This window comes from Eptesicus fuscus, chromosome 13 (genome assembly GCF_027574615.1).
Source record: "Eptesicus fuscus isolate TK198812 chromosome 13, DD_ASM_mEF_20220401, whole genome shotgun sequence".
In the NCBI taxonomy this organism is placed as follows: domain Eukaryota; kingdom Metazoa; phylum Chordata; class Mammalia; order Chiroptera; family Vespertilionidae; genus Eptesicus; species Eptesicus fuscus.
The window spans coordinates 80,053,902-80,171,317 of NC_072485.1; the positions used below are offsets into that span (position 1 = coordinate 80,053,902).

Consider the following 117,416-nt stretch of genomic DNA (forward strand, 5'->3'; position numbering starts at 1 on the left):
GACCTCTGGTAGGTGGGTGTCCTCACTCATCTACGCAATAATTGACCGCTCTGCCGAGTACCTCAGGGGGAGGGTGACCCACGGCAGGCCCTCTGTGTGCACCTGTTCCCCTGAGTGTGCAGGGACCTGTGCGCACAAGTTTGTGCGTGTTCTTCAGCAAGCACGTGCCTCCTGTGGGTGTCTTACCCTGTGGGGCATTTCTGCAGCTGTCCCTTGTGCTGCTTTGGGAGTGGCTGTGTGCACATGGGTAGGTGTGCATGGCTGTGAGTGTGCGCTGCAGGCTCATGCATGCATTAGTGGTTGAATGTGAGTGTGTTTTGCATGTTCCTCTGGCTAAGGAAGCACCAATTACCACTGGCTGTGCAGATCACAGACCCTGCAACAGAAATCAGGATCCTGGAGTGAGCTGGCAGGATGGTCTGGTACGCGCGCGCGCACACACTGCTTCATTCAAAAACCCACTGTCCAACTTTGTGGTACACTAAAGGTGCTAGGTCCCCCTTTTATTGGCTGAGTGAGTGAAGGGGTGTCCCATTCCTCCCATGCTAATACACACATGCTAGTACACACATGCTAGTACACACGTGCTGGTACACACGTGCTGGTACACACGTGCATAGTGATGCGATGCCCTTACCGGAAGAGCTTCACCCCAGCACCACACTCACTCTGAGACTCATGGTTGGGAGAACAGAAAAGGGGGCGCCTGTCGTTTCCCTTCAGGGTGATGTGCAGTCGCGTCCCTGCCCTTAAACCCACTCTTGCCCCAGTCCAGCGTTGCAGGCAGGACTGGGAATCAGGCTTCACACTCTGGGATTCCCATGAGGCAGGGCTGGGAAACCCCAAGCCCCTAGGTCCACCCCGCCCCCTCTCGGCCTTTCCCACTCTCACCGCCTGTCCTTCTCCCAGCAAAGACACTGCCTCCTCAGTGCCAGGGCAGCCTGGGGGCCCTGGGCGGTGGGAGGTGGAGGCCCGGCAAGAGGCTGGAAAAAGCCCCCATCAGCCGCAGGCAGGGTCCCCCTTCCCTAGGCTCCTCGTTAGTACGGGCCCGGCTCTGGGCAAAGCCAGCAGAGGGCGCCGCGGCCCGGGCCCCACACCGGTTCGGCTCGCTTGGTGCCCCAAGTGGGAGCCCACAGACTCCTCTTCGGCTCGTCCCGCCTCTGGGCGCTGCCCCTGGGGCCCGCCGGCCGGGAATGCGGGACCCGAGGACCCAACCCAAAGGGCGAGAGGGTAGGGCACTTGGGTTTCCAGAGAAGGCATTGGGGCTGGGCTGAGCGTCTGCCAGCGTGGGGGCCCGGGCTCCAGGGGTAAAGACCGCCCGCGAGCGGCAGGTAAGAGCTCGGATGCCCTGGGGCCGGGATGCCTGGGTCCTCCGCGCGGGAGGGGAGTGGGCCTGTGGAGCCGCCGGACTGGCGGCTTCTGCGCCTTTGCATTGGCTGCGCCGCTCGTCCATTAGCGCAGCCTGGTCCAATGCGCGCGCCTGGGGGGCGGGCCCTGGTGCTGATGCTGCCGTCAGTCGGTGTTGCAGGGATGCGGCGGCGGGAGCAGCCGCCCTGACTCGCGGAGCATCCTCCTCCGAGCGGCACCGCGGCGGGGCGGGCGGGGACGCGGCGGGGAGCGAGAGGCTCGAGGCAGCCGACGCCGCTGGCCCCGGTTGTGTCACCCGCCAGAGACGGGGCGGCTCCGGGGTTCTGGTCCCCACCCTTCAGCTCCTGGAGCCCCCAGACCAGGTACGGGGGGCGAAGGGGGGGGGGCGTGCTGCGGCGGAGATGGGCGAGGGGCGGGAGCCGATCCGCGGAGGGAAGCGATCGGAGGGGCGGGGGAGGCTGGCAGGATAGATTGGGGGGCGGGGGCGCTGCCGCTGGGAGGCTGGCTGGGTGACAGAGGAGGCTGGGCGGCTGGGGGCTGGGGGTCGGAGCCTCCCTGTGGAAGGGGCACTGGCCCTGAGCTAGGGTGAATGGGGCGAGGAGGCAGGGCAGTGAGGGAGGCTCTGAAGAGGGGGGTCCCCAGTCTGTGTCAGCCCCAAGGTCTGGAAGCAGTGCTCGGCCAGAGGGGCTGGGAAGCTGTTGTGCTCCAAGGGTCTGCAGGGGAGAAACCAGCCAGGAGCTGGGCTTCGTGGGAGGAGGTGAGGGGGCTGGTGAGGGGAAAGAGGGTGGTGGAGAGGCAAGGAACTGGGGCCAGGCCAAGGGCTTCCTACTGGGGGGCACCCCTGAGGACCAGGCTTTCCTGGGGGATGGGAGCCCAGGAGAGGTTACTGGGAGGGAGCAGAGGGGAAGGTGCCAAGGTGTTGAGGCAGAGATGGGTCTGTGCTGGTGGAGAGCGGGGAGACATGGGGGCCTGAGGAAGAGGAGGGGAAGCTTGTGGGGGGGATGGGGTGATGAGAGGAGACTGGGAAATCCGTAGGAGGGGGCTGCGCTGGGGTGGGAATGCTCGGCGGTGACAGGGTTATGGTCAGAGTGCTGCAGGGAGAGGAAGCTGCGGGGCCTGGGCTCACCCCCACCCCCAGAGAGGAGGGGACCTTTTCTCAAGTCCCAGCCTCCTCCCCTCCCTGATGTAGACATCTGCCTGGTTCTCTGGCCTGGAGTATGAGCCCTTACACCCTTGAGGGGCCCCAGAAGGCAACATTGGCTTTGGGGGGGCTGCTGTCTCCTGTACTCTCAATCCCCACCTGAGTCCTGGCTGAGGGCATTTGGGGGTTCGCTGAACCAGCAAGGGCCGGGAGGGGCTGCTCCTTGGCGCCTGGAGGTGGATGGGGAAGGGGAAGCTGTCCAGACCCGGAGTGAGGAAGCCAACCCTAGGGGCTGGGTCTTGGCTCTCAGTCCCCTTGACGGCCGAGGGGGCTCCTGTACACCTTGGCTTTGTGTGTTGGGGGTGGGGTGGGTGGGCGAGGACCTCCCATTCATTCCTGCCCCTCCCTCTTGTCCACCTTCCAGCGTCTGAGCACCCCTTTTGGGGGAGGGTGGGCTGGAGGGGTTTGCGTTCTCTGTCTGCTGCCAGGGGAGGAGAGAGGGAGAAGGGAGGTCTGCTGGCCTGCTAACCAGGATGCCTCCTGCCTCCAGGCGTGCCGGTGTCTGAGGCTGTGCTGGCTCTTCCGGGGGGCAGGGGAGAAGGGCCATTCGCGCCAGAGGGGGTGTTCTCAGACCCCCTCTGTCCTCAGATCCGCAGGGGTGGGTGGGATGTCAGCGGGTGGCCCTCCAGGAGCCCAGGCCTGCGCTGGCTTCTTGGCCTGGGCTGAACCCACACTGTGGCCCCCTGAGGAGGGGCTGGCTCCGGAGGGGCTGCTGGAGACCTGTTTCCTCCAGACTCTGTGTCTGCCCAGGCCCAGCCGCTCCCTCCCGCCCGTCTCTGCCGGTGACACAGACAACCTGACACGGATCCATATGTTCTGTGGTCCGCACCCAGACCCACACCTACACGGGCACACGCACCTGCGTACACAATACACCTCCTGGCAGCGTGCCGCCCACTCTCCCGCCCAGAGAGACTGCCACCTCACAGCCTCAAAGACCTCCCCAGGCGCCTGCTGCCGTGTACATGCTACACGCATGGCCCCTACACACTCCCAGAGCCCCAACCCCACACTGCCGGCCTCACTGTTCCCATCCCTCCACCCCCCTCCCCAGGTTCCCGGTCACCTCAAGCACACTTCGACTCTTCCATACACGCCTTCACTCCCTGGACACACCCTCCCACATACATCCCTCCCTCCCACGCCCTCACAGGCCATCGTTAAGTAACGCGTGCCCTCCGGGTCCTAAGCACTTTACCCCAGGCCTCTGTGCACGCGCGTGTGTGCGCACACCGGCACACACTCATGCATGCTAGCAGCCCCGTTAAACCTTGGCTCACCCCTAAGCTTCTCTCTCACTTTCATTCTCTCTCCCTCACTTGCTCTCATATCTTTGTACCCCTGGAAAGCCCCCCAAACCCCAGGCCCTCCTACCCCTCCTGACCACAACCACAATCCCTCCTGGTCCAGTCTGCCGCCCAGCCACACCTGGCCTTCCTCAGACCTTCCCATTTCTAGGCGCCCCCACCTCAGCACTCACCCTCACCCTCCGGGCCTTACCCCTGCCTCGTGCTGACCATGCTGTCCGTTCATTCCCAGCTCCGAGCCCAGCCCCCACGGGGACACCCTGACCGTGTCTCACAGGCAGCCAACCCTGCTGCTCCATCTGCTGGGGCGCTCCCTGCCTGGCCTTGTCCACACCGGCGGGCCTGTGAGCTCTCGAAGACTCATTCAGCAAATAATCCTGCGTGGGCTAGGCACCTCGTCATTTACAAAGCCACCACACTTTACCACCGCGGGGTGGGTGAGAGTGACGCTACCCGGGCTCAGCGCTGGCCCCTCAGCAGCCTCAGTGTCCTCATCTGTAAAATGGGGGTCCTCCTATCTACCTCATGGGTGTTTTTTTCAAGGGCTAGAGGAGATGATTAGGACAATCATCACAGTAACAAGTGTATCGGTTGTAGACCTGCGGTGAGCCGGGCGCTGTGCTCAGTGCTCAGCGAACTGTACTTGGTCTCACGCATTTGTCAGGCACACGTGAAGCCTGCAGTGAGGAGCCGCTCGTGGCATCATTGTCATACCGTCCACACACGTACCTGCATGGATACCACATTGCCAGGCGCCTCATACTCACTCACAGGCTGCCCTGAAATCCATGTCTCCTCTGCATGGCTGGGCGTCCGGATCCCCTGGCTGTGCCCAGCACAGGGGTGGGCACAGGGGTGAGCTCACCCTTCCCACTGCCTACCCCTCTGCCCCCAGGCAACTGTGTCTCACCGCCCCCCCCCCCCATGCCGCCAAGTCATTCAATCACACCTCGGTCCTCAGCCCACCCATCTCCCCAGCCCACCCATCTCCCCAGCCCACCCATCTCCCCAGCCCACCCATCTCCCCAGCCCACCCATCTCCCCAGCCCACCCATCTGGCAGCAGCTCCTCACGCGCACCTCACGCTGCCACCTCTTGTGCCCAGTCCCCTTCTCGCTTCTCTTCTTGGACAGAGACCCGCTCAGGGGGACCTGTGCGCCCCGCTGTGCTGCTGGGGCACTCCCGCCAGTCTTCAGACCCCTCCCTCCATTCTCCCACCTTCCTGGGCAGGAGGAGGTGCCAGCAAATGGGAGAGGCCCGGGGGCGGGGGGGCGCAGAGAAATCTGAGTCCCACTCTGCCACTTACAAGCTGTATGACCTTGGGGGGTCCTCCGTGAGTGTCAGTTTCACCGTCTGTAGAAGGGGGCAGTGCTAAGACCTGCCTTGCTTACTTCCCTCGCTGGGTTCTGGTGAGAATCAAAGGAAACACGAGACACACGGAGTTCTGCAAACTGTAAAATGCTGAGATGAGGAGTTTTAAAAGTACTCATTAATATAACACATACTTTTCACTTCAGTCTATGCTAGGCACTGTATTAAATGCTTTGCATATATTCTTAATTTTGACAACACCACTATTTCCTCTATTTTACACATAAGAAAACCGAGGCCCGCAGAAGCTAAGGAACTGGCCCAAGGTCACACAGCTAGACAGACGGAGAACTGCCATTTGAACCCAGCTCCGGGCTCAGCGCCTCTAACCACTGCACTACCTGTGGACACGCACGAGGGCTCTGCCTCTTCTAGGTCATCAGGGCTGGAAGGAGGGAGCAGGGAGGGGAGGTGGGGACTGTTTGCAGCCCGCCAACCCTGTCGAAGGTTTTAGGGAGGCGCGGGGACCCTCCAAAACACTGTGTGTGACTGGAAGGGACCTCAGGGCTCCGCTAGTTGGCTGTCCCCCTTCCGCGTGATTCACGAGCCCCGTCCTGAGCGCCTCTGAGCCGTAGTCATCCTGCCCCGGCTCACACACCTCCGCAGACGGGGACGCGCCATCCCCCGGAGGCTGCCTACTCTACTGTTGGCTGCTCTGGATTGCCAGCAAGTTTCTCTTTATCTCGAGCCAAAAACTCCCTCCTCATAACAGCGCTGCTCCCACCTGTCCGCGCTGCCTTCTGGGGCCCCAGAATGTGTGTAAACCCAGCTCTTCCTCCTGCGCCCGGGGGAGGCCCCTGCTGTCACACTCCCAGCTGGCATGAGAGGGAGCTGGCACAGGAGAGGACAGCCAGAGGGAGGCGGGCATTCCCAGGGCTGGAGGTGTGTGAGTGTGTGTGAGTGAGTGTGGTGTGGATGTGACCGGAGAAGGGGCGGAGTGGGTGCTGGGAGAAGGCCCCTGGCCAGGGCAAGGTGGACTGTCTCACCCTGAAAACGGCACCCGTGCGCTCAGTTTGCGCTGGTGGGTCCGGGCCTACGGCCTTTGGTCAGACGGGAAGCAGGTGTGGGAGAGCAGGCACCGTGGGAAGCATCTGGAATGGAAGGCCAGCGGCCTTGGTTTTAGTTTTGCTCCGCTGCGTGACCCTGGGCAGTCACTGCCCCTCTCTGGGGCTCCATTTCCACCTCAAAAAAAGAGAGGGATGCACTCCATGAGCTTAGAGGTCTGTGTCCTTCAGGCCTAGGGGCAAACTCAGAGTCTGGCTCATCTGCAGAGGGCAGTGGCCCCTGTGAAGGCCCGGTCAGAGAGGGTGGGCTCCGAGCCGTCACTGCCTTGTGGCCTGTGGCCTGTGCTGGGCAGGAGTAAGGCCACTGCTTACTTGCACTCGAACTTGGGCAAATGAATTCATCATTCTAAGTGCAGGCTCCTTGTCTGTATGCCTGCGGTGACACACCCACCTCCTGGAACTAGAGGGTTAAATGCGCCTCCTGGTCCAGCCTGCACCTGGCCTACAGCGCGGAGCCCAAAAGTTGTAGCCCGGATGCGACAGGGGCACTGGCCTGGCCGTGCAGGGTGAGCAGGTTGTCAGCCGAGGAGGAGCCAGAAATAATCTAGGAGAGGATTCAGTGGGGAAGAGTAGGACGAGGTCTTGAGAGCAGCCGACTCACCTCAACCCCACCCGCTCCAGCTCCCATCACTCCTGGCTCGAGGCTGCTGGGTCCATGTGTGGCAGGGGCGCTGGGAGCTGACCGAGGGCAGAATCCCGGATGACACTGGAGAGGTCAGTTCCCCAGGGGGGCGGCAGCCCCGGCCACGAGTGTGCACGGCAGTGACGTCAGTCAGCAGGCAGGATATCCCAAGGCTGCTCCGGCCGGTCGGTGTTGTGCACTGGCAGTGGGCACTGGAGAAGAAGTGGGGGTCTTGGGGAGCAGTGCTTGGACTCTGTGGGTGCAGGGGGCTTCCACTGCATTGCATGAGCCTGGGCGAGGGGCCCTGCACAACTCCAGGAGACCTGATACAGCTGTGCAAGGCCATGGCCCTGGCCACTAAGCTCTGAGGCCAGGCGCTGTGGATGTAGCAGGAGCTGAAGGAGGAGGGGGCATCAGAGATTAGCAGGAGCCCCCTGCGTCCTGGGAGGAAGGGTGGCTGTAGGCTGGGTCAGCAGAAACTGGGGCCTGGGGCGTGGGGGTGGAGGGCGGGGAAGGACGGTGAAGAGCAGCAGGTTCCTGGGCGCTGTAGGTGGGTGAGGTGGAAAGGACCCAGGTGTCCGCTCAGCTCACATTCCTCTTTGGACAGTGTCTGCCTGGCAAGCCTGAAGCTGCCCCATGGTCCCTGGAGAGAGGACCCAAGGAGGGCCTGGCCTCCTCCTGGCCAGCCCTGCAGCCCCTCTGCCCCTGGCGCTGAGCCAGGCTGGCCGGTGCTGCAGAGCTGCGGGCTGTGGGGAGAATGAGTAATGAGCCTTGAGGGGCTGCAGGCCCAGACCCTGGCCTCCCTCCCAGGAGGCACCCATAAGTTCTGCCTCTGTCCCCACAGCTGGCTCACAGCCACACGCCTGTGCATAGCACCCCCTTCCTTCCCACACTGTCCCTCCATCTCTTGGCGCACACACACCAGTGGAGTCACCCCCTCCTAGACTCACTCGTTTGCTGCCAACCTCTCTCCCCCAATCAGGTGACATTCTTTCTGGCTCTCAGGACCCAGGCCTCCACCTCCCAGCCTCTGGAGGCCTCTCCACCATCCTTCACTCCGTCTGTCCCCTGCCAACTTCCTGGACAAGGGAGACCCTGCCCCCAGGCTTCCAGCAAGCACCCCTCTGCCATCTCCCCAGAAGGTGGGGTTCTATAGCAGAGGGACTGGGCTGGGAGCAGGGCAGGGTAACTAAAATCCCCTCCCTCTCCTGAGCTGAGGGGCGAGTGGACAGCAGCACGGAATCCTATTCCCTCTGCTAGCGGAAATCGATAGCTAATTAATTCCCTCCCCAAAATAGTGTCCGGAGGTGGGAGCCGGCGGGGGCTGAGAGAGGCTGGGCCAGACTGAGACCAAGACCCCAGCAGGGGAGGGAGGGAGCGTGTCACTCAGGGGCTGTGCATCTGGGGTCACTGGAGAAGGGGGGTTTGGCCTTTCCCTCCCCCAGGCCTGAGGGTCCCCCTCCCCTGCCCTGAACTGGAGTGGGGGTACATGTGTGTGGGGGTAAAGGCGTCAATCAGACTGGGAGCAGGTGCTGCATTTAATTTGATTGGCTAATTAGCCCGCGCATGTTAATTATCGCCATTACCCAATGAGCAGAGGCAGTGGCAAAGCTATATATAACCAGACAGTGTTGAGAGGGAGAGGGGCTGCTTCCTTCCGGGACTGCCCCTGCCTGGGGAGAGCCAGCCCCTGGAGGGGCACTGAGTCCCTGTTGGAGTTTGTAGGGTTGGGGGTGGGGCAGCGTCAGAAGGAGCCCGATGAAAGGACCTGAGCGCTGGGCTTCGGGGGTCTATTGGGGATGGACACTCCCTAAACACTACCACCTGCTCCGAAGACTCCCAGGCCTTCTTCCTTCTGTACACACGTCACTTCAACCACCCTGCCCCCCCTCGCTAGGTTATTAGGGAGACCCTAGCTCTCTCTCTTCCTTCATACACCCCAGCTTCCTCCCACATAGCTCTGTGACTCCTCACCACACCCTTCCACCTCCTCCCTCTCCAAGTCACCCAACTCCTCTTCTTTGGGCTCCCACCTCTCTGAGCTGCACCCGTGGTTGCCCTGCCGTTTGGTCTCCTTCATGGGGACGGACAGATGTGGATCTAAGTCCCAGTTCCCTGCTGACCGGCTGTGTGACCTTGGGTAAGTCCCTAGACTTCTCTGTGTGGGCTTCCCCAGTGGTTAATGGGGATAATGGGACTTCTCAGAGTGACGAAGTAAAATGACATTTGTAAAAATGCCCAGCACCCAGGGCCTTGACAAATGCTGTTTGAATTTGGAATTTAATTTTATCTGTCTCCTCATTCCTTTCTCCTCCATTGCTCTTCTGTCTCCGTCACTTTTCATGCAGTTCCTCTCCTTCCACTTCCCCCTTCTTCCATCTTTCCCTGTCTGCTTCCCAAACTCTGGCCCCTCCCTGCTTCTCTCTCAGACTTCTCCCCACCTCCTTCCCTGCCTCCCTCCCCCAAATAAAATCAATGCAATATTCAGGAGGGTTGTTGGATATAAATAATTACGACTTGGAGTTTAACGAGATGCAAATTCCCCTCCCCTGCGTGGGGTATAAATTGCTCTCTGACAGCCCGTTACAAGGGTAATCATTTCAGAAAGGCAATTTTATGCAAATGAGCCTGCCTGCCTCCTGGTGGCTCCCCCAGCCCTGAATGGGGAGGAGGGGGTGAAACTGAGAGGGGAAGAGGACCCAGGGATTGGGCCAGGTCTGAGGCTCAGGACTGGGAGATGGAGGTTGAGGGTGACACATTGAGGTTCATGAAGGATCTGGACTGGTGAGCAGTGGGGTTGGGGCCCAGGAAAGGGTGAGTGTGGTTGGGGGGTGGGGGAGTTGGAGAAAAGGAAGCAGAAGCCTGTGTCCTTGCCTGGATAGAGGGCTTGGGGCCTGGATGCCTGCGTCCTGGCTGGCTCCTGTCTCTTACCCCTTCCCAGCCATTGATACCATTGACGAATTGACATTTAATTAATCCCAATGAATTATTTAGCCACTTCATTATCCAGCATCAGGAGCTGATGAGAGGGAGCTGTGGCTGTGGGGAGCCATGCTCAGGGCTGGGTCGCCGGCAGACAGGAGGCGCGCGGGGGTGAGGGCTTCTGAGCTGGGCTCCCACTGGACTCGAAGGTGCTTCCTGTCCACATCTCAAGCCAATAGAGCTCTTGCTCTCCAGGTCAGCGCGTACCCTCAGTCCTAAAGGGAAACAATTGTGCGCTTGCTGGTGTGAGGGGGGAGCTGGGCACCCACCGCCTCCCCTCCCCCGAGCCCCGCATTAACCTTTTCCTCTCTCTCTTCCCGCAGGCATCCCTCCCGCATCTTCCGTCGGAGCCCGCAGCGGGGGAGGGGCGCCTCCGCCGCGGCTCGGGGAAGCCGGCACCTGGGCCTCTGCGTGTGTCGCCTCAGGGCCAGGCCCATGGCACCGTGAAGCGGCCAGGGAGCCCCGCTCGGTGCGGGGGACGCCCGGCCCCCTCCCCGCCCCATGCGCCCGCGGCTCTGAAGCCTGAGCGGGGCCGGGGGCCGGGCGGGGCCGGGGCCGCCGGAGGCATGGCGCCCGGGAGCCCGTGGCCGCTGCTGCTGGTGCTGCTGACGCTGGCGGCGGGCGCGGGCGGCCTGGAGTTCGGCGGCGGCCCCGGGCAGTGGGCTCGCTACGCGCGCTGGGCCGGCGCGGCGAGCAGCGGGGAGCTGAGCTTCAGCCTGCGCACCAACGCCACGCGCGCGCTGCTGCTCTACCTGGACGACGGCGGCGACTGCGACTTCCTGGAGCTGCTGGTGGCGGACGGGCGCCTGCGGCTGCGCTTCACGCTTTCGTGCGCCGAGCCGGCCACGCTGCAGCTGGACACGCCGGTGGCCGACGACCGCTGGCACATGGTGCTGCTCACCCGCGACGCGCGCCGCACGGCGCTGGCGGTGGACGGCGAGGCCCGAGCCGCCGAGGTGCGCTCGAAGCGGCGCGAGATGCAGGTGGCCAGCGACCTGTTCGTGGGCGGCATCCCGCCGGACGTGCGCCTCTCGGCGCTCACGCTCAGCACGGTCAAGTACGAGCCGCCGTTCCGCGGCCTCCTGGCGAACCTGAAGCTGGGCGAGCGGCCCCCCGCGCTGCTGGGCAGCCAGGGCCTGCGCGGCGCCGCCGCCGACCCTCTGTGCGCGCCCGCGCGCAACCCCTGCGCCAACGGCGGCCTCTGCACGGTGCTGGCCCCCGGCGAGGTGGGCTGCGACTGCAGCCACACGGGCTTCGGTGGCAAGTTCTGCAGCGAAGGTGAGCCGGGGAGCCGCCGCGGGGCGCCTGGGTGCGGGAGGGAGGGGCTGGAGGTGCCCGGGGTCGGGCCTGTGAGTGCACCACCACGCGGGGGTTGTGAGGCAGAGCCCGTGTGAGGACGCCTGTCCCGGGAGACCGCGTGTGGATAGCTCGGAGCCGCCGGGTGAGGCGGGTTAGATGAGCGCGGACAGCGTGGGCGTGGCCTCTGAGGGCCAACACCCCCCACTCAGGGGGGCCCTGTGGCTAATTGTGGGTGGGCATGTGTGGTCAGGCCCTGGCGAGAGGGTGAAGGGCTAGCGCCTGAGGGCGTGCGGGTCGGGCCGGTGAGGGGGCGAAAGGCGCCTCTGAGGGCAGTGGGAGTGTGTGGGCGGGGCCTCTGAGGGCAGTGGGTGGGGCCACTGTGGGCGGGGCCTCTGAGGGCAGCGGGTGGGGCCAGTGTGGGCGGGCCTCTGCGGCGTGTGGGCGGGGCCTCTGCGGCGTGTGGGCGGGGCCTCTGCGGCGTGTGGGCGGGGGCCTGCGAGGGAGTCCTGAGACCGTGGTGGGGGCTGTATGGCCAGGCCCCCGCGGGTGGGATGGGGGGCTGCAGGCCTGTGAGGGTCGGCGAAGGACTGGGGGTGGGGCCTGTGTTGGGGGGCGGTGCTGCGGGCGGCCGTCCGTGCCGCCCCGGGAGAAGGGCGGGAAGCGTGGTCTGCGAGGCCGGGCGGCGGCCGGTGGCTAAGCCTGGGCGTGAGGGCGGCGGGCGGCGGGCGGCGGGCGACGGGGGCTGGCGCGGCTGTGACGCGAGCTCCAGGACGGTGGGAACCGAGGGTTTCTTCTCCACAGAGTTGGCAGAGCCCCTTCGAAAGCGAAGGAAAAATGCGGGAAAGGGTGGCTGAGGCTTCTCCTGCTCTGGGCTAGGACAGGACGGCATTGCCGAGGGGCAAGAACATGGCTGGTCGTTTCTCCCGGGCGAGAGACAGCGAGTGGGAGCTTCTGGTTTTCACATGCAGGCCTCCCCAGCCCGGGCTGTGGAAGGGAGGCTGGTGTCTGGAGGAGGTGGAGTATGGACTCGAGTATGGAATCGGATGTGGAATGGGGGCTTGAAAGGGAGGTTTAAGGGAGGGGCAGCTTCCGCCAGCCCCCCAGCTGCAAGGGGCAGAGAGGGGCGAAGTGAGGGGACTGGGTGGCAGGGTTGCACCAGGCCCGGGTGGGCCTTGGTTTTGGTGGGGGTGGGGAAGGAGGGACTTTAAGGCGCTTGTACCTTGGTCTGGCTGGGGTGTGGGGAGAGCGTCCCCATCTCCTTCATCCCTGCTCAGTGGCGGCTGTTTCTGCAGATACGCGTGGACAGGCATGCTTTCCTCTCCCTCAGCACCCCTCGAAGCTGTGGCCTCGTAGCCGTTGTGTGTGTCTGCCCCGAGAGGTGTCTTTGGGGAGTGTGTGCACCGGCACGTGTGTGGCCCTGGCACTGCTTTGGGGATGGGAGCCAAACACAGTGCGGGCCTCGGAATGAAGGTTGTCCGCGTGGACAGCCACGGAGGGGCCGAGTCTGCAGGGGTAGCCCTGAATTTGGGAAATCTGGACTCTGCCCAGGGTTGTGATTGTGTATCCATAGCTGTGGTAGAGGCAGACATAAGGAAGGGTTGTGGATGGCTTGTGGGGTTATGTGTACAAGGTTGTGGGGTCTGTCTCCAGGAACCGTGTTTAGGAAGTGAATCTGACACCTTCTCGCCTTTCCCCCAAGGAGCTCAGGTGCTCCCAAAGCTGTGACATGGTGCATCTGTGTGTGGCTGCCTGCGCGCACAGGCCCGTGGGTCTGGCCGTGAGGAGGTGTGTGAATGGGACTGTTTGCATAGTCATGTTTACGGACTGAAGTCCGGTGCCCAGGAGAGTGAGGACTACTCACGTGTGAGGGCATGTGCTCGTGTGCAGGTGCCCGTGTGCATGTGTTTTAATGTGAGGCCTCAGTAAGACACCTGGACTCGGTGAGGAATCCTTCTTTCTATGACCTTTGCGTGGTTCTGTGGGCCCTATGACGCCTCCCCTTAAAGCCTTCTTAAGAAAATAGGACGAACCGCCCTCCCAACTTGATGGGAGGGACATCTGAGCCGCGGAGGCGCAGGTTATGGTGACTGGGCCGCAGTCTCACTGTGCAGAACTGGGCCAGCGGCACCCTGGTCCAACAGGGGCCTGGGGTTACTCGTTCTCTGAAAGGATTCATCGGCCAGCGGCGTCCAGTGAGCGAGACAAAGTGTGTGCGTCCCAACGAGGGCGGTGTGCTTGTGTGTGTGAGATGCGTCAGAGTACCCGTGCTGAGAGGGGCCGTTTTGTGTGTCCTATGTATATGTGCTGGGTATGGATCAGGGGAATGCTTGTGTCCGCGGTGTTGGCGCTGCGAGAGGCGGCTCCGCATCTGAGCCATTGTGTGCATGTGTGCGTGCTTCGTGAAGAAAAAGGGGAGGGAGATATTACTAGGTGGGAGTCAGACAGCTGGTAGGGGCAGGGTGCGTCGGTGTGTGTAGTATCTGTTGAGCGAGTGGTGCTTTGTCTGTGATAAGAAGGCAGGGAGATTCATCCCTGTACTCCCTGTACCTAATATAGCACCAGACACTTAGTGGGTGTTTGATAAAGATTTGTGCAGTGAGTGAAGAGATATTAATACGTATTTGAGAGAATAAAAGCTGGAGGTGAGGTTGTATATGCACGTGCATATTTTCAGATGTAAGTGTGCGTGGGCGTGGAGAGGCCAGGCACAGGGCCAGCTCCTCCCCACTCCCCACCCCATCACCCCGTTCCCTCTCCTTACATTTTTGTCCCTTATTTTCTGGGCAGCTTTTGTAACCTACTGTGCTCATTACACTTCTAGTACATTTTCACCTAGCCAAGGAAGAATGTAATACCGCCCCCCCCCCCCACCGCCCCCCACCGCCCAGGTATCCGGGTTAAGGAGGGAAGTCTTTAAGGGAAGCAGGCCTGGCTCGTGATCTCAGACAGAACTCAGGGCTTCCTTGCAAGTTAGAGTTACTTCATTATTATCTGCTTTGAGTGGTTCTCAACTTTTTCCGAGATTAAGGACATTTTTAAAGTCAGTAATTCACAGTCCCCTTTCCACATAGTAGTTATTTTTATGTCTGCTTGTTGTGAAAATAGATGACACAAAGCTGCCATGCATTCAGGAGAGCTTCTGGATGTCTTTGATGTTGCATTTGCCCTGTGGTCCATCAAACACACCTTAGAAAAAAATAGTTTTAGCTTTGTATGCAAGACAAGCCGATCTGCTTCAGGTATTTGGCGTGCATATGGATTTGTGGATCCTTTGGGCTCATCCTGCCTTCCCAGGTCTGGGCCTACCCATTGGGTGAGTCTCCATCTAGGAAATTTTTTTTTTTTTTTCTCCTCTGGGGTGTCTGGCCATAGGTAATGGAAGACAGAGCTGAGTATGAGCAGCTGAGTGTGTGTTGCTGCTGATGACCCGCCAAAGCTGGGAGAGACGGGAATTTCATAGAGGTTTGCATGTGAACTCATGCCACTCGTGTGTAGAGAAAGAGCCGGAAAATGGCCAAGGAAGAAGGGTGTGCAGGTGTGTGGGAGACTCCCGAGGAGCGGGGGGCAGAGGTATAGGACGGTGTCAGGCGTGTACCTTGCTTGGGAGAGAAATAGGTAAAGTGTGTGTCGCACGTGTGTGTTTTGTGAGATCGTCGGGGATTTCATTCAACAGGCAGTTTTCAAGGCCTCCTCTGTGACAGGCCCGGAGCTGGGGCCCGAAGGGGAATCAGAGATGCTGAGACGCAGCTCCAGGAGCGGTTTAATTGGGGGAGGCAGATAAAAACGACCAAAACAGTCCAGTGTGTGGTTATAAGAGCAGATTCTGCAGCCGGACTGCCTGGGCCATGACCTTGGACTTCAACTCTCTCTGCCCTTATCTGTAAAATGGGGACAATAATAGTGCCTCTATTATAGATTTGTGGTGAGAATTAAATTAGCTACATCTTGTGAAATGCTTGGAATAGTGCCCAGCTTACGGAAAATGCTGGTAAACAACAGCAAAAGGGCAACACCAAAGAGGGTACTGATACCCCGAGAGAGGCAGCGAGGCAGCGTGGCTTCGTGATTAGACCACAGACTCTGAGGCTCAGACCTGGGGTTGGATCTGACTTCTCTACTCACCACGAAGCCCGTGACAGCAGATGAGTAGCTGACCTTCGCACTAATTTTTTCCTAAGTGGGCATACCCTTGCTTACCTCACAGGTGTGTTGTGGGAATTAAGTGAGGTCTGACACACACTAAGTGGTGAGTAAGTGGTAGTTACTATGAGAGGCGGAGTGCTGTTGGGGTTTTGAAGAACGGGAGAGTTTACAAGTTGGGAGGGTCGGTAATAAAGGGCATGCTATTTAAGATTGGCCTTGAGAGCCGATTATATGATTTGGGGGAGGCCACTCCAAGCAAAGGAACCAGTGAGGACACAGGCATGGGAGGCGGGAAGGGTAGTCCTGTCCGCAGAGGGGCACACGGGGTGCAGGGAAAATGGTGGCCTCTGAAGCAGGAGAAGCAGGTTGAGACCAGGTCTTGGAGTTTTGACTTAGGTCCTTCAACCAGCCTTTATTGGATGCCGACTGTCTACAGCGTATGGGCAGATAGAACCGGAAAAGAACCCTGAGCAGGTGGATGAACAGTAAGAGCAGTTTCGGAAGCTGGGAGTGCGGTGTAGAACGAAGTAGAGGGGGCAGAGTTATGTGGTAGAGAAGTCAGTTGGGAGACAGTTCAGGAGAGAGCTATTGAGGCCCTGCGCCTTAGTTGCCTGGGGGAGTGGCCGGGGAGATGGTGGCAGCCGTGTTGGCAGCAGTGGTAGTAGTGGCTGAGGGCCATCTCTGAGGCTGGACCTGGGGGTCTCAGTCTCTTGTATGTGGAGGAGGTGGGAGGGGCCCGAGAGTGTGCATGGTCGGAAGACGGTGGATGGGTGGGTGAAAGGAAAGGGGGAAGTCAGCAAGGGAGCAGGTTTGGCTGCAGATCATGCATGTGCTGAGTTGGGGTGCCCCTGGGTATTCCTAGACAGAGGTGTCCGGACTGCAACGAGACCAGAGCTTTGAATGAAAGGCGGGGCTGCAGATGGAGACCTGGGAGTCACATGCGTGGAGCGATACTTTGAAGCTCTGGAGTCGGATGAGGTGCCCAAGGAGAAGGCGAAAGACTTCAGAGGAGCATCCGGTTGGGAGGAGGAGGGAGAGGAGCAGCCGCAGACAGCGAAGGAGCAGTTGGAACAAAAAGAGAGTCAGATCACACAGTCGAGGATGAGAGCGTGGGGCCTGGCAGCCAGTGCGCATCGCTGGGTGCCGGAACGTTTTATCTCGTTTCATCCTCGTGACCACCCCTGAGATGTGAGCGCTGGCCTCTGCACCGCGCCGACGCCGGGACCTGCTGCCCCACCTTTGTCTGTGCTGCCTCCAACACAGAGCCATGGCCGGTCAGCTGTGCCCATGGTGACTGCATTTGGCTTATTGGGGTGCTTGGGGATGGCATTTGATCAGATACCAGTAACTGCCCCAGATTTCTCGGGCCACAGCTTCCCCCTTAAGTCGGGCTGTGATGAGGGTGCTCCTGTATTTGTGGGCCAGCGGTCCCCGCACTGAGAGAGGGCTCCCCGCACTGAGAGAGGGCTCCCCGCACTGAGAGAGGGCTCCCCGCACTGAGAGAGGGCTCCCCACACTGAGAGAGGGCGGTGCAAACCCACCCGGAGAAGCTCAGCCTTCGGAGCCCTCGAGGAAGAACTCACTCGCCGTGAAGACACACAGCTCACTACCATCCAGCTCATTCCCGTGGAAATCTCCCTGCAGGCTGCCCGCTCCCTGCCTCCACAGCGGAGTGTTTGGAGTGTGATTTAACCTCAGCGATGACTCAGGATGTCGTGACTCCCCGCAGGTGCTACACTGGGTTGTCCCTTCTTTGAGGTTTGAAACGATGCTTGGCTGCTGGAATAGTGACTTCTTTATTATTAATATTATTGTTTAAATTGAAAAAACATTCTAAATTGATTTTTATTTATTATTCTTTTTTAAGATATATTTTATTGATTTTTTTTTTTTTACAGAGAGGAAGGGAGAGGGATAGAGAGTTAGAAACATTGATGAGAGAGAAACATCGATCAGCTGCCTCTTGCACACCCCCTACTGGGGATGTGCCCGCAACCAAGGTACATGCCCTTGACCGGAATCGAACCTGGGACCCTTGAGTCCGCAGGCCTACGCTCTATCCACTGAGCCAAACCGGTTAGGGCTTTAAATTGATTTTTAGAGAGAGAAGAAGGTGGGGGGGGGAGAGAGAGAGAGAGAGAGGCATCGATTGGCTGCCTCCTGTACATCCCCTACTGGGGATCGAGCCCACAACCCAGTCATGTGCCCCGACCGGGAATTGAACCCGAACCCTTTTGGTGCACTGGACAACGCCCAATCAACTGAGCCACACCGGCCAGGGCGACTTTTGAATTCTTACCTTAGCCTTTTCTAGTTTTCCCATCTCTGTCCTTAGGAGGAGTTGTCAGATAGAAAGTCATCTCCATCGCTCTCTCTGTTTGCGAATTTGGAACTCAGCAGCCCCAGCATGGTAGGATGCGTGTCCCGAACAGTGGAGTCCGGTAGCCTCTGAGGTTCTCCCATGAGAAAATGGCAGTTTTCATGCATGACTATTACGTGTCAGCTTTGACAGCTCAGAACCGTTTCTTCTCTCTTGTTCTGGTCTTCATCGCTGTCCTCAACAGCGAATCTGCCGGAATCACACGTTTGTGTTGGGCAAGACAATACCATCTATGCCCTCTGGTGGGGCAGCACAACCTGCGTGTGTGAAACTGAGTAAAATGAGGTCACGCGTGTGGACCCACTGTCAGCTCGAACATCCGGTACCTGTGCTCCTGACAGTTTCTGTGGTTGGAAGTAGCTCGGGGCAGAACGGGACCAACTGCTCAAGAGCGCGGTGCAGGGCGTGACTGCTGTAAGACCCGCGAGGAGGGAGATGTTCTCACGGACAGCTCATGTGGCAGAATGGCTCAGAGCATGGGCTGCCGGGGTTCGAATCCCAGCTTTGCTACTTGCTAACTGTGTGAACTTGGGCACTTTACTTAATCACAGGGTTCTTCAATGTTCTGCTCTGTAAAATGGAAGTTATAATGTTGTTTAAGGACTAAATGAGTTAACGTACGGGAATCCTTTACAATGTGCCAGGCACTGTTCTTGCTCCCGTGATTGTTAATCCTAGTGGTCAGGGAAGGCTTCAAGGAGGAGGTGGGACTTGGCCAGGTCTTGCAGGATGACTGAGTGAGGTTTGTGGGGCTGGAAAGGAAAGGACAGGGCTTTCCCATCAGGGAAACAGCCTACCTGAGGAGTCTCGTGGACCAGGCAGAGGCTGTGAGTCAGGGCCCTCGGGGGGAGAGGGAGGAGACCGAGACCTTGGTGCTTTGTGGGAGATGAAATCAGACTGTACATTAAAGGCAGCTTCTAGGAGTCTTGACTTCCAGGCCAAGCATGCAGTTTCACTGGAAGTTTTTGTTGTTGTTTTGTTTTGTTAATCCTCACACGAGGATGTTTTTCCATTGATTTTTAGGGAGAGTGGAAGAGAGAGGGAAAGACAGAGAAATGTTGATGTGAGAGAAACACATTGATTGGTTGCCTCCCGCACACACCCTGATCCAGGTTGGGGAGGAGCCTGCAACCCAGGCATGTGCCCTTGACCAGAATCGAACCCGGGACCCTTCAGTCCACAAGCCGATGCTCTATCCACTGAGCCAAACCTGCTAGGGCTCATTGCAAGTTTTAAAGCCAAACAGATTTGGGCTCGGATTTTGACTCTGCCCCTCATGATCAGTATGATCTTGGAAAAGTTTCTTCCGCTTTCTGAGCCTTGGTTTTCCCATCTCTACAAGGGAGTCGTAGCAGTACCCACGCCCAGGGGATGGTGGTAAGGAAATGATACAGTACATGGAAACAGCCAGGCATTACGTGAGAATTGCTTTCTATTATTCATTCAACAAACACAGCCATGTGTTTTCCTGAGCCAGGAACTGTGCAAGCAGCTAGATATCGAGACATGAATGAGACATTGTCCTCGCTCTCGGATATCTCACAGTCCAGTCAGGAAGCAGAGATGGAAACACAAGACAGACCCGGTAACGGGAATAAGGACACAATGTGCATATGGAGAGCTGGCTTGCTCTGCCCGGGAGGGAGGTCACTTCAGAACACAGACGGAGCTGTATTGACCGGGTCTTATAAGGAGCAAGAGGCGACTTGTTTAGGCTGCTGAGGACCGGAAGAGTGAGGATGGGGAAGGGCGTTTCAAGCTGAGGGAATCGTCTGTGCAGAAACGTGGCCGGTAGGGAAATGGGAAGAAATTGGGTGTGGCTGGAGCCTGGATTGTTGCAGGAAAGGCGGTTGCAAAGAAGTGTGGTCAAACTGTGAATGGACTTGCCTGAGGCCCTGGGAAGTCCTGAAGAATTTTTAAAAAATAATATTTTTATTGATTTCAGAGAGGAAGGAAGAGGGAGAGAGAGATAGAAACATCAACGATGAGAGGGAATCATTGATTGGCTGCCTCCTGCACGCCCCCCACTGGGGGTGGAGCCCACAACCCAGGCATGTGCCCTTGACCGGAATCGAACCTGGGACCCCTCAGTCTGCAGGCTGATGATGCTCTATCCACTGAGCCAAGCCGGCGAGGGCGCCCTGAAGAGTTTTACGCAGGGGCGTGACTTGGTTGGTCCACTTTGGGCCGTGTTGCAGGGTGAAAAGACCGGCTGTAGGGGGAGATTGCTAAGAGGCTTAGGAATGTTCTGAGGAGAGGATCTGAGGAGGGCCTGGCCTTGGGGCTGTGCTGATGGTGATGGAGGGATGAAAAGGAACTTAGTTTAGTTTTTAGGTTTTAGAAGGTGGCATGGATGGGCATGGGGGTTGGTATGAAGACAGAGCAGGGCCGATTGCTGGGTGCCTAACCTGACCAGGGAATGTAGGGGGGGGGGCTGTGGGGGAGGGTATTGAGGTCCACCTGGGACATGTGGAGTGTGAAAAGCCCACGAGTGGGAGCCTTTCCGAAGGCAGGCGGATACCAGGTCAAGAGGACAGAAGAGTCACTGGAAAGTTCTGAGAGTGTGTGCATGTGTGTGTTGTGTGCACGCTGATCACAGCCGTATTTGGCCAGGTGTATCTGGTACCGGTGCCAAGGGAGCCAGGCTGGGGATGGGCAGGGAGACCAACCAGCAGGATTCCAACGCAGGAAACCAGGCGAGGGGGAGGGCCCTGGTGACTGGACAAAGGCCAAGGGGGCTTGGTGCTCAGGGGGTTTTCTGTCGGAAGGAGGTAGGTGATACGGCTGAGCTCACGCAGGCGCACTGAGGCGGAGGCGCACCGGCACATGCTGGGGGCTGCGTGACGCACTAGTGGGATCCCTGGAGCCTGGCAGGGTGTGGGTCGCCTCGTGGGTGCTCAGGAAGTGTTGGCTGAAAGCAGTGCCTTTGCCAGACGCAGGTCAGGGGGGTGGAGATGTGGAGCGTGGTGTTAGTGGTGGAGTTGGGTGGCAGACACGTGACTGCTGAGCGGACAGCTGAGGGTGCAGGACTGGCACCCAGAGAAGAGGTGGGGCTGCAGGCACCGTTTCGGGGGGTCCCTAAGCCACAGCAGTGACCTATCACGGAGGAGAAGGGAGAAGAGTGTGGAGGGTGTGGGGCTGAGCCTGGAGGGGCCTGGGATGGCAGGAGGGGCACAGGTGAACCAGCAGGAAGCAAAGGGCAGCAAGGAAAGCGAGGTCAGTGAGTCCCCAGGTGCCACCTCTCAGAGGCAGGAGCGGGAGGGCCGTACAGGCAGCAAACCAGACTTGATTGTTTCGCTTTCCTGAGCACAGCACGACCCCGGCCCCGGCCCCGGCCCCGACCCCGCCCCGGCCCCGGCCCCGGCCCCGATGGGTGGCAGGGGACAGTGCCTTGGGACAGTGCTGCCGTGTTGGGTTACCTGGAGGCCCTCGTGCCTCCTAGTTTGTGCAGGTGCCGGGGAGATGACTGAGCAGGGCCTTCGCACCCGGGGCCAGAGCGCTCTGACACGGGCTGTGCGGGAGAGCCAGGGCTTCCCCGAGGGCCTCCTCAGCTCGCCAGGCCCCCAGATGCAACGGATTCCGTCTGTTTGAGGAGGCAGCGCAGACACAGCTTTCGGGGAGGCAGCTGTCAGGAGAGAGAAGCTCTGTGTGGCACCGAAGCATGGCTCACACGTGTAGATATGTGGGGGCGCGTGGGGGCAGGTTTGGAAGACGGGAGATAGGTAGGTAGGTGGATGGGTAGGTGGATGGACCGAGAAACAGGGAGCTGTGTTCACTGCAGGGCGTGTCTTTGTCCCCGGAGAGCGTGTGAAGTGGTGGTATGCATGCATCTAATATTGTGTATGAGATCACTGTGGGGTATCGATTCTGCATTCAGCCGGTGTTGGATTGTGGGGGTGGCATACGCTATGATAAATGACAGTATGTGTTTCTGGAGTATAGCTAAACTCCGAAGAGCGGATGAGCAAATAACACAAAATGAGGTTGGAGGTAGGAGGAGATGGTGTGTGCTCGCAGGTCTAAATATGGACTGAACAGCTTTTGGCGTGTATGCGCGCATATCCTGGGGCCCACATGCGTGTGCGTGTGCGTGTGTGTGTGTTTTCCCACTGGGTCTGTGTGTTTGTAGGCTGTGCTATTTCTGTTCCCGCCTGTTGCTTCTCTAAAGGCCAGAGCCCAGCCTGCTCCGGGAGGGGTAGCTCAGTGGGAGGAGCTGCCCTCCTCTCTTCCTTCTGGCTTCTCTCCGGACTCACTTGGCAAGCCCTGGCCCGGCCCAGGAAGGCCCAGTGGGTGCGGGCTGGCCGCCCGAAGGCTGTGCCATGCCCTAGGATGGGCCCAGTGGGCCCACTGCCTTTGCACCCCTCCCACCACCGAAGTGGCCCATCCAGCCGGGGGCCCCTTGCCTCACTCAGATGATAAGAAGGCATGTATCATAGAACCCCCAAACCAGAGCTGGAAGGGGTTTCAGAAATGCTCTAATTCACCCCTCTCCCATTTGCAGAAGAGGGACCGGGGCTCAGAGAGGTTAAGTGACTGGGGTGGGAGCCACACAGCACTTTGAGGCAGGACTGTGTTTTCTGATTTGCATACCCATGACTCTTCTGCCCTGGGTGGGTGGTGGAGGGGGGCGTTGGGTCCTGGGCAAAGGCTTTGGGTGTGAGCTGTGTGAGAGATTATGTGTGTCTCTGGATCCATAAGGGCCTATGTGTGTCAGTGTGTCACGGAGCATGAGCGTGTCCCCATCTGTCTCAGAGACGCGCTGGAATGCAGGGAGGAGCGTGCCTGGGAGGCGGGACGCCTGCCTGCCTGCCGCTCCTGGCTCTGCTGCCCATTCTCCATGTGACCTTGAGTGGTCACTGCCCTGCCCTGGGCCTCAGTTTCCTGAAATGTAACATGAGGCTTGGGTCCTCGCGGCCCGTGTGCCCCTGTGTGTGAGGCACTGACTCAAGAAACACCTCGGTCTCTGTCTCATCCCCCGCAGAGCCTTCCGGGTCGGGTGGCTTGTGTCAGGGCCTGGGTGGGCGTGGGGACCTTGACCCCATCAGTCTCCTTGGAGCCCTGTCCTTGGTACCCTTGCTAACAGCCCTCCTTTCTCTCTCTCCCTGCCGCACCCCTTCCTGCACCTGCTGGCCTGCAGAGGAGCACCCCATGGAAGGTGAGTGGGGCCTTTGGCTCACTGAGTGGCGGATCAGTTGTGTGGGGTCCTGTGTGAGGGGGTATCGTTGGCCACCCAAGGGCTCCCTCCCCTGCCCCTGCCCCTGCCCCGGGAAGGATGTCTGGGCACCCTCTTGGCGGCCTCGGCCCGACCTCTGGCCCAGTCCCTCCTTATTGGGTTGCCAGGCAGAGGGCAGGCCCTGCACTGCCCGTCTCCAGCGCCAGTCTGCCCACTGGCCTTGCTTCTTCCTTAGGGGGGAGACGGGTTGTGAGCGGAGGGATGGGGCTGGAGGATTCTAAAGCGCCCAGAGCGTGTGCGGAGACACTGCTTTGCCCAGCCGAGGAGGAGGCTCAGGAAAGCCCTGCAGACGGGGCGGGTGGGGCTGGGAGCGCCTGGATACCATCCGATCCCGGGTCTGGAGAGTCCGGCAGAGGGTGGGTGGGGGCTGTCCCCGGGGCAGGGAGTAGGTAGGGGGCAGCTTCTCTGGTCTGACTGACACTGCAGCAGGCCCCTGCCCCGGCCCCTGCCCTGCCCCGTGGGCGGGTAGGTGGGGGTGGCCTGCTTCTTCCTTCAGCCCAGGCCACGGCTCTCTTTGGGGTCTCTCTCCATCCTTCCCTGACTCCTCTTCCTGCCGCCCTTTCTCTCTGGGTTTTCCCCCAGGGCTCTGTCCCAGGCTCTTTCTCCGTCTCTTGTTCCGGTCCCAGCTCTCTTTGGGCTCCCGTCGTTCTCTGAACCTTACCTCTCGGATTGGTCTTCCCTGTTTCTTTCCTCCTCGGGGTGGACCGGGTCGGGGAGAGGGGAGCCTGGGTTGGATGCCCAGACTGGGAGGCTGGGCTGCTGGGAGCTGCCGTGGTCACCGCGGAGAGGCAGGCAGCAAGGAGCGGGGGTGGCATCCCAGCCACCACACCTGCCGTGTTCTCTCTCTTCCTGGAGAAGCAGCGGGAGTGGGAGGGACACAGCCGGCCCTGCCCTGGGAGGCGCAGGGGACCAGCAGTCCTGGGAAGGGAAGAAGGCGGGGCTCTGGGCCTGAGTGTGGGCTGCACGGTGGTGCCCACAGTTTGGCTGGTCTCTCTGGGTGAGGTCTCTTCTCTGTGGATGCCCTCACGTCCCCGGTCCTGGCCTGCAGGCGCCCGTGTGTGTGTGTGTGTGTGTGTGTGTGTGTGTGTGTGTAGCTCTTTGTGCACGTCTGCACATACATGCTGTGTATATGCGTCGGCGTGTGGCGGTATGGCCTCCATCGCCGTGTCTTCGTGGCGTGGCCCACATCTCTGTGCCCCGAGGCGTGTCTGCATCTGTGTCTGCATCTGTCCTCTCTGTGTCTGCGTCTCCGTGGCAGTGTTTACCTCTGTGCGTGAGAGCCTGCGTGGCTGGTGGCCGCAGCCTTCTGAGGGCTGGAGATAAGATTTAGTGCTGAAGTGACTTTTACTTGCTCTTGATGTCATGTCTCCTCCGGAACAAAGGGAGAGATGAAGGGAGGAAGGGAGCGAGAAAAAGGGTGGAGGAGAGAGGCTTGGGGGAGGGGGAGGGCTGGTCCCGGAGAAGGAGCGGAGGGGTAAGTAGAGGTGGGAGAGGAAGGACACTCATGGAGGGAGGGGCAGAGAGGCTTGAAATGGGGCGGGAAGGGGCCAGGCCAGAGAAGCAGGCAGGGGCCGCTCGGGTTGGATGGGAGAGGGAGAAGGGAGCAACTTTCCCAGCAGGTGGGACCGGCCGGCAGGGCGAGACCCGTGACGCCACCTGGCCATTTCTTGGGGGCGGCAGGGGAGTCTGCGGGATTGGATGTGACGCTGCGTGTGCCCGTATGTCGGGCGTGTGCCTGTGTGTGTACATACCCAGTGTGTGAGGCTTCTGTGTGTGTGTCTGTGACATGTCTGCTTGTGTGTCTCTCCAAGCTTGTCCCCTGTAACCAGCTCCCTCCTTCCCACGCTGGCCCTCTGGGGATGTTGGTGGGAGAGGAGGCGGTGGGACAGAGTGGGAGGTGGGTTTGCAGGGGGTGGCTTCCGGGGGTGGCTGGGCCTCCTTTGTGAGGTTCCCCCTTCAGGTCTGAGTCCTCTGTGCCTTCCCCCTCTTTTCTCGCCCCTGGATGCTGTGTCTCAGGCCCAGCTTTCTCCCGGGAACCCAGACCTCCTGCTCCCAGCCTCCTGCTGAGCATCTCCTTTTGGGGGATCCCGACTTCCCCTCCTCCCCCCACCCCCCAGCCTCTTGTAGCAGAGAGAAGACACAGAAGCAGCCAGATAAAGTGCCCTAGGAAGGACCCTTGCTAATGCATCCGTCACAGCCAGCCTCCTCCAGTGGTGGGAGGGTGATGCCACAGGTGGACCTGGGGGGCGGGGGAGCTGGGCATGAGGAGGAGCAGAGATTTCAGGGTGGTGGGAGGCAGGCTTTAGGGAGAGCACCCTTGGGCCCGGCTGGGCTGAGCCGTGGGAGAAGGGGCAGGGGACTGGCCTCCCCTCACCAAGATGGCTGGTGCTGTCACGCCTGAGGGAGCCGAGCAGCTGGTTGCCGTGGCGACAGAGGAGAGTGCCGCATGCTAATGAGGCCGCTGGAGCTGGGCAGTGGAAGGGTCTGCAAGGGGAGAGATGCCCCCCCCCCCCCCCCCGCCCGCAGGAGGACAGGCCTGTGGGGGACAGAGGGCAGGCGCACAGCCACGGCTTCCAGGCCTGGGTTCCCAGCAGCCTGCGAGCAGGTCTGTTTCTGCCAGGGAGAGGTAGATGAGGGGTTCGGGCTCTGGGTCTGGGTCCTGGATTTAGGGGTTTGGAAGAAGATGCTGGTGGTTCTTGGGGGAAGGAGTGGGTGGGGCATTCCAGTAAGATGGTCCCCCGTGTTTTGTGAGTAAAACCTGTGTCTTTCCAAGAGCTCTTCTGCCCTGAGGCAGCCCTTAGCTGTGGTCCCCTGCCCCATCCGGCCTCAGACCCAGAGGTGGGGTGAGACCGGCGCTGCCGAGGAAGCGGGTGCCACGAAGCACGTCTCCCCCAGGAGCCGGGCCTTGGCCCCTGGCCACGCCTTCCTGGCTCCCTCGTGCCTTCCTCCCGAACCCAGGCTCACCAGCCTCCGCTTCATCTCCGAGTCCCCCGGAGCGCCGGGCCCTGGATGATCCTGCCCCGGCCCGCTCTCTGCCCGGGGCCGCATCCCATCCCATGGCGCAGCAGCGGGGATGGTTTCAAGGCGCCGTTCTTACTGCAGGGCTGTTCCTTCCCACCCTCTTGGCCAGACGCCCGGCTGCAGGGTGGGGGTGTGGGAGGGCTGAGGTTTGGTGGGGCTGGCTGGTCGGCTCAGGTCCTGGGGCCTCAGCCCAGCTGTGGGGCTGGTGTGGCCAGCCTCTCTGGGGAGAGCTGTCCTTGACTCGTGGCTTCTGGGGCCTGGGGCCCTGGTCCCGTGGGCCAGAGTCCTCCCCTAAGGCTGAGGGTGCCCTGGGTCGGGGCTGACCAGGCTCTCTCACGGGGCCGAGGTAACCCTGAAAAACCCCCGCTGCTCTTGCTCACAGCGTTGGAAATAGGGCTTCCGTTTTCCATGTTCAAAATTCAGCGTTGGGTCATCTCAGAGCGGGCCCGGCGGGGACAGGGGGCTACGGGACAACTTAGGAGCGAGGTTTGACCTCTCAGACCCGGGCCTTCTGCCCAAGGTCTTGGCTGTCCCCTTTGCCCTGGCTGTCCGAGGGCTTTGGCCCAGCCCTTAGTCCTCCCTGTGGAAGAATCCCTGCCCCGGCCTTGCTCCAGGGTCTCCCTAGACCCTGCTTCCTCCCACCTGCTTCTACACTCACTCTGCCCCCCACACCCCGGTTCCTTACAGAAGCCAGGTGTGTGGGTGCCGCTGCCCATAGAGGGTGTGGGAGGAGCAGCTGACGGGACTGGAACGGGGCAGATGCCTTCCCAGAGCTCACTTCTGTGGGGCTCCCTCTTCCCCTCCTCTGCCAGGATCGCAGGGGTGACAGGGATGGGGCGTGGGGGGGAGGGGGGAGGTCCCCCTTGCCCACTCAGTCCCACGCTAACAGGACACTCTCTCTCTCTCCAGGTGGCTTTGATTTTTGTGTCGTGTTTTATTTTCTCCTCCATCCGAATCGTTTTTTCTCGTTGACCGTTTTTTTTTCTCTCCGTCTCCCGGAAGAAAAAAAAAAAAGAAAAAAAGAAAAAGGAAAAAGCATCCCTCCCAGCCTCTTGCTTCTCCTCCTTTTCCTTTTTTTTTTCCGGCAAGAATGAAAAAAAGAAACCAAAATCTCCTCTCCCCCTGCAGCGACCCCCTGCCCCACCCCCCTCCGGTTCCGCCTGCACCCTCACCCCCTCTCTCTGCCCCTCTCATGCCCTCCACCCTCTGTTTCGGCATCGGGCCCCTCTCCTCAGCTCCTGGGCTGGGGGCTCTCCCCCCGATGTCTGTCACAAGTTAAAAGGGTTTTTAAATTGTGGCAGCAAAAGCTTTTCTCCCCTCTCTCTGGCTGATTTTGATGACTCGTGTTTTCTTTGTTTCTTTCCCCTTTCCTTTCTTCTTCTTCTTTCTGTTTTGTTTTGTTTTTCCTTCCTTTCTTTCTCTCCTTCCTCTCTCCAAGGTCCGGCTCACCTGACGTTAAACAGCGAAGGTATGGTTTGAAGTTCTGGTTTGCTTTGGATTGGACTGGATTGCCCCCACCTGCGCCTGGATCTCCTGCCCCCCCTTGTGCTCCTATCCCCTCCTCCATCTGCCCCCCCCCTTCCTTGCTTTCCCATCCCCTTCCTCTGCCATGTCTTTATTTTTTGGGGGGTGCTGGGTGGGGGTGGGGGTTTGTCCGTGTCTGTGCTCCCCCCTCCCCCCGCCGCCCCCCCACGCTCCATCCGCCCACATCTCACCTTGGTTTCTGACATCAAGAGATGTTTGAACTCCTGCCGTGTCTCCAGTCACCTTTTTGCGTTCTCCTGGTGGTGTGTCTTGCGTTCTCTCTCTCTCATGGTGATGTTTTGTTTCCTTCCACTCATTCTGGTCATTCTTTCTTCTCTGTCAATCCAAGTATAAAGAGAAAAGCAGGGGCTGGAGAAATAGGATTTTAGGCACCTGGTCCCCGCCCCCTGCTGCTGTGGGATGCCCCCTGTGCCCACGATGGAGTGAGTGGGGAAGTAGGGGAGCCCGGGCGTGGGGTCCCCCTTTCCACAGCTGTCCCACTGCAGGCCTTCACCCTGTGTCTTTTGAACGGCTCTGACTCTGTTGAACAGAGGAGGACATGGAGGCCCGGAGCGATGAAGTGGCTCGCTAGTGATCACGCCGACTGATTGGTGCTACTGTTGGGGCTGCGCATCTATTTTTAGCCTTGACCGAGTCCCCGCCATTTCAGCCAGCCCTGGCGGTTAGCACCGGGCAGAGCCCAGGAGTCCCGACTGTGGCCCTGCCAGCCAGGACCTCCCAGGCCTCCCTTTGAGCTCGTGGCCTTCTCGGCACTGCTCCCTGCCCAGGGCAGCCCTCTGCTGGGCTCATCTCCCTCCGGGCGGAGGCAGGAGAGGCCTACAGGACGAAGACAGACTCAGATCTGGAGTTCGGGGTGGATTTAGGTCTGGGAGGTAGGGGCCTGTGGCTCTGGTAGGGATGCCACATTATGGCAAGAAATGTCAGGAAAGAGGAGGTCCCAGGTGGGGAGTCAGGACCTGGTTGGCTCACTTACGTCCTTCTTGCCTGTCAGTGCCTGGTTCTGGGGGTGCTGGCTGTGGCCCACCTTTGTCGTAGACGAAGGCCAAAAGGGTCGCCCCTCCCCGGGAAGGTGCACAGTTCAGGTGTTATTCTAGCTTCAGCTCTGGGGCTTTGGGATTGGGGTGGGAGTAAGGGGCTTTTAAACTCCATTCTTGAGTTCCCCTCATCCCATGGGGTCTGGCAAGGTGTGGGTGCCTGGGAGCCGGGCACTAAGCACACATGTCGCCGGCAGGGGTGGGTGGAGAGCTTGAGCTGACCCGGCACCCAGGCATAGCGACACGTGCCGGTGGGGCCCTGGGAGAGGAGGCCTGGGGCTCACAAGCCGGGTGGTCCAGAGCAAGGAGGCACCCCTGGGAAAGGGCTCCCCACTAAACAGGAGCCCCGGCTAGTCAGGACCGCCCTTGGTGTGCACAGCCCTCTGGAGACACAGCGAAGGGACAGCGTGTGAACAGAAACCATGGCCCTGCCCCTGTGACGCCCACAGGCTAACTGGCAAAGCCGTGGACAGAGGGGACATTAAGAGCATTCTCTCAGCGCACCAGGTGTAGTCAGAGAGCCAGGGTTGTCAGAGGAGAGGTGTGGCTTGGGGAGTTTTGGAGGAAGGGTGCGTTGAGGAGTGTGAACTCTGACCCGGCAGAGAGGGTGAGAGCAAAGATACGGAGCGGGGAGGAGAGGGAGCCAGGAGCTGGCGGCGGAGCTCAGGCCTCCAGGTGCTGAGGGCCGGCAGGTGCGCATGGTGTTGGCCACAGGCCCCTGAACCAGCCCGAGGCCTCTGCGTCTCCGCCGCCTCCTCACTCCTGGGAACAGGGCAGGATCTGGTGGTCATGAGTCTGCTGGGGTTTCTGGGGTCTTGGTTTGTCAGCAGGCTCTTTCCCTAGAGTCCCCAGAGCAAGTGGATCCCCAGCGCAGCTCCCCTTGCCCCGAACTTGCACCTCCAAGCGAGAGGACCTCTGCCCTGGAGCGGGCCCTTCATCACCCAAGGCTGGGGTGGGATGGCTGGGTAGCCCCCTGTGCCTGACTCCCCAATTCTGCTTCTCCAGTAGGGTCCTTACTGTTCTCCGAGGGGGGGGCCGGGAGAGGAGGAGCCGGTGATGTGCACCAGCCGACGAAAGGTCAGTGACCCCACGGTCCCCAGAGAGCCCAGCCCTTGCCCCCTGCAGGCAAACTGCACTTCCCGTGGGGGAGGTTACTGGGCAGAGGTGTGCCCGCTCTGCGGCCTATGGCACGCCTGGGCCCGCGACCCCGGGACCTGCCCTGGTGTGAAAAGACCTGCGTTCCTTCCCCAAAGCTCAGCTGTCCCGGTGACCTCTGTCTAGGACCCGGATGTCTTTCTGTGGCAGTTGTTCAGACTCATTGCTAGAGTATGTTTCTCTGGTGGACCAGGCAGCGGGGTAACACCCCCCTCCCCCCCACTTAATCATCTAAGTGTGGTTTGCAGGTGTGGTGTTTATAATACGCCTGTACCCCATGCGTCACCTAAATGATTCTCCACGACCCTTTGTGGAAGGAAGGGCTTGCTGCCTGGGGTTTACAGAGGAGGAACCTGTCACTTGCCAAAGTGGCGCCCCCCCCCCCCCCCCCCCCCCCCGCCGTCCCTCCTTCCCCAGCCCCAGACGCCCCTTGAGCCTGTCTCCGGCTGCAGGTGTTAAGCACCGAGGCTGCCTCTCTTCAGAGATTCTCCTTCCTAAGTTTGCAGGGCACTTTCACAGCCCCTCCAGGAACGCCAGTGGGTGCAGGGACCGGGCTGCGGGCCCTGTCTGTGCTCTTCGGTGCGCGCTGTTCTGTGGGCCTGGACGGCCGCCATCCCTGCCCTCTTCCCCAGCGCGTCGGGATCCCTTTCAGCTGACTCTGGGAAAAGCGGCCAGGCCGTCCAGCCGGGACGTCGCCCCGAACTGCCCCGCTTGGGCCCCCAGACACTCTGGTGTTCCCCTGGCCGACACGTCCGTCATATCGCTCGTCTCACTGTGTCGTAACTGTCACTCGACCTGTTTGCCTCCCGAGGACACCGCCTGGGGTGTTCATTTGTGTGCCCCAGCCGTGCCCCAGCCTTCCCCCGCGCCCGCTCAGGAGCAGGCGTGTGCTCGGCACCTGGATTCTAAGTGGGAGGATGGTCTCTGTCCTCAGGGGCTCATTGACATCCTAACAAATAAGCATAATAAAGCGTGGGACATGCAAAGTGCAGACTTTGTCCAGAGGAATTAATTATTCATTGGTCTAGAGAGAGAGGGAGGGCGCGCACACTGCCACGCACATGCCAGCACAAGAGGCGTTTATTTGTGGCGCGGCTCACAGTTGAGGAAGTCGCGCCCATCTGTTCTCCTCCGAATGCCCACGGCAACCCGCGAGGTAGGCCGTGATTAGCTCCTTTGTCCAGAGGAGGAAGCGGGGGCTCCGAGATGCTGCCTCCTGGCCAAGGTCACCGCGCTGGTGGACGAGCCAGCATTCGTGCCCAGGTCTTTCTCACCTCGCACTTCCTCTCAGGGGAGCAGTACAAGATGTTACCAGGCAGCAAGTGCCAAGTGAGCAGAGCAGACAGCTGTAGTGCTGGCCAGCGGGAGGGGCCAGGGGGCCGGGGACCTCCTCGCAGGAGGGCTCTGGGTTGGGCTGGAAAGGAGGCAGCTGCTCTGTCCCTCTTTCGCTCAGAAATCCAGGACCACAGCTGGTCTCTAGGCACATTCCGCTTGACCTGGGACACCCGTGGGCTCCACACGCCCTGGCCTGGGAGATACACACGCATCAGCCACTGCCCTTTCCTGTGCCAGGGGCCACTGCCCCTTCCTGTGCCAGGGGTGACTGCCCCGTTCCTGTGCCAGGGGCTCAGCTTGCTGTTCGGATGCTGCTGGGAGTTGTAGTTTAGGGGTGGTCTGAGCTATGAGATGGGGGCGAGCGCCCCCTGGTGCTTCAGGTCTTGCTCCTCCCAGACCTGGCAGCCTCCGCATCCTTACCCTGAGAGTCCCCCACAAAACCCGTTGAGGTCCTGCTGCCTCCTCCCCACTCAGGGTCTCTCTCTGTCCTTCCCACCGTCCTGGGGTTTCCTGTTCACACCTGCACGTCTGTCTTTTCTGTCCCTCTCCTCACACCCTTCCGGGCGCCCTCGGCTGCCCAGGCCTCTCGTCGGGGGCCTTCGGGGTCGGGGCTGCACCGGGAATGCAGGTCCTGCAGACTCTGCGGAGGGAGCGCTGGCTTTGCCTCCTCTCCTAGGAGCCCCGAGGAGAGGGGAGGCAGCGAGGCTGGCCTGTTTCTCCGCTGCGCCCTGGCCGCGCGGTCCCGCCCCTCTCCTTGTCCCTGGCCTCTTTTGTTCTGTCCAATCACTTTTGCATGTGGTTGCCTTATTCTTTTCTTTTTTCTGCCTGACACTCCCTTTATGGATATTCTCTTTGACTGCAGTGAAGGTGAGGGAGTGGGAGGGAAGGCCTGGCTCCTGGGAGGGACGAGTATGTGTGGCAAACCCAAGGTCAAACACATCCCTTTTCTGGTCCTTGAGCCCCCCGGCCCACCCTGCCGGTGCCCAGGCAGCGGGCCTGGTTGCCATGGAAGCAGTCAAGTCCAGAGAAAGCCTGGCTTCCGTTCCCTAGAGGTCGCTGTCCCCCTTTCCTGGCTGGCCCTCTTCCCACCCCCGTCCTGTCCCCTCCCAGTGCGCTCCTGTCTTCATTCAGACGTTCATCGCTCACCTCAGCTGTGCTGCCACCATTTCCTTTCTGTCCCGATGGCCCATCTTTCTCCCCCTCCCTGGCCCCCCTCCGCACCTTCCCCTCTTGTCCCTGTGTGACTCCTCCCCTTTATTCTCGCTGAGCCTCCCCACTGGAGCCCCCAGGTAGGCAGAGCAGGTTTCCACCGTCCCCATGTTGCCCGTGTCCTCACCAGCCTCGCTGCCCTGTGGCCTCAGGAAACTGGGCCCCGCCAGCTGCAGTAGGTGTGGTGCCAGGCGCTGGGGCGGCAGCTGGTGCTTTGGCATCCGGAGGCAGTGAGGACAGAGTGCGGGCAGCCTGCCCGGTGGAGAGAAGCGGGGCTGTTGTGTGCAGGGGAGGGGCGTCCGCAGAACGTGTACCCAGAGAGCCCTGACTTGCACGTGGCGCCTGCTGCTGTGGCCCGGCCCAGCAGGTGCCTCACGGGGGCCTGGTGCCCCCCAGCCCCGGGCCTCGCTCCTCCAGCCCCGGGGGCCTGTGCTGAGGACCCCCCGCACTCCGTAAAGGCCTTTTGCCGGCATTCTTGTTCCTGTGCGGTGGCGGGGCCCGCTGTTCGCTGGGAGGGGAAGCGAATCGCTGTCAGGGCCCAGGTTCTCTGCCCTCCCTGCCTCCATGCCCCCTTCTCTGCCCTCCGCGTGGGCTCTGGCGTGGACCCCAACTCCCCTCCACCGAGCTGTTGACCTTAGAGAATGCTGAACATCCCTAAGCCTCTCCAGTCATTTTTGCTTCTGCTTAAAAAGTGCTGTGGAAAGAGACCTGTGTGCGCGCGCTCACACACACGCACACGCACACGCACACGCACACCCATGAGAGCCAGGCCTGCCCTTGCACTTTCACCCCTAGCCACCTGCCTGGTCTGTGGGGTCTCACACCCGTCCTCTGGGGCCCCAGAGGCTGTCGCCTAAGGGCCCCTCTGTGCTGCCCTCTGCGTAGGAAGCTGGGTGGGGTGAGAGCTGTCAGGATAGCCACCGGGTCAGCCCTGCCCATGGCCTGCTGCTGCGTGGTGCACATCCTTGTCACCGGCATCGCCTTCCCGTGTGTCCCCCCTGCGCCCCCACCACACCGCTTCCCCATTCTTCTCATCTGCTCGCTGCACAGCAGGGCTCCCAGCTCCTCCCTAATGGTGAGGCCTGAAACGCCCCTGGGCTGAGAATGGTCACCTTCAGCAGGAGAGGCAGGAGTGGGAGGGGGCTGCTCACAGGAGACGGGCTCCCAGCATAGGGCAGGCACTCTGGGGGGGAGGGGAGAGGTCAGGTGCAGCCTCCTGTGTCTCCACATCCCTCCGCGAGGGGGAGGGGCTGATGGAAGGCTGGGGGAGGAGACAGTGAGGAGTCTGCTTTGCCTGGTCCTGTGGCAGCTTAATTGTCAGCTGTCAGTGTGAGAACCACTTAGCAGCCTCCTGCCGAGGAAAGGGGCACGGGGAGCTGACTGACAGCAGAGGTGCAGGGCGGGAGAGGAGGGTGGCCAGGCCCGGAGGGGAGAGGGCCGAGAGCTGGCAGTCAGGCCAGGGGGCCCGGGCTGCTGGAGGTTAGCAGGGCGGCCTGGCACACCCTGTCCCACTCAGCCTCTCCCCTCTCCCCACGCCGGCGTCCAGGCAAGGAGGAGTTTGTGGCGACCTTCAAAGGCAACGAGTTCTTCTGCTACGACCTGTCCCACAACCCGATCCAGAGCAGCACGGACGAGATCACGCTGGCCTTCCGCACCCTGCAGCGCAACGGGCTGATGCTGCACACGGGCAAGTCGGCCGACTACGTCAACCTGTCCCTCAAGTCCGGGGCCGTCTGGCTGGTCATCAACCTGGGCTCGGGCGCCTTCGAGGCCCTCGTGGAACCCGTCAACGGCAAGTTCAACGACAACGCCTGGCACGACGTCCGGGTCACCCGAAACCTGCGCCAGGTAGGGGGAGCAGGAGGAAGGCCAGGGCCCGCTGTGTGGGGGCAGCACGGGAGTGTGGGTGCCAGGCATCAGGGCAGGGCGTCGAGGCGTGGGGCTGAAGGGCAAGGCTCGGCGCTGGGAGTGCCGGGGGGTGGCAGTAGCGGGCAGTAGCTTCCAGGATCGGGGCGTGGGGCTAGGGAGGTGCTGAAGAGATGCCGGGGCAGGAGTCTGAGGGACAGGAAGGGCTGGGGCTAGGAATCGGGACCTGGCAGAAAGGCGATGCGGGGGCTGGGAGGAGTGAGATAGAGCCTGGGTGGTGGGCCCTGGGGTGCCACGAGGTGGGGAGCCCCTGGCCTGGTGGAGCAGCGCGGTGTCCCGGCAACTGGGCAGAAGCAGAGGTGTGTGTGGGCCGCCTGCTCCCGGGGGGCGGGCACTCTAGGGAGACGGAGGAGCACGGCGGGGGGTGCAGCAGGTGCGTGAGGGAGCAGGGCAGGGGCTTGGTCCCGCCTCTCCTCCGGGCAGCGAGCTCCCTTCTCTTTCCCCTTCCAGTCCCCCCAAAGGAGCCCAGCTCTCCCACGGCCATGGCCATGCCGTCTCCTAGGCCATCTCCTATGGCGCAGTCCATGGCTGCCTCCGGCGCTCACAGCCACCGGGCAGGGCTCAGAGGAGACTCTCGGGTCGCCCCCTGCAGGCAGGACAGGCTCTTCTCCGCCTGTCCGCTCAGCTCCGGCTCCCAGGCTCTCCCTGGAGAGGCTCCGACCTTCCACCTTCGTGGGCATCAGCTTCGTCCTCTTAGCGGCGGCAGCTTTGCCTCTCGCGGGGCGCAGGGTGGGCCCTCTCTGGTCAGGCTTCTGCTCGACAGCAGCCCCCGCGGCTTGTTTCCAGCCCTAGACGTTCCCGCCTCATCCGGGGTCCACGCCACACCCTGTGCCAGCAGGAGAGGCCGCTGTGCACCTGCCTCCGCCTCCTGTCTCCTTTCCCCGCTCGCTCGGAGGCCAGGCCTCTCTGGGGTCCCCGCTTTCTCTTGTAGCTGATGGTGGTGGAGGTGTCCAGCCCCACCCCCAGCACCTCTCCCTGCGCGGCGCTCTCTGCTGGGTTAGTCCTGCTCTTACTCGTTGGCGCCTCCGGACTTCCTGGCTCTGGCCGTGTGGCCAGCCTTCGTGGTTTCTCCTCTTCAGCATCGTCCTCCCCTCCTCCTCCTCCCCTTCCTCCCTCGAAAGGCTCGTCCATGGGGTCGGCTTCCGGCTGACCTCTCACTCTTCTTACCTGGCCCTCTTCAGCGGAGTGATGCCCTCACAGCGTCCGCCCGGGGTCCTCCTGCTGTTCCTTCCCAGCCTCCGCTGCCTCTTGCAGTCGGGCCCCTATTCTTGTGCCCTGTGCTCTGTGGACTGGCCTGCCAGGCGGGCACTCCTCGGTGCAGTGCCCCTCTTCATGCCACATCAGTCCCTGACCGGGGCAGAGGCGTGTCCTGTGTGCCACCACTGTCTGCGCAAACCTGAGTGAGTCAGGAACACTTGTCATGCTTTTACGTGCCACGCACACTTACTGCGCACGCGTGTGAGGGGAGCTGCCTTAGGTGCTTTCGCTCGCCCTTTCCCCAGGACCATGCTGTCCCTGGGACGGTCTCTGGCAGGAAGACCCTGCGAGCTCAGAGGCCCTCTGCGCATCGTTTGGCCCAAACCAATGTCGTGTGCGTCCGTACTGGGTGCGGAGGGAAAAGGCATGGCCCCTGCCTCCCAGCCCTGCAGCTCTAGAGGAGATGGGGGGGGGGCGGGGAGTCCGCTGAAAGTGAACCGGCAAGACCCTGCACGTACCCGCTGCGTGGCAGAAACGTCACACGTTCTCGGAACTAGAGATTCGGAGAGGAGGGAGAGCCGTGGCCGAGGGAGGGAGGGCACGGAGGGGCTGAGCCTGGGCTCAGAGTCGTGGGTCCAAGCTGGTAGCTGGTGGGAACGCCTCCCCGGCCTGTTCGACCAGACGGGGCAGGGCGGAGGCTGGCCACGCTGCCCGGAACATGGGCCTCCCGGCCACGGGTCTCTGCTTAAAGACCGGGACCCAGAGCCCTTTTTACAAAGGGCTTCTGGGGGTCCATAAAGGGAGGTACACCCCTTTTTTGGTGGCCATCGGGGAGGGTCAGCCTCAGGGCTGTGCTCTCCATTCACTCCCTTCAGCAAAGGCCCCGCCTGAGGTGAGTCATCCTCACCAGGCCCTTCGGATGCGAATCGCGGGGCTTCTGAGAAGTTACTGGGTCCCCTTGTCCCTAGAGTAGTGGCTCTGGTGGAGGGTGGTGTGCCCCTGCGCCCCGGGAGACACGTGGCAATGTCTGAGACATTGGGGTTGTCACAGCTCAGAGAGGGTGCTATGGCCTCGAGGGGGCCGAGGCCGGTGCTGCCGGTCCCCCAGTGCCCAGGGCAGCCACAGCAGGAAGGATGGGGCCCAGGTCAGCAGGGCCCGGGGGGAGAAACGCGCCCCAAAGGGTTACGCAGTGTCCAGGCCGTGTCCTCGGATTGGAAATCCTTTAGGGTCTGAGGGGTGATGTAGGGTTGGGGGCGGGTGGTGGTAAACCAGTGTCCCGTCTCCCAGGTTTTGTGGGCAGGAGGTGACCTCTGCCTCCCGTCCAGGGTCCATGGCAGGGCCTGGGAGCATCGGCTTCCCCGAGTGGTTAGAAGGCCAGCGTGGGGAGGGCCGGCCCCAGAACGAACACCGAGAGGCCGGCTCCCAAGACGGGAAGGAGGCAGACCTTCCCCCTTCCCCCTCAAACTGGATAACCCTCCCTGAGACCATCAGGAGGCCCCTAGGACCGGCGCCAGGATGGGGGAGGCCTGGCTGAGACTGCGCCTGCTCTTGCCTTCCTCTCCCTCCGAACCCCGCCTGAGGCCACTGTGACCGGAGGTGTCTCCTGGGATCTCTGCGGGAATGATTACCTTTGAGAAGTCCCCAAGGTCTAGTTTAATCCTGCTTCCACTCTCCTCCTGCACCCGTATCCTCCCCCACCACGCCCACCGGTGCAAACCCACCTCCTCATTAGCCAGCACCAAATTTGGATGACAAGCTGGCTCCCAACCATCACGTGGTGCCTCCCTGCCCAGCTCCCACAGGCTGCTTCTCAGTGCAGAGACTTCCAGGAGCTTCCCGGCCCCAAGGAGGCAGTCCCCCCAAAACAGGGTCCTCCAGGCATTTGGGGCTCCCTCCCCACCTTCCGGCCCCGGGCCATCTTCTTCTCTGGCAGCTCACACGCTGTCATAGGATCTAACGGTGCCGCTCGGGGCACTCCGTCTGCGAGGCTCCCCAGCTCCCCCTGTGTTCCCGCAGTGCTCCCACTGACAGCCCCCTTCACCCCTCTTTCTGCCCAGTGAAAGGGCGGGGCTTGAGCCAGGCAGCCTGGGTTCCAACCTCAGCTCCGCCACTGGTTCCAGACCCTGGAGGCAAGTTTACCTCTGTGTGCAGCTCCGCATCGGCAAAGTGAGCCTCTGCTGCCCGAGGTGACGCCCAGAGCACAGGCCTGGCCCTCGGGCACTGACCACTGACGGCTCTCTGCCACCATTGTAGCTGTGGGGCCTTCACCCCTTCGGGCCTGGCTGCGTGCCACGTCCTTGGTCCCCCCACCCCACCAGTCTTTGTTCTTTGCCATGTCCTAGCGCCATCATCACATGCTGTCTACGTGGGCAGCGTTTGTGATCATTTCTTTTCTCTGTTTCCAGGTGGTAAGCTCTTTGAGGGCTTAATGCCAGCAACTATTGAGTCTCTTCAGTTGTTTTTCTAGGTTTTTGGTTTTTTTTTCTGGTTCACTTGGGCTCTTTCTTGAAGGCGGTTGGTGAGTTTCGGACAAGAGGAGCCAGCAGATCTGTTTCACACGAGCCTCCAACTACCCTTCGCCCCCTGGGAAAGACTCCCCCTCGCTTCCCAGAGCCAGGAGGAAGGCCCCCACCCCTGCTCTGACTTCCCGCGACGCTGCCCCCCCTTTCTACCGTCCTCCTCCAAGTGCACATACCACGCCTCCGCCAGCCCTCGAGGTCAAGGGTCTGGTTTCTCTTTTGAATCTCACCGAGTTTTCTAACAGCCCTGTGAGTGGGAGGTGCTCGCATGTAACCAAGGAGGGCACCTTGCCCAAAGCGATCCAGGTAGGACGTGGTGGCACGGAAGTCGCCTGCCTCCACAGCCCCTCCCGTTCTCTGCCTGGTGCTGTCATTGGCTCAGAGTGGGAGGCGGCTGTAGTCCGTCTTGCGGTTCTGCCACTCTGGGTGGTTCTCAGGTCTTGAAACCATCGAGTGTCCGCCTGCCTCTCGGAGATCGGCCCCGGTCAGCCCTGCGTGGAGCAGGCGCCTCTTTGCTTTGTCCTGAGCTTTTCTTGCTCGAGCTCCATGGAGGTTGCCTTCATGCCGACTTTTGTGACTTTTGTGTGTAATCCCCCTCTGGGCTTCTGGAAGGGCTGGGGCTACACTCAGAGTGCAAGGTGTAGACGGGGTGTAGTTTTGTGCAAAGGCCCTTGGCCATGAGTTAGCATGTGATGTAATGACCGGCTTCTCCCCTCTGTGACTTGGCATCCTCTTCTCTCATCGAGCTGCCATCCCGGGCTCCTGCCCATCCCAGGCTCCTGCCCATCCTGGGTTCCCGCCCATCCCGGGCACCTGCCCATCCCGGGCTCCTGCCCATCCTGGGCACCTGCCCATCCTGGGTTCCTGCCCATCCCAGCGCTCCCGCCCATCCCGGGCTCCCGCCCATCCCAGGCTCCTGCACTGGTTCTGTGAGTGGGAAAACCCTTCCCTCCCCACCGTTAGTCTGAGGTTCGGCTCTCTGGGAGCCGCCATTTGGGAAGGCACGGGTTGCCATGTCACAGGCTTCCAGGAGTGGGTTCCAGTGGGAGCTCCACTCCAGTATTTGGCCATAATTGCCCCCTCTGGCATGATCTCCATGGCCTGGGTTCTGGATCCCCAATCCCTAGGTCTAGAGGGGCCCCCTGTCACCTGCTCCAACCTTTCAGAGGAAGCTTGGATCCCTGGACACCTTAGTGGAAGGCCCAGGCTTAGAACTCACATCTCTTCTTTTCTTTTTTTTTTAAAAATATATATTTTTATTGATTTTAGGGAGGAAGGGAGAAGGAGAGAGAGAGAAACATCAATGATGAGAGAGAATCATTGATTACCTGCCTCCTGCACACTCCACACTGGGGATGGAGCCCACACCCTGGGCATGTGCCCTTGACTGGAATCGAACTGTGACCTCCTGGTTCATAGGTCAACGCTCTAACACTGAGCCACACCGGTCGGGCACATCTCTTCCTTCTTAATTTTGTTTCTGAATTTGCTCTTCTGTTTGCTAAAAGGCAAGTTGTCCATGAAAGTTGGAAATTTTTAATTTTAGTTTCCACCACCAGTTCCAATTCAAAAAGAGTAGCAGTTACATCTCCCCTCCAATGCCTCTTCTCTGCCTGTTGGACTAATGCCGGGACCCCAGGCAACTCTTCCCTTTTTTGGGTGCAATTGTTTAGCTGCCCTGCAGCTGGCTCCTCACTCTGACTAGTTGGTCTCTTCGCTTCACGACAGTCCTGCCCTCTGATAGCCCCGGCCCTCGCATCGCCCGCTCTCCCCGCGCTCCAGCCACTGCCCCGCAGTTAGATTCTCGTCCTCCTGCTCCGTAAACGGCTTCTGCTCACTGATAATTAATATTGGTTATTCAGCACTTCTCGCTGCTAGATATTGAATTCTGTTATTTTTAATTACGCGAGGCCCTTATTAATTGTGTTACTGAATTAGCCCTGTGCCCACTGGTTATCATAACTCTCTAATGGCTCTGTCCCTGGGATACTTGTCCTTCTCACAGCCACCCTCTCGGGCGTGCATTTGGTATTTAAGGGACACCAAGTAGTGGCGTCCCCCCACCTGATGCTGTAACGTGAAGCTGCCTCAGCCCCCTTGCCACCTCCCCCCTACAGACCAGGGTGATTTCCAAGGTGGTGGTTGCTGCTGTCTTTGGCCAGGAGAAGAGAGAATGAACGTGGGGATAGGAGAAGCTGGTTTCTAGCGGAGGGAGGAGTAAGGGCTTTTAGAGGTACTCGGTGTGGAGGGGGTGAATTTCCGGTTCTGGCTGTGGGCAGTGGGGGCTCAGGGGTCTGTGGGTGGGCATGGAAGGAAGTTGGGCTGCTGGGAAAGCCTTACCAACTTGCAGGGGCGGTGGTGGTGGGTACTTAATTCTGGGAGGGGCAGCTGCCCAGAGGAGCATAAGAGAATTGGGGGTGGAATGATTGAAGAACCTGGGGGACTTTTTGGGGAATGTGGGCTCTGCAAAGTCAAGTTAGGCTGGAAGGAGGAGTCAGCTATGGGTGGGGGAGAAGAGGGGGGAGGGGAGGGAGGGAGTTGGGATGATTAGATGTGATTGGAGAGTGAGCCCTCTGCCAGCCCATGGAGGGCAAGGTTTCCTGTTCCTCCTTCTGGTGACAGCTCATTCTCTCTTCCTTTCTCAAGGAACTAGGGCTAACCTGTCCATGGTTCCCCGGATCTATCTGCCTGTCCTCCATCCCCAGGAAAAGCAGACACCCATATCCCCTCCTACGCCCCTTGGGAACCCTTCCCTGTGTCCCCAGATGAAGTCACCTCTCATCCTCGCCACTCCTGCTCTTCTCCCAGCCTGACCGCCAGCTGGCCCACCTCCAAACAGTTAACCCATTAACGCAACATGGTCCTTGGTCAGCCAGTTGGCCAGCACCAACTTGCCCGTTAGCCAGTTCTCTGGAAAGCCATCTGGTTGACCAGCTAGCCAACCGACCCACCCGTCCACGACCTAAGTCAATAATAGTCCGTCCCTTTCTCACACCCCTTGCTCCCCTCCCTCCCTTTCCCTCAGCGTCCTAACATTTCAGCCGAAGGGTGTACTAATGCTGCACAAGTGGGTCTGCTTTTTAACCCCCCGCCCGCCCTCTTTCACCCTCTGTTGGAAACCCCCTGCCGACTCTGTGTGTGTTACTAACACGCTTACAACCCAGGGGACCAAGGGACGGGCAGGGACAGGTGGGGCAAGGTATGCGTGAAAGACTGAACTAACCTTTGTCTCATCTGCGGAATGTCGGCCATCTTTAAGTCTTTGCTTTCTCGGTCCAGTTCTTTTGTTGTTTTCTTCTCTACTAACCAAGGTCTTTAACTGTTCCCCTTCTCCACAGCGGCTCTTCCTCCGGGAGGGGAGGGGGGAGAGGGGTCCAGAGGAGGGGAGGGGGGCGGACCGGGAGGAGAGGGGTTTAATTTTTGTGTGTGTTTGATCTCTCCTTCCCATCCTACGGTGGGCGGGTCTGAACAAACCACCAACGATCTCTGGGCATATATTTCTCCTCCTTCCTCGAGTTTCACAGTTGGTCATTTTATTTTCCTTTTCTTTCGTTCTGTCCTTCCGTTGTCGTCTCCGTTGTTTTGTTTCTTTGACCCCCGCCCCTCCCCCATATCTCCGGTGAAGCACGCAGGGATTGGACACGCTATGGTAAACAAACTGCATTATCTGGTAGATATCACTCTAATTGTCTTACCGTTTGGTTTGCCGTGGGTTTTTTTAACTGTTCGATTCTCCCTCTTTTGTTTCCTTCCCCTGTTTGATTTTGGTTGTTTTGCTCTTACTTTTTCCGCGTCCTGGACAATCTTTTAGATTTTCGCTTCTCCTTTAGTTTTCCTCTTTCCCTTTTGTTTCTTTTTTGGTCCAAACTCAAATCCAAAAGACAAATGGAAATCGAGGAATTTGGCCTGTCCCTGCCCTAACCCCCTGACTCCTGGATTCAGATTCCCGGCCAGAGGGGCCTGGGGCAGGCCCGTGCTCATCGGCTCTGGTCAGACCAGCCCCGATGCCAGGCTGCTTATTTCTATTGCTTTGTTTTGTTCATTTCCCCCCTCTCCCTCGTTTTTTCCCCCTCTTTGATTTAGTTTCTTTCTTGGTCTCCTGAAAATCCATGGAAAACACCATCCCATGACATGCTCCGCTCTGCTCACTGTCACTCCTGGACAGGTCCCTTGAGTTGGAGGAGGGGGCTGGGGTGAGACCTCCAGTGGCAGCCAGCTGGGCAGGCTCCCCGAGGGGGGCAGAAGTGGCCTGGGAGGTGCACAGCATCCTGGGACCAGTCCAGATTGCTCCTTCAGATCACCAGTGCATACCAGTTTGGGGGCTCCCCCATGCTGGCTGCCAGGGGAGAGGTGACATCCCTACCCTCGCTTCTCAACCTTGAGGGTTCCTGGTCCCGCCTTCCCCCACATTCTGCATGGCACGAATGGTCTTTCCCCCACCAGGGACAGCGCCCAGTCCCCCACAGCTCTGCTGCTCTGACTAACACTGTGTTTCACACTGTCTTCCTTCCCCGCCATCTCTCCCCGCGCTCTGTCCCCTGCCTGTCCCGCATGGCCTCTGCCCGGGGCTGCTTCCTTCCCTGTTGAGGGGCGAGAGGAGGAGGCCCAGCAGGGGTGAAGTTGGGGTGGTTGTCACCAAGCTCCTCTGTTTGGGTTGGACTCAGTCCCCCTGAGTGTGGGTGTGGTGTGTGGATAAATGCAGCTGGTGTGTGTTGGTGTGTGGGTGCACGTGTGTGTAAATGTTGGTTTGTCATGGAGGGGTGTTAGTGGGAGACTGTGCGCTGTGTTTGTGAGATTCTGCTGGTGACTCTCCATGTGTAAATGCCGGTGTGAGCCGGGGCCATGTGACTGCGTGTGTGTTGAGCCTGGAGCGCGCTCAGCGTGGAGGTGTGTGGGGGCCGGAGCAGGCCGCCTGGCGCGTGGGCCTGCAGGGCATGCGCCATCCCCTGGGATTCCCTCTTGCCTGCCGGTCTGGGCTCTGCGGTGCAGGCGGTTAGTCATCGCCTGTTAATAATGCAGAGGGGTTGAGCTCCAGCCTGGCCACCCTCAGGTGGACGTGTCCGCTCCCACGGGGCCCACACTGCGTGGGGCAGCTGCCTGGCCTTCCCGGCCTCCCAGGTTTGTGTGGCTGCCGGGCTGCCGGGGAGGGAAGCAGGAGAGCTAGGCTCCCAACGTGAGTGGCTCTCCGCCTCCCCAGGAGGCCCCACCTCTGAGGCCGCATGTGCCTGTCCGGATGCTCTCGAAGGTCTGTGTTTCCCTGCACCACAGACTCACGGCAGCCCCGCCCTCTGCTCGTCCCTGAGCCGGTGCCCCTGGCTGTAGCCATCCTAGCTCTTCCCAAGCAGAGGTCTTACCTGGTCACGCCCAGTCGTCCCACGTTCAAATGGAGCCACTCGTGGTCCCAGCACCACCCCTCCCAGTCTCTGTTCCCCAGCTGCCGCTCCAGGGTTTAGCTGCTGCCCACACCCCAGGCCAGCCACCGAGTACCTGTCAGGAACTCTCTTTACAGCGCTTCCGGGGACAGAGGGAGGCGGGACCAGCCCATGAGCACACCCCAGGCACCTGGGGAGTGCCGTCTGAGAGTGAGGGCCCTGCAGACTTTCCCTCCAGTCTCAGTTCAGTTAAAAATGGACCATGTGACCTGGGCCGAAGCTCAGGTACCCACCGGGCTGACGACACACCCGCGTGGCCTGTTTCCTGGGGTCAGTGGAAGGTCAGGAGGGGTCATGCACGCGAAAGCACGTGTACCCCGTAAAGGGACCTATAACTTTACGAAGCTTTATAAAAAGCTAACTGATGTCTCAGTGTGGCCAGGGCAGGGATGTTTTGTAAAGATGCAGTTCCCTCCCCACAGCAACGCTGGAGAGTACGATCGCTCCCCCACCGGAGACCCTGTTCCCATCCCTTTGGGAATTAGTCCTAAAGTAACTGCGTAAAACCCCAGAATGCCTCAGGAATTGGGTCTGACGGGGTGAGCAAGCTGGTTACGAAGCAAAGAACCCCGTGTGGCTTCCCCCGGCTGAAGTCTTCGTCGCTGAGGGCCGTGCTCCCCAGTGCCAGCATCGCTGTCGGGGATCGGGGATCGGAGCTGTTGCCTCGGGTGGCCTTGTAAACCCCGATAAATCTGTCCCAGGGAGCGGCTCTTTCAGGGGAGACTGGAGCCAGGGAACGGGGCACCGGGAGACAGGGTTCCACCTGCTCCTATTCCCGGGCGTCCCTCAGCCCCGCTCTGCTGGTTTTGTGTTTATTTTTATTAACTCTTTTCCTGTTATTTGAACATTTCTCCCCGGGGGAGAGGGCGAACCAGTTGAGAGGTTTGGATTAGATGTGGTCGGGCCGATGGAAGTTTTCTGGTAAACATAATAATAGTTCTTTGTACATACACCAGGGGCTTTGGTTCCTCTAAATAGCTCTCACTTTTTGAATATAACTTAAACTCCATGAATGTCTAGATTGCAGGCAGAGATTACTCCCAGTTAGCAGATGGGGAAACTGAGGCCCAGAGGAAGCGTGGGCTCACCCAGCCAGTGATGGGAGATTCCGGTGCTCTCATTTCAGTTGTCTCGTGTGAGCCTCAGCATCAGCCTGGGAGGAGGGCGAGTGATGGGAGTTGTTAAACCCCTTTTACAGCTGAGAGTCAGCGAGGGAGAACAGGATTTTTTTTAGAAAATGGTGGAGGCTAAAGGCCTCAGGATTTCTGACCTGAAGTTTCTGTTCCTCAACTTCTTCAAATCCAGATGCCAGGATGGACTGTGGGGCTGTCACTGCTGGCTGGGCCATCTTCCCGGGGTGTCTTTCCAACCAGTTTCTCTCTTTAGTTTCTCCCCAACCCCAAACAGATGGCTAACGTCAGCATGCAGTGGGGCTGCACGCCTCCCTCCGAGGTCCTCCCGGCCTCGCTCTGGCCCCGCCCCGTCAGTTCCGAGTGAGCCGCCCTTGGCTCCCGGAGCCCTGAGGACCTGATGACACAGAAATGGCTTCTCCCAGAAAGACAAGTGCCCGGTGACTCGGTGTCGCCCACAACGTCGAGGGGCTTCATGACCCCCCAAAGCCCATTCAGCCCACCCACCCTTCTCAACACTTGCCCTCACCCAGTCTTCTTCTCCCCAAATGAGCCCCCTTCCAGGGAGGTTGGGGACTCTGTGATCACAGCAGGGAACTGAGAAAGGCTCTGCGTGATGCCCAGGGGGCTCCGCTCTGCCCGGCCTTCCTTCCTGGGGCGTGGCCCTGGGGGAGCGGGTATTTGTGGCCAGGGCCTGGTTTTACACCCTGCCAGCCTGCCCACGTGCAGGGAGCCGAGCAGAGCAGAGGAGAGGTGAGGTCAGTGGGGAGGGTTGAGAGCCCACCCGGGGAGTAGCCCGTCCCTTGTAGCACCTCTAGCCACCCTCCCCGCTCCTGGGGAGTGGAGCCGGGGCTGGGCGGCTGGGCGCTGGGCTCCTGCGTCTTCTGTGCTCCCCACTCTGCTCCCTGGCTCTTCGGGGCAGAGCTGTGGCCGCTTCCTCCTGGCCTCCTCAGGCCCGCCTGTCTGTGTGGAGTGGACTGGCTGAGCGATGGTCTGAGTCTCTGCTGTGTCCTGGGGCCCTGGCCGTGGTCCTGCTGATGGAAAGGATGCTGGTTGGAAATGAGCCCATCGAGGCCTCCCCTCTGCCGTCAGTGGGGTGTGTGTGACGGGCGTGTCTGGGGTCTGTGATGAGTGGTGTGTGGCGGTGGGCGTGAGCGCCTGGGCACCCTCTGGTGGGGAAGGTCTGAGTCTCATGCCCCTTCCCTTTCTTTCTCGGCCCACAGGGATCTGTCCTAGTGGGGGCCCCCTCCCCTCCTCTGCTGGAAGGAAGCGTCTCCTTCCGGTACCCCCTCCGCTCTTTTGCCTCCATCTCTGCTTCCCCCATCTCCCCCGGCCTGGCGGGCATGCCTTCTCACCAAGGTGGCTGTGCTCTCGTCTCCTGCTGGGCCCGGCCCACCCTGGCCCTCTAACCCGCATGTGCCCTCGATGCAGTGGCTGTTCTGTGTGGCATGCCCCCCCTGCCCTCCTCCCCGCCGGCCCTACCCCTTCCAGAAGCTGTGCGGGGGGGCTGGGGGGCAGGGGCATCCTGAACCCCCAGGGTGGAGGGGGACAGGGGACCGAGTCCCCTGTTTCCTGCTTTTACTAACAAACCCACCATTTTTGTGTCTGGACTTTGATTTGTCTGAGGAGACAGTTGGGTTTACTAATCCGTCATCTCCCTCCTTGCCTTCCCGAGACCTTCCTCCATTCCCCTGCCCTTGGCTTCCTTCCCACCAGTGCCCGCCCCCCCTTCCTCTCCTTCCCCACCCCAGCTGACCCCCCTTCCTCCGTGCATCTCCTGATGCTCCCCACCCTCCTACCCTCTCCTCCACCCCCTGGGCCAGGGCTGCGCTACAAAAATAGTTGTGAATTTGGGGCACAGATAGGAGGGTGATTAAGGCAACCCTGTTCTACTAGGGGGCATCGCATGGCATAAAGCTGTGGGGCAAGGTCAGATTTGCACCCAGTCTGCAGGAGAGTGGAGGAGGGCACCCTCCCCCTGCCCCCCCCCCCCCCCCCCCCCAGTCAGGTCCTTATAACTCTGGGGGCAAAGGCAGGTGAGCTGGCCCACGGGACGGGGCCCAAGAAAGCCGCCGAGGGAAGAAGATGCTGCAGCTGGTGCCTGGCCTCCCGGGCCGGGGAGGGGGACAGCGCAGTGCCGGGCGGGCTGGAAGCCGAGTGTACTGACGGGGCCAGAGGAGCCTCTTCCTGGGGAGCTTTGGGGCTGGGCGGGCCCTGCCTCCCCCCACAGAAACAGGGGTGCCTGGTTAGAGCAGTCTCGGAGGACTGAGGGCGAATAGATGGCACACAGGCCGTGGCCCTGGCTCCTTAGGTGACTTGATGTTCACCTTCAGTGACTATGATGTGTCCCTGGACCTTGCTGGGATTGATGGGGATACAGGGACACGCCAGGCCAGGTGTCCATTCTTTTTTAATTAAAAAAAAATTGTTTTGTTGGTTTTAGAGAGGAAGGGAGAGGGAGAGAGAGATAGAAACATCAGTGATGAGAGAGAATCATTGATCGGCTGCCTCCTGCACGGAGCCAGCAACCCGGCCATGTGCCCTGACCGGGAGTTGAACCGTGACCTCCTGGGTTCATAGGTCGACGCTCAATCACTGAGCCACGCCGGCCGGGCCGGGTGCCCATTCTTCAGGAGCTGACTGTCTGTTTGGGGTGACCAGATGTAGGCTCAGGAACTAACTAGTGGCCCAGTTCCCAAGTGCAGGTGGAGGGCAGGAGGGAACGGAGTTTGTCCCAGGGAGACCCCTGCACCTGCCGCCCCTCCCTGTCTGTCCCACCCCTCAGCCCCGTCCCCTCCTTCCGTCCCTCCAGCCCCTCTGCCCGGTCTAACCTTGTCTGCATGTCTTTGTGACTAATACTCTGACCCTTCCCTTTCCACCCAGACCCCACCGCCCAGCCTCGGGGGGGGGAGGGAAGAAGAAATAAACAATAATGACTAGCCCTCCCCTCCAAACAAGACTCTAAAGCTTTCACACCTCCCACCCCCCCCACAGAGATACCCCTTACCATCTGCCCTTGAACCTAGTTCCTCCAGCACAAGGTTTGATGGTTCCCAGGAGGGGGCCCCTGCGCCCTGGTTTTGCTCAGCCCGCACTCCCCCCACTGGAAGGCTCCAGCTCAGCAGGCGGGGGACTCGGGGTCCTATGGGGTGGTTCCCCCTGCTCCCTTCTGCTCATGTCCCTTAGGAGTTCTAACACTATGCCTGCCCCACGACCCTGGACTCCGGAGACCAGTCCCTGGAAGGTGGCGGGTGGCCTGTGCAGGTGGACTGGTACAGGTGGGACGGGAAGGCCCCAGTCTCCAGACTTTGCCGGAAAAGGGGGTGCTGAAGCACTTTAGGGGAGTGGGAAGTGGGGTGACTGCCCGTATTTCCCAGCTGACCATCCTAAACCACAGCCTTCCTGGAGCGGGGCGGGGGAGGGGGTGCGGGGGAGGGGGCTCGTGGTCCCACAGACCTTGACTCTGCTCTACGGACTTTCCAGGGGCTGAGTTCGACATTGGCCTGAGGAGGGGGTAGTCAGGGTTCCCTGCATTGCCACTCTCCCCAAGGTCACTCTGCCTCCCCCGGGCCACTGCTGCCCCTTCTCACCTCCTTGGAGCACCAGGCGCTCCCCATCCTTGCTCTTCTACCTGACTTTTCGGCCCACGGTCAAGGTGCCCTGAGGTTAGCCCTGTCCCCCTCTGCCCTAACCTGGCCTGGCTCCCTAGAGTACGACGGTGGCCTCAGTCGGGAAGGCGGAGAGAGAAAGGCAGCTTGATGAGTAGGTAAAGTGCTGTCCTCTCCTTGGGAGAGGAGTGACCGAGTGGAGGGATCTGGGCGTAAGAGACTCAGGAAAGGGGTGTAGTGGTGGGCATCGGCCCTGAGGATGCTCTGCACGCCCCCGCCACCCCGCCCCGGCTCCAAGGCTCAGGAATATCTCGGTTCTAGTTCCTCATGCCCTTGCTCGCTGCCACCGCCCTACTGGCTGAGGCTGGAAGGCTCCTCAGCGCCCTGGGGGGGGGGAGCTGCAGGGGAGTTGGAGCCACCAAGATGGGGGCGGGTGGGGGAGAGACTGGGTCTCTGCCAATCGCATGCGGGTCCAGAGAGCACCTTCAGGAGGAAGGGCGTGCGGGTGCCCTTCGCATCCCCCACCCTGGAGCCCTGACCTGGGGTTCCCACTCCCATTCGGAGCCACTTCCAGGAGCTGGTTCTGGGGGAGCGCTCCTGTACCCCCAGGCCTCTGCCTGCTGAGCTGGGCGTGGGGCAGGCCTTAGCCCACCCGGAGACCATCCAATCTTGTGCTGCCTCCTCCCCCCTCCCCCCTCTCCCCCCACTGTTCCTCCTCCGAGACAAGCAGACATAAAAATGGGGGGTCCGGCCCCCCTCCCCCACTGCCCCCTGGCCCCTCCCTTGCCCAGCCCTCGACTCTCCCCAGGGAGTTGATGCCGGTTGTCTCCTTGTCTCTCCCCTCCCGCCCTGGGCCGGGCAGGTGACCATCTCGGTGGACGGGATCCTGACCACCACGGGCTACACGCAGGAGGACTACACGATGCTGGGCTCCGACGACTTCTTCTACATCGGGGGCAGCCCCAACACCGCCGACCTGCCGGGCTCGCCCGTCAGCAACAACTTCATGGGCTGCCTCAAGGACGTGAGTAGCCGGGCGGGGCTGCGCGGCCCGAGCGCTCGCCGCCTCAGTGTGCTGTGGTCTGCGCTGCCAGCCGCCGGGCCTCTGTGCCTGCTGGTCCTTCTCTTTCCAAAACCCGAGGCCATCGACTCCGCCCAGCGGCCTCTCCCTCACGTCCTCGGCCTCGGGAGCCCGTCCTCTCGGAGGACCTCGAGGCGGCTGCTGGATGTGAAGACTCAGCCCCTGTGGCCGGGTCCCAGCGCTTCCGCTCTCTGCTCTGTGACCTTGGCCAAGTGACCCGACCTGGCCGACTCTTCGCTTGCTCCCCTGTAAAACGAGCACCTACTGTGGCGGTGGGTGTGAGGAGCAGAGGAGAGTGCAAAGGAGAAGACTGAGAGCTGGGAATGTCCACCAGGGGGTGGCCCTCACTGGCCGCTGTTACCAACGGCCTCATTGCAGAGCTGGGCAGGAAGGCAGGACGAGTGTGGGGGCAGGGGCGTGGCTGGTTCACAGCCTCTGTGTGTGCATTTCTAGAACAAAGGCCACACCAGTGGTCGGGTGGAGCGGAGCAGGGCCCCGCCCCGGGCTGGGGGGCAGGGCCCACGGTGCTGGGCAGGAGGGCCAGGCCCCGGCTGCTCCACATCTCCATCCTGCCCGCCCCTCCCTGCAGGTGGTCTACAAGAATAATGACTTCAAGCTGGAGCTGTCCCGCCTGGCAAAGGAAGGGGACCCCAAGATGAAGCTGCAGGGGGACCTGTCATTCCGCTGTGAAGATGTGGCCGCCCTGGACCCCGTGACCTTTGAGAGTCCCGAGGCCTTCGTGGCGCTGCCCCGCTGGAGCGCCAAGCGCACTGGCTCCATCTCCCTGGACTTCCGCACCACGGAGCCCAACGGGCTGCTGCTCTTCAGCCAGGGCCGGCGGGCCGGGGCCGGGGCCGGGGCCGGGGCCGGCAGCCTCGGCGCTGCCCAGCGGGCCGACTACTTCGCCATGGAGCTGTTGGACGGCTACCTCTACCTTCTGCTGGACATGGGCTCTGGAGGCATCAAGCTGCGGGCGTCCAGCCGCAAGGTCAACGACGGCGAGTGGTGCCACGTGGACTTCCAGAGGGACGGGCGCAAAGGTCGGGAGCCCTCTGGCCCCTTCTCCCACCCTGGCCGCTCCTGGTCCCGGGCCTGACACCCTCCCAGGCCTCTTCTGTCCTACAGTTTCCCGAACTCCTCCTGCGATTCCCTCCACTGGCCTCCCTGCCCTGCACTGTCCTGTCCTGCGGGTCACACCTCCGCCCTTTCACTACTGTGTGGGTAACTTCAGGCCCATCGAGAGGAGAAAACGAGAGGACCCTGTAGAGGCCTTAGCACAGGGCCTCCCACAGAGTGGTATCTCACTCCCCTAAAAACTACTCCCAGCCATGCCTGCCTCTGTCCATTCAGCTTTCTTTTATTAATTCGCTTTAGAAATGTTTACTGAGCACAGCAGCAGCCCGCGGGGCGCTGTCCAAGGTGCTGGAGCAGAGGGCGCATGAACTAGTCTTTGCTGTCACAGAGCTGTTCTGGGGGCGCAGGGTGTGTGTGTTGGGGCGGGGGGGGGGGGGAGCTGACAGTGGCCCCAGTGAGGACCCAGCACAGGGAAGCAGCAGAGCAGAGCGTGCCGAGGGCAGGCGGCCGCTGTCTTGAACCTCCTGGCTTTTAGCTGCCCTCTCCTCCACGCGTCCCCTCAGTCCCCCTCGCCACCCTCATCTTGTCTTCTGCCTAATTCATCTTGTCGAACATGAGAGAATTATCTGGGAAAGGGAGAGCTGATGTCCGTGAGAACGGACACATTATCCAATGGAAGCTCCATCCACGCCAGCTAAGGTGTCGCACTCCCCAGCTGTCGCCGCACTGGGCTGCGTGTCTCCGTGGAGTGATGGGGCTGCCATGGCTCCGGAAGTGTCCGCTCTTCACGGGCTGTTAGCTGTGTCTGCCTCTCCCTCAGGGCAAGGCTGCCTTCCCCGGGCTTCATGGTCAGTGAGTCCACCCCCTGGTTTTGTCTCACAAGGCCTCACGGGATCTCCCCGGCTCCCGGTGTCTCCACACAGGTGGGCAGTAGCCCTTTAGGTTGGAAAGCTGCCGGGACTCCCGGCCTCCTGCTCGCCTTGCCTCCAGGAAGTGGTCTCCGTGGCCTCACACAGAGCTCAGAGCCCACCCACGAGGTCTGGCTGGCCCCGGGGCCACTGCCCTGACCAGCTCTGGCCATGCCCAGGGGCCCACGTGCATCCCTGCACCCAGCACACATGCTTGAGCGGTCATTCCAACAGAGCCCTCTGACCTTTTCCCTGGTTTCAGGAAAGTGGTAAATTATACGTAACCTAAAAGTTACCCTTTCAGCCATTTTAAGTGTCCAGTTCAGTGGCATTGGGTGCGTCCACATTCCTGTTACCACCCCCCCCCCCCCATCCATCTGCAGACCTTTCCTTTTCCCACCAAGCAGTACTCCCGCCCCCGGGCCCCTGGCCGCTGGCATTCTGCTTTCTGCCCCTGTGAACGTGACTGCCCCAGGGACCCCTTCAGCGGGAATATGCAGCACTGTCCCTGGGGTCTGCCTCAGGTCCGTGCCGTAGCGTGTGGCATCATTTCTCTTTACGGCGGAATGACATTCCATTGCATGCTATATGTCACACCTGTTGATGAACGTTGGGGGTCATTCCCTTTCCATGTTTTAGGGCGACCTTGGGGCCAGGCCTATACTCGGTTTAATTTCCTCTTGCTCAGTGGCCGCTTTGAAGCTCCTGCCTGAGCCCAAATCTCCCCTAAGATAACCGGTCTCCCTTCCAAAGAACTCTGACATTCAGAAGCTCCGCACCGGCAGCCCCCTGGCCGCCAGCCGGCCTCGCAGGCCCCAGGAGCTGACCTGCCGGCCCGTCTTGTCCACCAGCCACAGAGGGGCCCAGGCTGGGGTGGAGGATGCTGCCCTGGGGCACTTTGGCTCTGCGCCGCCCCTGCCTGCCGTGGGCTTCGGGCAGGTTCCCAGCCTGCCATTTCACACGGGGTCGTGAAGGACCGCCTTCACAGGGGACTGAGGCTTATGTGATGTGGCAGCAGAGTGCTAAGTGCCTGGCACGTGGTCACGAACGCTCAGTCGGTGTTAGTGGGGAAACCTCAGGTTCAGGCCTTTCAGCCTCCTCAGGGACCTGTGCCTCTAGTTCCTGGTTTAAGGGAGGGGGGCGGGGAATGGCCCGTGAATGATCCAGCCTTTTTGGGGTGTGTCTACCTCCAGTGCATCCTCCAAAGACTTGCTCAGGTGGGGAGGGAGGAGTCTGGACCTCACACTGCAGACTGGGGCTGGCTCACGTGAGCTGAAGTTGGGGGACCTTTGTCAGGCAGTGTCTGAGCAGGCGAGGGAGGCTGAGCTTCCCCCAGGACTGCTGCAGGGGTGGGTGGAGAGGCCTGGCCGTCACCCTCTCTGGCCTGTGGCACCTCTCCGTCCCGTCCTGCCCCGCTGAGGCTCTCTGTTTGGTGACCCCTAGGCTCCATCTCGGTGAATAGCCGCAGCACCCCGTTCCTGGCCACGGGGGAGAGTGAGATTCTGGACCTGGAGAGCGAGCTGTACCTGGGTGGTCTCCCGGAAGGGGGGCGCGTGGAAATGCCGCTGCCCCCGGAGGTGTGGACGGCGGCGCTGCGGGCCGGCTACGTGGGCTGCGTGCGGGACCTCTTCATAGACGGGCGGAGCCGCGACCTGCGGGGCCTGGCCGAGGCACAGGGGGCCGCGGGGGTGGCCCCCTTCTGCTCCCGGGAGACGCTGAAGCAGTGCGCGTCTGCCCCCTGCCGCAACGGGGGCGTCTGCCGAGAGGGCTGGAACCGCTTCGTCTGCGACTGCATCGGGACCGGCTTCCTGGGGCGCGTCTGTGAGAGAGGTGAGGCTGCCTTCACCCCGGGGTCCCTGCTCCCATCCCCGCGGCCCCTCCTCGGCCAGCCCTGCCCGTCCTCCTGGTAATGATTCTCTCTTCTCTCCCCCTCCACTGGCCTCTGCCCGCCCCGCTCCCCTCTCCCCTCTCCCCTCTCCTGGGCAGAGGCCACGGTCCTGAGCTACGACGGCTCCATGTACATGAAGATCATGCTGCCGAACGCCATGCACACGGAGGCGGAGGACGTGTCTCTGCGCTTCATGTCCCAGCGGGCCTACGGGCTCATGATGGCCACCACCTCCAGGGAGTCGGCCGACACCCTGCGCCTTGAGCTGGACGGGGGCCAGATGAAGCTCACGGTCAACCTCGGTAACCAGCCCCCCGCCTCTGACTCACACCCCCTCTGTCCGGAGAAGCTGGTGGTGGCCCCAGTGAGGGTTTGGAGGCGGGAGGGTGAGAGCCCCGTGAGGACGCACTGTGGGGGCACCCCGTGGCCACACCACCGTTGAGTGTGTGAGGCATGGCGGCTGCCCTCCCACGGTGCTCACCTGGGCCTTGGCGGCCTGTCCTGGGCGCACACATAGCAACAGCTCATTCGTGGTGGTCGCCTCACCCGTCGCTCATTCATGGCTCACTCACTGGGGAGCACACCCGTGCTGCGCCCCAGCCCGGGGCAGCGGCAGAGCCAGCGCTGAGACCCCTCCCAGCGCCTCGCTGGCTCCACGTTGAGCGCTGTGTCTGCGTCTGGTGCGCAGGCACACGTGGGACACGGATGCGTGGGGCTCGCCATCTGCCACGTTTGCGTCCTGTGGCTGCCCTGTGGTGACACCAGGTCCCCAGATAGGTGTTGCTGTCCCTGTTTATAGACTGTGGCATTCATGTACCCAGGGTCACAAGCCAGGGGGGGTCGTGGGGGTGCGGGGGGCCGGACTCAGACTCAGGGCATCTGCCTAAAGCACGGCGCTCCCCTCATTGCCTCTGGCAGAGCTGGGTGGGGGCGTCCAGGCCTCACCATCAGAGGGCTCGGGTCTCTGCCCTGCCCCGCGCCGGCCGTGCCACCTCCCCTGGCAGTGCCCTGGGCGTCATGCAGGCAGGACCATGAGGCCTGTTGGGGCAAAAAGAAAACAGCGGGCTCACTCACTCACTGATGTTCCCAGGACCCCCTGTAAGTGCCAGGTGTACCCCACACCCGGCACAGCAGTGGGTGAAACCGCGGAGCTTCAGCAGGGAGACCCTGGAAGTGAGCGTCCTGGGCTGTCCAGGCCACGGTCCCATCTGTCCCCCCCAGACACGCCTCTCAGCGCAGAGACGGTAGCACCCGGCGCCCGCCGTGCAGGAAGGTCCCGGCCGCTCGGGTCAGCGTGTCCGGGCCTGAGCAGATTAGAATCCTCGACCAGGCAACACAGAGCTCTGAGCTTCTGTGTCCATCTGAGTCTCTGCTAACGCTGGTCTCCAGGGCGCTGGGAGGACACACCGGCCACCACCTTGTTTATAAACGTACACTGTTGGCCCCTGGTCTCGTGCTCCTAGGACCAGGCTTTGCAGAGCGAGGCGGGAGCGGGAGCGGGAGGTGTGCGGGCAGCCAGGGCCTCCGAGTGGCTTCAGGGTTCCCTGAGGCTCTGCCTCTAACCAGGATCACAGATCACAGCCTGAGTGGCGGCGGTGGCACTGCAGGGGGAGCTGGACGGGAAGCGCCTTCGGCCAGCGCTCTCGGTCCGCTCCACACCCCGGCAGCACCTGAAGGGCCACAGGAGGAGGCGCCGGCCTGGGGCCCAGGAGTGGCTGTGCTGCTCGGGCTGCCCAGGTCTGCGCACCAGGAGACCCTCGCCCGTGTGTTCTGGGTGCGGCTGTGCACGCGGCTCTGTGCGCGGCGGGGACATAGCGGGATGCTGGGCCTTCCGCTGGCGGGACGCAGACGCACTTCCTCACCGGGGCTCTAGGTCCCCCGCGGGGAAACCCGGTTCCTTCCGATTAGACGGGAGGTGGTGTCCTTGGCCGGAAAGACATTCTGGAGCCCTCAGGACCTTCCACTCTCAGGACCGAGGCTGTCCTTCCCATGGGCGTGGTTTCCTGTCGGTGCGACATGAGCACGCAGAAGTTCGAGAACAAGGCGGCCTCAGGCTGCAGGCAGCCCTCCCCGCTGCCTCCCCCCTGGCTGTGCCTGGCCCCGGCCACAGAGATGCCGCCTCTGACGTGGCTCATGACAAGCTGTGACCAAATGCCTGTGCGGACGCATGTGTCCGCAAATGCCCAGTGATGCGTGCACAGGGCGGCGTGAGGCCGCTGTGCGATCACGCAGACTCAGCCTGTCCACACCAGGCCCCCGGCCTTGGGCTGTGATGGGGCCAGAGGATCTGGGTTCTAGCCCTGGTCCCCTTGACGGCTGGTAAGTCATTTCCTCTCTCCGAGCCTCTGCTTTCCTCTCTGTAGAATGGGGATGAGTCCTCACTCGGCCCACCCTCTGTGATGGGTCTGAGGCTGAGATGGAATAATGGGAGAAAAGACAGCATACAGATGCATGAGACACGTGCAGACTCACCCGCCTTCCCGAAGGAGAGCCGCACGGGGACGGGGCTAGGGATGTGGGCTACAGCCGGGTGGGGGTTTGCTTCCTTCCACAGGACCCCACCTGGGGACCCCCGTTCTGATCCCCATCCTGCCCGCTACGCAGGGCCTGCCCGGCCTCCGTCAGGCAACACCATCGAGGCCCCAGTCCTGGGCTGGACCGCTTCTGGGGAGCGGAGAGAAGCCTGATGGGGCTCGGCCTCGTGGTCTCAGCCGATAGGCAGGGAGGCCAGCCGATGCCGCTCCCAGGCGCTCAGTGGCATGGCGCAGACTGGGTGCCAGGCCCTGAGGCGGGAGCGGTCCGCCGTGACCACTCGATGGGCGGCTGGGCGGGCCACAGAGGGCCTGTCTCCGGAGACGAGGTGTTTGCTGGGCCAGAGAGAGCGAAGAGGCCCGAGTCTGCTCCTTCCGGGCAGAGGACGTCAGAGAACCCGACTGCCTCCTGCCTGCCCCGCCTCCCGCTCCTCGGCAGCCCCGGGCGGGTCCCCGGAGCTCTGCTGCCTGCAGCCCGAGCAGAGGGCCATCTGTCCCTGGAGGCTCCTCACCCTGTTCAGTGTGACCCGTGTCCCTGGTTCCTCCTGCCTTGGCCGTGGCCCCTGGGGCAGGACCCGGCCGGCCTCCTGTCCCTCTCACCGTCCCTGGAGTTGCCCTGCACCAGGCGTGCCCACGTGGTCCCGCTGTCAGCGAGACCACTCGGAGGGCGCCTTGCATTGTACTGAAAGCATCTCAGAGCTGGAGGGTCTTAGAAGTCACCCCGTCGGCCCGTCCCCGGATGTGAACTGCCCTCGCCTCCCCCCGGGATGGGAGGCTCCCCCTGGGCTGAGAGCCGCCATGCCAGGGGCTCCTCGTCGGAGACGGCCATGCTGACCACGGTCCTTCCTCGGCGGCAGCCTCCCCTTCTGAAGTCCCTGCCCGTGGACTGGTTCTGCCCCCTCGAGCCGGACAGAGAAGTCCAGCTCTCGTTGGAGGTGTAAACCAGGCTCGCTACACTTCACACCCCACAGCCCTTCCATCCCGGCCCGAGGGCACGGCCCACGCGGCTGCTCCGCGGCTCTCCGGCGCCCTCTGGCGGCCAGGCTCCGGCCCACGGCTCTGAATGGGGCTGCCTCTGCGGCACCGCTTCTGAGAGGAGACTGGCCAGTGGCTCCTGGGGCCCCTTGCATAGCAGCCTTCCCCACTGCACCCCCTGCAAGCTGGGGGGCTGGGGTGGCAGGGGCTGGGGGGCCCGGGAAGCCGGTTCTTTCCCTCGGCTCCTTCCCGTGCAGGTGGCTTCCTCCCACCTGTCCCGTCACACACCCTCTCCCCGCCCTGGGCTCTGTGTCCAGCCAGGGCCTCGGGGCATCTGCGCAGACCAGTCACTGTCCGCCCCTGAGCCTGAGGCGCAGGTACCTGACTGGTCGGTGGGCGACTAGCTGCGCCCCCGGGCTGTGGTCCGCACCAAGGCCGTTTCCCGGTTCACTGCGGCTCCTGGCTTTCCCCCGGATGGCGCTGGCTCCCTCCTGGGAGCCCATCTTCAAGGGGTTTGCTTCCCTCTCACCCCACTGGAGCGGGGGCTCCTGAGGGTGTGGCCACTGCAGAGGGTGGGCCTGGAGCTGACACCCCTTCTCTGGACAGACGGACCCCATCCTGGCCCTCCCCCTTGGAGTCAGCCTGCCCTCCCCACCCTCTTTTTTCTTTTTTGGACCCTTCATTGGTGAAGACTCTGCTGGCCCCGAGAGAGCCCCCGTGACCTGACTCCAGGCCTGGTACCCCCCCCAACCCTCCCCCTCCCCTCTGCTTCCCCCCCCGCAACCCCCGTCCAGCTTCTCCTCCCCTCTGCTCCCTTTTCTTCCGCTTTCCTCTCTGCTCCCTCTACCTCCTTCCTCTTTCTGGCCTCTGACTTCCCCGTGTCTGCCCCTCGGCCTTCGGCCTCCTCTGCGCTCCCGTGGTGCCAGGCTGTGGCTCAGGGTCCCGGCTGCTCCCCCCACTGTTCTGCTGCGGTTGACAACGCGTGTGGAGCTCAGCGTACTGCCCGAGGGGCCGCGCCCCCCAGAGCCACAGGGGAGTCTGCCTTCCCTGCAGGAACCTTCCGGCCCAGGGCATGCCAGGTGCCCGACGCCCCTTGCTTCCTGGTCCCTGGGGTCTGGGCAGAGCCTGTTCTGGCAGGGCCTCTGGATGCCAGGATAGTGCTGCTAACAGCACTGGGCACTGCCCCCTCTGAGAGGCCAGGGACAGCCCATTTCTTGCCCCAGCTCAGGACCCTCTTGCTCAGGGCCCTCGGCTCACGGCGGGGGGAGCTGAGGCTCAGGTTTGCCATTGCAGAGTCTCGGGCCAGCTTCCCTGCCTCCTGGTGCAGGACCGGCGGCAGCTCCTGCTGGCGGGCCCAGGGGAGAGCCTCACAGGACTAGTGCTCTGTTCCCCTCGGGGCTGGCCCGCTGGCACGTTGTGGGTGATGTGTCCCCCGGGGGCAGGGGGTGGCCCGAAGCTTGGGGCCCCAGCGTGCTGCTTCGTGTAGACCGTGTGCTCTGGCCAGTGAGGCGCCCGGAGCCTGGAGTTGGAGGGTAGCAGCCCTGGGGCAGGGCAGGGGCAGGGGACTTGGCTGTGGTGCCTGCCTGCCCCCAGCTTGCTGTGCCCTCAGAAGCCATGTTTTGGGGGTCTCAGTGTCCCCATCTGTGAGGCCACGGCTGCTCCTAGGAAAACGTGACCACCAGTTCCTCTTCAGGGTGAGCCTGGCATCCTCCAGGTTAGGCAGGGAGGAGGAAGGTTCCTGTAGGAGTGGTGCCAGCCCCTGGGCCTTGGGGAGGTAGGTGGCCACGGGGAGGGGCCCTGGGGCAGACCCCTCCTTCGGCTCAGAGCCCAGGGGACCTGGGGAGTGATGGGTCACCGCCTGGGCTCTGAGCCGGGAGCCGTCCCAGAGCAGGGGTGCAGGGACGCTGGCCTGCCCCACGCTTCCCTCCCCAAGACGAGGAGGTGTTGGGTCGGTCAAGCCCTCAGCCCCCCGCGATCCCGTGTACGCTGAGATTCCCAGGGTGCCATCTCCCTCGGACAGGAGAGGCCGGGGCCCTCCCACGAAGGGAGAAGCAAGCCCCCTGCCTGTCACCTGCCTGCCCTGCCTCCCAGCCCTGGGGAGGGTTGGAGCCCTCTTGGGGACAGGAGGTACAGGGTCCCCCTGAGGAAGGGGAGAGGGCACCTGGGCACGCGTGGTCCCCGGAAAGTGGCCCCGGGGGAACCCCCGCCCGCAGACACCCCTCCCTGTGAAGGATGTAAAAAAAAAAAAAAAAAAACTTGTTCTGCCTTTTTGTCTCCCCTCCCCCTCTGCCCGCCCCATGGCCCCCCCAGACTGCCTGCGCGTCGGCTGCGCACCCAGTAAGTGGCTTCCCTCTTCTTCTGCAGAGTCCCGAGGGGCTTGGGATGCTGGGCCCGGGTCTGGGGAGGGCCGGTGGCGGGGAGGAGGGCCGGGGTGGGGTTCGGCAGTGCGTGTGGGGAGGCAGGGAGCGGGGTGGAGGGGTAGTGTGGTTGTGGACAGGATGGGCCAAAGGAAGCCAAACCAGGGAGAGCTGGTGGGGGTCCGGGTCAGCATACTCACTGGGGCCGGGAGAGGGAAGGCAGTACCTCGTCATCTCACGTCCGCGGGAGCGGGGGACAGGGTCTTGGTGGCCCCGCAGCAGGATGGCCCACCAGGCTTCATGGGCTGGAAGGTGGAGAGAGCTCTGGGCCAGGATATCCCGCTGCATCTCCAGCGGCGGCCACAAGGGGGAGCGCGAGGCACGCCGGAAAGAAGATGCGGCTTGAGGTCCGTGGAGGCAGCGTGGTCAGGCCTCCAACAGCCTCCCGGCTCCTGCGTGGGCAGGGCCGCCTTTCTGCCACCTGGGGGCGCTCTCAGGTGGCAGCGAGGCTCTCGGCAGGGTGCGCTGGAGAGAGAGGGCATTTCTGAGCGCCCCAGCGTGCCGGGCTCCGCGCTGTCCGTGGTTCCGCACCGTGTGCCCGAGGTCGTGCAGGAGAGAGAGCACAGGCCGGGGGCAGGCCCAGGCAGCGGGGCCGTGTGAGCTGAGTCTGTGCTTGGTACCTGTGTGCATACCATGGTGACCCTGCTCCCTGCTGGGGGGCCCAGGGGTGACCTGGGAGTGCTGCAAGGTTCAGCACCATTCTAAAAATCTTTTTCTTTTAAAAATCTTCACCCGAGAATATTTCCCCCCATTCATTATTAGAGAGAGTGGAAGGGAAGGGGGGGGGAGTGAGAGAAATATGGATGTGAGAGACACATCGATTGGTTGCCTCCTGCATGAACCTCGACGGGCTGGGGATCAAACCTGCAACCCAGGTCTGTGCCCTTGACTGGGAATCGAACCCATGACCCTCCTGTGCGTGGGCCAGCACTCTAACACTGGCCAGGGCCAAAGAGAAATCTTTTTGTTTTATTTATTTTTCTTTAAATATATTTTTATTGATTTTAGAGAGAAAGGGGAAGAGAGAGAGAGATAGAGACATCAATGATGAGAGAGAATCATTGATCGGCTGCCTCCTGCACGCCCCACACTGGGGATCGAGCCTGCAACCCAGGCAGATGCCCTGACCAAGACTCCAACTATGACCTCCTGGTTCATAGGTCGATGCTCAACCACGCTAGCCAGGGCCAAAGATAAATATTTTTGTTTTAGACTTGGAAGCAGGTAATCCTGGCCTTGAATAAATGGCCATAATTCCTAAAAACACATTCCCCTCTGGCCACGCTGAAGGAGCTGTGTGCGGGGTAACCGGTGTGTGCAGGAGGGTCAGCCTGGGTGCTGTGTGTCTGTGTGGAGGGCCCGTGCCAGCAGGAAGCTGGGTGCGCGGTGGGGCTCTGTAGTTGGGAAAGTTGTAGGTCTACGCATGTGTGTGGGAACTGAGCTGCTGGCTGCACACGTTGCTGTGGAAGGTCCTCAGGGGACAGGGAGGAGCATGTTGGTTGTAGGACGAGAGTGTCTGTGCAGAGCCCAGGGCACAGCTCCGCAGGCACGGGCCACGCCGATTCTCTTCGAAGGGCACCCTGGGATGTTGTGCAGAGTGGCAGTGCTGAGTGTGTCTGGGTGTGTAAGAGCTCTGTTCACGTGAGCGTGTGTAGCGGTGTGCATGGTGTGTGGCACAGCCAGGAATGTGCCGTAGGCTGTGTTTGAACTTGTGTGCACACGCCTGGGGCGGCGAGGCCGCGCCTGGGCTGTGCGTGTGGCGGGCACAGAGGCCAGGCTCACCCCCCCCTTGGTGCCGCAGGTAAAGGCCCCGAGACCCTGTTTGCGGGACACAAGCTCAACGACAACGAGTGGCACACGGTGCGGGTGGTGCGGCGTGGCAAGAGCCTGCAGCTGTCTGTGGACAACGTGACCGTGGAGGGTAGGCGGCCTGGGGCCGGGGGGGGGGCCGGGGGGTGGACGCACGGCTAGTGGCCTGTGCTCGGCTCCGTTCTGGGTGGTGGCCACTGCCTCGGGCAGCACTCCATCGAGCTGCTGCTGGCACTTCTCCCTCAGGGGTGGTGTAAGTGGGGGGCCCGGGCCCCAGCACCATCCACCTCCCTGCAGGCAGTCTGTCCCCGGAAGCCTGGCAGCCCAGGACCAGCGCCCCGCCCCACCGCTCCTCCTGGAGCCCGGACGGCGCTGGCGTCGGCCCCGCCTGAGCGCGCTGGCTGATGTCTTTCCCGTGTGGCCCGTGTGTGGAGGGGCGGCTCCTGGGGACCCGAGGCCCAGCCTCAGGAATGGCCCTACAGTCCGCGCCCCAAAGCCACCCCTCATCTCTGGCTCCTGTCCCGAGCAGGACAGATGGCAGGGGCCCACACGCGGCTGGAGTTCTACAACATCGAGACGGGCATCATGACGGAGCGGCGTTTCATCTCGGTGGTGCCCTCCAACTTCATCGGGCACCTGAGCGGGCTGGTGTTCAACGGGCAGCCCTACATGGACCAGTGCAAGGACGGGGACATCACCTACTGCGAGCTCAACGCCCGCTTCGGCCTGCGTGCCATTGTGGCCGACCCCGTCACCTTCAAGAGCCGGAGCAGCTACCTGGCGCTCGCCACGCTGCAGGCCTACGCCTCCATGCACCTCTTCTTCCAGTTCAAGACCACGGCCCCCGACGGGCTGCTCCTGTTCAACTCGGGCAACGGCAACGACTTCATCGTCATCGAGCTGGTCAAGGGGTGAGGTGCTGGGCGCTGCACCGCCCTCCAGGGAGTGGGCCCCTCTCCCTCTGGCCAGGATACGGCCCCTCCGCCACGGGCTGAGACCTCTAATCCCCCCAAACCACAGGTCAAGATTCAAGTCCCCAAATACCAGCCAAGATGGCAAAACAGCACCCCCTCCTTCTGCCCTGGTGACTGCCCAGCTACGTCCCTGCCAGGGGTTTCCCAGTCACCTGCTCTCCCTTCCCTGTCCTGGCCGGCCCTCCGGCCCCCTCTGCAGGCAGAAGACAGGCCAGTCCTGGGGGCCTCCTGTGGGGAGGACCCCAGCCTAGAGCAGCTCTGTCCCTGATCCCAGGGGACCCTGCTGCCTCCACGAACCTCTCCCCCGACCAGCTCCTCTGTGGTCCTCTCTCCACGTTCCCCCCACGACCACAGTTCTCGTGCGGGGCCTCCCCCTCTACCCCTCCCTCATGGCACCGAGGACCCTGCCGGGTGTAGTTCCTCCTTCCCAGCCTTGCCCCCACCTTGACCCCGTGTCTCCTCCCTCCCGTGGGGCAGGTACATCCACTACGTGTTTGACCTGGGGAACGGCCCGTCCTTGATGAAGGGGAACTCGGACAAACCCGTCAATGACAACCAGTGGCACAACGTGGTGGTGTCCAGGGACCCGGGCAACGTGCACACGCTCAAGATCGACTCCCGCACTGTCACGCAGCACTCCAACGGCGCCCGGAACCTCGACCTCAAAGGTGGGGCCCGGCGCCCCTGGACAAGGCCTGGCCCTAGGCCAGATCCCCCCTTGGCCCCACAAGGTCCCCCCGCCCATGGGTGCTCTTCCACTAGCGCGATTCTCCCTCCTCCCCTGCCCACGGTTCCCACCTCTGCCCTGTCTCCACCGTGGCCACCTCCCTGTCAGGGGGCTGCTCACTGCGGGGCTGCGTCTCAGCACCGAAAGCCGGTCCCGGGGTGCGTCTCCTGGGGAGCTCGGTGGCCTCACCCTACAGCTCGGAGCAGGTGGCCCCGGCCTTCCGAAGACCTCCTGGTCCAGCAAGCTTGAGAAGCCTGGGATGGGGGGCTGGAGAGCGAGCAGGGAGCTCAGCACCCTGCCAGACGCCCCCCTGGGAGGGTGGGGGGGCCGTTGGCGAGGGGAAATGGGGTGGCAGTAGCTGGGTCCTGCATGCTGTCCCGTCCTATACTTGGGGCCTTGGCTGGGCTAGCTCTGGGGGCTTTGGGGGCTTCCCTGGTGGGTCAGCATGACACCAGGGTGCCACATTCCCCAGCCTCTTCGGTAGCCATTGAAGCCGTCACTCACGCCTCCCCCAGGGGCTGGTTAGAGAGCAGGGAAGAGGAGGAGGAGCCCAGAAGGGTTTTGGAACAGAAGGGAGGACAATGCCCGTGGCCATCCCAGAGCCCAACAGGGAAATGCTTTCCCACTCCCAAAGCCGCCCTCAGCCCCGCAGGGACCCTGGTGTCAGTGGGACTCAGACTGTCCGAGCTGGAGGGGGACCCTCAGAGACCATTGGGTTCATCCCCTCTTGGAGAGGTGGCAATAGAAGCTTCTGGAAGCTAGATGGCTTGCCTGAAGTCACCGAGTGAGCAGGCAGCTGAGCTGCGAGTGGAAGCTTGGCCAGACCCTGGGCCAGATGTTGGGCATGGTGCTGCCAATTCTCCTTGCTCCAGAAGGGGGCGATGTGTCACAGATAACCCACAGCGGTAGCCACCTCGGGTGGTCTGGGCCTGTCTGGGTTGCGCTGAGCTCATGGCCAGGGCATCAGGGTTGCCTGCGTCTTGATGAAGTTCTGCTGCGGGGGGTGGGGGTGGGGTGGGGGGGGGCGGCAAACACCCAGGGAGTCAGGTCGCTGTGGCCGGACACTGATGTGGCGTCAGGCGCTCCCTAGGAACACTCCCCAGTGTCGCCCAGAGCTTCCGGCCGAGCCTTCGTCGTCGAGGGACCGAAGCTGGGCTTAGAACCCCCCAGGAGAGAACTCAGGGCAGGGAGAGGCCGGGGAGAGGCCTGCAGGAGTTCTGGCAACGGAGACTTCGGAAGGGGGAGCCAGGGGGGTGTTGGGGCTGCACATTATGAAAGGCCCTGATTACAGGCCGGAACTGGAATCAGATGTGTGGGAGCGAGCGTGGAACGTTTCCCTCCAGCTGCTCCCCACCCCCGCCGCCTGCATCTGGCTGCTCTGGGAGAGGAGCAGACAGATGGCAAAGTGGAGAAGGAAGAAGGAGGAGGTGGGGGAGGGGACATGGAGGCGCTGGGTCTCCGTGAGGACGAGTCTGGGATGGGACCCTGCACGGCCAGGAGGGTCTGAGGACCCGACGCGCAGTCCGGGCGGGGCCTGGGGCCTGGAAGCCGGGGTTGACCCTGTCCCTTTGCAGGGGAGCTGTACATTGGCGGTCTGAGCAAGAGCATGTTCAACAGCCTGCCCAAGCTGGTGGCCTCCCGGGCTGGCTTTCAGGGCTGCCTGGCCTCGGTGGACCTCAACGGGCGCCTCCCGGACCTCATCGCGGACGCCCTGCACCGCATCGGGCAGGTGGAGAGGGGCTGTGACGGTGAGTGTGGGGGGAGGAGGCGTGTGACCTGCAGCTGCAGGGGGGCCGGCTGCCAGGCAGACCAGGCGGCCAGGTGGCCTTCCTCTCAGGCCTTGCACGTGCCTGCCCCCAGCTCTGGAGCAGGGGTCCCGGGGCTGGAGGGTCACGTGCTCTCCCTGTTGCCTCCCACCCTGGCCCTTATCCCAGTTCAAGGCCAAGCCCGGCAGTCCTTGAGCCGCCCATTCCCCCACCCCACCCCTCATCAGTACTGGCCCTTCCAGCCTGGAAGACTGAGCCGGACCCTGCCTGGGCCTGAAGCTGCCCTGCCTCCTGGGAGGGAGGGGCGTGGCTGAGCGGGTGTGTTCCTTCCTCCCGCTTCTTCCAGGCCCCAGCACCACCTGCACCGAAGAGTCCTGTGCCAACCAGGGCGTCTGCTTGCAGCAGTGGGACGGCTTCACCTGTGACTGCACCATGACTTCCTACGGGGGCCCCGTGTGCAATGACCGTGAGTGCGGGGCGGGCGCTGGGGGCGGGTCCCGCCTGGGGGCTGCTGGGGAGGCCCCCTGAGCCTCGATGCTTGCTTCCTTCTCATCCCTTGTCACGAGAGCCCAGGGGAGCTGCTGGTGACTGCCCCGCAGCCTTCTCCCTCGGGCCTGAGCAGGTCTGCAGCTGCCTGACTCTCGGGGCGACCCATTGCTGGCTGGCCTCCCTTCTTCGCTCCGAGCTGGTGGGACATGGCTCCCTTCACCCATGCCCGAAGGTGTCAGCCTCTGCTGCTCTCCCCGTGCGATTTTGGCCACAGGCTCACGTGTTGCATGTGTAGCTCCCGCATACGCACTATTGCAGAAGGCGGGGGGGCTGGTCAGCCCGCACCCCCTTCCCTCGGTGCCCTCAGAGGGACGCAGTGGGAGCCTGTTACCTCCTCCAGAGGGTCCAGGCCCCGCAGGCAGGCGCAGGAGGTTCCCGGAGGCCAGGCCGCTGGACAGCTGGCTTCCCTGGACATCGGCGAGCCCTTCTCTTTCCCGCCCAGAACCCCAGCTGCAGGCTGTCTCTTGGAGCCACAGGGACACCCCCTAGTGCCCCTGCCTGCTCCTTCTGCCCTGGTTGCACATGGTTTGCCCCGCCCCCTCCAGGGCAGCTCCAGCAGCAGCTTCCAGGCCCTCGTGGTTGGTGGCCCGCAGCTGGTGGCAGAGGAGGACAGCTGGGGCAGGGAGGCGGGGCAGCTGCCACCTTGAGGGGGCTTTTGGAGTTTCCCTCTGATGATGGGGAGAGGGTGGGGCGGCCCTGCTGAGAGACCAGGGGTGTGAGCACTGAGCTTCGTGGGGAAACACACACACACACACACACACACACGCACACACACACACACGAGGACAGGGCTTCTCCCTCCACTTTACCAACATGGAAACCGAGGCCCGGAGGGGTGAGTGGATCCGGAGGAAGTTCACTGTAGACCTGGGGTTGGTGCCTGTGCCTCTGTGTCCCCCGCGGCGCCGTGGACATCAGGGCGGAGGCCGTGTTTCCCGTGGCACGGACGGTGCCGGGATGGGCTCCGGAGTGGGTCGTGGTTCTCCCTCCCTTGGAATGGTCCAGTCCATCTTCCTCGGCGCTTCCTGGTGCTCTCAGGCAGGGCCGCCCTTGGGTACCTCCACATCCCTGCCCGTCCCCCAGGATTTTCCTCATCCGACCTGCCGCTCTGTGCAAAGCCCCCAGGCGATGGCCAGCGGGGCACTGCAGCCCCCGCTGCCGGAGTCAGGATGGGGCTGGGCTGGCCCCTTCCCTGCAGCTCATTCAGCTGCGCTCAGATCCGTTGCTGCCAATAGTAACAGCCCCCTGACTGGCTAGCGTTCGGGAGCTTGCAAAGCCTCGTAACTGGTTTCTTAGCTTCTCGGAGAAGGCCGTGGGGTAGGGACCCACCTCCCCCTGAACTGAGGAGGAAACCGAGACCAGCGGGCGCCGGGCCCCTGACTCCCACGCACTGCCGCTCAGCAGTCCCGGTGCTGGAGGTGCCGTGGGGGCCTGGCGGGGTGCAGGGGGTCAGGGTGAGGAAGCACGGCCGCCCGTTGTTGTTACCAGCCTCCCACAGGGTGGAGCCTTCTGGAAGGGGCATAGAGATGGGTGGGGGCTCAGGGGTCACACTGTCGTTCAGCAGAGGTGCGGAAAGAGGTTGGGACTTCTCCCGGTCATGGGAGGCAGGGAGAGCTGGGGCTGGGGAAGGGTCCCCCTACAGCGACACTGGTCTGCAGTCTGGCGGCAGAGCCGGAGAGAAAGACAAGGTGGGTGCGACCTGGAAGCCTCCAACCGCCGGCCCTGGGGCGCCTCTGAGACCTCCCCCTGAAGGACAGGGTGACAGGGGTCACGCCGGCCCTGGGGTACCTCTGAGACCTCCCCCCGAAGGACAGGGTGACAGGGGTCACGCCGGCCCTGGGGCACCTCTGAGACGTCACCTGAAGGACAGGGTGACAGGGGTCACGCCGGCCCTGGGGTACCTCTGAGATGTCACCTGAAGGACAGGGTGACAGGGCAGGAACCTGGGCGTCGGGGACTGTGCCCCTCTTCTCCGGAGTTGCGCCCCCTCCCGACCTCCACGCTTGGCCCCACGTCACGTCCATGCTGTCCTCTGGGGCTGTCTTCCCGGGCCCTGTGAGCGCCAGGGCCAGCGGGAAGCTGGCCGAGGCCTGTTCCGGTGTCCCGCCCCCGAGTGTGAAGGTGCTGGGGGCACCACTGGGCACAAGGGGCCCTTTATCCGGGAGAGGGACGGGGTGGGATGGCGGGGGGCAGGGCCCGGACCCTGTCCTCGGACGGGTGGGGTCGGGGTGAGCTGTCTGGGGGATGAGCCTGGGATGAAAGAGGTGCAACCTGCAGGACGGCATTTCTCCTCTTACGGCCTCGGCCTCTCCATCTGTGACATGGGACCGCACCAGGTGGGCGTGGTGAAGGGACTGTGCCCCTTTAAGGCTCAGGAGTCTGTTCTGGGAAGGCAGCAGAGAGATCCAAGGGAGAGAACCCATCTCTGATGAGAAGGGGGGGAGGGGAGGAGTGGAGAGAGTGAGAAGGAGAACAGGAAATGAGAAAGGAAGGAAGCTAAAGGGAGGGGCACGCCCTGACCTGGCGCGGAAGCCCAGGGCTCAGGGCGCAGGCCACGGCGCTCCCGGGGGCCTGCCTGCGGCGGTCTCCCCGGCACGCCGTTCTTCACCCTCTCTGCCCCTTCTCACCTCTCCATTTGCTCCGCTCCTCTCTGCAGCCTCTATTGATCTCGCACACCTCTGTCCCTCCCTTCATTTGTACCCTCTGTCCGCCCCCCCCCTCTCTTCACTTCCCACTCACTGGTATTGATTGGCCTCCAGGCGGTTTCCCTTCCTCTCCTCTTGCTACCGGCTCCTCCCTCCTTCCCTCTGGGACCATGAATCTGCTGCCTGCTCTGAGCTGTGTCAGTCTGCATTTCAGAGCCAGGGGCACAAGAATGGGGTGGAGAGGGCAGCGGGACAAGGCTTGGGGGGGCCCAGCCCGCATGCGTCTCTCCTCCCTCCTGTGGCCATGCACCACCTCGGATCCTCCTCCTGGTACCTCTGAGGACCCCTTTCTTCACTTCTGTAGGACCCCTTTCTTCACAAAGGGGCCCTGGCATCTAGCCAGGGTGGGGTGTGGCAGGAGCTGTGGGGAGCTGGCCTGGGTCCTGACAGCACTGGGCACAGCATGCCATGCGTGGGGCTATTGGTGGTAGTTTTGTTCCGAAATGGAACCAATAAGCAGGAGTTAGGCCTCTCTCTCCCTGATTCTCCCTCCCCTTTCTCACATCACCCCCCTTCCCTTTGCCCCTCACACTTCTCCTCACCCCACTGCACTATTTCTTTGACTCCTTCTTTCTAGGTTCTGCCTCCACCTCCTTCCTCTTCTCCCCCTGCCCCCGGCCTAGCAGAGCCGAGTTGATGTGGGTTGGAGGTGGCACCCCGATAAAGGGAAGGGGGCCTCCTGCACTTCCCTCTTGGGCTATGACAAGTGCCTCCTGAGATCCCCAAAAGTCGGGGCAGATCCCAGCGGAGGGGCCCCTCGAGGGAGAAGTGACTCCTCAGCTGGACATCAGTGGCCCAGGAAGGGTCTGTCCCAGGCGGGCACTCAGTGGACAGCTGCCCTGGAAACTCGGGTGGAGGGAGAGGCTGAGGCTGGGGGCGGGGCAGGGGGAGTGGAGAGGAAGGCTTGGAGTCCAGGAGGTTGGGGGCGCCCTTTTGGGGAGGTGGGAGGAGGCTGTGAGTGGTGTGTCTTACTCCAGTGCCTTTGAGGTTCTGGGTGCATTGTTTGTATGCACATAGGTGACCCTGTTGGCGGGTGAGCTAGGGGCAGTGTCTGTGTGTACTTGGCCATTGATTGCCTGTGATCAAACATGTATGTGTGTGTATGTATGCTGTGAGCGTGTGCACACGCTCGGCCGAGTGTGAGTTCATGCGCCAGCCTCCAAGAGCACATGCATGCATGTATGTGTCGGAGCCTATGTGTGCATGCGCGCGCCCGCACAATGATGCCTGTATGGGCACGTGGGTGTCTCCGTCCCCAAGCCGGTCCACATCCTAGCGTACGCGTGTTCCGAGGGGTGCGTGCAGAGGTGCGGTGGCCACCTCTGCGCGCTGGACCAGCGAGCACTATTGGGGTTCATCCAGGTGCGGGGGGAGGGGAGGAGGAGGAAGAGAGCCGCCTCTCTCGCTAGCCTCAGTCCTGTTCAATTATTCAGCAGGGCCCCTTCTTCGGAGGGGGCGGGAGGGGAGCGCGCTCCCGGGCGCGGGGGAGGGGCGGGGCGGGGCGCGCGCCCAGGAGAGGCGAGCGCGGAGCCGGCTAGCCAGGTGCCCGCGCAGGAGCTGCCCAGCGCCGCCCGCAGACCGGGAGCCGCTCGGTCCCTCCGCCCTGCCCCCGCCTTCTCCCGCGCCCCCCCTCCCTCCTCTCCGCTCTCCCCTCCCTCCTTCCCTCCCTCCCGGGCGCCCTCCCTCTCCCTTCCAGCCTCAGCCTCTGCAGCAACACTCCGCTGCCTCCATCTCTCCGCCGGAATCTCGCCGGCTCGCGCCTCTCCTCTGCTCAGCCCCGCTCCCCTCCTCTCTCTCCCCTCCCTCATTCCATTCCCCCCTCACCCGGATTTGCTTCCCTTCCCCCTCCTCCCGCCCCCTCCCCCCGCCGCTCCCTCCTTTCCCCGGGCCTCCGTGGGGCGGCAGCGGCGGCAGCCGCGCGGTCGGCCCCAGCCCCGCCGGGCTCCCGCTTCTCCTCCAGGCCCCTCCCGGGCTCGGTTTTTCCGCAGGATTTCCCCTGCCGCCCCTCCCTGCGCGGCCCCCGCGCCTGCCCGGCCTCTGGGCCCGGAACGATGCCCCCTCCCCCGGGCGCTCCCCCGGGCTGCTGACGGCCCTCTGCGCGCCCGACCCGCCGGGATGCGGGGAGACCCTTAGCTCCCCGCGATGGGCCCAGGCGTTCTGGACCTCGCTGCCGCCGCTCTGCAGACCCCGGAGGCCCCGGCGGCATCCAGTTGATTTCGTTGGCTCCGGACCGAGGCGTGGGCTCTGGTTTTCCTTCTTTTCACCCCTTCCCCCCTCCCGGGGCGCGGAGCCGGAGGGGGGCTTCGCGGGGCTGCGCGGCCCCGCGTCCCCGCCCCCGGCCATGGGGCTGTGAGGCGGCCGCCCCCGGGCCGAAATGCCCCCCGGGGGGAGCGGGCCGGGGGGGTGCCCACGCCGCCCCCCCGCCCTGGCCGGGCCCCTGCCGCCGCCGCCTCTGCTGCCGCTGCTGCTGCTGCTGCTGCTGGGCACGGCCGAGGGGGCCCGCGTCTCCTCCAGCCTCAGCACCACCCACCACGTCCACCACTTCCACAGCAAGCACGGCACCGTGCCCATCGCCATCAACCGCATGCCCTTCCTCACCCGCGGCGGGCACGGTAAGTGGCGGGCTCTGCGTGGCATCGGCCCGTGTGCGCGGCCGGGCCGCACCCCAGCCTGAGCGCGCCGGCGGCCCCTCTGCTTTGCGCCCGAGCCCCCTCACCTCCGGTCTCTGGCCCCCATCTCCTCAGCCCCACCCTCTTCTCTCCATCACCCCATCTCTGCCTTCACCCCTTTCATTCTGTGCCTCACCTTCACCTCCGCATCCGATCTCTGGTTTCTTATCACCTTCACGTCCCCCCATCACCTCCCATCTCTGTCCTTTCACCTCTGCCAGCTCTCCCTCCCGTCTCTTCCTCATCACCTCCTCCATCTCTACCCCTCATGTCTCCATCCGGCGTACCTCCACCTCTGTCTGCCTCGCCTCACCTTCCCTTGGCTGGTCTAGTTTTCCTTTATGCACCCCATTATCTTTCTCCCCCCAACCACCCTCCCACCCCTGACCATCTCTCATCCCTGCCTCTGACATGTTCCATCTCTTTCTCTCTCACCTCTTCAGATCTGTCTCCTCCACCCCGTCCCCAGCAACCTCCCCTCTTTCCCTTTACTGCCCTCCACCACTCTCCTCAGTCAGCCCCCCCCCCCCCCCCCGCGGCCTGCCATTCTCCCTCCTCCCTCCTCCCCTCTGCCCTGCCGCCCTGCTGCCTCCACACCCTCACCTCTGTGGCCCTACTGCTTGGAACTGACTTCTCCAAGGCCCGTCTCCCCTTCACCTCTCCTGCCAGCCCCTGTCACTTCCCACTACTCTCACCTCACCTCGGCCCCTCTCAGCCTCCCATCTCAAAACCCACTTCACTTTTCCTCTCAGACTCCATCACCTTCCGTTTCCGACCTCTTTCACTTCTCGTTTCTGCCCACCATCACCTCCCATCTCCCTCGCCTCATCACTTCGTGCCTTAGGCCCGTAAGAGGCTCTGCATGCCGTTTCTGCACCTGCCCCCCACCCCATCATTCCCAGTCTCTGTTCCCCGTCACCTCCCGTGTCTGACCCTCGTCACACTTCATCTCATTTCCCGGTCAGACTTGTTCATGCTCCATGTCAGTCCCTCCTCACATTCCACCTCAGAGCTGCTGTCACCTCCTCTCCCAGAGAACCCGTCACCTCCCGTTTTAGTCCACTCATCACTTCCCCTCTCTGTACCACATCCCCTCCCATCTCTGGGCCTTCCATAGGGTACCCCAGTACCTCCATTTCTGTACCTCTCACCCCCCCCCCCCCGTCATCTCAGCCCTCCTTCACCTCCCATTTCTGTACCTCCTTCACGTTTCACCCCTGTACTCTCATCCCCTCCCATCTCTGGGCCTTCCATAGGGTACCCCAGTACCTCCATTTCTGTACCTCTCACCCCCCCCCCGTCATCTCAGCCCTCCTTCACCTCCCATTTCTGTACCTCCTTCACGTTTCACCCCTGTACTCTCATCACCTCCCATCTCTGGGCCTTCCATAGGGTACCCCATTTCTGTACCTCTCTCACCCCCCGTCATCTCAGCCCTCCTTCACCTCCCATTTCTGTACCTCCTCACTGTTCACCCCTGTACTCTCATCACCTCCCATCTCTGGGCCTTCCATAGGGTACCCCATTTCTGTACCTCTCTCACCCCCGTCATCTCAGCCCTCCTTCACCTCCCATTTCTGTACCTCCTCACTGTTCACCCCTGTACTCTCATCACCTCCCATCTCTGGGCCTTCCATAGGGTACCCCATTTCTGTACCTCTCTCACCCCCGTCATCTCAGCCCTCCTTCACCTCCCATTTCTGTACCTCCTCACTGTTCACCCCTGTACTCTCATCACCTCTCCTGCGCGCCCTCGTCACCTCCCCTCTCTGTACCCCGGTTGCCTTCCATCTCGGCGCTCCGACATCCTCATGCTCCCACCAGCCCTTCCCTTGACCCCCTTCATCTCCCATCACCGGACCCTCACCAGTTCTCACTGTCCCCTGCCGCCTCCGATTTCTGTGCTTCCATCATTTCCCATTTCCGTTCGCCCATCATCTCTCATTTTTAAATTAATTTTTGTTCCCCCTCATCTCCCGCGCCTGTACCCTCATCACTCCCGTGTAGGTCCAGCATGGCCTCCCGTCTCTGCTGCCCCGTTACCGCCTCCATCTGCCCATCCTTGCTTCCCAACCTTAGTTCCCCACATCACTCCCATCTTCCCACCCCTGCCTTTCTGTTTCTCTGGGCTTTCCTCCTGCTTCACCTTTACCTCATTTTTATGCCTCTCCTCGCCCCTCACCCAGTTCTCAGGAGTGGCCCCTCCAGCCCTCCTCGTCCTCGCCTTCCCCTCTCTTCCTCAGCATCGTCTTGTCTGGTCTAATCGCTGCCCAGCCAGGCCCTGTCCACGAGGCACGCGCCCGTCTCTGTCTCTTTCTCTCTCCCACGTGCCCACCCGACACGTAACTCTGTTCTCCCCGTGAGCTCTCGGGTCTTCTGCGCCTCCTCCCTCCTGACTGTCCTCCGTGGCTCCCCTGAGGCCCAGGGTTGCTCCCAGATGGGACACGGTCTTTCTGAGCAACGAGGAGAGGCACAAAGGGGTGAGAGGGGAAGGGAGCCGGGAGCGGGAGGAGAGCATTGTGGGGTGAAGAGGGGAGTTGGTGAAAGAGGAAGGGAAGGAGCGAGCCCTGGCCCGGGAGGTGAGCAGATTGGAAGGAGGGGCCTGGGCGCCGTGTGGGGATGTAAGGAGCTGGGAGAGAAAATGGAGGAAAGAGCACGGGGGGTGGGGGTGGAGGGGGGGGAACCTATGGGATGTTGGTGTTGGGATTGCCTCGGAGATGGCCACCCGCTTGCCAGGCTCAGGAGAAAACAGCCCGCAGAGGGGCAATGGCTGCCTGCTGGCACCCGGGAGCAGAGGAGGAGCTGAGGGGGCCGGACAGTGCGGGAGGTGGCGGGAGACTGCATGAAGGAGCGGGAAGGTTAGGCAGGTGGAGGAAGGAAGAGGTCAGAGGACAGATGGGAGGGCAGGGCAGAGGCCACCTCCGCTCCCCTAGCCATGGGGGTGGCAAAGGACAGGCTTCCCTCGGGGCCCCCCATTTGGCTAGAGGGAGAGGTCAGCTTGGGAGACCTTTCCTCTCTGCCCCAGTGTCTCCTTAGCACCCCCAGGCGGGGAGCCTCTCTTCTGCACCCGCCTCTCTCCTTCCCTTCTCGGGGCCTCACTGCTTTCCTTCCTTCCCCTGCTCTTCCCTCTCTCCTCCACGGACCTTCCACCCCAACCCCCCGTTACGTCACCCCCCACCGACCCCGACACCGCGACACTCCTGCACCTGATGCTGGTCTGGGCCTGGGAGGACCAGTACGACTGGGCCCCAAAAACGGCCTGAGAGGGCGACCATCTCCTGGTCCTTGACCCCAACTTCGGTTCCGGAGTCCTTGAGGCGCTCATCAGCCGCGGCCTCCATTGCGGGTACCCCTGGAGCCAGGGAGGAAGGGGCGATCCAGCTCAGTCTGGGTCAGCAGCTTCCAGGAGTTCTGGACTCGTCCCCCCAGCTTCTAAGGGGGGCCGGCATTTATTTTGATTCTGGATGTGGGTGTGTTCACTTGGGTTTCTAACTGGATGGTTTATGGCCAAGAATGGGCTTATGCCTTGAAGGGAAGGGATGTTGTATTCCAGGTCGAGAGGGAGCGGCGCCCGGGGTCGGAGCCGTGGAGATCCCCCTGGGCTGGGAGGTCCCTAGACAAGAGCTGGGGTGGCTGTGAGCGCCTAGGAGCGGCCTTTTGAGACCGAGTGGGACTTTTCTGTCCTCTCGTGACTCCGTACCGTCCAGAAGACGTGTGTCATGGCTTCTGACGCTGCGGGACGGGGGGCACATGTAGGTTTCGCCACAGGGGCAGCCCCGCATGGGTGTTCACATGAGGTGTGTCTGTGGTTTGGGTCTGGGTTAGCTAACCGTGACCAGTGGTGGGTTGGCTTTCTCTGGAATGCAGGTGTGTGGGAACTCTGTGTTAAATTCTTGATCTTTTAGTGTTTTCCCGGATCAGTGAATTTCTGGGTCCGGGAGGCATTGAGGGGACTGTGTTGGGGATGGGCCTCTGGGCGGTGGACCAGAGCGCGTTTGTCTTGAGCTTCTGGGGTGTGCACCCCTGAAACGTTATGCTCCAGGGAGCTCACTGGTGGTTTCCTGGGGAGATCAGAACCGTGGGTCCGGACCGCCCCAGGGCAGCATGTGGGCCTTGATTTGCCCTCTCTGCTCCGCAGCCTTTCTGGAACCTTTCCGAGGCTCTGGATGTGGTGCGGAGCCCTGGACTCCAGCTCTCAGTGCCAGTCTCCTGGGCGTCTGGTGGCCAGGACAGCTTGGGGGTGAGAGGCGAGAGGCCCCTGAGACCCAGGTGGGCCCAACCCCGGAGGGACCTGGCAGAGCCCCGCCCCTGCCCTCCCTGCCAGCCCTCTGCGCCCTCTGGCGGGAACCGGGGCTGGGAGAGAAATGTCTCCCCAGGGCAATGACTGCCGCCCCAGCCAATAACCCATTCATTCTTCCCGTGCTCGGCGGCGGCGGCGAGCTGGGCCTCTGCGCCGACCCCCCACCGTGTCACCAACGCCCTTAGCCTCCCAGGTTCCCCGCCTAGTAAACTGGCTGCAGTGGGAGACGCGCTGGGCCGTCAGCCCCGGGGGAGGCCGGGCGGGGTGGGGCGGTGGCACGTGCGCCCTGGGCCTCGGGGCGGGGACTTGCGCGAGGCCTGCCCAGCCCCTGCCCAGCCCCTGCCCAGCCCCTGCCCTGCCCCTGCCCAGCCCCTGCCCAGCCCCTGCCCAGCCCCTGCCCTGCCCCTGCCCAGCCCCTGCCCAGCCCCTGCCCTCGGGCCTCGGGGACCTGCCTTCCTTTGTGCGCCCACCGCCGTGTTTCGGGTGCTCCGTGTCTCCTGTGGGGTCTGCCTCAGCACGCGGGGCCTTTGTGTGCAGCGGGGTGCGCCTTCCCCTGTGGGTTGGTGTGGGGCCTGCGGGTGCGGCACTGGGGATGTGCGTCGTGGGTCTGGGGCTTGGGGCGCCAGTGCCACCTCTGATCCCTCCGGCCTCATGCCCAGTGGGACATGGGGCTGCCTGCACCTCGGGCGCCCGGGCTCAGGGGGGCGCTCTCCAGGACTAGGTGTGGTCTGGGTTTCCGCTGGGAAAGGGGGAGAAAGGGCCTCCTTCCGCCCTGACCTGGGAGATTTGGGAGCTGGGCCCAGGGGGATGGCGTTTCCTTTGCTGGGTTGAGGGACCCAGAAACCCCATAAGCCCCTTCTTCGCCTCACTGGGAGGCCCCTGAGCCCCGGGGTGAAGGGGCGGCAGCCTCTGGTCCCCAGGCAGGGAGGGGGTGTGGAGGGGTCAGCATCTCAGCTCCCGGGCCCTCCCCACCCCCCACATTTGGCCATGCAGTGTGTGAGTGGAGGGAGAAGGGAGGACCGGGGTATCACGGTCGCCATGGAAACAGCCGGATTTCCGAGTGCTGCGTTGCGAGTGGAGACTGTGCTGGCTGAGGCCTACCTGCTCCGGCCTCACTGTGTACTCTGCCCCATCCAACTCTCCACCCTGATCTTGGGGTCCCATCCTGAGGAATCAACCCTCAGCACTGGGCCTTCGGGGGCGGGGGGGGGGGGGGGGGCGAGCAGGTAGGAAGCACTGGGTGTCCGGCGCCTGCTGGGTGCTGACCTGGCCACCGGCTGTGGCAGATGTCAGCCAGCAGACTCAAGGTGGTTCCTCCACCCCCGTCCTGCCTCCGGGGGTCACCTCTCCGCTCTGGCCCTGCCTGGGGAGCCTGAGGGCTTTGGTGGCAAGGGCTCTGGGGAACAGCTCCGGCTCCCCCTCCGCCAGGCCCTGCTGGCCTCACCGCCTCTCTGGGGCCAGGCAACAGGCCTGCAGATGGTGTCTCCCTCCGGGGCTCTCAGAAGCCCCCTCTTTTGGGGGACCTGGGGACTTCCTGGGCTAGAGCCCCCTCTCCCTGGCCCGGCTGCCTGAACCTCCCAGGGTGCTTGAGGGCCTGGCCTTGGTCTGCCCTCTTGGTGGGCACATTTGCCCCTCCAGCGGCCCTCCTGCCCCCCAGGCCCCGGCTCCCGGACCCTCGGTTTCCCATCCCACCCAGAGCTCTCCCACCTCGGCCCCACTTCTTCCCGCCCACTCCAGGCTTTTGCCCTCCCGCCCCAGCTGCCTCTCTCCCGCTCCCGATAAAGCCTCTTTGAACCCCTCTGCCCCCAAGAAGTGCTCCGAGAGGAGTTGTTAGTGCCTAATTATTTAATTAAGCATTTTATGACTCTCCTCTGCTCCATTTATGCCCTAAAGAACGCCCTAAAGAACGCAAGGTTGTTCTCGTCCCTTCTCTGAAGGCCCCAGAGTACCAGTCCTCTAGGCCAGCGGTCGCCAACCTTTCGGACCTCACGGACCACCAGTGGTCCGCAACCGCTGCCCTAGGCCTCCCAGTCAAGGCTGCCTTCCTGGAAACGGGGTGACCAGCCCCCCACCCCACCCTAGCCATCAGTCTGCCCCCCCACCCCCCATCCCCAGGGAACCCAGTCAGCCGCAGGAGGGAACATGGAGACTAATGGGGTTTATTTTGGGGCTGAGATCGTTAGGGACCTCACACCCGCCCCCGGCAGCCGGATGGAGAAGAGGAGACGAGGAGACGGGGAGAGAGGGTGGGGTGGGGGAGGGCAGGCAGAGGGAGCCTTCATCTCTGGCTCCCACTCTCCCACTTTCTCTCACCTACACCCCTCTCTGCCCCTCTGTCCATCTGTCCTCTGCCTTCTTCCTCCTCTGGCTGTCAGTCTCACTTCCCGCCCCCCCCCCCCCCTCATGTCTGTCCCTCCTTTTCTGGGCAGGGCTCCAGGCCCCCCCTGTTTGGGGACCCAGGCAGCCCCTGGTTGTGTGTGGAAGCAGAGAGTCCTGGGTAAGCTGGGGCCAGGATTTCCAGGGGCCCGGAGGGGTGCAGGGCAGGCGTTGGAGGGGTGCCAGCCTGTGGGCCATGAGTCAGAGCTGAGCACAGCTCCAGCTCCCCCTCCTGCCGTCGCCGGGGGCTCCTTTACCTGGGTGCCTGCTCAGCTCTGGCCCTCAGAGGCTCTCACCTCGGAGCTGTCACCTCTCCAGCCCTGGCAGAGGCGAGCCTCAGGCCCCTCGGGTCCTCCCTGCCCCCCGCAGGCCTTCTGGTTCCTTGCGCCTCTCTCTGGGCTCTCTCTCTCTCTGGTCACACTCCTGTCACCTCTCTGTTTTGCTGTAATTAAAGCCACTGTTCCTCAGGACGCGGGGCCCGTGGCTGCTGTGGGCACCCCGGCTGAAGCTCTGTACCCCGAGGAAGGTGGGGGGTCCTCGTGCTCGGTCACAGCCCCGGGAACCTGCTGATGTCTTATCTCCCTCTCCCTTTCCTCTCTCTGCAGCCGGGACCACGTACATCTTCGGGAAGGGGGGAGCGCTCATCACCTACACGTGGCCCCCCAATGACCGGCCGAGCACGCGGATGGACCGCCTGGCCGTGGGCTTCAGCACGCACCAGCGGAGCGCCGTGCTGGTGCGCGTGGACAGCGCCTCGGGCCTCGGCGACTACCTGCAGCTGCACATCGTAAGGACCGGGCCCTGGCCTCCGCCCCACCTTCCCGCCTAGACCCCACCCGCCCCTTCGCTCCGCGGCCAGCACCTCGGATCTCCCCTCGCGCGAAGCCCGCTCGGTGCTTCTGCCTCTGAGGCCCATCCCCGCCTGTCATTCCTGAGAGCCCGGCACGCCGCTGACGTGAGGCCCCGCTTCCCGGCTCCTTGAGGCCGTCTGTGTCCTCTGACCTTTCTGAACGCAGCCAGGGCCTCCTTGAGTCTTCCAGGCTGTTCTGCAGCCTCCAGAAGTGGCCCCACGGGGTGACTGCCCTGGGCTGCTGCTTGCTCGCTCCTAGACGGGTTAGGGCAGCCCCCTGCGTCCTGCACCTGTCCCTGCCGCCTCCCTCACCCTCCCTGCGCCAGCAGCCCACTTTGCTTCTTCACCTGGCCTTCACATCCTGCCCCTGCCTCTGTCCTGCCCTTGACCTCTGTTCCTATGACCTTTGCTCTCCCAGCCACCCTCTGACCCTGCCACCTGCTCTGACTCTGTCACCCCTACAGCCTCTCTGACCTCTAGGCCCAGCCCCACATCCCCAGCACACAAGCCTTGACCTCTGACCCCACCCAGCTCTGCCTTTCTCTGCCCAGCTGCTCCCTGGGCCTGCTGCCTTCCTCAACCTCTGCTCCTCCCGTGCCTCCCTCTGGGCTCCTGCCGAACCCGCCGCTCCTCTCCTCGCAGTTTCCATCCCACAGCTGGTCTTCAGGCAGCTGTTTCTTCCCCGCACACTCTTCCCCACGAGCTGGGGCCTTGCTCCATCTCACTCCTGCTCGTAGCCTCTCTCTTGCCCCTCCCCATGCTTTTAACCCCGGCGCTCTGACCCCAATCTCTTTTCCCACCGATACAGCCCTTTACAGCCTCTTCCCTGCCTGCACTCTGCAGGCTGACCCTGGCCGGGTCCCCCAAGCTGGGGGTTAGGCAGGTGGCCAGGCTTGTGTGCTGGAGAGGGAGAGGTCTGAGGGGAGTCCCCGGGCTTTCAGGGGAGCGAGGAAGCCAGGGGAGAGGGCTTGTTGGGGCTCTGGCCCATCCCCATCTGATTGGGACCATGGCTACTGGCCCCTCCTTATACAACAGCTTTTTAGGGACCCATGGCTGCACACCCTTCCCCCAACCAGGGAGCAAAGGGAGGAGGTGTGAGCAGAGATGTCCTGTGGGCAGAGTGGAGCTGGAGTGGAAGTGGCAGCTGATGGGCGCTGAGGGGGGTGGAACAGGCAGGGCGCATGGAAGAAGGGGGCAGGGCGCATGGAAGAAGGGGGCAGGGTGAGGAGTAGCCTGGGGAGGAGGCCTGTGCCCGTGCCTGGGTGAGTGAGACACAGCGTCTCGGCCTGTGGGTGAGAGATGGTGTGGCTGTGAGTGACAGCGGGGCCTGGGGACCGGTCAGGAGTGACAGTGTGACCGGGGGTTGTAGGGCTGAGGAGAAGGCTGAGTCTGGGCCTCTGGTCGGTGCCGCTCTGTGTCTGAGCTTCCGGGCCGAGTGGTGTCTGCTGGTGTTTCAGCCTCCGGACCACGCGTGGAGGTGGGCTGTCTCTGTCCTTTTCTGTGACCGAGGGGTGAGCAGCTGTGCGTGGCTTTGGAGCAGGGAGCCTGGGCTTGAGTCCCAACTCCGCCACTCCTCGCTCCGTCTTTGTGCAGAGCCCTCACCCCCCTGAGCCCGTGTCCTCGTCTGCGTCGCGCAGGCTGGGAGGCCGAGGGGCGCTGTGGGGCCTAAAGGAGATCATGTATGTAAAGCACCGGGGGCGTCGCCCAGCCCTGAGGAAGGTTCAGTGTCCGCTGACGCCACCTGTGGTCGTCACCGGGGCGTGCTGGTCTGTGTGTCCTGTGTCCGTCTCTGACGGCCGTGTCACAGCTTTAGGGCACAGGCTCCCGCGTGCTAAGGGGGAGGTCGGGGCCCAGGGCGTGGAGAAGAGGCCTTTCTCCTCCCGCAGGCGCCCCGGCCTTGCCTGGTGCCGGGTCACGGGGAGCAGGCTGTGCCTGGTGCCGCGGAGGGCGGAGGTGGGGCGCCTGGCCCCCGGGTGGGTCCTGGTGAGGTGGGGGGCCCGGGAGGAATCGTGGCGCCAGGAGCAAGGCCAGCTCTCAGAGGAGAGCCGGCACCAGATGGGCCGCAGCCCCTGGGAGCGGCCCCCGAGCGCCCTCCCCCGGGGACGGTGACACATCAGCTCCCACCGCAGCGGCATCGGCAGCTGAGAGCGGGGAGGCGGCAGCAAAATAAGAGAAAAGCAATTTGACGTTTCTAATAAAGCGTCGCTCCACTTTGCCAAATTAATTTTGACTCCCATAATTATTTGCTGTAGGAGCGGCCGCGTTCTCCCCACCGCCGCCTAATGAGGTAATTGGGGAATTAGGAATTAATGACTTTAACAGAAGTGACAACTGACTTCACGTCGGGAGCAGCTCTGGGGAGCCGCCTCTCCCCCAGAGTGCGGGCTCGGAGCTCAGCTGCCTCCTAGGAAACCCAGGTGTCCCGCCTTCCGGCCGCCCGGCTGGCCCGCCGCCGCCCGCCCGCTGGGCATCTGCTCCCTGGCCGCCTTCCCTGCCCCCTGAGCCCGGGAGAAACCCTCAGAGGCCGGGCCCTGTGCTGGGTGCTGGGTGCTGGGTGCTGCAGTTGCTAACAATAGTGCTGCGGAGCGTGGCGGCTCCCCGCACGGGCGTGGGAGCAGATGATCTCGTCTCCGGGGATGTCAGTTGTGGGTGGGTGGGTGGGGCTTGCTAGTACTCTGTGAGCAAGGCCAACCTCAGTTTCCCTGCTTTATTGAGGAAGATGCTGCATGCGTACAAGTGTGTGCGTGTGTGCGTGTGTGTGTGTGCGTGAGTGTGTGCGTGTGTGAGTGTGTGTGTGAGCGTGTGTGTGCGTGTGTGAGTGTGTGTGTGTGAGTATGTGTGTGTGTGTGTGCGTGTGTGAGTGTGTGAGTGTGTGTGTGTGCGTGTGTGTGTGTGTGTGTGTGAGTGTGTGCGTGTGTGAGAGTGTGTGTGTGAGTGTGTGTGTGTGCGTGTGTGAGTGTGTGTGTGTGTGTGTGTGCGTGTGTGAGTGTGTGAGTGTGTGTGTGTGAGCGCGTGTGAGTGTGTGAGTGTGTGTGTGTGTGTGTGAGTATGTGAGTGTGTGTGTGTGTGTGTGTGTGTGTGGCTTTCCCAGGTTCTAGGAGAACTGGACCCACCAGTGGGGAAGGGATAGGGCGTAGGTGTCCAAGTGAGCCCTGGCTGCACATCCTACCCCCCAACTATCCAAACCCCAATCCCGACCCCATCCCCGAGCCACCCCATCCCCAACCCCAGTACCACCCAGCTGCTGGGTTCCACTGGTGCGGAGGTGGCCGCCGAATGGTCCCTCGTGCCCGGGCCGGACGGGAGCAGTCTTTCGGGAGGACCCAGGAGCCGTGCCGGCCTGGGTGCCGTGGCTGTGACCCCGTGCCGGTGCCAGTACTGTGGGGGAGGGGTGGGAACGCAGGAGGCCCGGGTCAGGGTGTGGCTCGGAGGGAGGGAATGGACCAGGGGCTCCGGTGAAGGCCTCGCGGGCCTCGTCTGGCGTCTTTGGATGCCTTTGGTTTCCGAGGTGGGCCGGCCTCCGCAGCCTCTCGGATCACCCCACCCCAGCAATGTGAGCAGCGTCTCCCTGGACTAGCGGGGAGCACTGGCTGTGGAGTCAGACCAAGTGGGGTTCAGGCTGGGGTTCCTTTCCTCTGAGCTGTGAGACTGGGATGTCACGGACCCTCCCTGAGCCGCCGTGTGCCCCTCAGTACATGGGGATGCTCTGAGCTTCCTCCGAGGGTGGCCGTGGGGATGAAGGGAGCACGCTTTTGGGTTCGGTGACGCCTCCCTCTCCGTCAGCCACCACCGACCGAACTTCCTGGTCCGGATCCCGGGCGCCGCTGCAGGCTCCCACGTGGGTCCTCCCTGGGGCCTGGGCTGGTCCCAGAGGAAGCTCAGACGGACTCTATTCCCTTTCTCCAGCCTCAGTCCCCGTCTGTCCTCTGCCTGGCCCTCCCCTCTCCCAGCCCCTCCTCTGCCCACACCCCATGCTCACTCACCTTTCCTCAGTTAAGTCCAACATGGTTTGCCTCCCTGAGCTCTTCCCATGCCTGTCATCCCTCCCCCAAAACACGCAGCTCAGACCCCACCTCTGCTCCGCAACTGTGAGAGGCCTCCCCACACGCAAGCCTGACCTCCAGGGGCCAGATGGGCTGCAGGAAAGGCGTCCTGGGGCCCTGGTGGGGAGCCCCCGGCGCCTGCTCAGTGCTGATCGCCCAGGGAGACAGGAGGCGGGAGGCTGGAGGCTGGGGTGGTGGGAGGGGGTCAGACCTCCCCCAGGCACGGGCGGGCCTCCCTGGACTTCTCTGTTGGCTGGGCCTTAGGGAGCCCCACCCTCTGTGCTCCCACAGATCCCCATGGCGATCCTGATCAGCCTGCCTGAGGTCTGGGCTCAGGGGCCCTTGAACAGAGTAGGTGCCCTGTACACACTTGTGGATATTCTGACTACACTCAAGGCAAGAGGCAGGGTGGTTAGTGGAGGCACCCCGCGTCCAGGCTCTGCACCCCACAGTGGCTCCCAGGCCTGCCCACCTCTGGGCAGGTGAGAGCGCCCGGCGGAGGCAGGACTGGGGGAGTGCACAGCAAAGCTGAGAGGTGCCCTGGCGCTGGGCCGGAGGGGGGGGGCACGGGTTCCCTCCCAGGCGCTGAGCTCCCCTTTTCTGTCCCCAGGACCAGGGCACTGTGGGGGTGATCTTTAATGTGGGCACCGACGACATTACCATCGACGAGCCCAACGCCATCGTGAGCGACGGCAAATACCACGTGGTGCGGTTCACTAGGAGCGGTGGCAATGCCACCTTGCAGGTGGACAGCTGGCCAGTCAACGAGCGGTACCCGGCAGGTAGGTGGGTGGCCTGGGAGCACCCAGGAAGTGTGGTGGGAGGGGCGCGGCAGGCAAGGCAGCCTTTGATAGGAGCACGGCTTGCACTGGGGCGGGGCTAAGCGGAGTGTCATCCCGCTGTGGGCGGGGCGAGGCTACAAGAAGGTGTGGCTTGGGGGTGGGACCCGGATGGGCGGGGCTAAAGAAAACGAGCGGTTTTTGTAAGGCTGGGCTCTGTGGGGCCTGGGTGAGACCGTGGGCCTTGTGGTGTGAGGGAGAGGGCGGAGCTGAGTGGGAAGGCTGCCAGGCCAGGGTCCAGTTTGGGGATGAGGGAGAAGGGACGAGGAGGGAGGGTAGAGGTAGAGAGACAGTTGAGGAAAGGATGAGTTCAGAATTGGGACAGGTGGAAACGGGGAGACAGATGCAGAAATCAAGGAGAGAAGATCCGGAAATAACCCAAAACACATCTTCGCAAGTAGGCAGAGCTGTTCTAAGGAACAAACCAAGGTTTTACAAAGAGCGAGTCAGAGATCCCTATTAGGAAATCTAGGTAAAGGAAGAGACGTAACCATGGAGACCCAGAGGAAAGGAACCCCAATGGCTCGGGGTGAGGGAGAGAGACAAGTGAAAAGTATGGTCAAGTGCATTCAACAAACCTTTATTGATAACCTACAAGGTGTCAGGCCCTGCGCTAGGCCCTGGGACGCAGCGGTGATGGGACGCAGCCCCTGCATGCCGGGAGTTCACCGTGTTGGTGGGGGACAGGCGAGCACAGGAATGCAAACCGACCCAGTTCGAGTGTGTGGCAGCTGTGGTGGCCGAGGACAAACCAAGGTCTGAGGAGCACGGGAGGGACAGGGATGAGGACACGAAAGAAATGAGGAAGCAGAGACCCTGCAAGATACCGAGGGAGGCCGAGAAGGGCCTCGGAGTGGAGGGAGAGGAAGCCAGCGGGGCGGGGAGATGGGGAGAGTCCCTGAGCCACAGCGGAGACGGCCGCTCCCACAGCGATGCAGCGAGACGTGCGGACGCTGTCACACAGGCCCAGCAGAGAGGGGTGGGCAGGGCCTCGGAGGAGAGGAGCGGAGCCTCCGTGCGGAGACAGGGAGGGAGGGGAAACTGAGCCACTGCGGGAGAACCACAGGAACGCAGACGTGGAGATGTGGGCTGAGCGACCTGCAGTCACACCCAGGACAGAGGCAGAGAGCGCCTGCGCCTCAGGTCCTCAGGCAGCAGTGACAGTCGAGGTGGAGGCAGGGCAGCTGCCCCAGGCTGCCCTAGAGGCCTGTGGGCAAAGGACAGTGAAAGGTGCAGGTCCAGCCCTCACGGGCCCACTGACGCTGGAAGGAAGACGCCAGGGTCGGCTCACAGCTCGCCATCGTGTGAGCTTTACCCAAACACGGGAGCCTCGTGGCCCACTAATAAATACAGAGGCCGTGTTCACACGGGCCAACCCCTGGCACCTGAGTGACTGTGGATATTCCTACGATCAGGCAGGCACAGGGGCACAAAGCCCTGCGTGGGGGGCGGGGAGTCTGCTCCAAGGCCCTGGGCGTGTGAGGTCACTCAGACACACAGCGTTCCTACGCTAAGTCCCACCCGTGCGCAGACACCGGCAGGCGCTGTGTGGGTGTGATCGCCCTGTGGGCATCAGACTTGTCTCTCTCTCTCTGGCTCAGCCACACACACACAGAGCAATCTTTGTAGCAGTGAAGCCTCAGCCGGCGCGGACAGGGCTGGACGGGGCAGGAGGGCCTCAGTGCAGGGAGTCGCGGCTCAGGTCCTGAGCTTCTCCCGCAGAGCCCAGTGGGCCAGAGGCCAGGTGGGAGGGGTCACGCCTGCCCTCCTGGGCTCAGGCCCCTGACTGGGTCGGGGGGTGGGGGAGGGAAGACGGCTGGGTGCCCCTCACCTGCGGAGCAGAGTAACCTGAGGGCTGGTGGCTGCCTGTGCGCATGGTGAGCAGATCCCCTGTCAAAGCGGTCGTCCCGCGTGCACAGCAGGCCAGGTTCGCGTGTGCGTGGCCGCCGGCGTGGCCGGGACGCTGAGGGAGCAGGGACCCAGCTCAGCGCCTGGAGTCAGCAGCACCTGGCTTTCACTCCTGGGTCTCCGGCTCACAGCTGTGTGGCCTTGGACGAGTCATCTAGCCTCTCTGAATCTCAGGTGCCGCCTGAGAGTGGGCATCGCACCTCCTCCTGGCGACGCTGTGAGAATCCCTGAGGTACGCCCAGGAAGGCACGAGGTGGTGTGGCCTAGAGGAGGGCTCGCCAACAGCTCTGGTTAGACGTTACGTGCTCAGCCAGGCGCATGGACATCCTTCCTTTCCTCTCAGGGCGCACACGGACAAACACATAGACACACAGCCACACACGCGGGTGTCCCGCACAGGTGGGTCCCCGAACGCCTGCTGCCCCTCTGCCCCGCACATGCGCCTCCCCCCCCCGCCTTCCTCTGGCCGCACCACCTCTCCTCTTCAGTGTCTTCCTGGGCCCCTCCCGCCCACCCCGGGAGCGATGCCCGTGCCCCCTGTAGCAGAACACCGCTCTGCTCGTCACCAGCCAGCCTCCCCGCATGGCTGGGCTCCTGCTGGGCAAGGGCCAGGCCCTCACCTTTCCGTCCCTCATACCCAGCCCAGGGACAGAGCGGGCACCAAGGGATGTTTGTTGAGTGACTAAAGGAACGAACGGTCCATTTTTTACTTACCGGTAAACATGAGTGACCTGAGTACGTAGGGAAGGCAGTGTCTCATTGCCTCATAGTCACCCGGGGGCAGCACCATGCACACATGGACATGTGGGGTGCTCCTTCGAGGGGGGTGCACACAGGCAGGCGAGCGCAGCTGTGCAGTGGGAGATGGGGGAAGCCCCCACCACCCAGGGTGCATGTTACTATACAGCATGTAAGTGGCTTTCATGGGAGGAGTGGCCAGACTCCCAAAGGAAGTCATTTCCGTTCCATGGCTGCCGACTGGGATCACCCACAGCCCAGGGCGAGGGAGAGCTCACAGCCACACACACACACACACACACACACACACACACACACACCCTTTCCTGCCCCAGGCCTGCAGAATGCTGAGTGGAGAGAGGAGCAGGCCACAGCCAGGTGACCAGCTGAGGACAGAGAAGGTGGAGCCTAGGGGCCATGGGGAGCCGCTGAAGGAGAAAGGCTGTGAGGGAGAGGGGTCAGGAGCGGGGCGGGGTCCACAGGGCAGAAGGGCAAGGGGACCTGCGCAGAGAGGAGTCTGAGGGTCTTGGGATGGAGCTGAGGTGCCGCCAGGCAGAGGACGGAAGGTGCCACAGGGAGGGGAAGGGGTGGGAGAGGAGGTGAGATGGCAGGAGAGCTGAGAAGGGAAGGGGGTGGGCGGGGCTGCTGGGTGAGGATCCAGGCACCAGGCTGAGGTCACTGTGGTGGTGGTGGGCTGGGGGGGGGGGGCGGTGCCGGGGGGCGCTCAGTGCCTGCAGTGAGAGCAGTGGTGGGCTTGGGCTCTCGGTCAGGTCGGTCAGGTGGTCAGGTCGGTCAGGTCGGTGCTGTGGGTGAGGGTGGCAGCGGGGGGCGGGTTGGGGGTGGGGTGGGATGGAGGGTGGAGGGGGAGATAAGGGAAAGCTGGGACTGAGCAGGAGGGGAGGGAGCTGAGACTGGCGTGGAGAAGTGTTTTTTAAATCTCACTGTTAAATGAGTGTGCTGGCCACCCCCCTAAATGCCGCATAAACCCCTGCTTAACCTGCCCTCCCACCTCTAAACGCCCTCTAAACGCAGTAACCAGCTGGGCCACGAGGCCTCCCGCCCCCTGACTTAAACCTGCTAAATGCCCCTCCCACCCGCTGCCCCTCTCTGGGATGGGAAGGAAGAGGGCCACCGCTTGAGCACAGATAAACCTGTTTAACCTCTGACCTTTGACCTCCAGCTGCCTTTTCTTTCATCCCCTTTCCTTTTCTTCTTTGTCCTTCCGTTCCTTTGGGTCGCTCCTGCCCGCAGGGTGGGCTGGCTCTGGATGGGAGCCTGGGGAGGGGCGGGCGGGAGGACCAGGGACCCAGCTTCTCCTCCAGCCTTGGGGGGGCCTTCCCCCTTCCCGGGGGATGTGGCCGCTTCGCTGAGTCTCTTGAGAAATGCGTGATTACTTTTCTAACTCCTTTGGACTTCGCCGCCTGAGAAACCTACTGTCTTTCTAAACTTTTCCAAGGAAACTTTGATAACGAGCGCCTGGCGATTGCTAGACAGAGAATCCCCTACCGGCTTGGTCGAGTAGTAGATGAGTGGCTGCTCGACAAAGGTAATTAACCAGAATTAATTAATTAATTAATTAATTAACTTTAAAAACACTATCTTAAAGGTGCAGAGCTCTCTCTTTCCCCATCCGAGCCTTCCCCGTCGCCCACCCCCGAGTGAAGGGACACTTGTCCTGCCCGGTGCCCCTTCTCCCTGCAGTCAGGGGTGTGTCCTGGAGAGTGCTGGTCCGGGCAGGGGCGGGGCTTTTCCTACAAGAGGGCGTGTCTCTTTCTAGGCCGAGGCTGAGGCTGGGACTGGGTTACCGGAGACTCCTGGCCCCCAGGGAAGCAGGTGGAGTGCAGGGGAGGGAGGTCAGCTCAGCGCTCCCTGAGGGCCCCCCGTGAGTGAGAAGCAGGAAGGCTTTGGGGAGCAGGAGGGGCTGACCCAAAGGAGGGTAGGAAGACTTCCCCAGGGTCATCTGAGGAGAAAAGGAAAGTGGGGGGCCTCAGGTCCTACTGGAAAGGCCCCCCCAAGAAAGTGGCAGTGATCCCCTTTCTGCAATGGACCCGCTGTGGTCCAGAGGGCCCCCAGAGGTAGTGGAGGGGGGGGAGATGAGGGCAGAGGGGAAGGGGGAGCCGTCCCACGGCGTCCGCGCCTGCGGGTGGTGAGGTGCTGCTGGTGGAGGGAGAAGGCCACTTGTCGCCAAGGGAAGTTGGGGCCAAGGGCCAGGCCATCCCATTCCCTTTGGAGGGGGGCGAGCTCTGTACCTCTAAGGCTAAACTCTAGGGGGGAAGCTTACCTGTTAAACCTCCATCTAACCAGCTGCTAACTGTGCTTTTAAATGTCACTGGGGCCTTCCCCAACTAAAACCCCAAACGTCACTCCAGCCCCACGCAGCCAGCGGGGACTAAACACGCTGATAACCAGATGCGATAAACCCGAAGCAGGACAAAAAGTTAAAGGGACTGTAACAGGCATCGCTAAACCTGCAGCCCCAGCCGCATCGACCCTCCAGCGGGGCGAACTTTAACCCTTTGAGGAGTTCATGGCAGGTGGGGCCAGGAGGCCATGTTTGCTAACCTAGTAGCTTCCTCTCCATCACCACCTCCCTCTCCCGAGTTAGAGAGGCCCAGGGAGCAGCCTGGGCTGAGGCTGGGACAACTTGTGACCCCAAGGGGTTGGGAGAGCAGGACGGGCCGGGTGGGGGTGGGACTCCTGGTCCAGGAGGGGAAGAGCTGGGCTGGTGATTGGAACCCCCCCTCCTCCCCCCGCTGCGTGGTCTCACCTTCTCTTTAGGCCTCCACTTCCTCTCCTAGGAAGTGAAGGACTGGGCTCCATCTAGTGCTTCCCCGGCTGTGGAAGGAGGAGCTCAGCCTTCGTGTGGCCTTGGGGGAGAGGGTCAAGACTCGCCCTCCCGGGGAGATGGCCCCCCTCCCCGCCTCCCCCACAGGTGCCTGAGGGTGAGATGCAGTAAGGCGCAGGAGGTTTTGGAGGGGAAGGCTTGGCATCCTTGGAGGGATGATGCTGTCAGCACCTGGCACGTGGTCGGTGCGCAATAAATATTTACTGAATGAATCAGTTTTCCAGTTTCACAATGTGTCCCGGGAAGCGGGTCCCTGGGGCGCCTCGGGAGAGGAGACTGGCGAGCCGAGCCTGGGAAAGGGGAGGCCAGCTCTCCCCCTTGGAGGGGAACAGGAATGTTGGCCCCTAAAGGCTCTGAGACGTCCCCCGAGAAAGCAACGGCTGCTTATCTGTGAAGTGAACTCCCCAAACGTGTTTGCCTGACCCTCTCCTCCTCGTTTTTCTCGTGATTCTTGTGCCGGGAGTGAGCCCTGGGCACCGTGACCCTCCTGGGTCTGGTGTTGCAGCTGCCATCGCCAGCGCTCAGCTTCTCGGGGCTCCGGCCCCCACTTGTAAGATGGAGGTGCTGCCCCAGGCTGAGGGAGGTGCTGGGCAGTGGGAGGTGCTGCAGGAGGAGGGGCCGAGCAGGGGGGCCGAGCAGACACAGGAGGGTGGGTGTCCCCGGAACGCATGTTTCCAAAGAGAGAATGGGTTTCACAAGTTGGACTGTCCTCAGCCCGGGTTTGGGGCAGGGCGTAAGGCACCTAACTCTAAACCAGATCTCTAACGAGGCACTAACCAGAGGCTAACAAGGGCTAAGCCAGGTCTTAAACCCCCAGCGCCAGCAGCCCGCGGTCCCGGGAGCAGGGGGCAGCGTCGAGTTCCTCTGCCCCCCTCCCTCCCCAAAATAAGCAAAACCAAAACCAAAGTTAAATCTAAACTTAAACATAATAAATATCTTTTCTAAAAACCAAACCAAAGCAACAAACTCAGAGGGTTAAACTGACCCCCAGATCCATTAAAATCAGACGGAACCGCAGAAACCCACCCAGGTGGGAGCTTGGAGGGGGAACGGCTGAGTGAGGAGTGAGATCGGAGCTGGAGCGGTTTGCTCTTCTGGCTGGCAGCGAGCGAAGAAAGGTCCCTTTAACGTTTTCCATCTCCGAGCTTGCACGTCCCGTCCCCACGGGGAGGCCTCTGTGCTCCAGAGCCTGATCCGGTGGGGCAGTGGCAGGGCCTGGGAGGAGAGCGGGGAGCCTGGCCGGAGGGCTGCAGGCCTGGCGGTGGCTGGGAGGGCAGAGTGAGGTCCTGGCAGCTTCTCCCACCCTCACGCATCCTCCTCATGCACTGTCCAGTCCGCCCTCTGCTCTGACACGCACTCGCGCTAACACTGACCCAGCCTGCGGCCTCCTCTGTCTGCCTCGGTGCGCTCGCTCTGCCGCTCCAGGGCCTCCGGGGCTGGGGCTGGGCGCTGGGTGTGGGGCGCTGGGGAAGCAGAGGGAGCAGATGGGGATGGGAGCAGGAGAGGAGAGGAGAGGAGATGAGAGGGGAAGGGAGGGGAGGAGAGGGGGGAGAGGGGGATGGGAAGGTCAGGGGCATGAGCATGGTGAGGGGGGCGCTGGCTCCCTTCCCAGCCCATGTGTGCCCAGACCCTCCCCCCTGGGGTCCCACTGGCTGGGCTGGGCTGTGGCTGACAAGGCTTTCCCTTTGGTGTCTGCCCTTCCTGTGTCTCCCTCTCTCCCTTCCCCCACTTGCTGGTTTCCATCTCGACTCCCTCCCCTCCCCTGGCTCTTCTCCATTCTCCCTTCCTTTCCTGGTCCCCCCCCCCTCCCCGCCTGTCCCTCCTCTATCTGTCACCCTTGCCCACCCCCGCCCCCCCAGGCCGCCAGCTGACCATCTTCAACAGCCAGGCTGCCATCAAGATCGGGGGCCGGGACCAGGGCCGCCCCTTCCAGGGCCAGGTGTCCGGCCTCTACTACAATGGGCTCAAGGTGCTGGCGCTGGCCGCCGAGAGCGACCCCAACGTGCGGACCGAGGGCCACCTGCGCCTGGTGGGGGAGGGGCCGTCCGTGCTGCTCAGCGCGGAGACGACGGCCACCACCCTGCTGGCCGACATGGCCACCACCATCATGGAGACCACCACCACCATGGCCACCACCACCACCCGCCGGGGCCGCTCCCCCACGCTGAGGGACAGCACCACCCAGGTGAGGCCCCTCGCCCGCGGGCAGACCGTGGCAGGGCTTCGGTGGGCACCCCGGGAGGGTCCGAGGGGCCTGGGATCCTCGTGGTGGTGACGGCTCAGGTGAGGCGGCCCAGGTCTCCTTTCATGAAGTGTCCTTCGCCCTGGTGACCCCCGATGTGGAGTGCCCACTCTTTCTCGGGGACCATCCCCAGAGCCGAGGGGCGGTTTGGTGCCCAGCTCGGCCAGGGAAGGCTGCCCCACCTAAGAGGGAGGAAGTCTGGCCTGGGGGGAGGGCGGAATGACCCTTCTGCCCATGGGTAATGGAGGCCACGCCCAGTGTGTGGGCCGCCGGTGGGAGACGTGGAACCAGGATGGCGTTGCTCTGGGCACAGAGGCGGCCGCGCTAGAGGAACCGTGGTGCACGGGCCTGGCAGCCCCTCCCTGGAGGCGGGCGCAGGCCCAGAGCGGCCTCTGACTGTTGGAGACCCTGCGGGGGGCATGCAGGTCCTGCGTTCACACGTCCTGTGACCCTGGCAGGCGTCACGTGCAGCGGCCTCGTGTCCTCAGTGGGTGCGGGGGCTTCACCTCCCAGTGCCCGCCCGCCTGCTCGGGTGCTTGCCCGGGCCAGGCCCCGCCCAGGGGATCTGTCTTCTCTTGAACCCAGAGGAGAGCAGAGGGGCTGTGCCTGGGGGATGAGCCCCCACCCCCGCCCCCCGGGCAGGCCAGGCCTGGCTTTCCTGGTGGCCAGCTCCATGGAGCATGAGTGACTCACTGAGGCAGCGGGGGCGGGGTGTGGAGGGGCCTGGCCTAGTTGTTGCTGGAAGGAGTGTGCGTACCCGAGACATTGGACCCCGCTTAGTCACCCTGCCCCCTACCCAAGCTGCTCTGTCCCCCGTTGCTGTGGCTGTTGGGCCTCTGGGCCTAGAGGGACCTCTGTCCTCCCAGGGTGAGGGAGGGGTTCAGGCCGCGTGGGGGCGTGTCCTGCCTTTGGCCTCTAAATGAGCTCCGTGAGCCCCTGGTCCCACCTCGGCCGGTCTGTGCCGCAGGGAGCCGGGGACTGGCTGACAGGGCCGGAGAGACAGGCCGACCCTCCCTGCACTCTGCCTTCATTACCAAGAAAACCGCGGCACTCGGGTGCCAGGCCTTGCCCTAAGGAGCGGGGAGCCCTGGGAGAAAGGCCTTGCTGCCCCCAAGGTTGGGCAGCCACAAGCCCAGTGCCCTCCAAACACAGGCCAGAAGAGCCACCCAGATGCAGCGGCAGGGTGATGGGCAGGCCATCCACGCAGCAGAGGGGCCCTAGGGGTCATGCTGTGCTGGAGAGGCCCCCGCGGGGGCGGCTGGTGAGAAGGGGCAGGACACTGGGTGCTCAGGGGTCCTCCAGGCCCCGCCAGCCCTTGGGTGAGGGCGGCAGTGTCTGAAGATCGGGGTGGGGAAGAGGCAGGATATACCTCCTTCTCCCCTCCCCACCCCAGACTTCTCCCATCCTGACCTTCAGCCAGGCGCCCCCCCGCCCCCTCCATCCAGCAGTCTCCCAGGCTCCCTTCCTGCCTGGACCCTGGGTCTCCCTCCCAGGGTCTTTTCCCAACACCCCCGGGCCCCCCCTTACACTCACTCATCTTGGGGATTCTCTTTCTTTGCAATCAGGAGAGAAAATGCTGACAAAGTCGACTCCTGTTGTCATGACAACCACAGCCCTAATTATTGTGTGCAGCCTGGTTCCCCGGCTCAGGGAAGGGGGTTGGGAGAGAGATGAGGGTGATGGGGTTGTCAGGCTGGAGCCAAGGAGCCCCCAGGCCCTGCGCCCCTTCTCTGCCCCTGCTGGCCTCCAGAGGCCCCTGCTGGCCTGGGTCCCCGAGCCCGAGCCTGAGGTCCCAGGTGTGGTGCCCAGCCTCCCCGGTGCCCCAGGAGCTGAGGGGAGCCACTGCAGGGCGTGCTGCTTACTCTCCCTTTGCGACAGGGAAACCAAGGCCCAGGTTCCCCAAGTGACGACCGCGCTGGGCATGGACCAGGGTGTGGCCTCAGCCCGGGGCCCCATGCCATGTGCCATCCTATACCTCCAGAGGTGGGGGTCTGCTGACCCACCTGTACCCCTCTTCTTTCCCCATCCCTCCTCTACCCCCCAGAACACAGATGACCTCCTGGTGGCCTCGGCTGAGTGTCCGAGCGATGACGAGGACCTGGAGGAGTGTGAGCCCAGTACCGGTGAGTGCCTTTCCCCCCTCCCCCGCCCCGGGCCCACTGTGACATCGACGGGAGGGGGGCGACTGTCCCTGCCCCCTGGCCAAGCCCAAGAGGCCTGCTGCCAGCCCTTAGCTTTCCCTGATAGCTCCTCTCCCTACTGCCCCCCCTGCCCCCCCCTCCCCCCCTGCCAGGTCCCTCCAGTGCCCTCTGGTGAGGCAGTTTCTGTTTGGTGCCCCAGCCCTCAGAGGTAGTGAGGTCCTTAGCTTGGGGTCTGGGGTTGAGAGCAAGGGATGCTGGGAGGGGAAGAGGGAGACTTTTCCCTAGAAAGTTGAGTGACTGCAGCTCCCATGAGCCCTGGGGGAGAAGGGAGGGGGAATGCAGGTTTAGGAACTACAACTCCCATCAGCTCTTGGGTCCAGAACTGCAACTCCCATCAGTCCCTGAGCCTGGTGTTCTCTTGGTCACTAGTAGAAGAGGTCTCTGCTAGATCCTGAAGCTTCCTCATCCCCAGTCTCAGGGAGGTGGCAGACATTCTGCCAGGGCTGCCAAGCCAAGCCAGGGCAGCAGCTGGGTAGGAGGCAGGGCTGGGAGGGAAGGCTTCCCGGGAATGGCAGTCCAGCCTCTGCTTGCTCCCTCCAGGGCAGCCCAGAGAGGCCAGAGTGGCAAAGCAAGGGTGGGCCTTGAGTGCCGACTCGGAACTGTGGGGCGGGGAGTGGCACAGTGGGCGCAAGGACTGCTCTCCTGAGCAGGTGGGAGGGTGGCTGGGAGGAGCCGAGTCCTTGTGCCTGAGGCTGAGGGTGGGAAAGGGGGAGGGGCCAGATTTCCCATCCGGAGCCGGGGCCTCCGCAGCCTGGAGGAGCCCATGGAGCACGCATCCCCTGCTTGGGTTTCTGGAGGCGTCTCCCCATGGCCTTCAGGCAGGTGGCACCTGGGCTGCTGGTCCCGGGAGGCTGGAGGCTGGGCGGGCACATGCAGGCTCAGGGGGGTGATGTGACCAGCTGAGGTGGACAGGGTGCCCTGGGTCCATCCTGTGAACCTGGCCTGGGGCTTGGGCCGGGGTCTGCCAGCCCCAGAAGAGATGCTCATGCGGAGGGTGGGCGCAGCCACGCAAGGGGTGTGGGTGGAGCCTCGCGGCAGTGGCTCAGCTTTTGGAGACCCAGGTGGGGTTCTAGGGTGCCGGCCTTCACACCAGAGGCTGAAGCCCAACTGCCCTCTATGTCCCCCTGTAGACCAAGGCACTTTGGGGAGCCCCAGGCTGCGGGGCTGGAGAGGCCCCCCATGTGCAGCCCAAGGGCCTGTGCTCTTGGAGCAGACGCCCTCCGCCCTCTGCCCTCCGCCCTCCGCTGTGCGAGGCCCCTCTGTGGGGCTGCTCCCTCCCTCTCACCCCCACCCTCCTCCGTAGCTTTGGCATCTGGCAGCGGGAGCTCAGCACTCCTCCTCCACTCGGCTTTATCCCCTCTGCCTCGTCTCCCTGAGGTGTCTGTCGGTGCCGTGCCCTGTGATGGGTGGTGGGTGGTCCAGGAGAGCCCAGGATAGGGCTCTGGGACACAAGGCTGTACGTGGCCCCACCACGCGTGTTTGCACACATGCGCCGTGTTCACACTCTGGGATGGGAACTGCCGGGGTGAGAGGTGTCCAGGACCCCACAGAGAGGAGTGAGGACCGGATGGCCACCACGCAGAGACAGGCTCCCTGGGCCACACCAGGGCCACACTGTCCACCGAGGTCCTAGCTTCGCGGCCTTAGCCCGGGTCTTGCTAGGGGCCTGGTGTGGTGGTCGGCAAACTCATTAGTCAACAGAGCCAAATAGCAACAGGACAACGACTGAAATTTCTTTTGAGAGCCAAGTTTTTTAAACTTAAACTTCTTCTAACACCACTTCTTCAAAATAGACTCGCCCAGGCCGTGGTATTTTGTGGAAGAGCCACACTCAAGGGGCCAAAGAGCCGCATGTGGCTCGCGAGCTGCAGTTTGCCGACCACGGGCCTGGTGTGATGCTGAGGGTGCAGGTGGCTGTGCTGGGAGAAGGGAATGGGGGAGGGCCAAGGGGACTGCCCTGATCACTGGCACTCTCCTGGGAAAAGGGCCAAGTACGTGATGGAGGTGGAAGAGGAATAGAAGTCAGCGGGTAGGGAGAGGGTGGGGGGCTAGCCTGGCTCCCAGCTTTAAAGAGGGAGAGAAGACAGAATGCACGCTGAGCCCCCAGGAAACCCACAGAAGCCACGGGCTCCCCAGACATGTGTCACACGCCTGCACTTGAAATGCGTCAGCTTGGACTCTTGTCGTCCTGATGGGGGGCCAGGCAAGGACCAGGACAACTCCAGGGTTCCCCAGGCGGACCCAGGTCAGGCCGCCCACCTGAGGTCTTTGCTCTGGCACAGGACCAGGCCTCCTTGGGCCCGAGGTCAGCCTCGGAGGTGGAGGCGGCCTGGGGGAGACTGTGGCTGCCAGGGGCTGAGCCCAGGGTGTTTGCACCCCTTCCGCCTGTCGGATCCTCCTCTCTGGGTCCAGGTGTGAAGCCTAGGATCATCCCTGCTCCTCTTTCCACCTTTCCCATGACCTGGGCCCTGCACAGACCCCAGGCTCCATGGCCCTCCCCCAGCTTGGTGAGCCATCACCTAACACGGTCATTTTACCGGAGGGTGGCCACCCTGTCACAGGGTATTGCTTGATGGACGCGGTGTTTACATTCTTTGCGTGGGCGTGCCTTCGGGCCGTGCGCTCACAGCGGGTCACGGACCCACCGCCCCTCGCTGTCTCAGCGCCTGACCCACACTCTGCTACGGGCCTGGCCCCTGTAGGGATCTGAGTTTGCACAAAGGAAGAGCCCTGGCTCAGACCACAGAGGCACACATCCATATGCACACGCAAGTCTGGCCAGAGGCATGCATGAGCACCTCCATGCACATGTTTACGGACCTACCAGCAAGCTCACATATGTCCACTTCCACGGGTACATGCATGTGTTCAAACCTAGAAGAGCACATGCCATTTGTACCCAGACCAACAGAGGCACGCACGTGCTCAGATCTTAACACACATGTACACAGAGCCCCAGAACAGCTGTTGAGACCCACAGCAGCACACACCTGTACACACATGCAGTCTCACAGAGGCACACACATGTACTCAGCTACAGTCTTGCACATGTGTGCTTAGAGCTTCAAATATATCTACACGTAGGTGTGGACTCACAGGTTCCCACCTGCTCAGACCCACAGTTTCATACTTACCCAGGTGCTCAGCCACACAAAGATGCACACACAGCATGTCTTGAATCACCACAGCACTTGCATGTGCTCAGAGCTGCACATACATGTGCAGACCCACTGTGGCATGCTTGCACACACGTCTGTTGAGGCATGCATATTCCAAGTGACACATACATGCTAGATCCAGAGGAGCATGATGCACTTGTATGTTCAGGCCTGAGCATGTACACAAACGTGCTCAGAGCCATAGAGGCACATACATATATACCTGTCCTCAGATTCACAGAATTCCATATCCATGCTCAGCTCACAGGTGCACACATGTGCTCAGACCTTTACGATCCTACACATGCAACGCAGACTTCCAGCTGCTCGCAGAAGTTTGAGAATTGCAGGTGCATGGATGCATGTTCAGAACAGCTGCACACACAGTGTGCTCAGACCCGCCCAGGTGCAGGTGCACACGTGCACAAACGTGCAGGAATTCGGGCTCACAGAAGTGTATGTTTTAGCTCCTCCCAAGTACACACTTGTGCTTAGACCCTCAAAGGGATGCTCTCAGGTACCACATGTGCACTCCTTCCCACAGAGCGTGCCTGTGTGCACACAAACGCACCTGTGCGATGACCACGAGGTAACGTGTGCACATCCTCAGGTAGGCTCTGTGTGCCCAGGTCCAGGGGTCCAGACCCTTGCACACTTTTGTTCTGACTTACAGACCAGCACCCCTCCCCCACTGGCCGGGAGAGAGCCTGAGAGGCTCACCTTAGCTCAGACCAACAGCTCATTCTTACGTGTATACTCACGTGCTCAGAGACACACACACATGCTCAGACCCTTCCAGGCATGCATACACGTACCAAGTCCCACAGTGATGCGCAGACGCACACAGGTCCGCTTTGGCGCACACAGCTACTGTTGCACTGCAGCCGTGCAGCTGGTAGGGAGGGGCACGCACATATCCTCAGACTCACGTTGAGTTCAGGTTCGCGCAGGCACAGGTGTGTTCAGATCCCCGAGTGTCTTAAGGTGACACGAGTTCTGTAGCAGGTGCACTGCACAGCATCCGTGGTGTAACACGGATTTACTCCCCCCACCCCCACGTGCAGTTATGCACAAGTGTTCCTGCGTGCGGGCAGCTCTTCCCCAAGTGCCGACGCAGGGCCCAGGCTCCTTCCGTCTTGAAGCTGCTCCGTCTTCTCGGGGTGGCTTCCGAGTGTGGGAGGCTCGCGAAGGGAGGGTTTGCGGGCCAGGCCGATCCTGCCCTTGGGCGCTGTCACAGGAAGGTGGGCCTTGCCGTGCCCCAGGAGGAAGCAGGAGCAGGTGACAGCTAGTGACTTACTTGCTGCGGTCTGGTTTTCAGGTCACCAATGACCCATCCCATCCTTCCCACCCACAGCACACCCACCCCTCCCCAAGGGGGACCCCGAAAGCCCACCTAGTTAGGGCTGTGACCTCAAAGGTGAGGCTGTCTGGGAGGTGGCTGCCCACTCCATGGGGTACTGGCCTGGCTCCTCGGTACCCATGTGTGGTCTGGATACCCACCAACTAGTTGATCTCACAGCCCAGCACACACCCGGAGTACAGTGGTGGGCCAGAGAGCCCCCCCAACCTCCCACTCGGGAAGGGCAGGAGGGGAGGCAGCGGCTCCTGGCTCCTGGCGCGAGGAAGTCCGCCAGCACAGAGCACAGTGCAGGCGCCCGCGGTGGGCGGGGTCGTCCTTAAACCCACCTCTGCTGCTGGGAGAGACGCCCTCCCTGGGGCCCTGGCGCTGCCCTCTGGAAGGCGCTTCCTCCCCTCTCCAGGGCCATCTCTGAGGTGGGTGTGGAAGAATGTCCTCTCTGGGGCCTGTAGCATTGGCATCCACTCCGGCTCATGCGTATTTGAAAGGGCCCCAAAGGTGGAGTTAAGGCTCACAGTGACCACGCTCAGGGATCCTTCTAGACCATTCCCCAGCAGCTCGCTTCCTGTCTCTCCACCCCAGGCCTGTCTTGATTTAGGGGTGACTGTCTTGAGGGCATTTAAGCAGTTGGGGGGAGGTGGCCACACCTGTGTGTGCTCCTGGGGCCTGGCTGAGCCCTGGTCCAGGTGGAGCTCTGGGCCGTGGTCCCACGAAGCCGGTTTCAACCTTGTCTTACGATGTGGGGTTTGGAAGCAGCGGCTCTTCTGACACGTGCAGGCCCCACATTGCTGGGTCCCTCTGTTCCCTGCATCTCGGCAGCTCCGCCCGCTCTCGCCGGACTTGGTCTCCTTACTTGTCTGTTACAAAAAGCAGGAGGCAGAGGCCGGCAGTCGCCTGACTTCCCTGGCGCTGTCCCCGGTGCCTCGCCTCAGCACGGCTGCCCTGGTCATCACAGCGACGGTGGGGCCACAGCCCTGAGCCGCGTCACGGGGCCCACCTGTCCAGCCGCTCCGTGTCCTGGGGTTGTTGCGTGATGCCGCAGGTTCCCATGACACCGTTTCTGGGCAGCGTCTCTGTTCCAGTAGCATCCGTTTCTGTCACCGGTGCCCTGGAGTCTCAGGGGGTTTCTCACTCAGAAAAGGGAGCTTCTTACGCAGGGGAGGCCCTAGGCGCCTGACCAGCAGGCTCGGCCTCAAGGGCGCTTTGAGAATCCAGCCTCCTTCCACTTGGGGGCTCCCCCATTTTCAACAGGTGGTCGCAAGGTCCCTGGAAGGAGGGGAGAGAGCATGGAGGATCATGCACAGGAGGCTTTCCCGGGCCGGTCCTGCCACTGCTCAGTCCCGTGGCCACACCTAATTGCAAGGGAATCTGGGAAATTACTCTCGCCACCCAGCAGACGGAGTAATTGAGTTTGGGGAAAGAGGTCACCCCGGAAGCACAGGGCATGTTCACAGACCCACGGGGCACATCCACATGTCCGCCGTGGCACACCCACGCTTCCACACCAGGCGCTCGCTTATGTGCACACACGTCTCTTCAGACCCAGATTCGCTGACACGCACACTCACGTGCTCAGATCCATGGAGGTTCATGTATGCACGTGCTTAGAGACACGCCCCGGTGCCCAGAAGCAGGCGGGTGTGTTCCTGCACATGTGCACACAAGTACCTCCGTCTCTGACCTTGAATCCACCTTGGTGCTTGCCCTTGCCGGGCTGGTGTTTCCGGGTGGGGCGGGGCCCCGTCCTTCAGGTCACGGCACGGTTCCGCAGGCCGTTCTCTGCTGGAAAAGGTGAGTGAGGGCTGAAGTCTCGGGGCGCCCTGCGTGCCCAGCCGGGGGTCCTGGGCCCGGAGGGTGGGGCTGTGTCCACCAAGAGGACCGGATGCCTCTGTCCAGTTGCGGCCGAGATGCTGTTCGCACCTGCAGGCTGGGGCCGGCCAGTGGCTGCCTTTCTTCTCATTTGCATGAAATGCCCTGCGGGCTTCTGGCCTTGCCCTCAGCCTGGGCAGGGCACCTGGTGGTTGAGGCCTTAGCCAGCTGATTGCTTAGTTTCTGACATTCAGCCTCAGTTCTAGACACCCCTTTGGGGGTGGGCACATTCTGTTTGGAGGGAGTGGGATTAGTGGGTAGATTCCCAGTTGGGGCTCTTCTGTTCCCTAAAGGCAGGGGGATGGGGTGGGGGGTTGGGAGGAGGGGGCTCCGCGTGTGGGCCTGGGACAGGCGGGGGCTGGGGGAGGAGGTGCCTGGTGATGGCTGGTGGTCTCCTTGCCAGAAGGGAATCCTCTAGCAAGTGGGGCTGAAATTCAGTTTCAGAGCAGAGGGGGGTGGCACCCGTGGTAAGTGCACCTGCATTTCCCAAATGCTGCAGCTGCCTGGAGCGGGGGAGGGGAGGGAGGGGAGGGAGCCTGCTGGCGTCCTTACCAGACCCAGGGGCACCCCACACTTGGTGTGGAGCTGCACCCAGGGTCCCAGGCACCAGCATCTTTGTGAGTCTGCACCCCCACATGCCCAGCGGGAGGGGCGGCCTGGGGAGCCCCCAGTTGGACTTACGCAGGAGGAGTCTCTGGGAACCCTCCCCTCCTGCTAGGTCCTCGCTGGACAGGCTTGCCTGACGCTTCCTGGACCAGTGTTCGGCTCAGGGAAAGCCCAGTGCCCACGTTGTGTGAGACTTGACTGCCCCAGAGCCCAGGCCAGCTTCAGAGCTTCAGGGAAGGGAGGCAGCGTGGGGTTTGATAGCCGTTCTCTTGCTGAGGGTGAGGTGCAGGGAGGAAGCGGTGTGGGATTGGGATCAGATGTGTAGGGCCACGAGATGGAGGTAACAAGGGACAGTTGTGGCTGGGGGATAGGAGGGAAGCAGTGAAGGCAGGACACTCACGGAGATGTTCTCAAAGCCTTGGGTAGATGAAGGCCCAGGAGAGCAGGGGTGGGGCTGGTGCCCGGGTATGGAGGCCGGGGAGCAGACGGAGTTGAAGGGGAAAGAGGTCCCTGTGACTAGGCCTGGGGGGCTCCAGAGGCGGGGCGAGGCTGCGCAGGGGAACCTGGGAGCCAGTGTGTCCTAAGGACCTAGAACCCAGCAAGTTGGAGGAGATGGTTGTGGGGGCCCCAGGCCTGATGCCTCCACATCCCCTCGTCTAGATGGGGGTGAGAAAGAGGGTAGGGAGCCACGGCCTGTGCCCTGATCAGCCTCTCTGGGGCATGAGGTGTCCCCAGCAAGTACTCCTGATCCTGTGCCCTGGGCCTGGCAAGCCTCAATCCTCAAGTTTCCAGGAGCAACTGATGGTCCAGTTTCAGGTCTAAAGTAGGGATGGGAGCTGGGCCCACAGAGCAAGGCTCCTGCAGGCTGAACTCAGCAGAGCCAGCTGCCCGGGTGGGGTGGGGGGAAGGGTATCCAGGACCCAGCTGCCCTGGCCTGTGAGAAGGGCTTTCACCCGCTTCCAGCCTGGCCTGGCGCAGAGGAAATGCTTGATGATATGCCTTCCCTTCCTGGTCAAGACAACGAGCCCCACTCTGGGCGCCAGGGAGACAGACGGAGGGGCCTTCGGCCTCTCCTGGCAGTGAGTTCAAACCTGGAACAGGAGGTGTTTGGCTGGATTCACACCATGAGAGACGCCAGCAGGGGAAGGTGTTCTGAACAGAAGGCAAAGGTCAGGAGGGGGCAGGTGGGGTGGGCCAGCGGTGAGGTCCCCAGATGTGTTCAGGGTCCATCCAGAGGGGTGTCCCACCATAACTGGGGCCAGGGTGCGATGACTCGCAGGGCTGCCAGCTTAGAGCCGAGTTGGCCCCTTCCCCAGGGGCCAGGTGCTGGGCATCCTTTGGGTCTGGGCTCAGATGGGGAGGGGAGGACAAATTGTGTTCACCTGTCGGCTGGAGGTGATTGGGAGCCAGGCCTTGGTCCCACCCTCATTTTATAAACGAGGAAATGGAGGCCCAGAAAGCGCAAGAAACGTGCGACCTGGGGCTTCATAATCTGGGGTGCAGGTGAGCCTCTGCTCGGGGGGAGATTGGAGCTTGGTGAGAAAAGCAGCCTGAGGTACTCAGCAAGACTTTGAGTTCAACGGCAAGATCTTGGCTGCGGTTGGCTAGTGTGGCCAAGGATGGCTCTGCCAGGTTGCTGGAGCTGGTAGTCTGAAGGATCAGCGGAGGTGTGAGCAGCCGGCCTGGCTGCAGAGCCCTGGGGTGCTTCCTACAGGGGTGGAGGGGTTGTGGTGCCATCTGTGAGGAACAGCTCAGCAGAGACCAGGGAGGAGCACTCAGATGGGGGCAGGGCTTGCGTTGCGCTGCCCGGGAGCTGGAGAGAACACGTCCAGCCCCACCAGCCTCCCTGAACCCGGGCTCCACTCCCTTCTACCCAACACTAGCGGATTGCAGTACTTTGGGTTGAGAGGGGGCCCAATGGGCTGATGGGAGTTGTAGTTGCTGACCCAGGGGCTGGTGGGAAATGTGGTCCATGCCCCTCCAAAAGCTAATGGGAGTTGTAGTTCTCACCCTTTGGGGCTGATGGGAATTGCAGTTTCTGCTCTGGGGTCCCTCTTCATTAGACCTAACCCCCCAAAAGCCCTCCCCAATAGTTCCCTTGGGCCCTATATTAGCAAACGCTTCCTTCCCAGATGGCTGTGTATGTATTCTTTTTCTTTTTTTGCTTTCTTCTTCTTTCCGTTGTTTTATTATTGTTTTAACAATAATAAGAGGGCCAGCGGCAGTCAAGCTCTGGCCAGGTCCTGGCGGCCCATGGGGGTTTGGGGAGGGGGCGGGGGGGAAGTCAGTGGGGGTCAGAGGTGGAGGGTGAAGAAAGAGAAAGTTGGGAGTTAGGGAAAGCTCAGGAACCTGGTGTCCCTGCCCCTCCCGCATCTCCCTGCCTCGAGTGGCTTCTCCCCTCCCCTCCCAAAGTCCTATGGAACAAGACCCTCCTTGCCCACTCTCCTCCTGGACCTGGTCACCGCCCACCTTCAGTTTCTCTCCCCATGGCCAACCTGCATTAGCGTCCAAGCTCCTTCCCGTGAGCATCCCCGCCCATCCTCACCCCCTGGAGCAAGCCCTACACAGCCGCCCTCCTGTGCCTCTTCCCCAACCCTCCTGTCCCCTGCCCCCCCCACCCCTGACACCCGTGGGGTAACAGTCCCGCAACATCACACCGCAGAGTCCAGCTTTGCTACTTGAATGCGGGGAGAGGGCACAGTGAGGGAGGAGAGAGAGAATCCGGAGGAGCAAGAGGCTCAGGGAGAGGAGAGCGAGGGAGGGAGTACCGAGCAGGCAGATAGGAAACGTGGTCGGAAAAGTTGTTTTTTCTTATTTTTTTCCGGGAGAACCCGCTTACACAGCTCTGTTTGTAATTTTTTTCTTCATGCTAAAATCACACGGCCTATTTGTTGATGTAAGTTGCCTGAATTCCGTGGTATGCTATCTTCTTTTTTAAAAACAAAAGAAAAAAAAAAAACAAAAGCAAAAAAAGAAATATCTAGAAAAAAAAACCCTAAAAGATATTGTTGTTAGGTTTGTTTAAATGCTGCTCTTGTATGTTTTTAAAGTCGTAAGCCAGTAGAGTTTCTTTTTCCGTTTCTTTTCGATTTCCTTTCCTTTCTGTTCCTTTTGGTTCCTTAAGACAATCCAAACCCAGAGAGCCAGAGCCCTGGGGTGCCGGGCGCCGGCGCTGCCGTTAGGGGAGCGCTCGGCCCCGGCGGCGGGAGCCCGCTAGTCTCCGCCAGGCCGGGGGGACGGTGTGGGGGTGAGGCGGTGGTTTCTCGCTCTGTGGCGCCGCCCGCGCCCCGGCCCCCGCTGACGCCCGCCCTTCTCTCTTCTCTCTCTTGTTCTAGGAGGAGAGTTAATATTGCCCATTATCACGGAGGACTCCTTAGACCCCCCTCCCGTGGCCACCCGGTCCCCCTTCGTGCCCCCACCCCCCACCTTCTACCCCTTCCTCACGGGCGTGGGCGCCACGCAGGACACCCTGCCCCCGCCCGCCGCCCGCCGCCCGCCCGCGGGGGGCCCCTGCCAGGCGGAGCAGGACGACAGCGACTGCGAGGAGCCCATCGAGGCCTCGGGCTTCGCCTCCGGGGAGGTCTTTGACTCCAGCCTCCCCCCCACGGACGACGAGGACTTTTACACCACCTTCCCCCTGGTCACGGACCGCACCACCCTCCTCGCCCCCCGCAAGCCCGCCCCCCGGCCCAACCTCAGGACAGATGGGGCCACGGGCGCCCCCGGGGTGCTGCTCGCCCCCTCCGCCCCGGCCCCCAACCTGCCGGCGGGCAAGATGAACCACCGAGACCCGCTGCAGCCCCTGCAGGAGAACCCGCCCCCGGGGCCGGGGGCCCCCACGTCCTTCGAGCCGCGGAGGCCCCCTCCCCTGCGCCCCGGCGTGACCTCCGCCCCCGGCTTCCCCCGTCTGCCCACAGCCAGCCCCACGGGGCCGGGGGAGCGCGGGCCGGGCGCCGTGGAGGTGATCCGGGAGTCCAGCAGCACCACGGGCATGGTGGTGGGCATCGTGGCGGCCGCCGCGCTCTGCATCCTCATCCTGCTCTACGCCATGTACAAGTACCGCAACCGCGACGAGGGCTCCTACCAGGTGGACCAGAGCCGCAACTACATCAGTAACTCGGCGCAGAGCAACGGCGCGGTGGTGAAGGAGAAGGCGCCCGCCGCGCCCAAGGCGCCCGGCAAGGCCAAGAAGAACAAGGACAAGGAGTACTACGTCTGAGCCGGCGCGCACTGCCAGCGGCCCGGTCCGGTCCGGTCCGGTCCGGGGGAGGGGCGGCCGCCCGCCCGGGCTCTGCGACCCACCCCCCGGCTGCCTCGGACTTCCCTCATGAAGAGGAAACGCAAAAAAAAAAAAAAAAAAAAAAGAACGAAAGAAAGAAAAGGAAAACCCCGTGCTCGCCCCTTTCCTCCTGCCGTCCGTCCGTCCGTCCGTCCGACCGTCCGTCGGGGCGGCGCCGTCAGTCCGGCCGGCTGTCCCTCAGCGCTGCTCCTGGGCAGGGCGCGTGCTCACAGCCCTGGGTTGATTTATTTTTTTAAGGGGTAGTTTTATTTTGGTGGGTTGGGCGGGAAGGAAGGCTGGGGGTTTTGTAAAGTGTCCACTCCTTGTCCGGTTAAGTCCCCAACTTTTCTTTCTCCCCCGCCGTCCCTCCTGCCTTCCTTCGCTCCCGAGCCCTCCCCCCCCCCCCCCCCAGGCTTGCAGTGTCTCTCGGCCCCACCCTCCTCCCCATTGTGTGTGTGTCTGGTTTCTCCCTTTCCTCCCTTTGGGTTTCCAGAGTCGGTGGGAGAAGGGGGGAGGGTGGGCGAGTGGCCCAGCGAGGGAGTGGGGGGCGGGGTGGGGCAGAGGGTGGCCCCCAGCGCCGGGCTCCGTCCGCCTGGGCTCCCCAGGCCCCGGGCCGCCGCCGGGGGAAGGGGCTGGGCCGGGGCCTGGGGAGGCCTGTCCCGTTGTGTGCCGCCGGGCGAGGTGCATTGTGGGGGAAGCTGCTGGAGGAGCAGGGTGGGGGGCGGGGGGAGGGAAGGCAGACGCAGATCCATATTAAAGACAAATATCCAGATGCCCGAGCAGCAGCCGGGCACCCGCTGGGCGCCGCGGCAGGGAGGAGAGGAGGCCTTGCCCTCCCACTGCTGGGGTCACTTGTCTGCCCACGGGCTCCCTGCTCCCCCAGTTTTTTTCTCTCTTTGTTAACAAATGTGTCTAAGTCTTGGAAAACACCCCAACCCCGGAAATGTGTGGGAAAAGAAAACAAAAACTTTCCAAACCCGAAGGTCCCGTGCCGTTTGTTCGGGGTGGGGGCTGCTGGGACCTTGGCCCTGGCTCCGGGCTGGGGGCCCATGAGCCTCGGCCGTAGCTCCCAGACTTTTGGGCTGAGCGTGGCGTTGGGCTCGGGGGCAATTTGTCTTTGTCTGCGCAGCTGACGGGGCAGTGAGCAGCCCCTCTAGCCTCTGGCCCTGTTGGGTCACCCTGTAGGGCCTTCGCTTCTCCCAATGGGGACAGGGCCCCAGAGGCGGGAGCGTGGAGTTGCCCCGAGTGGTTGCCGCAGCCCCCGAGGCCGCGCTGTTCCCGGTGGGGAGAGCGTCCCTGGCTGGCCCAGGGTCTCCGGGTGGGGGAGTCAGTAGCCGGGTCCACAGTTGCCCCCAGTCCCTCCTAACTCCAAGTCTGCTCCTTGCGCAGCCTGCGGGGTTAGGACCCTGTGCCCACCACACCTCCAGGGTCCACTGTGGCTGACGTGGGAAGTAGACCCCGCACACCGCCCTTCGGGGCTGGCTCCTTCGTGGAGACACTGACGAGGCCCACGGGCCCAGGCGGGCTGAGAGGCGCTGGGTTTTTGTTGTTTTAGAAAGAGGAAGGCAGAGGGGGAGAGAAACACTCATTGGCTGGTCTCGCCTGTGCCGGGCCAGGAATAGAGCCGCATCCTTGCAGTTGAAGGCGACGCTCTAACCAACTGAGCCGTCCCGGCCAGGCTGTCTGTGAAGCCCCTCAGTTGCGAGGTGGGGTGGTAGGTGAGCCGGTCTCAGGCATCCTCAGGAGAGCAGAGTGCAGGTGGGCGGGCACCTGTCTCCCTGGTGGAGGTGGACCTAAGCCGCTCAGTCTCCTCCCCTTCTGCTTGGGGAGCGCGCCCCTCTCCCGGCTCTGGGGCGCCATCACCCTGCCTTGCCTGATCCATCCTGTTTCCACCCACGGCATCTCTGCTCCTGCCCAGCTCGTGCTCATGCGTTTTCCAGCTCACAAGCCTGGTCCATGTTTCAGCTTAGACACCCCCCCCCGCCCCCCAGGCCCTTGGGCTCCATCCCTGCTGGAGCCCCACCCCGCTTGGCTCAGCTCCCCTCCCTCCCACCCTTCTGGGATGAGCCTTTGTCTTGGGACCCTCCCCCCACCATGGGGTGTAGCCTCAGAGGTCCTGGAGTCCTGCCCCAGAGTCTGGGACTGGGTTTCCGTGGCCTGTCCTCTCCTTGCCCTCCTCACCAGCCCCTCAGGCGGGGGAGGCGCTGGAGCCCCCTTTCCCTCCCTGCTCACAGTCGGAGCCTGAGGTCAGCATCCCCAAGGCCAGCTCTCGCCCCGTGTGGACGCTGGCGGAGGCCCTGGCTGGGGGCAGGCTGTCCTACCCCCGAGCAGGTGCTGGCCTCCCCCTGGGTCGTCCGCCGCTGCTCTGTCCAAGGGACGGACTTACCCCAGGTGCCCCCGCCCCGCCCCCCCCCGCCCCCGCCCCCGCCCCTGTCCCCGCCCCTGCCACCACCGGCCAAAGAGAAAGACACAGGCAGCAGGCGTCCTTTGGTGTCAAGAAGGGAAGGAGCATCCTTACTTCAGAAATTCTAGAACAGCCCTGACCAGCCCGTCAGGATCCGGGCCAGAGGGGGCAGTGCGGGAGCTGGGGGGCTGCGGGCCGAGTGCCCCTCTCTGCACAGGGAGGCACGAGCTCCTGGCCCGGGGTGTGTGTGTGGGGGGGGGGGGGGGCTCAAAGGCTCGGTACGAGGAGAGGTTCCTGGACCTGCCATTGACTCGGTTTACCCATCGGTAAGAGATGGCCCCGCGGTCTCACCGCCTTTGTCTTGGGCTCCTGGTGTTGAACTTAGCCCCTGGGCCTGGGCTGGGCCCTCGGGGTCTGGCTGGCCCGGGGGTGGGGTGGGGTGGGTGGGGCAGAAGCTCTAGGCACGCCCCTCCTGGCAGTTAGTACTGGGGGTGTCAGGAGAGTCCACCTTGGGGGGAACAAGGACAGGGCTGGGGAGGGAGCTAGCAGTGAAGTCTGGCTGAAGCCTTGGACCTGGAAGACCTGCCCTGCAAGCCCCCCGGGGAGGGATCACCAGCTCGGCCGTGCCGGGCTCTTCAGGGAGGATGTCCCCCCGAGGTGGACGTGGAGCCCGTGGCGCCCCAGGGAAGGCCTGCCATTCGGGGGCTGCGCCCCGCTGTGATGCAGGGTCTCCCTCCGCAGCGTGCGCACTCGGCCACGTGAGGACACTCCCTAGTGGCGGAGGGCAGGGCCCTGGGTCCCGGAAGATGTGGCCGCCTGGAAGGACCTGCAGGGACCTCGCTGGTTCTGAGGGGGGCCCTGCCCTCCCGGAGCATTGCTGGCCGCGGGACCCGAGGCCTGAGCTGGGCCCGACGCCTGCAGCCCAGGGCTGACTCCTGCTGCGGCCCCTCCTGGCTGAGCGTCACGGGCAGCTGCTTCTTGGAGCCGTAGTTTTCCCATCTGTGAACCGGCAAAGTCTACCTCGAAGGCTCCGGGAAAAGATGGAATGAGATGATGCCCTGAGGTGCCAGCCTGGTGCCTGGCCCATAACGGGGGCGGCAAAGGGCAGCTGCTCGGGGGGGCCCCCCCGCGGCAGGAAGGCTGGCCTGGGGAAGGGCCACCCAGCCAGGAGCCCCACCCGCAGACCTCGGGCCCATCGCCGAGTCGTGAGGGCCAGTCATTTGTTCCTTTATTCACGCTCTCGTCTCCCTCCCGCCGGTGCCCCTCCGCCCGGCTCTGCGTGGGAGCTGGGAACTCCCCGACCCTCTGGGAACTCTCAGGCTGGGGGGCGGGAGCCAGGGTGTGGCTGGGGCCGTGGGTGCGGGTTCCGTTAGATCCCTGGGCTGGGCCTGGGGCCTGGAATGCGGACATGGGCCTGGGCCTGGGAGGCTGTGGGCGTTTGTAGAGACGGGGGCAGGGGGAGCTCAGGCAGGAGACGTGGCCGCCAGGCGGGACTGGCTGTGTGGCGGGAGTGTGGAGAGGAGGGGGCCGGGTGAAGCTGAGGAGCCCTCAGGCTGGGCGAGAAGCTGGGAGGCTTTGACCACGGGTGACGATCCGCCTCGGAGCCCGCTGAGCCCACCGAGTCCGGGCAGCAAGAGGGCAGCTGGGGTCGACAGGCTGGCCCGTCCCCCGGCCTGGCCTCGCTCCTCCTCCGCGAGTGGCGGTTACGTGGCCTCCTGCCGATCACACCATCCGTTGCCCTTTCTGTGTGGAAGGCGGCTCCTCCGTGAGGGGCAGCGCCCGGGCCCCTGGAAGCCCAGGCCTTTGTCTCCTGCCGTCAGCAGAGGAGAGCAGGCTCCTCCCGGGCCCTCGCCGGCGCTCGGGAAGCCTACAGCTGCGTGGACTTCAGGACAGACGGCCCCCGGGCACCGTGGGTGGCCTTCTTCACCGACCTGTTCAGGAAAGATGCGGAGGAGCTGTGTCTTGAAGGTGCAGTGACCCCTGACCTCTGACCTGTGTCCATCCTGAGGATTCAGCAGGTCCTGCTGCTCTCGGGGCCCAGGACGGAGCTGCCTGAGCACCTGGTGGAGGGCGATGGGCAGTGGCAGCCTTGACAGGCATCTCGGGGCTATCGTAGCAGAGTCTGGGGCCCGTGAAGACCCCAACAATGTCCATCCTGCCCTCGGCCCCCCCTTACATAGGGCTGCACTGCCTCCCCCCGATTCTCTCAAGGTGGAGCTGGGGTAGCTGGGCCATTCGGGCCTCAAGTAGCAGAACGAAGAACAGGGTACACCATCCACACTGTCAGTCGGGAGACCCAGCCCTCGGCCTCCATTCGCTCACAGATGTGCTGTGTGACTCCCGGCCGATCCTGTCCCTCTCTGGGCCTCTGCTTCTCCTCTGTCCAGGGATGGGGTGGTGGCCAGGCCCACCTGCCCTGGGTTCTGGGTTCACTCACTGGTTCTGCACATCCTGGATGGTGTCGGGCAGCGGAAGGTTCTGGGTCTCGGGCAGCAGCAGGGCGGTCAGGCCACTCAGCACTGGCACTGCCCCGTACACCAGCAGGGGCAGTGAGGGGTGGTAGACCCCCAGGAGCCGGACCAGAGGCCCCAGGATGGCTCCCCCTCGGGCCGACATCTGGCCCAGGCCCACCGCGGTCATCCTGCGGGCACAGTGCCCTGTGAGGGGCCGCTCTGCCCACCCACGGCCTTGACCCCCCACTCCGGCCCAGCCCTGCTCTGCCCAGGGAGGTGCAGTGGGTCAGCCGAGACCACATGGGAGAGAGACACAGGCATGAACCCAGGCCCGGGAAGACCACCCCCTCCTGCCTCCCAGCCCAGGGCCGCCTGCTGGGCCCAGGCCCGGCCTCACCTGAGCACGGTGGGGAAGAGCTCCCCGGTGTAGATGGAGACGCAGGTGAAGGCCACCCCTATCCACCCGAGCCCCAGCAGGGCCAGGGCTGAGCGCAGGGGCCTCATCTCTGTGGGCGGAGACAGGGGTGGCAGGGGCCCCAGCATCAGCTGGAGGCTCTCTCCCTGACCTCCCAAATGTCTGGCACCTCCACTGGGGGTCCCCAGGCCCCACACATGCACCATGTCTAAGTGACCTCATAGCCACGTTCTCTAATCCCCCCAATCTGTTTCCCACCCAGACACCCAGAGCCAGACCCAGGGGGTCCTCCCTGCCCCCCCATTTCCCTGCCCCTGCCCCCACAACTCATCACCGAGTCCTTATTTATCTCCACAGTTTGCACGATGTCGCCCACCCCACTCCATCCCTGCTCCACTGCCCAGTCCGGGCCGCCACCATCTCTCCCACCCGCCTTCCCAGCTGGGCCCCCGTTCTAGTCCAGCACCCTCAGAGGAGGGGCAGGGGTCTGTGCTCCTGGCTCAGGCCTCCTCCCCAGGTAGGTCCTCGGCCCCAGCGACGGGCACCCAGACCTGCCCGCTCACCGCGGGGCACCAGCGCGTTGGCCAGGATGCAGAGCCCGGCCAGCACCAGGGAGGCCGCCTGCGTGGGGCGGCGGCCCAGCCAGCCCAGCAGCAGCAGGGTGCCTAGCTTGGCCGCCATGTCCACGACCCCGATGAGGACCTGCAGCAGGAAGACGTTGCTGTCCAGGGCCTGCAGGTCCAGGGCCAGGCCGAAGAAGGTGAAACCGAAGGCAAACCTGGGAGCGGACGGGGGCGGACGGGGCGTCAGGCTGAGGCCTGGGCTGGCCCAGTGCTGTTAGTTCTCAGACCCATTCCGCCCTCCGTGGCCTCGGGAGGCAGAGGGTGGTCTCTGAGACTGCCTTTCCCAGGGTCCCTGCCGGTGCTGCGCCTCCTTAGGTTGGGCCAATGGGAGGCACCGGTGAGAGGCTGGAGGCGGGGCCAGGGGAGAAGCAGGGGGTTCCTCCCTCCCTTGGCCCGGGTGCCCCGCTCCCAGGCTCTGAGAATACCCCTCCCTCCTCCTGGTCCCTCCACACCACGGGGGTGTGCTTTCTGGTGTTGGGTTCTGACTCTCCTCATCCTCCTGGGCTCGGCAGCGCCTTCGTTATGGATCCTCCTATTCCTCTCTTCTCTCCGCACTCAGCTGCCTGAGCCACCGGGCCTGGCCATTCCCCTGATGAGGTGCAGGGCTGTAGGCCCTGTGCCCAAGCACCCCCCACCCTACCCCCCGCCCGCCCCCCAGACCAGTGGGACCAGCCGGAGAGCCCTCAGAGGCCCTGCGGATGCGGCAGAGCCCTGACTGGGTCCCGGCAGCCTGCGGGCCGCGGGCCAGGCTGAGCCCAGGGGCGGGTGAAGGGCATCTACCAGCACAGCGTGGAGACGGCCGTCCGGAGGCCCAGGCCAGGTGTGCAGAGCAGGCTGCCCAGGCTGGCAGGAGCCCGGCTCGCACTGAGCTCCTCCTGCATGGCAGAGAGCACGACCTGGGGGGGGGGGGGGGGCGGGGGCAGGGGCGGAGGCATTGTCAGCGCTGGCAGCTCCAGCAGCCCCATCCCCCCAGACCCTTATCCCAGGGGGCTAGGCCCCTCGAAGGCCCTGTGCAGGGTCAGGGTGAGGTCTGCGGGTCCAGCCTGGGGAAGGCGCCCTGCCTCACCTCCATGGTCAGCGCGTCCCCCGCTGCCCTCTTGCCGTTGATGGCGGCCACCCGCTGCAGCTCCCGCAGGCCCTGCTCCAGTCTGCCGGCGATGAGCAGCCACCGCGCCGACTCCGCCAGCCACCTGGGGGGGAGGGGGACACTGCCTGTGGGTGCCCAGGGCCTGGCCTACACAGCCTCACTGCCCCTCTCACCCCTCTGCCCAACGGGGTGGCCTTGCTGGTGTCCACAGGCCCGAGACTCGGGAGGTGAGGCCGGCGGGCGGGCAGTGACGGGCGCTGACATGTGGCAGCCACAGCATCTCGGCCGCCCTCCTTCCCAGCAGGCCCTCCTTCCTCCCTCCTCCTCCCTCCTCCCTCCGCTGGGTTGGGGTCGGGGGTCCCTGTTCTCCCCTTCCTGCCTCCCTCCCGACCCCATGGCCCTTCCCTTGCCTCACCTGGGAGCCAGGCCTGGGGGCGGGGGGCTGGGTGCAGGAAGGTGCCCCACGCCCCTGCCAGTAGCTATGGGGGCACAGTCCTGCCCCGAGCCTGCCAGGGTCCCTCCTCCACTGTCTGTCAGAGCCCGGATACCACACCCTCCCCCTTGTCTCCATGGCTGCACCTCCTGCCTGAGCCGACCCCCCCTCCCCCCAACCCCCCAACCTGCCAACAGCTTCCCACTTGCCCCGGGTCAGGCCTGGAGAAGGGTCTTTGGTCCTACATCCTCCCCCCCCTCCCCAGGCAGTCAACCGTTCCCAGCACCTCTAGCGCCCCTTGTACTCGACTGGCCCCAGGGGAGGCGTCTCCCATTCCCGGGGTGGAGGGTGGAGGGTGGAGGGTGGAGGGTGGAGGGTGGGCCGGGGGGGCACCCACCAGGAGTACACGAAGCAGAGGAAGAAGGGGACGGACACGGCCAGCTGCAGCAGCGCCCAGTCGCGCACGCCGTAGGCCACGGCGGCCATCAGCACCATGCCGAAGCTGTAGCCCAGGGAGTTGAACGTCATGGCCAGGACGCGGGCTCGCGTGGACGTCCACTCCATCACTGCGAGGAGACGCAGGGTCACCCGGGAGCCTTCGGGGCCTCCCCCCGCCCGGGCCGGGGCACCTACGCAGCGTGGCAGTGTTCATCATGACGCCGGCGATGGCCAGGGCCCCCAGGAAGCGGAAGAGGCAGTAGAGGGGGAAGGTGGGGGCGAAGGCGGTGGCTGTGCCCCACACGGCCATCTGCAGGTAGCTCCAGCTCAGCACCAGCCTGCGCCCGAACCTGTCACACCGGGAGGGGCGTCCGCAGCGGGCCACGGATCGGCCACGGAGCTGGACACCAGAGCCCACGCTGTGCTCGCTCGCTGAGCAGAGGGGAAGCTAAGTGACACCTGCGGCCCTAGCTGGTGTGGCTCAGTGGATAGAGCAGCGGCCTGCGGACTGAAGGGTCCCGGGTTCGATTCCGGTCGGGGGCACATGCCCGGGTTGCAGGCTCTATCCCCATTGGGGAGCGTGGAGGAGACAGCCGATCAGTGATTCTCTCTCATCATTGATGTTTCTCTTCCTCTCCCTCTCCCTTCTCTGAAATCAATAAAAATATTTTAAAAAATAAAATAAAATGACACCTGGGGTCAGAGCCACATTCTTTTTGTTTGTTTGTTTGTTTGTTGTTGTTAATCCTCACCTGAGACTATTTTTCCATTGATCTTTTAGAGAGAGTGGAAGAGAGCGAGGGGAAGACAGAGAAATGTTGATGTGAGAGAAACACATCGATTAGCTGCCTCCTGCACACACTCCTGCGACCAAGGTACGTGCCCTTGACCGGAACTGAACCCGGGACCCTTCGGTCCGCAGGCCGACTCTCTAGCCACTGAGCCACACCAGCCGGGGCCAGAGCCACGCTCTTCGTCCGTGGAGGCTCCTGAGCACCGGTGGGCATGATGGTGCTCTCGGGGGAATGAGGTCCCGCCAGGGGGCAGCCAGGGGCCGAAGGCGGGCGGCGGCCGAGCAGGTGTCAGCGTGAATGTCTGATGAGAGCATAACCCTCCGCAGCCCCCAGGAGCCTCGGGGAAACCAAGGCCCAGAGGGTGCGAGCCCTGCGCACAGCACAGCGGGGGGTGCAGGAGGGAGACCCACACGCAGGCATCTCGGACGAGGGGGCGGCGAGGGCGCGGCCTGCCCGGAGGGGAGGGGGGTCCGCACCTGTCGGAGGCTTGGCCGGTCACTGCGGCTCCCACCAGGACCCCGGCCAGGAAGATGGACTGGGCCATGGGCTTCAGGGCCTGAGAGTCACACACCAGGTCCCACTGCGGGGAGAAGGGGAGCTGAGCTCAGGAGGTGGGGGAGCCCTGGGCGGGGAGCGGGGGCTCTAGGGGAAGGCCCAGGGAGTGGTGTGGTGGCAGCCTGATGCCCCCGAGGGCCGTGGGCAGGGCCCCGTGGGACAGGGCTGCCGCTCCTCGCCTCCGCCCCTCCCTGGCTCCCTACTGCCCCCAGCCAAGGGCCCAGCCCTCTCTGGCCTCCTCTGCCCTCCCCCCCACTTCCCGCTGGTTCTGTACGAAGAGGCCCCTTCCCGCCGGCTGCGGTGCCACCCTCCCACGCCCAGGTTTGCCCAGGCCCCTGGCGGGTCACCCTGGGAGTCGCATGACTCGTCCCTGAGCCCGCTGGCGGGCGGAGCAGCTGGGCTGGCATGTCAGGGAGCCGCCTGCGTCACCGCTGAGGAGAGGGTGCCATCCGTGTCACCTGCCGCCCCACCGCCAGGGCCTGGCAGGCGGTCTCCTGGCCCCGGCCCCCTGCAGGGGGATGTGCCAGGCAGGGCTGGCTGGCGAGAGGAGCCCCGGGACCGGCCGGTCCGCAGCCTGCCGACGGCAAGCAGTGACTCTGGCCACCAAGGTGCCAGGCCTGGGGGAGGGGGGCTCACCTGGGCCACGATGGTGGAGGTGAAGGTGCTGCGGTCGTAGACCCAGCCGTCCACGCACGGCTCCGTGGCGGCCTCGCTCCCGTTGGCGGCCGTGGCGTTGGGCGCCAGGAGCTGCCACTGTGGGTGGCGGAAGCGGCGACACGGGTGGGGCCCGTGGCGGGGGCCCGGCGGGATGGACACGGCCAGGAGGGCGTCGGGGCCGGGGGCGCCGGCCGGGGCGGTGCCGTTGTCCAGCAGGGGCACCCAGCAGCGGTGCGCGGGCACGGCCGCCGAGAAGTTCTCCAGCACGTTCTGCGTGGTGAGCCACATGAGGGGCACGGCCAGGGCCACGGCCTGCAGCACCTGCCCGCGGCCCAGGCTGCCCACCCGCTCCAGGAGCTCAGAGAAGGCCATGGCGCTCCCCCGGGGGCCCGGGGCGGCGCCCGCGCCACAGGGACCGGCTCAGGGCCCGGGGGCGGCCGCCAGCGGGCAGCGAGGGCGTCTCCCCGGCAGCCCAGAGCATGGCAGCGGCCCCTCCGCCGTGCGGACCGGGCCGGGCTCGCAGCTGTCACTCCGGGAGGCTCCCACCCGCACCGAGGCTGCGCGGCGCGGCCCGGACGCCGCTGGCACCTCCTCAGCCATGAACTTGAGAAGTGCGGACAGCCGAGACGCGGTCACCCGGCTGGAACTACACGGGCAGGTGGCACTTGGGGAAGCGGGTTAGCAATCATTTCCAAGGTCAAAGTTTAACCCGGCGTGAGGGAGCCCGGCGGCCGGACCGGGGCGGGTGTGGGCTGGGCTCTGCCCCCGGACCGCAGCCGCCCCCTCACACCCGGGTCTGCCTCGCTGGGATCCTCGTGTGTGTGTGTGTGTGCGTGTGTGCGTGTGTGTGTGTGTGTGTGTCCCGAGTCCCGGCCTCATGAACATCTCCCGCCTACTCCCGCCAAAGCTGAGCCCCCCTCCCCGTGCTGCTCCCCGGCCTCCCCATCGCAGCGCCCACGCCTCCTCCTGTGCAGGGGCCACCCCTGCCCCCTCGTCCTTCCACGCCCCACACGCCCTTGGCCACGCAGTCCGGGAGCCCTGCCACAGGGCCCACGGGACGTGCCACCTCTCTCCTCTGCCCGGCGGCCCCTCGCCCGGCATCACTGCAGCGGCCTCCTCGTTGGCCTCCCTGCCTCCACCCTTGAGCCCGCGCAGCTGATTCTCACACACGGATCGATGGGTGCTGTTCACGTCCACGCGCCGTGTCCCTGCGGTGCTCGGAACCTGGCGGTGTGGCCTCGCCGCGGCGGAAAGCCACGCCCGGCAACGCGAGGCCTCGCTCCCGCCATGGCACCCCGCCGGCCGCCTCGCCGTGGCTGGAACGGCAGGCACGGCTCTGCCTCCGGGCCCTCCCTGCACCTTCTGGTCGGAACCTCGCTTCCCTCCAGTCTGTCAGCGGAGCAGCGCCTGGCACACAGTAGGGCCTGGGGAGTGCGGAGTGAGTGGACGGAGGTGCACATACCTCCTTTACATCTTACACACACGCCCAGGACTCAGCAGAGCCGGCCTCTTCCTGTGTGTGGGGGAGGAGGGGCCGGCCCCGGTGCAGCTCAGGGACCTGCTCGCTGGCTGAGTTCAGGCTGCTCCTCGGCCCTTCGGTTGAGACTGATTTCCCCGGCGATGGGCCTGGTAATCCCAGAATTTATGCTTTTCGCTTAGAAATGACTATGGGTTCTTCCTGAACTGCCGGTGCGTGCCTCTAACTCCACTCCCGTGGCTGGGATCGCTCCGTCCTCTCCTGGAGGACCTGAGTGCTTTCCCGCGTTGCTAAGGGATGCGTTCACGGGCCGGCCCTGCTCCTGGCCCCGGGGGAGCAGCCGTGGGGTCTGAGTCCCTGCCTGGGGCTCTGTGGAATGACCGGGCCACGGACAGAACTAAGGCACCATGCGGTGTAGAGGAAGGGGCCACTTTAGGGGAGGACCTCTCTGTGGAGGTGACTTGACTAGGAGGGGACAAGGCCCACGGATGCCTGGGGGAGGAGCATTCCAGGCACAGGGAGGAGCACGTGCAAAGGTCCTGGGGTGGCATGTGCCTCAAGGAGCCGTCCGGAGGCCGGTGTGGCCGGAGTGCAGTGAGCATGAGAGAGGAGGATGAGGTGAGGGTAGAGCAGTTACGGGGCTGCGACATACAGGTCCTTACAAGGCTTTAGGGAGAGGAACACGTGTTTTAAGGCGACCCCCTGGCTGCTGTGTGGAGAACACACTGAAAGGGGGCGAGTGCAGGAGGGGCCCCAGGAGGCCGGTGTGCGGTCCCTGAGTGACGACGGGGGTCAGGGCTAGGAGAGGGGCTGCCCTGGGGCATGCTATGATTGGCTGTGGGGGGGATGTGAGTGCTGAGAGGGGAGAGAGTGGCTCGGGTGGGCGGGTGAATGGGGCATTCCTGAGGTGCAGGACAGGAATGGGGAGACAAGCATGTTCGAGGGGGAAGCGAACTGTCCGGCTTTGGATATGATAAGACGACACGGCAGTCGGCCTCCCAGGCGGTGGTGTCGGCAGCGAGTCGGGTTTTAGGGGGAGGGTGGAGACTGAGGCATCCTGACAGCCCGAGGCATGTCGAGTCCGGGACCAGGTGAGCTCCCCGAGGTTGGAGACTGAGGCCCTGGTGTCCGGTCTCCAGAGGGTCCAGCAAGGCCCGTGCAGGCAAAGCCCACGGGCAGGAGCCGGGGCGGCACTGACGTCCCGGGAGCCGGAGGGGAGCGTCCCCGCCAGCCAGCGACAGGAGTGCTGCTGAGGGCGGCGGCGAGGCCTGAGCCGGGCAGCGGGTGTGCGGGTGCCCGCGGCGGCAGGCTTGCGGGGCCCGTGGGGGTCCAATGGGCGTGGGGCCGTCGGGGAACCGGACACAGGGAGTGGAGACAGTGGCCGCAGACACCTCCTTGGGAGTCTCACCGCGAGGGAAGGGGAGCGAGAGGCCTGAACGGGATGGGGTGCGAGTTAACGAGGGGAATGCCCGCTGCCCTCACACCCAAGCCCCAACGCACAACGGCCCCGCACATTAGAGTTCGTTTCTTGGTCACGGGGGTCCCTCTGGGCCCTGCCATCGGGCGGCTCTCCTCCCAGGGGCGTCTGGGCATGAGGGGGGACGGTGCGGTGGCCAGGCTGGGCGCCCCCCAGAGCCAGCCCCGCGCCAGCAGGATCAGCGGTGATGACATCATTCTGAGAGCGGACGCAGGCGAGCTGCCTGGCGGCGAGGCCAGTTTCTCCTCTCTCGGGACCTGGCACACGGTGGGGGCATCTCCCCGGCCAGATCGCGATTCCTCCCAAACCCCCGCCTCCCCTCCCCGTGTCCTGTGGCGACAGCAGCTGCCCCTGGTCCCAGGCCAGGCAGGAGAAAGGCCGGCGGAGTGAGGACTGTCGGTGACTCAGACAAGTCCCTGGGGGGCCAGCAGAGCAGGTGGAATCCAGGTGGCCGGCCGGAGGCGGCGGCAGCCACAGCCAGCTCAGTTTGCTCAAGACTCGGGGGGTCCCCAGACCCCGGGACACGGTTAATGTCCTCACTTCACACCCAGATGACCAGAGACGGTGAAGACCCTCAGAGAACGGTGTCTTCTTGTCATGAAACACATTGCCAAGCGGGGCTACGGTGCCCATTTCACAGACGAGGAAATCGAGGCCCCGGGAGCCCCGATTCAGAGACCAGGAAGCCTGCCTGGCCTCTCCCCGGCCCTGCCCGGGCCCTGCTCTGAGCACAGGTGGGGACACGATGACTCAGACCTGGCCCCGAGGCAGCTGCACCCCGTGACCTGGCAGAGGGAAGGGCCAAGGCTGGGGGCTGAGTGCAGGGCAGGGCCACGGC

At 63.0% G+C, this 117,416-nt stretch overlaps 2 protein-coding genes across 4 annotated transcripts; one reads left to right on the forward strand and one right to left on the reverse strand.

The window, feature by feature from the left end:
• Nucleotides 1-10,787: 10,787 nt before the first annotated feature.
• NRXN2 (neurexin 2) lies at nucleotides 10,788-103,805 on the forward strand. 3 transcript variants are annotated; one of them, XM_008159074.3, is made up of 22 exons: nucleotides 10,788-11,193; nucleotides 22,875-22,892; nucleotides 27,430-27,459; nucleotides 29,576-29,647; nucleotides 33,816-34,117; nucleotides 41,537-41,581; nucleotides 48,944-49,105; nucleotides 49,752-50,202; nucleotides 52,588-52,974; nucleotides 53,131-53,334; nucleotides 58,849-58,875; nucleotides 60,757-60,876; nucleotides 61,294-61,675; nucleotides 62,216-62,406; nucleotides 64,040-64,213; nucleotides 64,578-64,697; nucleotides 77,436-77,617; nucleotides 82,334-82,505; nucleotides 86,665-86,754; nucleotides 89,913-90,238; nucleotides 92,340-92,418; nucleotides 102,822-103,805. In XM_008159074.3, exons 1-22 carry the CDS (start codon nucleotides 10,803-10,805, stop codon nucleotides 103,703-103,705), a joined length of 4,809 nt encoding a protein of 1,602 aa, XP_008157296.2. In that variant the 5' UTR covers nucleotides 10,788-10,802; the 3' UTR covers nucleotides 103,706-103,805. The 3 variants fall into 3 exon arrangements, with proteins under 3 accessions (XP_008157296.2, XP_054581783.1, XP_054581784.1); XM_054725808.1 differs by lacking the exons at nucleotides 10,788-11,193; nucleotides 22,875-22,892; nucleotides 27,430-27,459; ... (11 more) ...; nucleotides 64,040-64,213; nucleotides 64,578-64,697 and adding an exon at nucleotides 69,818-70,097; XM_054725809.1 differs by lacking the exons at nucleotides 10,788-11,193; nucleotides 22,875-22,892; nucleotides 27,430-27,459; ... (12 more) ...; nucleotides 64,578-64,697; nucleotides 86,665-86,754 and adding an exon at nucleotides 69,990-70,097.
• A 4,163-nt stretch (nucleotides 103,806-107,968) lies between these two features.
• Nucleotides 107,969-114,120, reverse strand: SLC22A12 (solute carrier family 22 member 12). The gene is made up of 10 exons (XM_054725829.1): nucleotides 113,604-114,120; nucleotides 112,889-112,992; nucleotides 111,814-111,968; nucleotides 111,578-111,746; nucleotides 110,727-110,850; nucleotides 110,441-110,556; nucleotides 109,601-109,815; nucleotides 109,020-109,128; nucleotides 108,607-108,810; nucleotides 107,969-108,100 (listed from the first exon to the last, which is right to left on the reverse strand). Exons 1-10 carry the CDS (start codon nucleotides 113,994-113,996, stop codon nucleotides 108,037-108,039), a joined length of 1,653 nt encoding a protein of 550 aa, XP_054581804.1. The 5' UTR covers nucleotides 113,997-114,120; the 3' UTR covers nucleotides 107,969-108,036.
• Nucleotides 114,121-117,416: the final 3,296 nt, after the last annotated feature.

Excerpts from the sequence above, each read along its gene's own strand:
- NRXN2 (XM_008159074.3), top strand. The coding sequence starts at position 10,803 with ATGGTGCTGCTCACCCGCGACGCGCGCCGCACGGCGCTGGCGGTGGAC. Across the intron at positions 41,582-48,943 it reads TAAACAAACTGCATTATCTG|GTGACCATCTCGGTGGACGG; the intron begins GTAGATATCACT and ends TGGGCCGGGCAG. Across the intron at positions 64,698-77,435 it reads GGGCCCCGTGTGCAATGACC|CCGGGACCACGTACATCTTC; the intron begins GTGAGTGCGGGG and ends CTCTCTCTGCAG.
- SLC22A12 (XM_054725829.1), bottom strand. The coding sequence starts at position 113,996 with ATGGCCTTCTCTGAGCTCCTGGAGCGGGTGGGCAGCCTGGGCCGCGGG. Across the intron at positions 112,993-113,603 it reads CCTCCACCATCGTGGCCCAG|TGGGACCTGGTGTGTGACTC; the intron begins GTGAGCCCCCCT and ends TTCTCCCCGCAG. Across the intron at positions 110,851-111,577 it reads CTCTGCTTCGTGTACTCCTG|GTGGCTGGCGGAGTCGGCGC; the intron begins GTGGGTGCCCCC and ends CCTCCCCCCCAG.